The following is a 144,179-nucleotide window of genomic DNA, read 5'->3' on the forward strand; positions in this document are numbered from 1 at the left end:
AGTGTGCACTTTGAACTAAGCGTCTAAATCAAACTATGAAGCCCATGCGGAAGTGTTATAAACTGCAATTCATTGAGAATCCACATGAGGCTGGCTGCAGAAACACCGGAAATCACAGATAGACAACAATTCAAAAAAGACGATCTTGGCAGCATTAATAAACATGTTTACAGCCTGGTTAAAAAAACAGCTTGGCTCTTCGTAGCTAATTTCTTGATTGGCACACACTGCACGGGGGGTGAATTTTTTTCTATCGTGACGGTTCAGAAGATATTAAGATTACGAGTTTTTGCCCAAATAAGGACATGACTGACTTGACTCCCGGACGGGAACACATAGCTGTTGGCTAGGAGGCTCAAACTCCGCGCATTTACGTCACACTATGCCTGGTTGAATTCCGCATTTCCAATATAGTCTAAATACAATTGTTCACAGTTGGTGACTAACTAGAAAACATGATGGAGCATTTAGCAACCAAAGAGCCACACTTTTCCCTGAAGTGGAGGAGTTGATAGAGACCAAAAACAGAGCTAAAAGAGGTTAAATCTGGGATTTACTTTCACCTTGTGGACAATACTACTCCAAAAAAACAATAAGTCTACTTTATTTAAACTTTAAAGGTGACAAGTAAGTATCGTTTTCACAGTTTGTTTCTGCGGACCCTAAGTGACTCAAATATTATTTATTGTCGCTTCTAACGTTAGTTTTGCTAGGTACCAATGTGCTTGGCTTCAAGCCACATTAATGCTAATACCCAACTCCTCTATAGATTTCAGCTTCAGTGCTGACTTGTGGTACAGAGCACAAGTTGAAATTAGTTATAAAGTTAGAGGGGTGACACAAAGACTGTGCATTTTACTGCAACTTTTATCCAATGTTTGCTAGTTTTTGCTAAAATTAGCCAAAATAAGCTAGTGGTCATGTCTAACAAGGTAAGGCTGAGGCAGAGACAATACAATCATGGATTTTATTGCTCCTGAATTAAAATTTTCACAGGAAGATGAACACTCTCTGGCCTCATACAAAATGTGTTTTTAATGTGTGTGTGAGGCTCGATCTATGAGCAGAAGCCCTCAATTTTTCACAAATTGATAATTAGCAGCATTTCTGGGACCAAATCTGAAAATGTTGTTTTTCTATTTAGCCTGCAGATTTTATGTTTTTTGGGTTTGATCCTCCCTTTCCTCTGTTCTCCCTGCTAGACTTCTACAGGAAGCCTGTAACAATGGGACCCCTCCAGAGGTTCTCAAACCCAGCTGTAAGAAAGTCTACGCACATGTCAGAGACCCAAATGTGACCTTGTATATACTTTCCCATTCACGCATAAACACATATCTACGGTGCACACAGAGAAAGTCAACATGCAGCCATCCATTAACATGAACATTAAGTATAACTCTCTCTTGTTAGCGTGATAAAACCAGTGAGCTGACAGCAGGCCAACATTGTTCACGCTAGAGATTGTGATTAGAGTGGAGAGACTGGGAACAACGGATGAACCTGCAGCTGACCTCAAAGCGAACATTTGGTTTATTTACTCAGCAGAAGTGATAGAGTATCCAAGACACCTCTGCTTAAATCAAAGCAAATGAGCAAGTGGCGGAAAGTTAATATATATACCTACATTCATTAAAGTACTGTAATGAGTTATAGTTTGGGACACTCAAACTTTAGTAACGTGCATCCATTTCTTACTTTATACCTTTGATTTGCCATATTTTGGAAGAAATTATTATTTCTTTCCAGAAATCAGGATCCTAGTGTGTCAGTGTGCCAGTTCCCCCGACAGTCTAAGCCTATACCAGCATAACTAATAGCTGCTCAAAGCCTGAGCTGGCTCTAACTATAAGCTTTATCAAAAAGGAACGTTTTAGGCTTACTGTTAAAATGTCAACACTGCACCATCATGCTACTATAATGTTTAATGAATTCAACCATTTAATTTTTTCTGCATTAAAAACATACTCAGGGTACCCTAAATTTGTTGCCTGAAATTGCATCTTAACTTACATTACAACTGGATTACAAGACACTGACCGTCGTCTATGACTTTGACATGTTATCAGTACAGTATTGTACAGTATTTTATTTTAACTATTAATCATGTTACAGTTTTGACCCCCTCTTGCACCATTAAAAACAAAGTAAAATACACAAGTGTAAAAAAATGCAATGCCCCAGTTAATTTCAGATTTAAGCATGCAGCTAATAATCCTCACCAGATGATTTTTCTGACAATCAAAGTTTGTGTCAAAGGTCAACCACAAAACACAGCATTTGTGGTTGAATAAGTCAAGTGGAAAGTGAACATAATGAGGAGGCATGGGGACCTTGTGATCTTAATCATCATCTGGTGACTCAAAGGGAGGCAGAGTACGGACGGGTCAAACACACATGATATTCCCGCTGAGGAGCACAGCTTCTACCTGAGGAGATTCAACCCCCTGAGGGCCTGAACTGGAGCTTTGGTGCCCTCTAAACCCCCTTAATTCATATTCACAGCAGGAGACCTGTCACCAAAACTAAATCTATCACAAATTAACTTCCTCACAGTTATGACAGGAGTATTCATAAACAAAAGGGAACCTGGCAGCCCCCAAGCTAGAGTTTAACTATTGTAGACTGTTATGGAAAATGGAATCTACGTGCTCCAGCGCTGCATATGGTGGACACAAGAGGAGTGCAAATATTTTGCTGACTGTGTTCAGGTTTACCACCTGGGAAAACTGAATAGAAAAAACCTTTCCCCTGTTATTTGGACAGATGGATGGACTCAGTTGGCAAACAAAAATGTAATGGTCAGGAGTGTATTTGTAAAATTCTAACATACTGTATCAACAATTAAACCATATGAGACCAAAATAACTTCACCTACTGCTAGACCAGAATGTGTGGCATGTAAAATGATTCTATATATTTAAAACTGGATTTTAAATGGTCTTTAAAGTGAATGGATTAAATATTCTTGATACGTCTTCACACATAATCATTAGGAGATTCAATTGGTTCAGTAGGCGTAGAGGGAAAAGATGCATTTCTGTATATTCAAGATAATATTGGAACAGGTTATTCCTTTTGGGCTATTGTGCAGATCCCTTGAGTTCAAGTATTTGCTTAGCTTGGAAGGTGCCTGGTCTACATACTTGTAGTAGTGGTTGAACTTCTTAAATTAGGTAGTAACAGTTACTGTAGTTTTCAATCTTTATCAATCAATCAATTTTTACTTGTATAGTGCCAAATCACAGACTCAAGACTGTACTCTATGTTAATTTATTAACAAAGACCAAACATTAAGACAGGGTACAATCCAGTCCCCTCTTACTGACAGGACTCGATTTTATCTCATCTTAATCTAACATGAGCATTGCACCTTGCAGTGTTACGGCAAGCAGAAACGTCCTTTTAAAAGGCGGAAACCTCGAGCAGACCCAGACTCATGTTAGACAGCCATTTACCTCGACCGAGTTGGGGTTGGAAAGAGGGATAGAGGAGAATAAGAGAGCGGCGATAGTAATGAGACAATAGCAGTAGTAGTAGTACTATTAGTAGTAGTAGCTGTTGCTGCTGGAGTCCGGCACGTCTATAGCAGCTGGAGTCTGGAACGTACACAGCAGAAGGACGTCTACAGCAGCGACTAATAAAGCCCTGATCCTGTGAGGAATTTTTTTTTAATTAGCCATAGCTAAAACTAGGTTTTAGTAGCAACAGAGAGCATTGACAAGACATGCAGCAGTTTTTACACTGTAACTTTAAGATAAGATAAGATATTATTTATTGATCCCCCAGGGGGGAAATTCAGTTGCTACAGCAACCCAGACATAAGTACAATCAAGAAGTTTCAATAAATAAAATAAAATAAAATAAAATAGAATAAAATAAAATAAAATAAAATAAAATAAAATAAAATAAAAACAGATAAATAAAGATAAAATACAATTTAGATATATACAATGTTACAAATGGAATTTAGATTAAATAGCAGTAATTAATGGCAGTATTAAAAATGATTCAGTAGTGACAGGTTGACATGGTGTGATTATAGTTGGTAATGACAGATTAGCAATTAATAAAAATAAATATGGGTATGTAATATGACCGTGAGTTGTAGTAAACAATAATAATGTAGTATAACATAATATAATAGAGCAAGATAATTATATAATATAATATATTATGCATTATAATGCCACTAGCAGTCAAGAAAGTCAGTTTGGGATGAGATGATGAGATAGATTGAGGAATTTGTTGCCAATGCCAATAACTATAGACAATAAACTAAAGGTCTTTCCAATAAAATCAAATAATATTCACAAATTGAATAAATGTGAAACATGATGCTTTGACACTGAGATTCAGCTTTGTCTCCATTGAGTATATCTCCATGAACTTGAGAAGTCAATGACCGTGTGGGTCAAAGGTCATTTTACTCAATACTCAGCAAACTTGAGAATTCATAACTTTTTCCTGTACAAAATTGCAAACATAACTTTCAGGAGTCAACCTGAGCCCCCAGTGAGCTGCCCCCCCCCCCTTCACGTCTCCTCCCATGTCAACCATGCCGACATGTCAGATGTCATGCCAAGAAATGACTGCACTTAGCTGAATATGATATCCTCTGATCACAATGGCTGTGTGACATGCCAAGAATGTGATGTCACATGCTGCAAACAACTGTGTGTGCGTGTGTATGTGCACATGTGCAGCTACATCATTCTTGATGATTTACCCCAGAGGATGTCAGTTCACTGGGACAAAAAAGAATAACCCATTAAATTGATCCATTCCTCGATTCTCACGGTACCAAAGGTCACATGCTAAAGTTTCAAGTAGATTGGTTTGACATTGCCTTCAGGGAGTGACTTTAGTCCAGTTTTGGCACTCATTATTATTAAAAAAATCCCTCTACTGAGCAAAGCCCCATCAAATTTCCTGTATGCTGACACCAGGGTCTGGGGACAAACTTTGACAGAAGTCACATTCCTCTCATTGTTAGGCAGTCGCAGTCACCCAGAGGGAAACCTAGAAATATAAAGGCTTCCTCCAACGTTTGACTCCATTTCCACAACAATGCTGCTAAGTCTTGTCAGTTGTCGTAGGAAAAAACAAAACTAAAAGGCTACAACCATGCTAGCCTCTCTGTAGGGTGCTATTCAAAGAGACACAACTGTGCTTTGAGCTAAAGCCTGATTTGTACTTCTGCGTGGAATCGACGGCATAACCTACGCCGGAGGCCCGCGTAGCTCCCGTACCTACGTAGAGGCCTACACACGAAGCTGAAGTGCACCTCCTCCAAAATGTAACTACACCCTCTGAGAACCATGGACATTTTTCATGAATGTTGTGACAAGCTATTCAAAAGCCGTTTAGATTGGCCTAATTCAGTGTAGAATAAATAATGGGTGTCGCAGGCAAGCGTCAACCTCCGGTCTAAAAATATAAGTCCAATGTGGAAGTGCTAAAAGCTACAGTTCATAGAGGATCCGCTTGAGGCTGGCTCCGGAAGTACCGGAAGTCACATACACATGAATGGAAAAAAGACGATCTTTACAGCAGAAATAAACATGTTTACAGCCTGGTACAAAAGGCGAGTGTAGTCTGGATAACTCATTTCTTGATCGGCACACACTGTAGAGGGGTGAATTTTTTCTAACGTGGCAATTTCGGATATATTGAGATTACGAGTCTTCCAATGAGAGGCACAGCTGACTGCGGGAACACTGTAGCTGTTGGCTAGGAGGCTCAAACGCTGCCTCTTTACGTCACAATCACTCAACAGCAGCAATATGGCTGCCGCCGCCAATTGGCCTCAAACAGCTCTTCAGAAACAGATGGGTGACGTCACGGATCCTACGTCCATATTTTATATAGTCTATGGTCGCAGGTGGCCTAGCGGTCCAAGTGCGCCCAAAACACAGAGGCTACAGTCCACATAGCACAGGTCGCTGGTTCAGCTCCTGACTCCCGACCATTTGCATCATGTCTTCTCCTACTCTCTGTTCCCCTTATTTCCTGTTTCTCTTCAGCTGTCCTGTCAATAAAGGCAAAAATGGCTAAAAAAATCACAACTCAGAATAAATAGTGGGCTGACTGACAGGCACTGAGAAATGCAGATTGAGTGCCCTGCATTGTTTTAAATAATAGGGTGTATAACTGAGTTATTTGCTTGAGCACATTTATTTACTTGATGGGAGGACATTCATTTGATTTCAGGGATGCATTTAATAATGTAGTTTAAGTTATGGACCATGACACTAAATGAGAGCATAACTCTGCAAACAAATGTCTGTGAAGGTTCTCAGTCATCCAGGTCATGGTAATTCAAAGCTTGATCTGAAAAGGGTCACCACAGAAGAAGGATCCAGCACTGCTGCAATAGAGGGCAGAGGTGCCCGGCATGTATGTGGGAGACAAAGAGCTGGTGACCAGGCTGTAACCTACTCTCTGACTCAGTGTTGACAGAGTCAAAGGTTCGAGACCCTCTGTGGAGAGAGGAGAAGCTCCAGGTCCTGTCAGCAGCACAAAGAGGGAGAGGGAGCACCAGTGAGGAGGAGACTGAAGACCCCACTAATTGCTGCCCGCATGTGTCAGATTCTTGTTTTTGTCTGCCTTGAGGGAATGGAAGATGACTTTGAAGATAGTGTGCTAATTTCTACTCACATGCTTCCAAGCGGGCATCACAGTCTGAATTCTGATTTAAGAACAAAGGAGTCCAGTTTAAACTTTCCTTTTGAACATTAGGGTTACTTTTTAGGATACTTACAGTAGTGTCTGATGAATATTAACTGGCAAAAAAGGCCCAAATGCTTTGATTCTCTAGCTTAAAGTAAGGATTAAATTCTTATGATGACATGCTCCTTTGCAGAGTTTGCAGAGAATTGTCAGGATATCTTACAATTCAATGGTTTGAGATAAGGCTATGTCCAAAACTTGGGAAATAAAACACAGATCCACTTATCATATTGGTTTCCATCTGCTTCCTATTATGAGGCATTTCCTGTTTGTTGATGTCCCTCTGAACATTTGTCAAAGTCACATCATTAGTATAAAAGAAGCACATGGAAAGAGGGGGAACACAGGAATAAAGTTAAACTGGAGATATTTTCATTCACCCACCTTGTTCTGGTCAATGTTAGGGGTTCAAAACAAAGTCAAATGCTGTTCTCATCAAAGAGGAATAAGTCAGGATGGATCTGCTTTCTCTCACACTGAGCTGACAGATGACTTTCTTTTTTTCCCTGAAGTTTATCCCCAGTGGGATTGCTAAGTCACGCAGGGTTCTACCCGTGTCGCTACCACTAACAGCAAAACCATGTGAAATTAGTCTTATCTCAACCATTCATTCCCTTTTCTGTTACTGAGACATAATACACAGAAGCAAAATTTGGACTAAGTCAAATACTCCATCAGTATAGAGTCAACACATCCTTATAAAGCAGTGAAATGCTGCATTTTTCCTGTCATGAATAATGCGAGTGAGTGCAGACACAACTATAAAAAGCAATGTTTGCTGTTGTACTCCATTCTGGTTCCCATAATGATGATAATAGTCAGAATGAGCTTAATTAGCAATGCCTATGTACACCAATAAGGAATTTGTTATTTAATTCCAGAGAAAAATTAGGTGTCATCAAGTGTTTTTTGAAGAAATACAAGTAAGTGTTATCATCATCTTATCACCTGTGATAAAAGTTGTATGTTCTTTGGCTCTGGAGAAGCTTTGCAAAGTCTGAGAAAATAACTTCTGAAGTTGTTATCAGGGTTATTGCAGCCTGAGCCTAGGGAGGAATTTATAGCAGAAAACCCAGTTACAAGCTGGCATTGAGGCTTAGAAAGAACATGGACATTTACCAGACCAGATCTAGGGTCTGACAAATAGAATATTGACTGAATTAAGGGAAATATGGAATCTATGGGCTTTGAATTGTGTTATGGTGAGGTAAAAGTCAGATTATCTTGCCTTCTGCTGCTTGGAACTTGATCATTTTCAAAGACCTACGGTAAAGTTTTTACTTCTTCCTGATCCTGATCATTTTCACGCATGTGAATTAATATGTTTCAGTACTTGCTGGTGGAATTTGTTGATTTTTCTTTCTTGTTTTTTTTTTTTGTTTTTTTTTACAAAGGGTTGATTATTTGTATAACATGTTACAAATTAGGACATAAACCAATCAAAAACAGTAAAAGATATTTAACCAATCAATCAATCAATCAATCAATCAATCAATCAATCAATCAATCAATCAATCAATCAATCAATCAATCAATCTTTATTTGTATAGCGCCAAATCCCAATAAACATTATCTCAAGACGCTTTTACAAACAGAGCAGGTCTAGACCATGCTGTATGTTCAATTATTAGAGAGAGAGAGAGAGAGAGAGAGAGAGAGAGAGAGAGATATGATAGTGATGAACCAGATACTAGTAGTAGAAGAAGTAGCTATGGTTAGTAACTTTAATGGGACAGGGAGAGTTAAAGTAAGTGATGGGGGGAGAAGGTGGAGATAGGATCCCAGTGTGTCAGTTCCCCCGGCAGTCTAAGCCTATAGCAGCATAACTAAGAGATAGTCCAAGCCAGAGCCGGTTTATTTTTGTTTACTGATAGTAGTTAGATAGTCACACATTTCCATTTATTATATCAACATTCAGTACAATAACAGAGAACACCATACATAGTATATGTTTACTCCAAGCGGTCATACACCTTTACACAGGAGCACTATCCTTTTGTATACATTACAGATTCCTGAGATGCTCACTGTAAATAGCTTTCACTGGACGAGAGGGATTGTTGTTGGGCAAGGAGGGTCCACCACTTTGGCTTTACCATGACTCAATCATTGACTCCGTCTGAAATGAATATTGTTCTGAAGAAGGCTAATTTCCTTCACTTAAAGTGATTTACTGGGCCTGGGATGCAGTTTGTCTTCATTAAGTCTACCACAAAAAGCAGCTCAGAAAAGCTTCAGTGATCGGAGAATGTTTTGTTCAAAAAGAGCATTTGTGATGTTGCTAGAAGATGCCTTAGACTCATTAGAGACCCTGAAAGCCTTGTATGCTTCTAGTGCTATCATTATGTCTGGATGTATATAGACATTTATGGAATGTATGAGAAGAAAAACACATTAGAATAGACTTCCATGGCTGAGGAATATAACTTGTCAGGATGAAAGGCTGATAACGGAGGAAAGGGAGGAAACTGCGTGAGGGTAAGAAATGAAAACACAGAGAGCCACCTCTACACTCTCTATACATTGTTAACACAAAGAAAATAAGCATGTGAGATTGCTTAGGTGTGTAAGAGGATGAGGAAAGAGGGGGAAGATGGGTGGGGTAGAGTATGCTGCAGTGAGGAAATACATGGAAACTAATCAGGGTCTTCCTGAGTCTCAGTCTGAGATGTCTGCAGGGCTGAAGACAGGAAGGACTCCTGTAAACTGTCTCATTCACTGGGAGTTCCTGAGATCCCCGACTGATACAGATGAGTTTTTTCCTGTTGTTTCAAAGTGTGCACAAGTTGCATGTATGTGTATGGATTATCATATGATGTGGAAGGCTACAACAGGATATATTGTATGTACAGTATGAAGCTCATTCTGCTTGCAAGATGTTAAACGATCTTCATGTTTGTACTGCTTTGTATAGACGCATTCATAATATTTACACACAGACATGGAGAAGGATCACAGTGGTCCTGCTCCACAGTGATTGAAGAAATGGATATACACTTACAGGTGTGTATGTGTTTGTGTGGGTGCACTGATATAATCCAGTAACATTTGCCTGCATGCAACCAATACAGTAAAAAAAAAAAGAGCAACACACTATTTAGAAAAGGGTTTAAAGTAACTTTAAACTAGGAAAACAAAAAACAGAAAATAATACAAAACAATTGGCCTGCATCAGCTGTAAGCAATTTACATTATTATAGTTTCTATGGGGGTGTTGCTGCAAATGTTTATACCAGTTGATTCTTGGACATAAATTGCAGCTGAAAGGCTTACTATGTCAAAATGCTAAATTGAGTATTGTTCTGAGACTGTGCAATTATTTTGGAGTCACATTTTATGACTTTTTTCTATATAAATATGTTTGAGACATTGATTACATAAGTTCTTAAGTTCAAATACCCTGTAATGGAGTAAATAATTTTAAAATATCTAAGGGGGAAGTACTATCTATGTCATCACTATCATTGCTCTCTCTCTCTCTCTCTCTCTCTCTCTCTCTCTCTCTCTCTCTCTCTCTCTCTTCCTCTCTCTCTCTCTCTCTCTCTCTCTCTCTCTCTCTCTCTCTCTCTATTATTCTCCTCTATCCCTCTATCCAACCCCTACTCGGTCAAGGCAGATAGCTGTCTAACATGAGTCTGGTTCTGCTCAAGGTTTCTGCCTGTTAAAAGGACGTTTTTCCTTGGCACTTTTTTGCACTTCCAGAGTGTTGGCTTAATTTTTCATCGTCAAAAGTTGCCACTTGGTCACAATAGCAGCAATCTACAAAAATATATGAATGAATAGATGAAATGAACTGAGCGCTGAATACAGAAAAGGGAAACCACACATGCAAGTTTGGAAAAATAAACACAAAAAGAGAAAATCGAAAAAGGTTGATGAGGACCAAATCAGCAAAAGAAAAATCTTCATCCAAACTTTGGATGCACCCCCCCCCCCCCCCCCCCCCCCCCCCCCCCCCCTGCCTGATAGCTTGCTGCAATCAAGCTTAGATAATTGTAATAATGACACTGCAATTGGTGCAATTTTACACCTTTATTATGTGATTATTGCAAGTGGCAGTAGAAATACTGACCAGGGTATCAGATATAAGCAAATATAGGAGTTATTGCACTATAAGCCCAGTCTGTTGTACTGAGGGAGCTCTGCTGGCCTCCCTGAACAATTTTTTTGCAGACACCCTTCCTCCAATAATCCCACGATAATCTTCCAAGAATTTCTCACCAGCTGTGGGTCCCTGAAATTGGCAGCACTTTCAGACTATTTGTAACCCTGTATTTCTTTTTTCTTTGTAAGTCACGGGGGCTGAGTTAGAGTTTGAATGGTTTGCTCATGGAGCAAGCATCTGAACCAAATCACCCCTCAATTTTTATTCTCTAATCTTACAAAATACTTTTTTCTGCGCCCAATTTTTAATTTACCAATATTTTGGAATGTTTGTGCACGCTGCAACAGTGGTTACGTGGTCATGCTGGCATGCAAATTAATGCGCAATGACATGTTCTGTGTTTTGTTAAGATGCCCTAAAACCACAGCTCAACAATGCTAGATCAACCACTCAGGTTTTCAGTGTTATCGACTCTAGGAATCTGGGAAATAAAAATTATTTCCTGATTATAAGCAACCAAAAGACAATGAATGTTGTAAATCTGGAGATATATATACCCTTTCAAGGTTAAACAACATTCTTTCTAAACCATTAGCTACCTCCAGACAACAGCTAACGTTCGTATTCAGCATCTTCCTAGCAAAGTAGTGAGGAACTGGAAGTGGCTAAATGCTAATATTTCTTTAGATTGTGTTTACAGATACAATAGGACTGTGTTCAAAACCACATACTATCATACTAAGTATGGCATCGCATTGAGAAATTGATATGTTCTTATGTCATAGTGTGTGATTTTTATTATGGAAGAAATGCCTGGATGCATAGATTAAGACAGGTGATCATTAAAGACACCCAACTGCCCCAAATTGTACAGTGGCTCTTTAAACTTCTTAGCTGAGGAGATTGCTAGCTAGCAGTAAGCAGTATACAAATGGTTAAAAGTAACTACATTCCTGTGAAAGCAACGAATGTTTGCATATTGCTGTTGAATATATACGACTCGTCAGATGTGCTAGCTTAGCCATTGTAGCTAGGACAGAAGATATGTGGTGATGAAGTCATATGGCACAGAGATGATGTACATAAGTATGTTGTAAACCACATACTTATAGCCAATTGACAAGGCAGTATGAAGCACTGTCTGAGTATGTAGTACGTACTAGGTGAGTATGTGGTTTCGGACACAGCCAAGAAAAAGTGTGAATTCCTAGCTAATGCAAGCTAGGAGGTGGTTACACTAGAACAAGTGTGTTCAAATATTTTTCTTTCAACATAGTTAAGTCTGTTTACCCCTTTCATTGTATATCAAGAACACTTCAAAGAAGTAATGTTAGCTTCCAGCCATTTTCTGTCTAATGTTAGCTTGAAAGTGGCAAAACACCACATTAGATATTTTCATGACAGTGGGCCTAACTATGGGGTTTTCAATTATGATTTGAGCTTGAAATATGGCACTCACTCTAATAGAAAATGATTTGCAGACATTCTTCTTCTGAAAAATGTGGCTCTATAGAAAAGATGGTAGGCAACTTATTTAAAATGAAGTACAGTGGCCCCAACTTTCAATAAAAACCCACAGCTGGGAAACGAGTGTGGACCCCTGAGAAAGATAGGCCAAAGCTATATATGGAAGCTGAGTCCCAAAAGGGTTTCGGAACAACTTTCACTAGCAAGGACCACACCAACAACATAATGAGATTTGAAAGATAGTTTATTGATTAGGGATTATTGTATTGATCGATATTGAACTCGTAGTCGCTTTGGGGAAGCTTCGTAGGGGATCCGTCGTAGCACCCGGGCACGACGAACCCCCTCAGGGCCCTATGGATAAGGAGGAGAGGAGCAGTAGGAGAAAGGGAAGGGTGAGCGGGATTAGGAAACGAGAGCGAGAAAGGATGAAATGGTCAGGTTTGAATTTATGGGAAAGCGGAAGAGGCGCAGTTGAGGTATGGCCCTGCTCCTGAAATTTTGATATCAACACCATTTTAAAAAAAGCATCAGATAATAAAACCCTGATTTTTTAATGTAACAATTCATGTGTGGGTTTCCACCACAGTCATTAGATTTTACTGTCTTCCAATTTAAGTTTTTATGTGTAAGTAGTACTAGCAGGAACATTTTCCTGAACTTTGTAAACCAAACATTAAATGCATTGACACTAACCAGATTTTCAGAGCACTTATACCCATTTCCTTTCTCTGACACTGTTCTGATCTAACTGTATTATTATTATCATTATTATTAATATAAAATGCATACCATTTTAAACGAGCTATTAATAGAACATTAAAGTACATGATCAGCTGTTCCAGGCTTGAAATTGCGCATTAAAACTAAACTATTCTAGTCTAATTGTTTAATCGCTTACAGACACAGACATCAGTTATTTTTACTGCTCACAGTTTCCCCATCAACCGTCGGACCAAGCCCCCACAAACATTGCATATAAGGTCCTGTGCATGACTGAACTTACAACGCTCCCTCCCGCCTTCCTCCTCCTCCTCCTCCTCCTCCCTGTCTCTGTCTGTCCCGCTCCGCTCAGCAGACTCAGCTGCACGCATTGCAACAGAGCTCATCCCGAGCTGTGGAGTCACTTTGAAACGGGACCTTTGACAGTTCAACTGTGGATGCTGCTGCTGCTGTTAAACAGGAAATGCCTTATGGACTCTTGTTAGCTATTTAGCCGTTTTGCTTCTCTGGGGATCTCTTGATTGTCCATACAGGGAGCGTGAAACGGAAAGGTCCGGATAACTGAAGCTCTACAGGACATCTATCGCGCGTGAGGATGCTTGGGATAACAAATTTTTCTTTGACAACAGCAGCAGTCTTTGGTAAGTAATTTTTCCTTTGAGTTGAGTTTTTCAGTGCTGATTTTCCTGTGAAATTCTGCATAATACGTAGAAAGAACAGCAGTTTTCTTCCGCGTCAAGGTCTCCAGCGCGTATTTTGCGCACACGCTTGACAGCTTACGACGAAAAGCATCCGTTAGGTGTGTCGCTCACGTTGCCTGCACGCCCATTATGAGGTGGTGGCACCACTGTGTCCTCGTAAACTGCCCCCGGGAACATACTTTGCGCCCCAGCTATTGCCCAGATGTTAGTTATTCTGACTGCGGAGAAACCACTTAATTGTTTCTACGTAGCAGAAGCGTGGTCTTAGAAGCAAGGCATTGCCTCATAAAACAGACACATTACAAGCAGTCAAATTACTGTATGGGGCTCTAATTGGGTGATGCATGACGGTGTTTGCACTCCAGTGCCAAAGCACACTGGGAAAATAAGTTTTGCTGCCTCTAGGGAAACATTTCTGCAGTGTCATGTAATCTAATTCCGTCATGTTTTTGAAGAAATTTGGTATTTCGCAAAAGCATGAGTCAGATCCTGAGGCAAAACATTACTTCGAATGAAATTTGGGGGATTTCATCAGTGATAATTAGATTTTCATTTTAAGAGGGTTAAAGTGAAATGAATATTGTCTTTACACCAGCTTCAAGAGGCAGAGAGGCTCTGTTTTAGTAATGGATATGTAGAAGTGTTGGTATTGTGGAGTCCCATTGGTGTGGCTCAAGTTCAGCTCCAGAGCAGCAGAGCTGAATTAACTTCTAGGTCATGTCCAAGTAGTTGAAACATGATGGAAAGTACCCGTGAAGTTGAGTGAAAAAAAGAGAGAAGAAGAAACAGAGCAAAGTCTCTCAGATTTCTACGCTTACATGTGACACTGGCTTGTGATGGTCCTTGGGGAACTGAGAAATGCAAATAAATGTGTGTGTGGCTGAAGCTTTTGCAGCAGACCTTCAAGAAGTCAGGTTCTCAAACTAGTTCTCTGTGTCTGTCTCATTTTGCACACTCAGACCAACACTCATGTAGCTAATGTAATGTAGTCTGAGTTGTTGTCGACCGTGACCTCAGATGGGTTACACAGGGGTAGAACCTATCTGTTTTGAGACCTTAGTGGGAGATCCCATGTTGTGCTTTGGGAGCTGGCCCTGCCCGCCTCAGAGGCCCACATGTGGTTATTGTAGTGGCAGTATTTAATCTGGGTAAATTCCTAACGGAGATGGGGCTACAGGTGGTTTGAGTTTGGTGTTGCTGCTGCCGAGGAGGGCATCTGGCTTCAATCAGTATGTGCCGGACTGGAGTGACCAAGCTTACATAGGACGTGAATGGCATGAACACTCAGACGAGTGCTGCTGCTAATGATTATTCCAGCGTTGGTTGATATGTTTTTGTTCATGGTTAGTTGATTAATTGGCCACTCATTAAAGTGATTTGAAAGAGTGTTTAAAAAAGGGCCATTATGGTCACAACATTCATGTGAGGCTTGTCAGATGTATTGTTTTGTCAAATGAAACAATTAGTCGATTCATTCATTCAGTGATTGAAAAGAAAATCTGCATGTACTCTAACAATACAAGCCTGAACTTCATATACAGAAAGTTTGCTCCTCTCTTCTTCTAGGGGAACTTTTTTGAGTATTTGACTACTGGTCTGACAATAAGACATTCTAAGACACCATTGTTTCTAGGGAGTAGTATAAGGCATTTATTAAATATTATGCATTGTACAAACTAAAGCCCCACTAGATATTACTGGGCCAATATATATGATACGATGGGATTATCACTGATGTATCTGTACTGGCGTCTATGGTTTCCAACATAAGCCAAAAAGAAATTTCCTTTACAATTCTTGGGATGGTTCAGAAATTATAAAGTCAAATAGTTTTTCCAGTAGAGTTCTGTCTGACTCACAGTTAGCATTACTGTCAGTGTCAGCACTACAATTAGTTTGTTAATGTTTTCTCCGATTTTTCCAATAAGTCCCCCATTAGAGAAGGCAGCCATTAAGTACCTTTGTAAAGACAGGTTAACTGAAGCAGGGCACACGTTACAAGATAATTGGGCCAATTATGGGCCCAATTTCGCCCTTCTGACAAAGACAGCAAAGTCCTAGGTTTGTTGATGGTAAAGATTATCTTGCCAGATCTCCCTGTGGTGTGAGGTAAGTGATTCAAAAACTTCAATTATTAACATGTTTAAAACTTACAGTCATACATCCTGTTGTGTGGGAGGAACCCTGAGAACAGTCAAGCACACCCTCTGAGTGATCTAGGCTGTCACTTGGAATGAAATTATGACCAATCAGGAAGCAAGCTGACTGAAGAAGGAAGCACAAAAAAATTCAACCGTGATGAGAATAGAAAACACAAAGTGTTACGTTAGATGGACATAAGAAATGGAGGTCCAGCTGGTTGATTTGTGGCAAAAACACAAGTGTTTATACAACGAAATACATACCACAATTGTACTGACAAGGAGAGGAGTTCAACAGAAATGGCTACTTCAATGGCTGGAGCTAGGCAGTTAACATTTAGCTTTACAACCACTTTATTAGTTATCTCTAAAGTCACGTTAGACCATGAGGGATTTTGCGAGATTTCTACTGTGGAGAATCTGTTGGTGTGGGATAGGCGTAAATGTATTAATTCTTACTGTTCAATAATTATTTGAAACCCTTCTTGAGACATTCTGTATTTCTGCCCTCTTTCTCTTTGTTGTGCTTGTGAGTGGTACATAGTGAAGCTGTTTGTGTGTGCCCTCCTCAGTGCACTGAATGCATCACAGACATCCCACATAGTTTGTGAAAGCAGCTGCAGGACAATGCGGAGATCAGATTTTACTACATTAGATGTAGCCCATTCAGCTGCCTTGTCAAACAGAGAGGACATATATATATACAAGTCAGGATTTTTTTGTGGAAGTTTGAAATTAGTTTGCAATTGTAATAGATAGTTGCAATTTCAATACTTTTCATTAACTGACATAGCCGGCCAAGGCAGATGGTGAATTTACCAAAACCTGAGGTCAAGAGATAAAAGTTACAGGGCATTCAAGCTCTGTGTAAACTCAGGAACCTGAGTCGTGAACTCGGCCATCTCCATCATTAGCAATTTTTTTTGCCCTTGCCCTCTTCCTCTACTATCTCTGCTATCTTTTGAATGAATCAGCTCACTCCCTGAATCACAGCAATCAGCACTGATGGAACCTAAACTGTCTGCTGGCAGAGACAGACAGACTTCCTGAAATGTTTTAGGGATTAAGATTTGATCATGTTAGTTTATTTTGGATTTACTCAGTCATTCATGGTCCATAGAGGACAAACGCCCAGACTTCTGTGATCTACAGATCTTCCTTTTATTCGATGTGGTCAAAATGTCTTCCACGATTTTTTCTGTCTATTGTGTATGATCAAAGATGTATGCGATTACGTTCTCCCTCCGCCTTATTTAGCAAACATTAGCATTTAGTTTGCTTCATAAAACTGAAAGCATGGCAGACTCTTAGAATGTAGATCTGAAACAGCTTGGTGCTAAAGTAGCACAGGTAGCTACAGTGTTAGCAACACTGGCACAGGACATAATGCACTGGGAGATAGCTTTTGACCACAGGATTTTGTTCACTGCTCTGATCACAGCAGAATTTAAAATGAATGCAAATACTTTTCACCAAAAAGCACCTGAGCACAACTCTGCTCTTTATGTTTTTCTTCAAATTAGCTTTTAGCTTTTTTTAATTTGTCTTTCTCAAAGAACCAGAATAGTGTCAATAGTGTCATTTTCTGATAGTCAACCTGGCTTTTGGTGTGATAATGTGTGATAATGTCCATGTTTTCACACCTCTTACAAATTAGAAAATTTGCGCATGAACTAACCCTTACCTCATGGTTCACATTTCCTGTCTCATCCTGTGACAGATGTCAAGTAATGGCGACACACAGCAGCGTCTTGTGACTTGTGTTGTCTCTTGTTGTGCTTTTACTGTGTTTCGCCCATGTTTTGTGGTGTGTGGGAAGCAACGATCGCTCACATAAGCCTGATAGGGATTTCTCTTATCCTGTGTATTTTTTTGTGCCTTCTTTTGTGCGGACTTTGTGAGTCCCCTGAGTCTTAGTGGTATAGCTGCGATTTCCTCATGCTCGACCTCCGTCGAGGGCATCGTGGTTCCTACAACGTTTTTTCCTGCAGAAATCATCGGCCTAGATTTTACTTTGAGTACCTCCATCCGGAGATCCAAACCGACGGGAGCAAGGAAGAGGGGTAGACTTGGCGGTGCTCGTCAGCAGCTTAAAAAGACAGGCCATCGTTGGATCCCCCTCCCATCTCTCATCCTGACAAATGTCCAGTCACTTCACAACAAAGTGGATTGCAGTAGTGATGTGCAGATCGATACTGAAATATCGATACTTCCGATACCAGATCTTTATGCTCTAAAATCGATTCTCAAATCAAAATATCGATACTTTTGATACTTCAATCATTTGAGACAGTGTATATCATTAACAGGAACACAGTGGAAAGTAACTAAACCATTGAGATCTTGTCTAAATGATACGCAGTTGGTGGGAACTACTAGTTCTAGTTCTTAATAATAAAACAATTATTTATTGTAATTGTTTTATTGTTTTACTTATATTCTTTTTTGTTTGTGTTTAAAACACCATTTTCACATATTTAGTATGATTGTGTCCTCTGTTTGTTTTTTCTGTTGTTGTATCAGCTATATCATAAATGAGGCAGCTTCCTCGATATACTTACAAGTTTAAAATAAATAAAAAATAACTCAGATATACACTACTTTTTTTAGATTTACCAGATACAATAGGTGTATTTGCACAAAGTATCGGTATCGGATCGGTATCGCCGATACCAGACTGAATTTTACACAGTATCGGATCGGAAAGGAAATCGGTGGTATCGAACATCACTAGATTGCAGACCCTGTGCACTCCTGGCATTGAACTCTTGTCTGTGTCTCTTCGATCCTTTTACTTGCCAAGGGAATTTCCACAGTTATTTGTCATGCTTTTGTACTTTCATCCGAAGGCTGACATAGAGGTGGGCACTCGGATAATAACAAAGACCGTGCAGCAGCTACAGGCGTTAGCACCGGACGCCCCAAACTTTATTATGGGTGACTTTAATTAGTGTAGACCGGGGGAATCCCTCGGTAACTTTCATCAATATGTCACTTGTCCAACGCAACTTCTGAAAAGTCTTGACTTGTGTTATGGCTTGGTGAAAGGAGCATATAAATCCCTCCGAAGAGCCCCACTCGGTACATCTGACCACTCCACAGGTTATTTGATTCCGTGCAATAAACCAGTCCTGAAGAAACACAAGCCGGAACGAAGATTAGTTCCGGTCTGGTCACAGGACTCCATTCAACGGCTTCAGGACTGCTATAGTCTCACAGACTGGGACTTGTTTCAAAATGTATGTTATGGCTTGGATGAATTCACAGAGACAGTTTATTCATATATCGCTTTCTGTGAAGATGATCATTCCAAAAAAAGCAGTTTGTATCTTCGCTAACAATGAGCCATGGATTTCAAAAATGGTCAAAAATGTAATCAACCTACAGAACCTCAGCTTTAATCAGGGTGACACAAGATCAGGGCTGGAAACTCTCGTCCTGCTTGTAAAGTCCATGACGGGGATGCAGACCAACAAGTGCGTAATCAAATACCCATCAATGCACTCATCATAACTATCGCAAACCTGCCATCAGTCATCTAAAACATAATAGATACATTCCTTCATGAAAAATGAAGTCATCCATTGTTATTTTGTCAGCTCTGCAGCATTTTTCTGGTGTTCCTCACCAGAATAATCAGCCTTTTAAGGAAATGCTTTCCAGGGAAATTTTAGCATCATTTTCTCCCAATGAAAGGATTCCTTGTGGTTCCTTGTGAGATATCCACAACGGAGGATGATATATTTCAGTGACTAAACTCTCACATAAGTGAAATGTGAGTGTTTTTATTCAGAGCTGCAGTGTGATGAGTCCGTTGAGTTCAGCAGAAACGTTTTTTGAAACTGAGACAGGATGTGGTTCTTTACAGAGAAGCCAACATAAAACCCATACCACAAAATGATTGGTTGATCCAATATTTCTCAAAGTCTTGACAGTCCCTGATTGAGTTTGTATCACTTCCATGGATCTTGATGATGAAACAACTCAACTTTTGATGTTTTTGACTTGAAACATGTACTTGATGATAGAGTCTTTGTAAACTCTGACACCACCACAGCAGCTATCATGCAGGATCTGGAACTATGTGGTTCTCCAACTGCAAATACATGTGGTTGATCTGGGTCAGTCAGTGCATGCGCAAATCTCCACCTACAATTAGGAGTCTCTGTGTTAACATCTACTGGCACTTGCTTTTGGAAAGTACAAATGACAGTGATGATTAAAGACAATGTGGTTACACTCAGGCACATAAAGAATATATTGAAATGAGAAAATATTGAAAGTCTTGGGCTATTTCCAACTCAAACTTTGGTTTGGTTGGACATCTTTTGGTATAAACATTCCCAAGGTGTAATTTATGAAAAATGAGGGAGAAGTTGTGGCTTTTCTTTGCTTAATTTGATAGTAAACAAAATGTATTTTGGTTTTTGATTGAATGTCGAACATAAACATGGAACTGAAAGCGTTAATTTGACTTTAGACATTGTAAAGAATAATTTTCATTGTATGCTTTATTTTAAAAAGTAAAGACACGAAAATCAGTCACATTTTGTAACAGCTCTTGTTTGCCCCAGACTTTGATTTCCATTCTAAGCCATGAAACATTCACTTAGCTAAATTTTATAATAAATCTTTAAGTGATTTGAACACAAATAAAGACTGCATTTTAAAAAGGGAAAGGCCAACATTGCTTTAAGTTTTTCACTTTCACACATTTGCTGCACGTCTACCAGGCTAGTATCACATGCAGCTCATTGAAGACAAACTCATGCATTTTGGGTGCACGCAGAGGTAACTGATGTTTAGAAATAGCTTACCAGGCAGGAAGTTTTGCTCTGCTGATCTGCGTACTAAACAGAAGAGCATATAGTTCCATGAAGAAGTGTGCTCGTCAAATGAAGGTTCAAAGATTTGTCCCCCAGCCTGTGAAACCACAAAGGCCACCCACATGACTCGGGTTCATACCCGACTGCTTCAAACCATTACAGATGTGTAACTGATTTTGCAGTCTCTGCAGCATGTGGCAACCATGACACTCTTGGTGTCATTTCCAAAATGAAATATGCTCAAGGTCAGGTACAGTTGTTTTCTGTGTTAAAAGCCATAGCTGAGCAGGCACCACTAAGACTTTGTGACAATAGACTGTGACACATGGACCCCAACTCGGTCGAAGTTGATGGCTGTCTAACATGAGTCTGGTTCTGCTCGAGGTTTCTGCCTCATTAAAAAGGACATTTTTGCTTGCCGCTGTAACTAGCTAAATACTGCAAAGTGCAATCATGGACTGTATAAAACATGGACGTAGTATCCGTGACTACACCCATCTGTTTCTGAAGCGCTCTTTTGAGGCCAGTCGTCGGCGGGAGCCATAGTGCTTCTGTCGAGCGATTGTTGTGACTTAAAGAGGCGGGCTTTGAGGCTCCTAGCCAACAGCTACAGTGTTCCCTTCTGTCAATCAAGTCAGCTGTGCCTCTCATTGGAAGACTCGTAATCTCAATATCTTAAAAATTGCGGCATTAGAAAAAAATTCACCCCCTGTACATTGTGTGCCGATTGAGAAATGAGCTATCCAGACTACACTCGTCTTTTGTACCAGGCTGTAAACATGTTTATTTCTGCTATAAGATCGTCTTTTTAGAATTGGTGTGTATGTGGTTTCCGGTACTTCCGGAGCCAGCCTCAAGCGGATCAATAAGATGAAGTCCTATCAGTAAGAGGGAGGTCTTTGTTAATAATTGAACATAGAGTACGGTCTAGACCTGCTATGTTTGTAAAAACTTCTTGAGATAACGTTTGTTGTGATTTATTCATTTGTTTCTGAAGCTGAGTTTTTAAGCCTTTCCTACATGTTTGCCATATTAGGAATGTTGTCTCAACCAGTCAGTCAGTCAGTCAGTCAGTCAGTCAGTCAGTCAATCAAGTAAGCCTCTGATTATCCAAAACATGTAAACTTAAAATCTTCCAAACTACTGAGTTACAAAACAAATTCACCCCCCTACAGTGTGACGTTATAAAAATGAACTATTCAGACCAAAATCCATTTTGTACCAGGCTGTAAACATGGTGGTTTCTGGTACTTCCAGAGCCAGCCTCAAGTGGACACTCTAGGAACTGCAGTTTTTAGCACTTCTGCATGGGCCTCATTTCTCACATCCAGAGATTGCCACTTAGTCTTACCCCAAATTGAAGATTACCATGACACACTGCTTCCACATTATTGCGCCCTACTGTCCTGGCATGCTTATGTGGGCCCAATGTTATGTTTCCTCAAAATAGCACCAGAGCGTTGTATTTATCACAAACATTAAGGTGTTCTTGAACAACAGTGAACCCTGCCTTTTTTTTAAATCCGTCCAACAGTTTGGTTTTGTTTACAAAAGTCTCGCACAAGTGCTTGCATGTGTGTGGAGTCTTAATCTAGTTACGTTATAATTTGCAAATAAAGAAAAGTATATGAATGACTGTCAGCAGCACACACTGAGGTCGGGCTCTACCACAGCACTGAGTCATCGCTGAATCATCACTGGTCTGTCTGTGCCATAGCTGCAGACAGGGTAAGCGAGAGAGAAAAATAAAGACACTCTGGGTTGCCAAGGTGATTCTTGTGCCAAACACTGTCTCTTCTTTCAATGTGAAGCACAAAAGTTTTTTGGTTGTAGCAGAACATAGTTTCCCGCCGGTTTCATGAAAACTATGCGATTATGTTGCTCTTTTATGCTGATCAATACAAACAGTTGACATCTTGTTGGCCAGTAACTGTTTATAGTTATCTCCTTGATCTTCCTGTAAGTGGCCCCTAAGCTGAAGCGTAAACATGATAGTGAGATAAGTGAAGACTAATCCTCAAACTTACCCAACAACGTATACACTTTGTAAAGAAACTGATATCTGTCCAAAATAACAAGACACCCGTGAAGGTGGGACATCACATGTTGTGTCAGCTTACACAGGTCTTAACCTCCAGGAGAGGTCAAGCCACACACAGACACACACGTTGAACGCATAAAAGCATTCTACATGCTTCACACTTCATCACTTCTTTTCTCCAGTCTGTTACAATTAAGCTTTTTTTATTTTAAATTTTCAATTGCATCTTGTTTGCCCCACTAAGCCCCCATATAGTTGTTTCCAAATTGAACACATATCAAAATCTTGAAACTTAAAAAGTACACACTCAAAAAACACAACCTATTGGGAGACCATAATTATCTTTTGCATACCAAAAATGGTGATTGTCACAATTTTACAGAAATCAAATCTGTCTCTTCACTAACCTGCACACTGCTGTATCACAGACAGCTTCTGCGACAAGGTATTATTTTGGTCAAGTGACCTCTGGTGTTGCTGTTCACAGTTGTTGTGAGGCATCAGGGGCTAATGGGAGGGAGGCGGCAGGGCAGACAGAGGTAACGAAAAGCTTGTTGGAAGCGAAATGCTGCTGGTGAGACGTGAAGGGAGTTATAAAGGAAGGCATTTCTCAGAGAACTTGTCATGGGGGGAGATTGCATTATCTCAAGATAGAGTGAAAACAAAGGGAAGAGTGAAAAGTGCGTAGGTCAAAGAGAACGGGAAACCACTGCAGCTTATTTATGTCATGGTTCAGTATTAGCCGTTACAAGTTTTAAAAAAGGACGATCTAAATGTTTCATGAAGTAGTCCAGTCAATTGACAGTTAAGTAACACATGTGGCAGCTTATTTTCACAGAATGAGTTACTTGTCTGTTTCCTTGGTTTGTTTATAAAAAGCAAGTCTGACTAAAACGCTGACCAGCACTGAAAAGGGTCTGTCACATCTTTTTTTATTTGTTCCAGACCAAATTAACCAAACCAAAGGAGTCAAAGAACCTCCAAAACCACTTTAGTCAAGGGAAGAAATGCCATCATATTAGCTCATTTTTTCTCTGACAAATTAAATGTTTCCATACTGTCCGTCCCACGGAAACAAATTTTCTACTACAAACTTGGCCACACAGATACAAAAATCTGGGGAAAAAAAGACTTGACAAGAATATAGAACAAAACTTAAGGTGATAGTTAAACACAATTTATGAAAAGGAGTGTCAAGATTTTTGTATTTCTTTTTTACAAGTTTTTGGGCCTTTATTCAGAGATAGGACAGTGAATAGAGTAGACAATTGGTAAGAGATAGTGGGGAATGATATAGATAGATCTTTATTTGTCCTTAATCAGGAGATTTGTTGTCACCGTCTGTACAAGAATACCTGTATAAAACACAGATAAACATTAAACATCCACCCAGCCTCACAACAATGGTGCACATCATCCCACATATATACACAACGGACACATATGAACACACAGGGCACATTTAAACACGTCGGACACATTACATGGGCATTTTATTTAGCAGAGCTAAAAGCTTCTGCCAAACCGGGCTCGCCTACAGTATGGGGATCTATATCTGCGACCAGATGGGAGTAGTGTGAAGACAGAGTAGAGGGGGGAGATATGCTACAAGTTGGTACCAAGTGGTAACCTCTGAAGCCCAAGCGGAAGTGCTTAAATCTGCAGCTCATTAAGGTATTAAATTTACAAGTTTTGCCCAAAGAAGGATGTGGCTGACTTGATTGACAGGCGGTCACACTGCAGCTGTTAGCGAAAAGGCTAAAGGCCCACCTCTTTACCTCATACTAGCTTGCATAAAGTTTGGTTGAGTTCAGCATATGGCACCCACTGACGATTGGCTTCAAAACAGCGCTCAGGAACAGATGGATGACGTCACGGATACCACGTCCATTTTTTATACAGTCTTTGGTTGGTACCAAACCTGGTCCACCTGCTTCATGGACTACAGCCTCTGTGAATTGGCCACACAACGAATTGCTAAGCCGAACCGGTGGTCCAAACAATCTACTTTTTCTACGGAGCTTTCAACATGAGTGATGTCAAACTGTATTAAAGCTTGTAGTTCACACACTTGGATGGTAGAAAAGGTGATGTGTAGAGAAGAAAGTTGATGGTTTACCTATGGCCGAAATGCTATTCAGCGATTATTCGCAATAATGGAGCAGGACGAGGTTCTGCCAGAAGAGGGCACTGGCAGTGTCTGACTCCTACCTACATGTCGATTTTCTGTGACGCAGAAGCATGGTGTGTATGTTTACATTTTACAGCCATGGTCAGTCTCTGCAATTTTTTCTGTTTCTGAATCTCACACCACTGCACACGTATTTCCATTGACTAATATCACTAATGTTTCCAAATTCTGTCGCTATTCAATGCAGTTAGCATTCTTCTTCTGTTATTTAATGCAGTTAGCATTCTTCTTCTGTTATTTAATGCAGTTAGCAAACAGCTTTGAGACGCTCTATAGCCACCATCTGGCGGGAATACCGTATTACAATCAGGTGCAGATGAAAATAGTACTTTCAAAATTTTTAATAAGTGAATGAATATTCGAGCATTCGAAAATCATGTCCCATCCCTGGGTTGAACATTACATGGCTCTTTGGAACAGAATTACCAATTTCTGTCATATTGTCTTCTCTGTAGTCTACTGCAAAAACTAAAAACTAAGAAAATGTGTTTCTCTCACTCTCATTAAACTCAGTTTAAGCCACATATACCGGATAAATCCGGATTAACATTTGATTGAAGATATGAAAAGCCAAAATTAAGAGTTGAATTGCTTGTTATGAGCGAAAAATCTTCCAATGGGAAAAGAAACGTTTTCGTAACAAGAATAATGTCTTAATTCAAGAAACTTGAGTAAATTTGTCACACCCCATTGGCAGATTGTTTGACTTGTAACAAACAATTCTGTTCAAAATTTTTGCTTGTAATATCTTGAAATTAGATATTTGCGAGTACTTGTCAGGTGAATGTGGCTTCATTTAAGTCAATGAGATAATTTTTACACGAAATAAGACAAAAAAACTCCCTTGGTTTTGAGTTTCTGCTGTGTGATGATGGGTTATGCTAGCATTTTTAACTTTGAAAAGAACTTGTACTCTCAGGCACATCGCCATAATCCCCATACTTCTTTGACACTGTACTTCATTTTTAATACAAAAGGTCAGTACAGTGTTACTGGTAACAAAAAGTATAACCTGGGTTAAAAATCTCTCTTTTCCTTGAGTTGATGTTACTCTGAAAGCTCTCTTACTTTGGCTGTAGTTTGTTGTAACTGTTTTCTTCGTAGAACAGGATTTGAGCCTTTCTAGAATCATTTCCTTGTTTTTGTTGTGGTGTGCCAATCAAGATCCCGTCCCATCTTGCCAGAAGAAACACATAAAAAAGTTTTGCCCTAACACACACATCACCCATGCACACACAAATACTTCTACTCCTTTGGGGCTTTCCTACCTGCTAAGTGCTGATAGGCTAAGATCTTAGATGCATGAGTTTGTGTGTGTGTGTGTGTGTGTGTGTGTGTGTGTGTGTGTGTGTGTGTGAGTGTGTGTGTGTGTGTGTGTGTGTGTGTGTGTGTTTGCGACCAGAGCAATGCTGCATCTGTGCACCAGGCTTGCCCCCCCTCCCGCCCCCCTATATCTCTCCCAGGCCAACAGCAGGCCAGCGCTATCAATCAAACTGGCATCATACAGGGAGCAGTCTGGAGCCTGGAGCAACATGTTCACATTAACCTCTCAGACGAGAGGCCAACACCAACGGCCACGCAAGTCATGATACTCTTCTTCCACAGAAATAGTTTCCTTGGGAAGAAATGAGTGTCTGTTTGGAACTTTTCACTGTTTCGCGCCAGTGTGATGTGGAATAAGCTTAAAAACTGTGGTAGTTAATTAACATGTGATTGTCTCATTAGGCCAGTTATTTCCTCCCTACCACTCTAAATACGTTGTCTTTTTAATAGATGTACGATGAGACTATGGGGATTTAAGACTGTGTCAGTTAATGGACATCATTAACTGACCAGAGCTCTAGTTTCAAATATGAATAACAGTTGAATAGGAAAAGTATGACTCAAGAAGAATACTACAATCTGCATCAAAGAGTGCATGCATAGTACTTCTCTCTGTTGTGGGAAATACTGAGTCAAAGTGAAGAAAGCAGGACCCAGTACCTGCTGTTTGAAACATCCAGAGACTGCTGCTGAAGCAAGTTTGTTGACAGCAGAATCAAAGAGCCAGACAGAAGACCCAACACTTACTGATGGTGTTTGCGACAGCTGATACTTCCCAGTTGAAGCTGTTGGCTACAAGTGATTTAGATGTGGCATCAGATCATCTGGGTACTCAACACTCAAACATTTTGCATATTTTTCAGTCACAGCTGTTGCAAATTCAGGGATCAAACTTCTATATTGGGCTTCTAATTGTCATGATATCAATTCTCTGAAGTCTATGAAGACTTTAGCCTATTTTTGCTACTAATTCAACATAATCAGAGGGTGTTTGCCATATGTGATGTTTCTCTTTACTGTGCTTGAGTGGCCTTGAAATAACAGCAAAAGGAACAAAAAATAAGGAGGAGTTTGGACCTTGCTTGAGCACATCTTTGTTTTTGACAGGGAGTGCAGAGGGAGTGTAGAGGGTGGGAGTCACCCCCACTAAGGCATGTCAACACCAATGTAAATACTTTGAAATATGTATCTTGGACAGTTCTGTTGGCATTAGCAGTTAGCCTAGCTTAACTTCATGACTACATTGGGAGACACAGCTATAGATATTGTTCGCAGATGGTGCGTGGAAGTAAGCTAACATGCTCAAAACTGCAGAAAAAGGGTTCACGCTAGAGTTGCCACCCGTCCTGTTTTTCCCAGAATCGTTCTATTTATTTTACCAGATGTCCCGGGAAAATAAAAATCTCTCCTGGGACATACATTGTCCCATTGGTAAATGCAAAAACCTCATTTGATTACCTTCGTTCTGTAGTCTAGAAAGATCCCCCGTGCTTCTGCGGCTATTGAAAATTGTCTATGTTTTCTTCCCGTTTATGCGTATGTCACACTGTGGCATCCTAGCGCTCAAAACGGCTCAAGCAGGGAAGGAAACTTGACCAACTTTTCACCAACTTTTGGCGTCTCCATTTGAAATGGGAGGAGACAAAAATGACGAGGAAGGAGATGGAGCAAATATACATGCAAGCCACCAGCACGAAAAAAACGATGTACTAGGAACAATCCTGACTGGGCGACACTGTCAGAGTTTGAATGGTCGACCCATGGAGACAATTTTTCCGCCACATGCTTCTTGTGTCCGGCGAAAATCTCCATAAAATATGAAGGGAAAAATGCATTGGAAGTCCATGCAAAAATAAAAAAGCATGAAGCTGTGGTATCAAACAAACAAAAACAGGCAGCCATTGAAGACAAGATTGCTGCGGCAGAGCTTACCAGTGTCCTATGTCCGAATTTTATGTTCATTTGGTCAGTCTGAACTGATAATAGTGGCTGAGCCCTCCGCCCCAAACAAATGGTCAAGTGTCCCTTTTTTTCACAAATCCAAGGTGGCAACCAATCGGCAACCTCTGGTCTCAAACTAGGAAGCCTATGCGGAAGCAGTTCATCAAGCATCCGCTTGAGGCTGGCTGCAGAAACACCGGAAACCACATAGACACAGATTTTAAAAAGACGATATTTGCAGCATTAATAAACGTGTTTACAGCCTGGTTCAAAAAACAGCTTGGCCCTACATAGCTTATCTCTCTATCGGCACACACTGTACGGGGGGTGAATTTTTTTCTAACGTGACGGTTCAGAAGATATTAAGATTATGAGTTTTTGCCCAAATAAGGACATGACTGACTTCACTCCCGGTCGGGAACACATAGCTGTTGGCTAGGAGGCTCAAACTCCGCCCCTTTACGTAACACTCTGCCTGGTTGAGTTCTGCATTTCCAATATGGCTCTTGCCGTCGATTGGCTTCAAAACAGTGCTCAGGAACAGATGGGGGACGTCACGGATACTACGTCCATATTTTGTACAGTCTATGGTGGCAACCTTAGTTCACGCTGAGACCTGTATGGTGTCGGTACTCCAAGACTGTCAGGCTGTGGTGGAGGTTGAAGAGTTCACTGTCTTTTTAACTTAAATTACTAAGCTTGTGCTTGCTTTCTAAGAGGTGGATGGGAATATAATACAGTTCCATGTCTGTGCAGCAAGTCTGGAGCCAGTTCTGGGTTCTGTTGGCATTAGCTGTTAATCTAGCTTAACTTCATGAGTGTACATTGAGAGACACAGCTATAGTTGTTCCCAGATGGTGCGTGGAAGTAAGCTAACATGCTCAAAACTGCAGAGACTGGCTCCAGGCTTTTGAACATGTTAGCTTACCTCCACAATATGTATAGCTGTGTCTCTCAATGTACAGTTGTAAGTTAAGCTAGGCTAACAGCTAATGCCAACAGAACCCATAACTGGCTCCAGACCTGCTACACAGACATTTGACTGAAATATCTACCCATCATTCTCTTAGAAAACAAGAAAATTAGTCTTTTTGGGTTTACCCTTATCTGCATTAAAACAAAAAGTTAGCTTAAAAGGACCACTTAGCTAACTTTCACTTGTTTTTCATATAAATGAATTGCATCGATTTGCCCATACAGCAGGCCATGAGAAACAAAGCACTCAACTGCTCGTGTATTTATTTACCACTAATTAAAATTAAAGCAACATAGATAGTTTGGATCAATATGTGTCCTTCTATTAAGTGGTAGTGTGGCTAAAGGCCAGATAACACTGGATTATTTAAAACACACTACACCACATATAAATCCCACAGGGGTTTTATAGAGCACTAATTAGGGAATACCAGTATATTGTTTGTTGTTAATGATTGAATTTGGTTTATACACAGGCTTATTATCAGATAACAACTGTAAGCTTTCTAGTCAGAGAGCTGTACAGGATAATTGACAGCCATCTACTCCATTTTCTGTCTGTTAGATTCTCGTTTATGTCTCCCTTTCCTTCAAATTCGTGTTTGCTTTCTCTAACTTTGTAAAATAAACCTACAGTGAGGTTTTAAGACTATTTGATTAGCAGGGATTTGGAGGTTGTAGTATTTTCTCTCTCTGTTAATCTCATAGCATGAGGTATAGAATGATTATTTTTGCATGTTGCTTATTGAATCTGGAGGAAGGTTGTTCTATGACCCTTGGGTGTGTGTATTTTTAGTTCCTCCAGAGGTGTTTGATCTGTCCCAGCAGCCCCCTCCTCCCAGCTGCTCCCTGTGTGTTAAAACTGTTGTGATCAGCAGATATGGCAGCTATAGTATGTATATACGGCTATGGTCAGGAGAGCATCAACCACCCCTGCTGTATACAGAGGGAAGTTTGAGGGGGGATGAAAGCTTTGACAACCATCGGGGGGGATGATGTCATGCGTGGGTCTCAGCTTGTACACCGACATGTTTTCTGCTTCAACGAAAAAAGGACGAGCTCCAGAGGATACATCTGGAGGTTTCACAGAGTGGAACCCGACACCATCGAGCCGTCATGTTCAATCAATGAATGAAAGGAAGCATGAGGAGAGGCGAGAGAGATGCTGGAATGGGCGGTGGGAGAGATGGAGTGACAGAGATGAATGGAGGGGAGAAATTGTAAAGGGATGGATGATGTTCCTGAGGGAGAGAGGAAAGGGAGAATGAATTAATGAATGGGTGGAGGAGAGGAAGCACACTGAGTAGCAAGCAGGGTTAGCAGAAATAGATTTTAGTGTTTTGGGCTGTCTGTTAGTTGCTCTACTTTGGTCCAAACTTAAATATCTCAGCAACTAATGGACAGACTGTTGGGAATTTCAGGAAAACTTTGACTCTATTTTGTGCTACCAGCATGGCAAAATTATTATATCTCTTATGAAATATCCCCCATATACTTAAGTTGATTGACGGTTGGAAATTCCACATCTATTCATGGTACAAAGAGAATGAATCCTGCACACTTTGGTGATCCGTGTACATCCCTGTACCCTGTTAATGTTTTAAAGTTAAATATCTTGGATATAATTAGATCGATTGGTGTGAAATTCTAAACAAAGATTTGTTTTCCCCTTTGGATGAACCATAGAAACAAAAGGATCCTCTACATTCATCTTCTGTAAAAAAACAACAAAATGACAATACAGTTAAGAGAGGTAGTTTTGTCATAGGGTTTGGTTTTCTTCTTGAGGAAGAGATTGAAGATTGAATGTAAGCAATTCAGGTGTCCTCTACTGGTTTATTGAAAGAACGGCAAATGTCTTTGAGGAATAGGCAATGTACCAGACCAGCGGCCTTCCTCAGATGTCTAGATCTACAACACTGCTGTCTCAGGCTGCAGACAGCATAAAATCAAGTGTTATATACTCCTTTAGATCTCACCTTTAAATGTGCTACTTTGTCAAGAGCAGTGACTATCAAAAGCTGCAGTAAAAGGTAAGAGTTTTGATCCCAGCCATAGTGAGCTAAGAACTGATCACCTGTTTCTGTTGTATTGATGAGGAATACTTTTTTTTTTTGGAGAAGGAGGACCAAGCATGTACAGAAAGATTACAAAAAAACCTTTGGGATCACAGATCAGTAAGTCTGTACAACGGATATGGTTAATATCTAGCCGCAGAGAAAAAAAAGAGTGTGGTTGGAGCTCAAAACATGTAGCTTAAAGCCTGGTTTATACTTTGGCAGCAGTGGTCGACTCGGACGATAGCACTACATACTTGTGTGTCGATGTGTCTCGATGCGCCGAAACACTTGAGGGCAGTGTGGTCTCTTTGATAGTCAGATCGCCTGTTTTCGGCCCCGCTATATTTTCTGTTTACTTTTTTCCAGCGATTCCAAGCCTGTTATGTTATACTGATACATTTTGCTGTTTGTCATGCAGCATGATTACAGGGAAGAATAGAGAGGACACGTTGGAAGAGATTAAATACATGGTCAATGTGCGGTGATCCCAGAAGTGATGTAAATTTGGGAAATACAATGACGCTGAGCAGACCAATCCTAGGGCTTGCAATCCACGTTGATTAGAGGCATAGTTACATTTTGGAGGAAGTGCTCGTTGGCTACATGCATGGTCCTCTGTGTAGGTACGGGAGCTACTCAGACTTACAGCGTGGGCTACCCCATCGATTCGACCTAGAAGTATAAATCAGGTTGGAGATTTAAAGACTCGTCCAGCTTAATAGTTGAAGTTAAAAATTCAGTGAACTCTTCAACCTCCACCACAGCCTTACAGTCTTGAAGTATCGACAACTTCAGGCCTCAGTTTGAACCATTTTTCTGCAGTTTTGAGCATGTTAGTTTACTTCCACGCTCCATCTGCGAGCAGTATCCAAAGAATCATGTCTGGATGTCATGATATTTGGAATATCCCTTGTTCACATGGAGCACAGGACAGCAATACAAACAAAATACTGTGCTGCAATATACAAGAGAGCACATCAAGTTTGAAGCTGCAACATTCAATTCAGCATCTTTATGCAACATACCCAATCACTTGTTGTGAATGCTCGGGACAATTTACCTGCTCTGTTCACATATCAACTGAATTGGACATAAAACAAACTTCATATTTGGAGGTCAAGTCTGTCCAGCTGGACTGATTCAGACGTTTGTATTTTTTCATGTAGTTTTGTTCCTACATGTTCAACACATGTGTGAAAGTGGCTTTTGTTACCATTTAGTTCAAAGCACTGTTAACTGCTTTTTACAACCACAGTTTTGTTCCACATTGGGCTGGAGTTTATCTTTTTTTTAATGTTATCTCCCTCTGCTAGCAGACATCATCACTAGAATTCAAAAGAATGCCGTCTCTTGTGTCTTCCCCTGTCAAGTAAAAACACAAACGCGCCTACATTCATGACCTCTTGAGTCTGCTGCACGCCCACATGCTGCACATTTACCAAGAAATAAGCAGCAACTGAGCAGACAGCCTAATGAGAAAATTATGTCAAGGCCAATGAATCTAAAAGCATTCAGTCTTTTAAAGTTCATCTTGTGACTGACCATTTCTAAGCTGATTAGAGAGAAGAGAGTGGATACTGTTGGAGCATATAAAAAGAAGAAATCAGTGAAAAGGTTGAAGAAAGAAAGGTGGTACAGAAGAAAAACTGAGATAAAAGATAAAAGATAAAAGAAAAGAGGAGGGAATCTTGAAATATTTCAGTTTATAACTTCGGGCAGAATATGAAGCTTTTCTTTTTCCTGGTTGTTTCTGTTGTTAAATAGCAACACATGCTGCATAAAGGTCCCACCCAAAGCCACTCTTCCTTTGAATGGACAGACACCAGTCCATCAGGTTTCTTTCTCTTCCAGCTGAAGTACATTAACACTGTTCCTGGCTACCATCCTGAGCTACTAAGGATCCTTATTTGAATCTGTGTTGGTGTTTTTTTTAGGTTACTACCTTGCATCAACTTAACACTTGTTTCATGTTGCAACTTAATAAAGTTGAGTTTCAGCATTACTTAATGACTTTGTCCCCACAGGTGCTGATTTTTGTAAAGCTTTAAAGCCGGTTATAGCTGGTTAGATATGTTACAGATGAGCAGGTGGCAGTCGGGTGTGTAGTTACTGTGGTTGAACGAAGCTTTGAAGCCCACAGGTGCTGACTTGAGGTTGTTTTTATTGCTGGTTTGATGTCTTACAGGGCAGCAGGTGCTGATCTGCGCTGCTTTCTGCTCTGTGGTATCAAACAGATCTAATTTTTGCGACTTGGTTTTGATGTTTTGCAAAATTGTTAAATACTGATATGGAGTCCTTTTGGTTTTGATGGCTGTTGCAGAGAGGGCGGCATGGTTTTATTGTGGGTTAGTGTGGCTGACAGACTGCCAGGGTCAATCAGGTCCACATGGTGCTTGACCAAAAACAGACTGATTGGTTGATCATTGTAGTCTTGTGGCTGTGATATTTTGAACAGAATTAGGTTAGAGATTTCTGGTGAGGAAAAATTAGATTTCGGTTTTGAGACAACAAACAAACACTGAGTTGTATCTGCAAATCACCCATTTTTGTTCAAAGAGCAGTGATATCAGCTATGAGTAGACACAGTGGTGCCCAGATCCCAATGGAAACGTTAGCATGCTAACCCAACTGCATTACAAGTGCTCAAAATGACAAGGCTAATATACTGATTTATAGAATATATCATCAGGGGTGTGTCCAAAGCGGTAGAGAGGGGTGGCATGGACCCCTTTGAAATTTGATTGGCCACCCCTGAACTATGATTGGCTCTTTGCCTTGTCAACGGTGGGACTTAATTTACAAAAACAACTAATTGGTCCGTGTTGTAACACCACAGTCAGAAATGTCTGGACAAACCCCCGGAGTTAGAGGATTTTCAGGATTGCTAACGTAATTGTCATGGCATTAACATACATAAACAGTCTCTATCATTTATTTAGTGATTAATCTGAGTATTGGCCAAAACAAGACTTTGACCCCTCTATAAGATCGTGAATTGTATCCTGAGTGGACTAACTAGACTATGACTGAATGACTTAGCCCATTGATTTTTTGGAAGTCCAATATGAAGACCCTAAGCTTGGTGTTTGGCTGTTGCCATCTATGACCACATCCAGAGAAGAGGGGGGAACATGTTATGTTAACTATCTTTTCTGATTGACAGGATGCCATTTAAGGGACTTGTCAAGAAGACATGCCCAGATGCCTACCATCTTTGAACCCCTGTCTAACTCTAAATGGGACCATATTTAACTAAAAGAACACCATGCGGGATTAAAGGAGATTTTAAGCTAGCTATGAGAGCATAAACGTCCCAGGACATAGTTAACTGTGCTATGTAATAAACTGATAAGGGTCATATTCACCTCTAGTTTTGTATAACTGAACTATTTTCTGCAACAATTGGAGTTGCCCCTGCTGGCCAATAAAAGATGCAGGTTTAGGCACTCGTGCAATGGTTTCACTTTTGTAACCAAGAGGCTGCCTTCACTTTTTGTATACACAAATGTGCAACATGTGTTGTACAGATTTCATGGAAATCCGTCTCTTATATGTTAATTTATTCCACCAGTATCTTAGTATGGACCGAAGTGATGACACTAGGCTGTGTCACATGGGTAGAAACTCACCTCCTCCCCCTGCTCTTCTCTGCTCACCATGTGTAATGGAGTTCTACATGAACCCTTCAGACAGTGATGGACAGCTTTATATGCCAGTACCTCAGAGGCTCATGAGCCCGTTTCCATCCACAAAGGATGAAGTCCAGTTATTGGTTTTCCAGGGCAGATGTTACCCCAGCTCATGAAAATAGCCAGTTACATAACTCACTGGTTTTGATTTAAGCAGAACAGGATAAGGAGAGATGAAATGCAGCAAAATGAGATTGGTGTACACAAAAGACGTGTTGGCCAAAAGACAGAGGACATATTGGTGTAATTTACAGCTCAGGCCGGCTTTGACTCTGAAATGTACTTGAGTCCAGGCTGTGATAAATGGAAAAGGCCTGGTTGGCCTAAAGCCATCTTAAATCAGCTAAATTAACGCTGTGCGTCTCTATGTATGTGTGAGTTTTTGTGCGTGCATGTGTGTTACTTTGGACTTGAAGGGATGTGTATAATCAGGTTAATAGGAACAGGAAATTGAGATTCTCTGAGAGATGGCGAGGGGTAACAGAGGAAGTAGAGAAATGACCGAGGCAGAAACAGGGGGGATAATATTTCTTGGCCGGGATTCCACTGTATGACTCTGCAGGTCCCCTCCTCTCCCTCTCTTTTTTTCTCTGTGTATCTCTCTCAACCCAAGGGGAATGTAAAGAGCATAATCTTATATGTGATCATCATCTAAACACAGCAGGATGATGACTGGCAGCAGTGTGTTTTGATAAGTCCTGTGTTTATAAAAAGCAGTGAGAGGGGCTGCTAACAGACCTAATTGGATGTAATTCATGCATCTCATCCTCTATGAGTTATGGTCCACATACATATGCACTGATCCCTGTTTGTGTTGCTAACATGTGCAGGGGACTGCACCACACATTCAACAGCACACATAGTATATGTATGGTATGTGAATAGTTTGATAGTATGGAGTATGGGTTGTGCCACCAGAATTGTTGTGCACTTCAATTTCTTATTAAAAAGTAAATGAATACACCTTAAAGTATATAATGGTGTAATTTATGTGTTATCAGTTAAAAGACATCTAATCTAATGTTAGGTATGTGATGTGACATGACGTGACGAGATGTGATGTGACGTGACGTGACGTGACGAGACGTGATTCACGTCACGTCCATGTATGTATGGATGTAATATGAAAATCATCAGAAACAGATGGGTGACGTCACGGATACTACGTCCATATTTTATACAGTCTATGGACACAACATAACATGACACGATATGATGCTGTATGATGCGAAACGATGCAGTTCGATACGAAGAGACCATACTATATGATACGATACAGTACAATGAAGTAAGATACGATATGATACTTTACGATATAGTACGATATGGAACGATACGAAATGATATGATACAATACGATGCCTTATGATAAGATTTTATTCAATTCAATAGGCTTTATTTTCTCTATAAGGGGATTTATTTTGGATTTGAATGCTGCAGAGAAACGTATACCAATGACTGAAAATATACCAAAAGTAAAAAAGATTAGAAAGGACTCGAATGTAGACCCTTTTTTTCTTACACTCTGATAAATAGATTATACATTTGTGACCAACGTTATAGCTATGTTATGAAAACTCCTGATGAAAATAATCTCTCTGTAACTTCTGCTATTACCTAACTTTGTCTTAATTCTGAATGGTCTGAGCAGTTAGCAGACACTTTATTTTTCAAAGTATTTTGATTTATTATTATTATTTTTTTCAAAACAGTTAGAATAAACAGTTAGAATAAATTCAACAACAAAGTTGTGGGCTGCAAGAAAAAAACAATAATAATAAATGCTTAAACAGCTCTTATGCTCACATAACGATGCTAACATGTACATTACATTGTGTATACAGGTATACTATAAGATCCTAATCTAAATTGAAAGACAGAATGAAGATTTAATGATGACCTAAATGACAAGTCAGACAATCACAAAGGTTATTCTAATTAATTCTGAGAGGGACATGAATAGTTTTTATCAAAGCAAGACATTCTGACTGTCTGAGAACCACAAATGTCTGCACAAAATTCCAAGACAATCTATCATATGAGGGTAGACATAGTTCAGACTGGACAACAGTCATGCACAGACTGACTGTAGTGTCTTTCTTAAAACTTAAACAGTAGTGTGGCTACAAGCTCTATAATTACTTTGACAGCCCAATCCAGACTTCATATGGTTGTTGTCTTTTTTTTTGAGTCAGACCAGACACATTAGCTACAAAGCATGATCTTCAGAGAACACATAGCTGCTTTTTATTTGCGTCTCCATGTATGTGGTCTGTGTCTGCGAGATCTTTCTTTTTATTCCAGTGTTCGACTTTGACTCCTCTGCACTCCCTCACAAGTCTGGGAATTGAATAAATTATACTAGAGGAATTCCCTGGCTCTAGTAGATATAAAGAGTGGCATTGTAGTGGCAGCACAATGAGACATGGATGGATTTATATAGAGCCTCTGTGATATATACTCAGCTCAGTGACAGACGGGTGCAGACTGCCCACAGTGCAGAGAAGAAATCATTGTCCTGCAGGTCAGACTGGACTCTGACCAAAGTGCTTCACAGTGATGTCTGAAATTCCTCCAGTGATCTCCAGAATCATTTTCTCTGTGTGTGTGTGTGGGGGGGGGAGGTGAAAGGTGAAAAGGTTTACACAGGTTATTAGTCAGCTCAGTGCACCTCAGTACAGTAAGTGCAAGAACACATTGATATAGTTCAGTATTGCAGTAATATGTTAATAATCATATTTATAATAATGCAATGCATCATATTGAATTTCTTACTCCTGTATCACAATACATATGGTAACACCAGCTTCCTAAATATCATGGCGTGTTCATCCAAAATGTTTATTTTTCATTTCCTGGTTGCATCTTAAATATCTCATAAACATTCAAAATGAATGTTTGTAATTACTGACCTTCAGCTTATTAAGAGAATGAATACACAAGTCTGTAATCTCCAGATTGAATTATTTATTATTAAGAAAGGTAATTTAATCTGAGTTCATACTGGAGAGCAGTAAACAACAGTCCCCTGGCTGGCAGTCATCCATAACCTTTCCTTTTCCTCTGTCCCCACAGTGCTGCTGGCCTGTGTACTGTCCTTCAACGTGGACCAGAAGAATGGGCTGTCGTTTGACGGTCCTCTAGAGGATATGTTCGGTTACACTGTTCAGCAGTTTGAGAACAGCGAGGGGAAATGGTGAGTGTCATTAACCACTGTGCTGAGGATGTCTTCATCATCTCATCTTTCATCTCCTCACAGCTTACAGATGTATCTCCCAACAGCTTGGTCTGTAGCCCTTAGCTCCAGAATATGACTAGCTTGGCTCAACGAAGACGGTCTGTTTGGAGCAAGATTATTTTATTGGTATAATAATGATGAGTACTGAGGTCTGAGTCTAGCACTCTAAACAATACATAGAACTTGATCATATGCTCTCAGCCCTCCTGCTAGTGGGCCTTATTTTCAAGTTAACACCAATCACTAACCTATTACCTATGTTTTCAGTCCTGCCTATTGATTTATCACTTTGCCTGAGGATTCAGTTACCAGCTTTTCCCCACTTAATGACAGGTTCATCTTTTGCCAATTATTAACCAATAACCAAACTCCTTGTATTGATTCACAGGTTTGCCTAAATCTTCCTTATGGGGGCTCTATGACCCACAGTTTAGTTGAGGCTGCCATGTTTACTTAAATAAGTAGAGATCATTTCCCCAGAACCTTTCACAAATACCATTTGTGTTTATATGTGATAATGTTATAACCATTTGACTTCTCAAATAATCTGTTCCCTGTTCTTCATCTCTAAGGCCAACCAAAATTACAGTAGTCACAAGGTGAAAGGTGCTCTGATGTTAAGGCGTTGCTGCATCAAGCACAAAAAATGTCAATGATGGATGCACACTAGGGCACACTAGGCATATATGTCAATATACATAATTATCATGATAAAGATCAAATTATTAGGACCCGAGCACCGACAAGGTCGGCGAAGGACCCATTGGAACCCTAAGGATTTTTTATTGTTCTTTCTACCCTCACAATGAATTACCTTTTTGGAGGCTTCAACATGACCTAAAAATCCCCAAAAGTTGCACATGCATCAGGCCTGGTGAAGATTTCAATATTTTGGTGGTCTGCTGAGAAAAGTCCCAAAAATGGCAAATAGCACCCCCTTCAATTTTCAAATGTCAAAGGGCCAGCCCCTCAAGACGGTTCAACATACATTCATGAAGTTTTTTTCCCATATCTATCAGGCCAAGACCTACAAAAAAACCTCGTCGTGGTGAAAGCCCGACAGGAAGTCGGCCATCTTTTTTTTTTCAGTTTTCCCCCCAAATTTGCAAGGGTACGAAAAAGAGATCTTTCCCTAAGGCCTTTTCTCTGATTAAGTCCAAACCATGCACATTCTTTAGTAAACAAATTGACAATTCAAAGTTGACATTTGACATTGACATTTAAATTTAAATTAAGATTTTTGGTCGTGAGTGAAAGTTGAAGAAACCAGATGGTTTGTTAGCTTGTACCTGGGATTTAGTACCCTGATAAGCCTCTTGAATCCCTAGAGTTGACTATTGTTTTGAGTAGTGCACTCCCCTTTAAGATTACTAAGGGTTACAGGCAGAGTGTTGTTGTTTCCCACAGTGCAGTGAAAGCATCACGGATATTCAGTGTTCAGTTGCACTACCGTTGCGGTGGACATTAAACATGATCAAGATGCACAGCAGAAATTGTCTCTATGCTCTTACTTTACCCACATCCTGAGAGTATATATAATTAAGTGTATTAAGTTAATAGTTAATGCAGAGTCAACACAGTGTTAGACTAACGACTCTGCTTTAAGCTGATAGATTTTGCATTTTCCTAAGTATTGCTGTCGCTCGTTTCAGCTCTGTTTAAATTCATTCAAGATAAAAAATCCAAACATCTTTAATCCCGACTACCTCTTACCCTGCAACATGATTGGCTGTTCTATGCCGTCTTGTTCTTGTGTGTAATGTGGGGGGCCAACTAGCATTTAAGGCACATTAGCTAGCGCCCCCTCCCTTTCCAGTGGTTGGGGGGGTGTAAATACAGGTTTAAATATATTGAATTTATATCAAACATTTGCCATATTTCTATTGAGAAAAATTACATAACAATAATTATGGTTATCAAATTATTGCCAAGCCCTAATGCACACTAAGTTTAGGTACCAAAAACATTTGGGTAGCATCATCCAACACTGTATAAAATTAAAGTAGCACAACAAACTAGCTCAGCTAACACTCTATTGGCTAATACAGATAGTTCACAAACAAGTTTAACCAAAGTTGTCTATATAAGGTCTTATATTTTTGGCTTTGTTTTCCATCAATCTTTAAATTGAGCACACTTTTGTTCACTAAGCAGCCGACTAAGATATAGCAGCCCCTCCTCTGTATAATAATAGTACCTTCATGCAGTGAACCTGCAGAGGGACAAGAAGTGGATATACTGTAGACTGTGTATGATCAGTGATTATTTACACCTTAACTGTGTATCCTACTGTGGCTATTTGTAACGTTAAGCCTACTATTATTGTGTGTACGACTTCAAATGTCATTCATATCAGTGCACAATACATCAGTGGTTAGAGCTAGTTAAATTTCAATCATATACACAAAATTAACCCAACTGTGAAATCCTAGTTCACCTGTAAAACCGTAAAAGTGAAGGAGAGCACACCAGCTGCTGCTGCTGTAATGAGGATCTTTGTTTTTACGATTCTGGCTGTTAACTGTAAACTGCCCACCAGAGTATCCACATACCCAGCCTGTAAATACACTGAAAGCAAGCATCTGTGACTCCTTGCTCAAACTGTCTGGGAGCACAATTTTAAAACCTTGTTTCAAGATATAAGAGTGCGGTTAATAGCTCTGTGAGTCATCGTCTTTCTCCACAGCTCTTCTTTCCCTGCTCTAGTCTTAATATCTCAATGTATTTCCCACCAACATGTTGCAACACCACAGCTGATAATTTCCCCCATCTGTACCTGCTGCTGTTATGCAGTAATGCCCTTATCAAGTTCAAATGAGATCAGTTACAATAATTCACTCACCGCTAATCAGTGGAACCAGCTGTTACCCAGCCTCCAAATTGTTCCCTGAAAACACTTTGGCTCTGTTGCGTCTCCAGATAGCACAATTTTGTTCTAGTTCAGAGACAAGCAAAGAGATCTGAGTGATAAGGGCCCAATTAAAGAAGGTGAACCTGAGAAACAACATGGGCAGAGCAGGCACAGAGCAGAGGGAGGATGTCACATATCAAAGGAGTGAGCAAGAACAGATGAAAGAAATAGAACATGAGTTTGGAAAATGTTTAAGAAAATGATGGAGAAAGTTTAAAGGAATTAAGGAGGAGGGCAATAAAATTAGAGATGATATGTAGCCCTCAGTAGGAGAATACTTAAGAGGAAAAGACCAGGATCATGAGTTGATGTAACACACAGGTTGCCCTTAACGGGAGATGACTGATGACTTACAGATGTCTCCTCCTGACCTACGCCCTTTAGCTCCTCTGTGCATCTCAGCAGTGATGAAAGGTGGATGAACTGCGTGGAGAAAATGTGTTACATTTAGCAGAGACAGTTCAGAAGTAAATCTTTTTGCTCACCAGAGGGTTTTATTTCCCAAGATTGCTGACACAAATTAGAAGAATTGCCCAATGTCTTTGAACTAGCTCACGATGCTGCACAAAGTAGACCTCTCCAAACATGTACAAGTCTAGGAACAAATAAATCCATATAGGTCAGTTTGGTTTTTTTACAGATTTTATTGTTGAACTCAATTTCCCCAACAACCCTAAAGCCACTCTCCTTCATATCCGTCCATTTTGTGGCAGTAATGTTCCACTCTAAGCTGTTTCACTAACTCAGAAGTTGTATCCAAATTCAGGGGCAGCATCCTTTGAAGGACCCAGCCTTTGTATCCTACCAAAACGGCTCAAGCCACACTGAAATGAGAAGGTCTGGCCCATGGAGGATTTTCCTGTGGCAAGCTGTTTCCCCCCTCACTTAGCGACAGGCTTACTTGCTAACATAGTTAGCATCATGTAACGTAACTACCATCATCATCATTTAAAGCTTGGGTTGGTACTAGTAGTCAGATTTAGATACACTTTTTGTTATACTGGTTAAAATGATCTTTATGTCCCAATGGCAATCAATACATAATGTGTTCTTAAAAAAGAGCGAAGAAAAGCTGCTATCTACAGCCGGAGTAAACCTGGGAAAACACCAACCAATCACCTTTTTTGGGGTCCAAAATTTTAAACCAATCAAATCCTGCCCGCCTCCTGCACGTACATTTCCCCAGCGTTCACTCCCCGTCCCCTGCATCTGCTTCCCCTGCCTCTACTGACTGCCCCTCTCGCTCAACCTCGGGGCCTGTCCCCTCTGACCCGATGAGGTGCTTTGCTCAGGACTGTAGTCCAGATCAGAGTCTAAAAAGCTCTCACCACGGGGGCTCTGACAATCTAAATAATTAATGAGATTTAGTAAGTCCTACAGAAAATGCATATGTATTCACTAGTCACTGCCATCCATGACCACGCCAACGAACAAAGCAACAATCAATGTTTGAATGAATGAAGAACTTCTCCTCTTGCCTCTCCTCTCTCCAGCTCGCACACTCTACACCTCTCCTGATGCCTTCACTGACTGTCAACACTGTAGGAATTAAGAACATCTACAGTGAACACGGTTAACAAACAGTAGAGCTGTTACAGTATTATATGTGTTATAACTTTTCTCCTGATATCGTGTCACCAGTACAACTGGATGATGCTATTATGACAGTTGTGAGTACTAACAGCTGCCATGTTTGTTTGTGATTTTAACTTTCACTATCATAATGTTTTGGTGAGGACCATGCTATATTCAAATTCATGCTAGTTTTCCATGACTACCAACCCTAGCTTTAAGAGATCATTTTAAGTTTCATTCATCTTTCTTTTTTAACTCACTATTCCATTGATCTAAAATCAAATGCTAATAGTTATCAGTGTGTTATTTGGCCACTTGAGAGTCTGCCATCTTGTTTAAGTTGTTGCTCATGAGGTTTGGTTTGACTTCACTTCCACCATGACTTAATCATGCAGTGTATGCCAGGTATCAGATGCACAGTTGTTCTTTGAATGCACCCATGATGATATATATTGGGGACAAGAAAGTCTATATTAGCATCTTGTTGTGTAACATTTAGGCTAACCCTCTAAGCTCAATTTTACCCTCCTTGCTTTACAAAATATATCAATGGAAGAACAAGGAAAGGCCTTTTATTGAAAAGGCAGACGTTTCCATTATTTATTTCAAATCTGTCTGATCTGACATTTTCCCAAATGTGCTTTTCATCTGTGTTACAATTTGGACCAATTTGGACCATCTTTCCGTAAAATGAGAAGCTAATGACAGGAAACGTTAGCTCAGCGTAGCATAAATGCCAAAGGCAGGAGGACACAGTTAGCCTTTGAAATTGTACATATCATATCTGAATATCTAATGGGGCAAGACTAAAAGTAAGAAATGAGTTAAAGGAGAAAAAAAATGTAATATGGTGGTAAAAAAAAGGTTGGCGTTTTTTTTGTAAGACGAATTTATTCAGAATCCAAAAAATATTACTTTCACATGACAAAGTCAAACTTTTATAACTCTTAAATTGATATCAAGACCGTTAACTATCAAACAAGTTCAGTTCTTCATTCAAAGTCATACAGCTTGAATAAGAAATATTCCAATAAGGTTTGAATACAACATGATCTTGAATTAGCTATTCCAGAAAAAGGCTTGCAGAGAGCTAACAGCCCAGAAACCTCAAAAACACGCAAATATCTTTGTTATACACATCAGCCTTTACTCATCTTCATTTATAGACTTAATAAACGAGTTAGCAGCTATGTAGTATCATAGCAACAGAGTGTGGGTCGAGCAGAGAGTGTGTTGTTGTTCCTCTTCGAGTTTCACTTCAGCTGACCAGGGCCCATTAGAGCGCAGGAATGTTAATAAGCCTGAGTGTTTGGAGGAAGGCAGATGACAGACTTTTTTTTAGCTACAGTTTACTGATGAAGTTAGATGATGTTATGACTCACATACAAAGATGTAGATGTGTGGAACATAAAGCACAAAACTGTTACACATACTCTTTGAGCTCTGCAACATTTCATGCAGTTGTAATAAGATGATAATTAAGGTTTCTATCTAATTGGGAGCTATTTCCATGTGAAATTTTAAACAACACTTTGAGGGTGATGATATAATGATATGATGGCCACAGAATCATGAGCCAATTAAAGTAAACTTTAAGAGATTTATTAGCCAACCAGAACCTGCCGTTTACATGCAATTTAACTTCATAAGTGTAATTTAGACCAGTTTGAGTGGTTGGGAAATTAGATAATGTGTTTAACTTGCCAGTGCTTAATTTCTGCAACAATATTTGAGCTGTGCTTGTTATCATTATTGTAAAACTGTGTGGTTGTTGGCACTGTTTCTAACCGACCAATCTCGTCTCTTGTTTATTTATTCAGGGTTCTGATTGGATCACCACTGTCGGGACAGCCAGCTAAACGGACAGGAGATGTCTACAAGTGTCCTGTAGGGACGGGGGACAACACATGTATCAAACTAGAGCTGCCAAGTAAGAATAGTGTGTGTGTTAGTGTATGCTTCTTGTGTTTGCTGTTACTGTTTTAATACTCATTTATTGTTTTTGGTGCATGCATGGTTGTTGAAATGCATATTTTGTGTATTTCTTTAATAGAAAAGTGTAAAACATTCTCTATTTCCAGCCTCTCAAATTTGCACATTTGCTTCTTGTTATTTTTTTTAGGTTTTTGGATAATTGCCTGACAAATTCTTCACTAACTAAACAAACCAATTTATTAAGAAAATAATCCAATCATTATCCCATAATGAAAATTTGTGTATACAGCTCTATTATGTTCTGTTTTGCTGGTGTTTCTGTGTGTTTAAGTCTATTGTATATCTGATAGGGTCCCTTGGGGGGGAAGTGAAGCCCATCTAAATTGGAAGACAGTAAATAAACAAGGTTTTAATGTTTCAATCATCCAATTGTATCTTAATTAAACAGATAAACACAACTTAGCTTCCAGTCAGCACTCTGTAAAGCCTCTATTAGTGCATGTCTGTGTTTCCATGCAGGACCATGAGAACCAATTTATCTGAAAACCAACTCTCCACTCAGGGATTTAGATTTTTCAACACAGCTGTTCACACCTCAGATTTACCAAGACTCAGGAGTCAAAGTTCACCTGCTGTGGATAAATTATTGGCTTTACCGACTGTAAAGTGCTGATAATTTGCAGACAGGCCTGGAAATGATACTCCCCTGTATACCAGAGGAGAGTGCTGTATTTGTTTTATCTTGAATGAGTGCTGATCTCACAAACTCAAGCGTAGTCTGGAAAACATCCACTGGGAATCGATTGAGGCTGGCAGACGGAGCCAGACCACTTAGCAAACAACCAGGAGTGGTTTAAAATGAAGATAACATTCAAGAACTGTGTTTGTGTATTTGTTTATACCACAAATGTTAAGCATATTTAAACTAATGTCCAATGTGAAACATGGGACAAAACAGCATCCATTTTACTTTAAGACCACGCTCAAATGCTGTGTTTGAAGCAGTAACTCAATGAGTCAAGGAAATATGAGAAAAATGTGTAAAAACATACTTAGTGAATATTCAGATGGAAAGCAGGCAGCTTTTTCAAGTACTTATAACATATTTTATAACAGTTTTCATAAAACAGTGAATGTAAGCATGTAACCACTTCCTAGCTAATATTGTAGTCAGCCTGGAAGTGGCTGAATGCTAACAACACCTTTTAAAAGTGATATTGGTACAATAAAAATGAGTAGAAAGATTTCACTTGTTATAACAAAACATAATTAAAAGTCAGAAGATATTCGACAACGGCTAATGCTTACATTTAGCCACTACCTTGCTAATACTACTGTTGCTGAATCCTAACATTATCCTATCTCTTTAAATTCTTTTAGGCTAAAATAAGAATGACACACAAAGACTTAACTATGTAACTCTATGAACTATGTACCCATATTAGCTACTATCAGATAAAAGCTAATGTTTGCATTCAACCTGTTCCTTGCTAACGTAAGTGTTTCCTAGAAATGTAGGACCTGTCTACCAAATCTTACAACACTTTCAAATGGTAATATAAGCATTCAGAAACTTTCTTGGTAACAATGTTATCATCTAGATTAGGGCCGAATGCTAATATTAGCTGTTGTCTCAAAAATCAGTGGGTTATCATTCAAATAGGTTTAGGAATATAGCCCACTGACAAATACCAAGGGTTAGGGTCGGCGATAAAGTCCACTGACTGTTAGGGTTAGGGATGTAGTCCAATGACAAATACCAAGGGTTAGGGTTAGGCATAAAGTCCACTGACTGTTAGGGTTAGGCATAAAGTCCACTGACTGTTAGGGTTAGGGATATAGTCCACTGACAAATACCAAGGGTTAGGGTTAGGGATGTATTCCACTGACTGTGAGGGTTAGGGATATTGTCCACTGACAAATACCAAGGGTTAGGGTTAGGCACAGTCATTGTCTTTAGGCTGCTAGATCATGCATGCATCTCTCAGTTCGGGCGAGGGGATAAATTGTGAGTAAGCCCAAAGGTTAGGTTTGGGATATAGACCACTGACAATAACCAAGGGTTAGGTTTAGGGATAAAGTCCACTTATGGCTTGGGTTATGGATATAGTCCACTGACAAATACCAAGAGTTAGGGATAGGCACAGGGTTTAGGCTGCTAGATCATGCATGCATCTCTCATTTTCATTAATGATGTTTACCTGATCCATGCTAATGACAAACCACAACCAGCTACTAGGTGATGTTAGCTTAATATTTTACATTTCTGCATCTCAAATCTGCAATTATCCTGGTTTGGTGATGTGTTAGAGAGTATATTTAGTAACACGTTTTACCAAAATTTGATTAACTCCAAGTCATTAAAGACGACAGTACAATTAAGACTGCAGTGAACTGAATATCTTTCCAGCATGCTTGTCACCACAGGGAAAGTTGGGACCATGGCAAAAGTGCACTCATGTGTTTTAATTACACTTTTATTGAAGTCAAAGGAATTGAATATAGCCATCTTGACTGTTGTGTCTTAACTTGGACCAAGCAACATTTCATTATATTACCATTTTTATCAGTGTATAATGAAATTTCCTTACCTTAGTTGATCAGCAAGCACAGCGCAGTAACATTGCCATTGTGGGAGAGTCTAAACTAAATTATGTAAGTAAAGTAAGGAGTCCATATTATGCTTTACAGGTTCAAAGATTTGCTTCAATCTTGATACCAATTCCTGATTGGCTAAATAAATGATAAAGAGAAAATGTTTTGAATGAAAGTAATGACTAAAATGATTTTTTATTGATTAATTATTATTCAAAACTCAGACTAAGACCAATCTAAAATAGTTCTGAAAATGACCACTGCCTATATATAACTTGTAAATCCAATCCCTGCAGAGTAATTTGATCGTCCACTGACAACACCCACAGTCCTAGACCTGTTACCACTCTGGGTTTGCATCATTCCAGATCAGGAGAGAACTGCCAAACCACAATGAGCTATTTAAATTTGTGTGGCAATGTTGTAAGTTTTTATCAGGTTCCCATCAGACCAAATAAATTGGATGGTGGTTATGCCATAGTGGGTAGAGTCCCAACACTGGGGGTTTTTGTTGATGTCAGCAAAACAGAACTGCAGTATATTTACACTCTGTTTAGAAAAGTAAACCCAAACAACAAACAATCAACATAATATGTTATGTAAATGTATTAAATACGTAGAATGAAATAACATTATAAGTAAAGCTTTGCACCCAAACAGTTGTCAGTTTAATGGAATACATGTTTTATTGCTTGTCCCTGTGTGTTTAATGGGTTCTTTCATGGTTCCTATAGCTACAGTACAAGTGACATTTGACCTGATTTATTTCAAGATATCATTTTTAACCAAGCCTGTGTGAGAAGTGTGATTTGTTCTGATAGTTATCAGGAGTTCACAGTTCACTGAGGACAAAGCATCTATTCTCCTCTGCAACTCCAAAGAGCTGCTCACAGTCCCATGAGGACCCATCATGAGATGCAGGGCTCAAGTCCACCTCATCCATAAATAAGAGTACACAAAATATTGACAGCATCAATCTCAAACAGCTCATAGCTAGGAAGTTGGCATTAAATGTTGTCTACAATTATTTAATTCAGGGTCTCTTCTTCAGTATTTAAAGGATATAAGGAGAAAGTTGTTTTGATTTTAAAAAAAGTCATCACACCACACACCTAATATATAACAGCTCTGTTGCATGTGTCTGTTTGAAGGAGAACACATGCCAGAGTCATAACTTGCTGCTAATGACATTCAGAAATTTTAAAGTATCCCCTTGAGGATCGTTAAACATTTTGATTCAAAATTGAAGTGGCATGTGAATGAGTTTGTGAGAAATATGTGGGTCCCTTGGCAAGAAAAATACATCAGATCCAGAGCATTCCCAAAGATGAAGCAATAGTTTGCTAATTTTAGCCACATGTTGTGATTTCTTCATGTCTTGTGTTCTCTAAATCTTTCTGTGGGACATTTATCATCACAACATTTTGATTCATTGTATCCTTTATTAATTGCCAAAGGATGCACAGAGAGGAACAGTTTGTTTAAGTAAGAAACCTATCTGTCAGTGGTTCAAATCATGGATGGCGGTACAGAAGAAGGGTATGTGGCTCTCTTCCTATGGGAAAGTCCAGAAGAGGAATTTGTCCAGCTGTTCTTCCCCTGTGCTGCTCTCTTTTTTCTCACTCTGTTTATTCATCTCTCTTTTTTTTTTAGAAAACACAACAATTCCCAATGTGCATGAAGTCAAGGAGAACATGACCATGGGAACGACACTGGTGACCAATCCCAACGGAGGATTTCTGGTAAGCTGAAGTATACAAAAGTACTCTATACAACATATATATGTAGAACATTTTCCATAGCAAACAGAAAAGGGGAACTTTGCATACTTTCCTGAAAGGAACTGGGCATAAACATACTCTCACTAGACCTTTGCTCTGTGTGGAAACAGTGGGCTTGATCCTCCATGTTTCCCAGTGCAGTTTCGTGTCCTGGGAATGTAGCAGGATACCGTGAATCAACTGTATGAATGCAGAAATGTATTAAAGAGGTGGTGAAACCTATTAGGGTTTATGGCTATGAACTCCTGTAAATGTTATTTCAATGTAATTTCACATTGACTACGGTGTAAAACATTAGAGAAATAATAGACTCTGGTGGTCAATAAATATATATTCATAGGCCACAACTTGATAATTGGCCAAAGAAAATATAGCCTAATGTTTGAATGTGAGAATTAATCCTTTGAGGCTATAAACATAGCTGAAGCTCAGCCTGAACACTTAGGGCCCGATCAACTAAAGGTTTGCGTGTATAAAACCACGTGCAAACTTGATAGCGCGCAGAGCTAACCGAGTGTACCGAGTATTGCGTCTGTCAAATGAGCAAAATAGCACGCGCAATCCATTTAGCAGGTTTGCCTTCATGAATATGCAGAACACATGCAGATGATCAGAATGCACAAAATACTGGGAGGAGGAGATGCAAATTTAATCATTTAGCACCCGCAACGTGATTTATCAAACCTGCAACCATTTGCAGTCGGTGGTTTTGCGTTTATATTTACAACATTTGAAAGGCAGGTGCAAACAGGCACAGTGTTATGCACAAATGGCTGCAGTCATTGTGGCGAGAAGGAGGCATAAATGCAATGACAGTCGACGGAGAGAGAGAATCTTCCGTGCACGTGTCAACATTTGGACGGTCAAAAATAAAAATAGTGGAGACATATCATCTATCATGCAATGCCATTTTTGAGCTGCTGGATGACCTAAGGGCTGATTTGGAGCCAGTCACAAAAAGGAGCCATGCCATATCTCCTATGGAGAAACTCCTTGCAACACTGCATTTTCTTGCGTCTGGATCATTCCAGCGCACCATCGCAGTTAGTGCTGGCTTCTCCCAGTGTCCACCCGTGCTTAATGAACATTCATCTCCTGTGCTCTCCCCTCCCTCTTCATTCGCCGGCGGCTCACTTGAAGGAACACCGCCACTGTATGAACTCCCGACTGTTGCCAGGGCAATGACGGCCATTGTCAGCCCAGACACAGCACTGACCAGCTGCCTCATGTGCACAATGGTGGTCCGAGTGTCACGGCGGAGGGTGCACGCCACATTAGACACAGCTCTCACCTCCTGTGCAATGGCCTGTAACCCATCCGTCTGATTAGGTTTATTTTATTTGTTTTATCATAAGTTTTCAAATAAAATGTTCACAAGCTGATATTGTGTTGACATCCCGTTAAGTACTGTAGCTAACAAGCTAGCTAGTTATGTAGCTAGCATATACCTTAGAACTTTTTTGTTTTTACCAGAGGATGGCCATCGTTTTTTTTTGTTTTTTTTAATTGCTTAATTGTAATGTCTCACCAGAATGTAGTCATTATTATTGCTCACTTGAACACAGAGCCCCACCCCTGCCAAAATGATAATAGAGTGGTGCCATGTATTGAACATAGAGCCACAGACTAACAGCTGTATTTAATGAGTCAAGAGTGAGAACATGTTAGTGTATTCCCATGCTAATGTTCCATTTTAGCTGTAAGTGTAGCCTGTGAAAGTTGCTTGCATATTTGTAGATTAGTCTTGTTCTTGTACATCCAATATCACCTCTCTCTGAATGTGAGGAATGTAATGAGATTGTGGACTCTCTCTCTCTCTCTCTCTCTCTCTCTCTCTCTCTCTCTCTCTCTCTCTCTCTCTCTCTCTCTCTCTCTCTGATGAACGATCAGAATGGATCTATAGTGGTTTTCAGAGCTTCTGTGTAATCCTCAGTTTGAGTAGTTCTTTCCTCTCGAAAGCCCTGAACCTCTTTTCACCCATGACGTAATACTGGTGGAAAGCTAACCAGTGTAAGCCTTGGGTTTGATTTTCTTTAGCAACTAGAGTCTCAGTCTGTTTGCATGTGTTTCTTGTCTCCGCAGGCCTGTGGTCCTCAGTACGGCTACATGTGTGGGCAGCAGCAGTACATCTCAGGAGTTTGTGCGAATGTCAGCTCTTCCTTCCAGATCCTCAACTCTGTGGCTTCCGTGCAAGGTACGCAGCCTGACAATATAAGACACAGGACGTGACGGCATCAGCACAAATTGGCTGTCAGGATAAGAGATTGTAATCTACTCCTCTAGTGCCACCCAAGATCCTGACATCAAACACACCCTCCCTCAGTGAAGAGAGAGATTAGAGCATTCCTCTTAATGTAAACTTGTCTGTGACGCTCATTCCTCCCTGGCCTAGCCCAGCCCAGCCCTTCAGCTGTGTTGTATGCCCAAGTTAGGAGACAGTTTACTGGGCCTGCACTTTGTTTCCCAGGAGAACCAAATCCAGAGGACAGCCAACAGTTGTTGTCTGTATATCTTTTCTCCCTCTCTCTGTCCTTTTTTTTTAACAGACTCAACCAGAACTGCAGACTGTTAAAGAAACTGTCACAAATACGTAGAGCATAAAGCTGTTTAGACACCTTCCATAATAACCATTCTTGACTTTAACAGGGCTCATACCAAGTACCACTTCTTTAATGAATTCAACATACATGTTATTATAACTTTAATAGCTTTATACTACTTAACTTGGTGGCCTCATGAAGTATGCTGAAGAAATTATTTCCTTAAGACAAACTGAGCCCCCCTGACGTTAGTGGCAACTCCGCTAACAGCCCCTCCATAAGTCCTGTTACACCAAAAAGTGTGAAAGAAAAACCTATTGTAATTCTTAATTCTTTGTTTTTCCTACCAGTTTTATCCCCCTCAACTTTAAAATGAGAGAAAAAATTGATGGATCTGATGGAAAACAATGATTGCTGACATTTAGTTGGTCTTTGCTAACAACACACTCTGTGCTAGCACAGCACTGTTGTTGTTTGGTAGCTTCAGAGGATAAATTACCTACCAGTTGTATTCTGTTCCAAAACAATAGTTGCTATTTGCAGCCACACAATGCATATTAAGGCCTGTGTCCTACCACATTTCTTTAATTTGTTAGTATTTGCTTTTATTTAAGAACATTTAACAAAGAATAATGTTTATAACAATGTAAAGAACTGTGTCTAAGCAATAGCAGCAGCTCTAGACTTGGAATTGCAAAAACAACTGAAAAGTACCTCCACCATTCTTGTTGAGAAAGATCACTTTTGAAGTCCCGCCCCTTCTATATTTTGATTGGTTGGTGGCGGGGAAGTGATATTGACAATCGCAACAGTGTCCAAAAAATGAACTTTTTTGGAAAAACGCTGAGGCAGAGGGCATTTTTGTACTTTTGTATAGAAAACAGGCACTGCCAGCGAAAAGTACTTTGCAAGTGGACATAGGCCCTTATGTTGCGTCGACTACTGTTTTACCAATGCAGAAAAAAGTTGGTAATTACAGTTTTTATCTGCTGTAAAAGAAGTATAACATGTTTAATGGCGTTAATTAGAATGGTGTTGAGGGCTAAGCTAAACTAGCCTGATGCTCTGACCCTCTTTGCAAATGTTTGAATATGTGAACTCTAAAATGGGAAATGTTTGTTGTAGGATAACCATCTTTTGTTGTAACTGTGAATGTATACAGAGTAATTAAAAACTTAAAACTAACCAAGTTGTAAATTCTGTTTAATTTCAGAGTGTGGAAAGGAGCTGGACATTGTGATAGTTCTGGACGGATCCAACAGTATCTACCCCTGGACCAGTATCATTGACTTTCTTCAGCGTTTCATTGAGAACATTGAGATAGGACCAAAACTCTCACAGGTCAGTTATCTGAAAAAATAACTACAAGCAAGTTCTTGAATAATTAAATCATTTATACATAATGTTAATTTTGTTGGAAAAAACATTTTCTTGTCTTTGTCATATGGGTGTTTGGGGTGACATCAGTTTCCGTAATCTGTCATGGATGTATAAATACATGGATAAATTATTGGGTTATATAAGACCAGACCGACTAAGCAGAAGGATGAATGAAGGAATATAATTATTGCCAACTCAGTTTTTCATCTGCTGCTATATTTGATGACTAAACTGCTCTTCATTATGGAATTTTCCACACATTGCCAGCCTGGAGGATAACTGTTAGATGTCTTTCATAAAGCTGGCTTTATGAGGTGTATCCGTTTTAGTCTTTAGTGTAATTTTAGCCTTCCCTCAATGAGTTATACCTTGAGTGTATTTCTGTTCACGTGTCTTGGATCACTCCTTCAGCTGGTGGTTAGTTTTTATTATGGTTACATCGATCTGGCGTGGAGCATGTGGAGTTTCCAGAGAGAAACACTGGAAAGTCTTCTTACAGTGGAGCCACGCGGTTGTAAAGTCACATCTTCCATGGCTGCTGAAGTTCTCTGCCTTCTGTATAAAGAACATTGTGTCACATCAACCCCAACGAACCCAACCACAACCTCAGCAGACCATCGAGAAGGGACGCAGAGAACAGAAGAGGGAGAGAAAAGGAAAATAATTTTAATGTTGGACAACGTTTACAAAAGAAACGTGTGTTTGTGTGTTCTCCAGGTGGGCATCGTGTCTTATGGTGAGACTGTGACTCACCGCGTCAACCTGAGCCAGTTTGAAAACACTCCTGATCTGCTGGAATTTGTGAATGTTCTCCCTCAACAGACTGGTTTCAAGACCATGACCTTCCAGGGCATTGATACAGCCAGGTCCTTACTTTTTTCTTTTTAGAGCTGTAATCTTTTTTAACAGTTTTCTTAGTTATTTTTCCCACTTTCAAACTGTCACAAGTTTCTCATGTTCCTGCTTTGTCTGCCTCTTTGTATTGTCGAACTTGTCTTTTCTTTGGCATGATGCTGAATTAGTTATATAGTTGTATACGATGCTACCACAGACCCAAAAACATTAACTTCCCAGATATTGCAAGAAGACTTTGAAATTGTTGGTGTATCAAGTGTGAAGCACATCTAAACTGCTTAGTCATTGTTTACTCCCTCCATGCTATACTGACTCCACCTAGCAAGATGCACTGGCCTACCTGTTGACAATTTCGGATGACACATTGTATCATCCATGCAAGTAGTAGCCATAAAAATGAAATCTAGCTATTTAATTCAGTACTGAACAGATATACTATCGGATCCATCTACCCTAGATGGCGTAGGGCCTCCAAAGTTCCAGGATTGTTGCTTGCCAAGGCCCAGTTTTTGGAAATGTTCAGGATTTTTTTTCTTTTTTCACTGATTTGTGAATATTTCTACCTGTCAGGAAGGAGGCCTTCATGCCAGAGCGTGGTGCACGACCTGGGGTGAAGAAGGTCATGGTGATAGTGACTGATGGAGAGTCACATGACTCCCATAATCTGAAAAAGGTTATGGGAGAGTGTGAGGAAGATGGCATCGAAAGGTTTGGCATTGCTGTGGGTACAAATTCCAAATTACTTAAGCATGTGTGTACTCTTTTCTGATCTTGAAGGATGTTTTGGTTTCAACAGAAGTGCTTACTTTAGCCCCAGAGAATCTAATTTGTTCAAAATCAGAAATGTAATTTAACTGACTGCTACATCTCTGCAAAAGTTACTGTCAGCCAACCAATAAATCAATTTAGTTAGAAATTAAATAAGGAGCATCATTTGAATTACATAATTGGTAGATTCACCAAACAGCTTCTTTCAAATTGTTAAGCCAGTAAAAAAAAGTTTGGCTCAATGAAATCAGTGAGATACTCACTTTTTATTGTGTTTAAAAAGCTGTAAAAAATGTTTTCCAGGTTTTGGGAGACTACAATCGTCAGAACAAGAGTGCAGAAGAGATGCACAAGTTTATCAATGAGATTGAGTCCATCTCCAGCAAACCTTTGAGGGATCACTTCTTCAATGTGTCCGATGAGGTGGCATTATTGACCATTGTGGATGCTTTGGGAAGCAGGATTTTCGCCTTGGAAGGTATCATTGAAAAAAACTCATCAATGCATGCTAGCAGGTTTTACATTTTGACCAATATAAGTGTTCATACAGCCAACATGTTTGAAGAAATAGTAAGACCATTTGGTTGTAAGCTTACAGTATCTTTTCCACAGAGAGTAAATGCCTAATGCAATTGCCTGTGCTGTATTAAAGAAAGTACAGCCATCAGCCTGTTTAGTTAGCTTAGTTTAGCTATCTTAGGACACAGGGAAAACAGACGGCATGTTTTGTTGTAAAGTAATACAAATAACTTCATAGCATTTTACAAGGAATTAATTCACTTTAATGGAAAAATACTGGACTCCTATTTAGAGCACTCCTTTGTCTTCCACTTGGTGAAAGGAGATTATGTAAGAGCTGATTAGCTTAGCTAAGCACCCCAACAAGAAATGTGGAAAAAGCAAGCTGGTGTCAATTAACCATCTGTTAAACCGCAATATTTACTTTTGACAACTCAGTGTGACACCACTTTATTCAGAAAAGCTCAAAGGCTGTGCTGTTTTAAATGTGCTGTCTTAATATAAGAGCTATACCAATCAATCAATCAATCAATCAATCAATCAATCAATCAATCAATCAATCAATCAATCAATCAATCAATCAATCTTTATTTGTATAGTGCCAAATCACAACAAACATTATCTTAAGGCGCTTTTACAAACATAGCAGGTCTAGACCATACTCTATGTTCAATTATTAACAAAGACCCAACACCAAGACAGGATAAGACCCAGTCTTAGTATTTAGCTAAAGCGTCAAATAAAATCGTCCTTTTAACAGGCAGAAACCTCGAACAGAACCAGACTCATGTTAGACAGCTATCTGCCTCAACGAAGGTGTTAGTAGATGTAGATAATTCCATTTGGCTGCTAGCAGTAGCTTTATATTTTTTATACAGACATGTATGTGTACTTAAAAAAATTCTTAGAGTTTATTAGTTACTTTTTGCCAATGTATCACACTATTCCTTTAAAGAAAACAATGTTTTTTTATGATTTGCTGACAAGGTTTCATTTTGTACTGCTTATGTGTAAAGAAGTTCAAATTTGTCTTTTCTTCTCTCAGCTACAACCGGCAACTTTACCTCTTCCTTTGAAATGGAGATGTCTCAAGCTGGATTTAGTGCACATACTTCTAAAGTAAGTCTAAATAAGATTATTTATATCCTAACAAAGTAATAGCCCTCTGACTTACGTTCAACTCAGTGAACCAGGCAGGGTTGAGATTACTGTGTCATATCTTTACATCACATTAAGGTTCACATGTCTGGAGGCATTTAAACAGAAAGTGTTTATTCAGTGAGCTTGCGTGCAAGTGTTTGCTCAGCTAATGAACTCATCCAGACACAATGCAGCAGTGTTATCCTCAGTGCATCTTCACCCCTTTGGTGATTCAACCCGGTCAGCAGACGTTTACAGACACTAACTCTCTCTGTTACTCTCCTAAAATCTTCAAACTGATCGTGTTTGGTCTGATAGTATGAGAGTGTATACAGACAGAAAGGAAGTGATCAGAAATCAGCCATGTGTCATGTAGAAGACAGCAACTCAGGTTGAATCAGATGTTTGTTCACTGGGGTAAAAACAACATTCTTGCTTTTGCCCCTTGTGTTCACTCATTAGGTATTTCCTATGTCTATTCAAAAATAAACAGACGCCCCTCTTATGCTCCTCTTCCTGCTCTTGACTCATGCATATAACCTCCTCCATCACTGTGTACACTGTCCCTGTGGCTGCGTGGCTCATTCAATTTATGAAACTAGACATAACTAAACTGAGATGTTTTTTTTATTCTGATGGTCAGCAGATGAAAAGAGCCTTCTGTTTGTTGTAATTAATGATAGACTGTATACCCTGGGACCCCTCCCCTTCTCATTAGATAAATCTGTTTCCTAATGACTTAAATATCCTGTATCTTTTTATGTGTGTCCGTATTTGTTGGGATGTTATGCTTGTAGTAGCATATTAAAGACATGTATTGACATTCAAAGACTCCTGCAACTTTAAAAAATGTCCTTAAATTATAGTTTATCTCATGTTTTTTCAATTCATTCTCAGTTGATTAATTCAACAGCTGTATGTTTCAGTATAAGTTTTACTACTTGGATTACATTTAGTAAATTTCAGTCAGACAACTCACGTTTACTTAATAAGTTTATTGCAGCATACAGTATTGTGTTTGGCGTGTGGGCTCCGAATTTCATTACTCCTCGTAGATTATTTAAATGCAGACATTAGGAGCAATGAGAGAGGACTAACCCCCTCGGAGCCCGCAGGTGGAAGCCGGGGAGGAGGTGGGGACAAACTTCACACAGCACTGAGCAGAACAGCAGGAGCACTGCAAGCAGAGGCAGAGACAGGGAGGCTTGCCGTTTAAATAGACCGCCGAATGATGATGTTGAGATCAGCTGATGGAGAGGTGGTGACGTGTCAGTATGATGAGCGCGGCTCGAGTTGTCTGCCTGAACTAGCTTGCAGGCGGCGCTCCATTTATCCCAACATGTTATTTAAATGTAATTCTGAGATACTTGTGCACATTGCCAAGGCCAGACCTTTTGACTAGGGTGGCCAACCTGGGGCACTAACTTTTACTATGGGGGCATCAAGTACTGTATGTGTGCACACACTCAAAAAACAATTGAATATGATTTATATATTATTTCTATCTCCAATAATCAGATGGAGGTAGATGGCTGTCTAACATGAGTCTGGTTCTGCTCAAGGTTTCTGCCTGTTAAAAGGAAGTTCTTCCTTGCCGCTGTAACTAGCTAAATACTGCGAGGTTCAATGCTCATGGTGGATTAAGATGAGATAAGATCGAGTTCTGTCAGTAAGAGGGGACTGGATCTTATCCTGTCATGATGTTGGGTCTTTATGAATAATTAAACATAGAGTATGGTCTAGACCTGTTTGTAAAAGCGTCTTAAGATAACGTTTGTTATGATTTGGCACTATACAAATAAATATTGATTGATTGATGTAATTGCACAACTAGCAAGCAAGTTTTCAAAAGATATTATATGTGTGTATCACATGTACATATTTTCTACTCTAAAATGTAACACAACATAGTAGCAACTTTTATTCTTCTTAGCTTAATTTATATTTAATCTTTACTGAAAAGCTACTAATAAAAGCAATCAAAATATCATCCATGTTTGACTGTGATTACTCTGTTAACCTGTACTGAGATATGGTGGAATTATCAACTAAATAAAACACACAGACGCGGGATAGATTGTGTATTATGTTATTTGGAGACGTTAATGGTTAACATATCATTTTAAAGTTATATTTTTGGGAGCATTTTCGCCTTTAATGGATAGGACAGCTGAAGAGAGACAGGAAATGCGGGGAGTAGAGATGCTGTGTACACATGAAAAGACGCAAGAAAGACACAATTATCCAACAAAGAAGGGAGGAACCGCAGAGACTAAATACACACAAGGTAATCAGACACAGGTGTGACATAAGACACAGGTGCAACTAATTAGGGTAATCAAAGTTGGGCACACAATCAGTAAAAGTAGACTTGGCATACAGGAAATAACTACAAAATAAAACAGGAAGCACTGCACACACAAGAAGTAAAGGGTAAAGAATGACAACTAGAAGAGGCAGCTAATTAACACTTATATTTAAGGATCTGAATACTTCTTCCAACATTGCTTTTAGACCACAGGGAAGATGTCAAAATTATTAGGTAAAGCTAACTTACAGAAACCATATTCTTCTAATCCCATATCTGACTGCCATGTTATCTCCTGTAGGACGGAGTGTTACTGGGAGCAGTGGGAGCATACGACTGGAATGGAACAGTGGTGATGTATACTGCAGGAAAAAAAATTCCTTTGGAGTACACACAGTTCTACGACCCAGAGAGTGAGGCCGGGTACGAAGGACTGGCTGGGTACCTTGGTGAGTTGACTCGTTATATCTTCACAAAAGCTGGGTCAGTGAGCTTATGCAATTGATGGGATCATGCTTATAATAATTTGGAAAATGGCAGAAAAGTATCTGTTTTCAACAGTTTTTTGAGCAGATTTGATGTTGCATTCAAACCTCTGTCAGAGCGTTGGTTTGCTTTGTTAAACAAGAGAGAGATAAGTTTGATGTCTTAAGAGGCTCATTGATATTTTACAGCTGCTGGATAAATATTGAGTCTCTTGCATGGAGGAGTAAGACTAGCATTTGTATTACTATGACAGCAGATGCCTTTCTCTCTCTTCTCTCTGTCACATTAATAATACATGCAGGCTCTTCTCTCTGTCCCGCTGCCTTTTATGGCCCGTAGAGCAACCACAGCATCTTAATATCAGGTTATTTAATCAACATGTCATAAGAAAGAGCACTGGTAGGTCCAGGCTTGCAAACTATAAACTCATTTGTTGGCACTTGCTCATACATAAAGGTCTGACTGCATAGATAGCATCTGTGTGCTTGATTCTAACTGTGCATGTGTTTTCCTGTAGAAGTGTTTTATAGTTTCCTTGACGCATAAAGATCTAAACAAAAAAATTCAAGCATGTCAGAGTGTGTTCTTTCTCATGGTATTGTTATGTGCACACACTGTTTGACACATTCCTGTTTATGTATGCGTTGATTCAAGTATGTCTAATCTGCAGGCTATGATGTCCAGTCAGCCTCCACCCCTGATGGAGTGCTCTATATCTCAGGTGCACCCCGGTACAACCATACAGGCCGGGTTGTGATTTACAGACTTAATAAAAACAACAACGTTGTCGTCTCACAGATACTAAAAGGAGAACAGGTGAGACAGTTTGGTTTCAGAGAGTTTCTTACTTAAATTAAGATGATATAAAGATTACACTACAGGAGTTTTTATGCTTTAAGCTAACTCAGTGTTTGATGTTGAACCTGCTGAGAATACACAATAAATCCACGTTTCCACCAAATCTACCAGGAACTTGAGGTTTCTGTTCCTTGTTGTTCAAAAGTTCTAATCATGATAAGAATGATTCTATTTGTAAATCCATGGATCACAGAATTGATACCTTTGCCTTGATTTTTGTAGAACAACCTGACACAGCTTTTTAATGATTACCAAATTTGCTTTACCTGTGCTCTAAATGGGACTACATACTAAATATTTTGTCAGTAGGGGGCACCAAAATGAACTAAAACTGAAAAACCATGATTGGACTTCCTGACCATTTAAAAAAAAAAAACATCTCAAAATTTGAAGCAATCTTAATAACTTTATTCCACTGAGACACTTTTTTAAAGCTTAGCCCAGGAGCCTCTTGTCAAAATGTTCCTACATCCCATTGTTGTCAGTGTCCTCATCGAGTTCTAACGACCAAAGGAGTCAAATCAGAGGAGTCAAAGTCATGTCTGTTTCTCAATGTTTAACAGTCAGTATATTTACGTGCTCAGTTAAGTTGAGCTATGGTTATACCTCAATTAAGTAATTGAATAACTATTTGACCTTCTCCTGGTGACCTATTACGTCACATAGCAAAACAAGGGACAAGAATCCTTGTAGCGACTACAAAGAGCCAAAAGCTGCTGAGAGGCTGAAGTTGGGCCTAGTTAAGTGTCGGACGCGCTAAAAGCAAAAATCACTAATGCACAAAAAAGTAAGTTTAACCTTTTATTAATGAAAAAGGATAACCAACTACTGATTAAGTGCACAAACAGAAAATAGTGAAAAATAAGCGTAAACTAAACGGTCAACAAAAAGTACGGAAACACAGCTCACCCCCTCTCTCTACCTGCAAACAAAAGAACACAGGTGGCCTAAATGAACTCAAAATCCCCCCCCCCCTAACACATGACCCGTAAATAATCTAATTACCTGACCCCACAATAAACCATATCGTAAACAAACAACAAAAATAACACCACAAAAGGTATACAAACAATATCCTACCCTAAACTTCAAAATAACATAAAATAAACACTTGAATCCCTTCATGGCTCCAACAATCCTGTTAACAATCAACAGAAGTGTTAACACTCATTCCTTTCCTAACCTATTAAAAGTGATCACAGCTGTTTTTAAAAACAATTATTTTCACGTCATCCAGACATCATGAGTAGTAAGACTTGTTCCCATTTTATCCCATGCACTCCGTTGAAAACCTAGGCTTACTCTTGAATTATGGGGAACCGACAGCCACTACTTACTAAGAGCATTGTAAATATTTAAGTGAGTAGAAAAACACATCCAAATGGTCAAGCTACTTACTGCTCTGTCAATGCTCTGATGGCTACAATTATTCAACAAATTAGATACAAGAACTTTACCCTCAAAAGTCCCTTATCCTTGGGTTTAGTTCCTACTGTAGAAAAGCAGCTCATCTTCCCCAAAATAAAGAGTTAGTATCTCCAAAGTTACATTTCTCGAAATCTGTCAATTGAATTCAGTTCTGATTATGAAATTCTGTGCTTGCGGGTTAATTCTCATGTGATTTCTGGTTCCATGGTGCAGATTGGTTCTTACTTTGGCAGCGTCCTGCAGACTGTTGACGTGGATGGAGACTCCTACACGGATCTTCTCTTGGTTGGTGCTCCAATGTTCATGGGCAAAGAAAGAGACGAGCAGGGACAAGTCTATGTCTACAAACTTAACCAGGTTCAGAAAACCAAACATTCAATTTTTTTTGTTTTTCTTTGAACGATAGAGCCACTTTTGTACAAAATGTCACACTTACTTTGAACTCCCTTTTTGTGTCCCTGTCTTCTCTTTACTCCGTTACCAGGATGGCCAGTTTGTGCACAAGTTCACTTTAAAGCCGGTCAATCAGTCCTGTTGTTCCGCCCGCTCAGATACCTGCTCTAATAAAAATGAACCATGTGGAGCCCGGTTTGGCACAGCGATCGCAGCAGTGACAGATTTAAACCTTGACGGGTTTAACGATGTGGCCATTGGTGCACCTTTTGAGAACGATCATCGAGGGGCCGTTTACATTTACCATGGAGATAAGACGTCACTGAAAGAGAAATATGTACAGGTAAGGAAAGTTCCCAGGCCTCTCAAACTGTTTGACTTGAACTCTTGTTAAGTAATAAGATGAAAGAAGAATTCAGGGACATTTCAACCCACTGATATGTCCACTGTGACTCTGTGGGTCTCACTAGATCTGCAGTTGGCATTTTGATTTCGTGATATGGGAAATGGAAGACTCAGTGTTAACTTGAGCATATTTGGCAAGATATTTTAGCCTCTTTTAGCTTTCCAAGTAAATGTCTTTGAAATACATTAGCTGTCTGTAATAGCCACAATGGCTAACTTTACAGTGATCTCCTTCTTAGTTACCATCTTGCTCTTTCTCTGTGTCAAAAGTCAGATCACATTGGATCAAGAGAAAATATTGAATGCTTACCAAGTGGATTGGTGTTGTGCACAGTCCATTTGGTAGTGTAGTATTACAACGGTAACTTAGGTACTCAGCTGAGATGGCTTTCCCTGATGGACACATTCAGACCTTTCAAATCTTGAATCAACATGTCTGACAGTTAGAAGCTAAAAATGTCCCCCTCAGGTGGTTTTTGTGAGAGTTGAATGCCAAAAGTTCCTCTTCCATTACATTTTATCTTCTCGTCTGTGTTCATTCAGCAATCCTGTTTAGGTTCTTGACAAATGTAAGCATCCCATTCTTGTATGACAGGGCAGAGTGTTAGTGTGAGGTGAACCTGGATGTAGAGGGTCATGGCAATACTCAATAGAACTGCTTGTAGGGGACTGTACCGCACTGTGAGACAATCATTAGAGATGCAATATGCAAGATGTGACATTAAAGTTGCTGTTTATATGTTTAAATGTGTGATTAATCTTATGACAGAAGCACATGTGCTGTTGAAATCTGGTCTAAACACGTGTTGAATCAACATTTTCAAGTAGATGTTTAAAAAACCTGTTTGTTTTTGAAGCAGTTGTCATCATCTTTTCATCTGAACAAATGGGTTCAGTGGGTAACAGCTTAAATACAGGCAGCTTATTCCTGTATTTACTTTTTGGTCAGACTTAAAATTATAATTTTAAAAGATTTATATAAATTGAGTTTATTATGGGCTGCACGGTGGTGCAGTGGGTAGCGCTTTTGCCTCACAGCTTGAAGGTTCCTGGTTTGAATCCCCGGCCAGGCAGGTGCCCCTCTGTGTGGAGTTTGCATGTTCTCCCTGTGCATGCGTGGGTTCTCTCCCGGCACTCCGGCTTCCTCCCTGCCTTCCGCCCAAAGCCAGCTGGGATAGGCTCCAGACCCCTGTGACCCCTAACATGATAAGCGGTCAAGATAATGGATGGAAGGATGGATGGTGTTTATTATGAAAGCTGCATGATCTATAGCCACATTCAGGGGCGTGTCCTAAGTGGTTCAGTTAATCAGGAATACCTTGTCTTCTTCTTTAATGTTCCCTGTTTGGTTCTGTCTCCTCTCTTCAGCATATCCCTGCAGGAGGTGATGGTGAGAAGGTGAAATTCTTCGGTCAGTCCATACATGGAGTCATGGATCTAAATGGAGATGGCATCACTGATGTGACCATTGGAGGTCTGGGAGGGGCCTCATTATTCTGGTGAGACATGAGACTCTACCATAAAAACATTCACTCATATACCTCACCCTCCACTTCTACATTATAAGCGGTGTCCATATCCTACAGACCACTTTTCATTGTGTTTCTGGGGTTTAGACAGCTGTTAAAATCCCGTTGGGCTTGTAGGCTTGAGACCAACAGCTTCCTAATGATCTCTCTGTTTAAACCTTTGGCTCTGTTCTTCCCTGTTGGACACCTGCCTGCAGGATTCCACCCACAAAGTTTTGAAACATCAGCCCACAGAGTGATATAACTTCTCCCACAGTCTCTACTGGCAGAGGCTCAGCTAAGCTGTGTGAAAACTCCAACTCCCGAGTGGCTTAAAGTTTAAATAGGCTTTGGCAGCAGGCGGCTGTTCTTCCTGAAGCGCTGGCTGTTTTTTAGAAAGCTCAACAGTTGGATAGAGAGACTAGGGGCCAAGTTTTACACTTCAGATGCGTCTGTTTCTTGTTGTTTCCTGTGAGAAGATAGATGCATGTACACAGTTAAAAACATAAACTCACATATTGCACATTTAAGAGGTTGGCTTGTTTGTTTCTTGAATCATCAGGTCCAGAGATGTTGCAGAGCTCCGTGCAAACATGACCTTTGATCCTGTTAAAATCAACCTGCAGCAGGCGCAGTTCCAGTGCAAACATGGCGGACGCGATCATGTGTGTGTGAAAACCAAGGTGTGTTTTGCCTACAGCATCAAATCTGACCAGCAGGACTCAAACTCAGCTGCAGGTGAGCCACTCCACATCCTTAACTAACCCATTGTTTCTGCCTTCATGGTATCATGGATGTTGTTTCTTTTTACTCTATATGCTTTCTTTTTTGTTTTGTCCTGCAGAGATACGCTATGATCTGACTCTGGATGCTCTGCGTGCGAAAGCTCGGGCTTCCTTTATTGACGCAGGTGATAAAAGTGATCGCAGGATCGCCAGGAGTGTCATCATCAAAGACAGGGAGAAGAAATGTGTGCAAGAAACCTTCATGATGTCGGCAAGTACTCTGTTTATGACAAACACATGGGGCTAGTTATAGTTTCTTACTTGTGAGAAACTCACCCAAAATTACATGTTTACCCCGAGTCCTCTAGTCACAGCTTTCAGATTGACTAGATGTCTTTGAAATGTGTGACTTCATTCATGAAAGTTTTATTCTTGGCTTGTTGGTGGATGTTAATGGTGTCTGGGGCCAAAAAAGAGACAGGACAAAGCTGAGAGGAGTGTTATGCAGAGCAGGAAGACATCGATTCTAACATGAAACAGACCCGTCCTGATCAAAGCACACTGAGTTCAGGCCTGTGCAGCTTGCTGCGATAAATTATGTGCAGGCGCTCGGAGAGTCTGAGAGAAAAAGAAAAAGCAACAAGAGAGGGAGAGTGGATAAGGTGTTTGGAGAAAATGACACTCAAGGACATGGAATATTTCCACAAGTGGTCAAACGAGCATGTGACAGGCTTTACATGAAAGCTAAAACCTTTAGTCTGCACAAGTATTAGAAGTGGTTTCTTCAGCAATGTAACATAAAAAAAACATGTGTACCAAGTTTCCCATTCCAACTATTCACTGCAGCAATGGATTTTTCTGATTAGCTGCCCCTGGGCGAGAGCTAGAGGAGAACTAATCAGTGAAAACAGCTGCTGTTGCTGTGTGTCGAGCATGAATACCTGCTCTGTTCTAATGTGCCACTTCGGACAGAAACTTTCCCACAGTGTCCAGGTCAGAGGTTTTGGAAGGTCAGATAGATTTGTACCAGACACACAAAATACATCTCGAAGTACCATACCTGAATTTAAGATGGACCAAATATGAACCGATCTGAACAGCAGCTGTGTGAACTGAAAGCAGATGTGACACAAATGAACCCCAGTGCTTCATTCACAGTATGTGTATGTCTGTTTTAAATAGAAATGCTCTGGAGATGCAGCATGTGCTCCTCATGTTGCACTCTGTCTCACAAGGCAAGGTACATGGTCAAAAAAGACTATTTATACTAACTGAACAAATATAAAGCATGCTGAACAACACACAACCACACAGGTGTCTTTGCTTCTCATCTCTAAGTGGCTGAATGGGATGGAAATGTATGTTGTTGACCATTGATGGTATATAGAGATGGACAACGCGTCAGTTCCTCCTGTTTTTCAAAAGTGAAGCCAAAATACTACGCTGACATGTCGGGCTTGTGACGTCAGTAGAGTCAAAGTCTGTGTAGCAGTGATCTACTCTCAGAGCCACATTTAACTTACTGACAAAATGACTAAGATCCTATGGGCTGTAGATTCTACAGCAGAACAGATACTGAAAGGCTTACTGAAAATACATACATGTGTTTTGATCAATGGAACAGTCACTACCGACACACTTCCATGCATCCTTTACACAGAGATGGACATTAAATAATGCATTCACTTGAGGGCGCTTGAAAAAAACGATCTTACACGGACCTCCACTTTTCCTCCACTGCTGTCCAACTTACACTCATTCCCATCCAATCTCCACCCAGCTGTTCAGTTGTACGTATCTACTGTTTGTTACATTTGATCTCTCAGTACCACCTCTACGCTGTTAATCCGATGCCCACAGCGCTGGAGTACAGAGCTGTCAATCACAGCGTTATAACCCTCAAAGTGTCAAATAAATTATTAAAACCACACTTCTCTGAAAAATGAACAAATGTACATAAATCATAACTAGAAGATCTAACTCTTTGACAAAAAACATGTTTGGTAAAAATGTATTTGATGTGTACTTTGATTTTAAAGTTTGACCCATCTGTTGACATGGAGGAGTTGTGGTTAGTGACCTAAGGCTGGTTTATGCTTCTGCGTCGACAACAGACCAATCCCCGGTGCTTGCGGCCCTAGCGTCATTACATTCAGCTACATGCGTAGATACAGGAACTACGTAGACCTACGGCGTAGGCAGTGCTTTAAACTGCAGCAAGTCACTGGAGGGAGCTCTACATTTTTTGGCTTCACTTTTGGGGACATGCTCTTTCCTCTCATATAGGCTATGGTCCTGGAAAAAATATATTTGAATGGGTTTCTACTATAAATGTTCTGACTTATATGTTGATGATGTCTTACTGTCTCTTAGAATTCCCGGAAAGCTAACATTTGTAGGTTTATAACCTATTATAACCTTGATCGGCCGCTTTTACTGCAAGGTGTGGTTTGTATTTAATGTTTTGGTTTAACAGCCAGTGATGAAGGCTTTGCAACAGCAATTTTTTGTAGTTACTGTCAGAAATGCCCATTATCTCCAATTCTCCTTGTTTCTATTGTTAACTCATGATAGTTTGAATAGCTTAAACAGAATGGAAACATAAGAATTATCTGTACCAACCACTCAGCAGGGGTCTGAAAAATAAAAACAAGTGATGAATAGGTGGAATACACATGTAATCACTCAGTCTCTTTTCCCTCTCTCCTTTCGATAGGCCCGGCCAGACTTCCGAGACCCCCTCATGGTGTCTTTGGAGTTTGGACTCGCCAATGAAGACCAAGGCCCCGTCCTGGATGAAAGCCTCCCCAGATCCATCAATAAGACAGTAAGAGAACTATTCCATATCCACTATTTGACTCTTTCACTCGTTGGTTTAATGCCAGAACCCAGTAAGCAGAGAGGAAGAATTTGAGGTGGGCTTTTTGATTTCTGGCTGCACACACACACACACACACACACACACACACACACACACACACACACACACACACACACACACACTTCTGTTCCAGCCCATTAGCTTCTGCAACAGCTGACTGCCATCCTTTAGTTTCCTAGAGGCTACAGTCAACACCAACCATTGGGACAGTATTCCCACACCCCCACATGCATAGTTGTTCTAACAAGAGGCTGTCCAGATAATTGTTTCAATGAGTGATGTTTTCAGATAAAGAGGTAAAATACTACTTGAGAATTAGCTCAACATGTAACACAAAGAATGCCATAAAAGCCTGAGCGTGTGAACACACACAGTACAAACAACCCTTGCCTCCTCTGACTTCTAAACAGAGGATCATAGTGATGTGTTTATGAGCCTCCACACCGACATGAGGAAGCATTGTGACGACCTCTCCTGTTTTTGTTATTGAAAGGAAGAGAAGGGACACACACTCACAAACACACACTCGCAGAGACACACACTGAGAGAGGAAGTCGTCAAACGGAAGCAGCAGTTTTTCTTCTGACATTGTGCTGCTCATGATATTCTAGTCTCTTTTCTTGGGAGAGTTTGGAGACACTGTTGATCTAAGTGGTCCAGTGGGAGAGCCCTGAGAAAGGGAACAAATGTGACTCTGACCCCCGGGGGGAGAAGGGAAAGGAAATTAAGGTCATCTGAACGCACCCTTTCGAACTGTAAGTGGTAACAAACAAACAAACAAACAGCAGCAGCATATTTAGATTCTCATCACTCTGTGTATTTCTGTACAAGGACTCCAGGCAGCAGTTCAGAAAAATCATCCAAAGTAGTCTGAATAGATATAACATCACTCTGCTTAGAATGATTACTTACATTGTTATTGTGTTGTCCTCCAAAAGTACAATATACCTGTTCCTAATACAAACTGCATTAATTAGATTTGGGGTGCACATTAAAACCCCACATAGAAAGCATCTTGATTTTATCTCATCTTACTCCACCATGAGCATTGCACCTTGAGTATTTAGCTAGTTAGAGAGAGAGAGAGAGAGAGAGAGAGAGAGAGAGAGAGAGAGAGAGAGAGAGAGAGAGAGAGAGAGAGAGAGAGAGAGGACACATAGTAGTAGCTGTAGCGACTCAGAGGAACCACAATGACACATCAGATTAAGAGATCTGTCTTTAGATAACAGAATATTATCTGACATCCTTCAAACACACTCACTAAAAACATGTTGAACACCATGTTTCACAGGATCTTCTAACCTATTGGTAATCAGACTAGTTGGTCATTAATGCTGACCTTTTAAATATATACCTACCAGACCCAGAGGTCAATTTTCAGTGAATAAGTGTGGGTAATTTATGGTAGTTTTGTATCAGTTCATGATCTTCATACTCATTAATATATTGTAAGATTGTACACATTTCAATGTGGCAGTACATGATTCTCAGATATAAGGTGATACAAGAAAAACTTTTCTTCTGCAATCATATAGACAAACCTTTTTTGGTCTGGAGGTGGATTTTCACATTGTTACATCTTGAAATTGTAAATGTGTTTCTTGTAGATTCCTTTAGTCGACTGCGGCAGTGATCAGAAGTGCATCGCTGACCTCTCTCTCAGAGCAGAGCCAAGTGTGAAAAGGTAAATGACAGTGAAGCATGTATACACTCAGAATGTATTTTGTAGATGCAAATAGAACATGTAAGGAGTTGCTGTAATTGCTTATTAAAATATATAAATGCGGGCACCTATGTATCGTTCTTAGACAGACTTTCTTCTAGCTGTTGTCTACTTAACCTTTTCTGTATGTTCGTTTCAAAAGGCAGTAGTTCAACCTTGTGAGCAGCAAATCCCTTACAATACTTGGCTGCCCCCTTGTGGGAAGAAACTGCATGTGCATCACAACACTTTTCATTTATTCTCCAGCATGACGATCAAAACCATCAAAGACAGGATCGATGTGAACATCAAGGTTAGAAACAGCAAAGACAATGCATACAACACCAAAGTGACCCTCAGCTTCACACCAAACATCAACTATGTCAAAGTGGAGGTGAGATTTTGAGAGTGTCCCTGTCTACATATTTTAGTGCATATGAATGGAATTGAGTTTTGATGATGTATGTTTTTTGTTTTGTTTTAACAGCCGGAGAAGGCATGCAACCTGAATAACACACAACTGGAGTGTGCTGTTGGATACCCCTTCTTGGGAGGCAATGTAGAGGTGAAACTCAGCATGTGGTTCTTAAATCTGTTGAGTGCAAGATCCAGGCTTGGGCTTCCTTGACAATAAATCAGTTATTTGTTTTAATGTTTACTACTCCTCAGTAAATATGTGATGTGATCCAATCTCTGCAGGAAAATTTCAAAGTGATATTTGAGATGAATCCGAAACATGTTCAAGGGGTGATTCAGATAGACGTGACGGCCACAAGGTGAGAGAATCAGCACCATGTCTTTTTTTTTATTTCATTCCACTTTGAAGCTGTTGGCCTTTTTTTATTAACAACCTTTTCCACAGTGACAGTGAAGAGCTTGATTCCACCCTGCATGACAACACAGTGCAAATCTCCGTCCCTGTGAAGTATGAACCTGGACTTGTATTCTCAGTGTGAGTAGCTGATCGTGTGTACAGTTTTTGTGCCACATTGCAACATAAATGTAGATATTATAATGACATTTAACATGTTTATATTTAGTAATTCAAGAACCTACATTGTGCAAAATGTAAAGCTCCTGTGAGGATCTTTCTGTTTGTGTCGATTTTGGCGCCCCCCTGTGGACAAAGTGATCTTGCTGATTTTGTCCTGCACATGTGTAAATTATGTTTTCTGACAAAAAAATTCTCCTTCTGCTTTCAACTAAAAGTCAAATATTTCACTCATTTAGAATATTTACTGCAGAAAAAGCAGATGAAAGGGGTTGTCAATCATCTCATCTGACACCTACGCCCTCACAGCAATTTCAGGCTTAAAAATAACAAAACAGAAATTATCAATACCTTTTCTAGCATTCTTGTTTGCTTTTGTAGGTCATAAAAAGGTATCACTTTTAATTCCAGTCCATTTCATGACCACTGAAAAACTCCTCACAGGAGCTTTAACATTAAATCAGAATTAGCATAATGTATGCTAATAGAAGCCACATAGAAAACCTCAAGACTCTATACACCAGAAATTATATATTTTGTTGTAATGAACTTGAAGTCTTCAGCCTTACTGATGCTGGCTTCAGTGAAATCACTTTCAATCACATTTCCACACACAGTGGCTGACTTTTATACATAGACCTCTGTACATATAGAGTACTACATCTGACTCTCTGCTTGATAAATACGAAATCATAGGGGATCTCTTTTTAATGCCCCTTGCAGACGGCCTGTGGATGAACACATTGTTGTTAAAGAAGGGGAACAGTACCCTTCTGAAATCACTGAAACCTGGATGATTGGCGAGGAGGTCAACATCACCTTCACGGTAATATCTACCGACAGAAATCTTTCCTTGGGATTCTTTCTTATAAATTTGATCATAGTTACTCAACACAGTTTCTTTTAAATTGTTTTTGTGTTCTGTTCTTCCGTCTTTTCTAACTTAAATGCTGTTTCTATTCCATCATCCAGCTATGGTACAGTATACTGTATAAAACTGAAGTGTCCCTCTCCATCTAACATCTCTTCAGGTGGAGAAATCCGGTGAAATGGAGACTCCACCCCTTCATCTGACAGTGTTATATCCTCATCTGTCTCCTCATCAGAACCACTTACTGTACCTGACAAATGTCAGCCCCAGCCCAAAGGTATAGTGTACACCCACATGCAAACGCACACACAAACATAGCTGTGGACAAGCATTTGTATTGAAACAGACAGACTCACCTGCTGCATACCTGCCCTTTCTCTCTCTCCAGGTGTTATGTGACGACACCAATCTCTGGATCAACCCTCTGAAGATTCCCCCCGCTGTTATAAAGCCCGAACCAAAGAAAGAGAGCCTCGGTGTTTACATTTTGGTAAGGGATAAGGGCTGCTTTATAATTCCGGACTACCAGTAAAACCGGAATTAATTTAGTGATTAAGGCTGATTCTCCAGGGATCTCTGTTTCATGAAAGAGGTTTTTAAGCTGACAGACTGTCCTGACAGAAAGCAGAATCCGATTTTTATTTATCAGTAAATAAGACTTACATGTACAGGACAACATCAATAAAGATATTAGAGTCAGTTCTTTGTCTACAGGGGGCACCAAAACTGACGCAAACCAAAAGCTGCTTACAGGAGCTCCAAAACGTACCTCAATTCAATAAAGGTTGCCCATAAACTCCTATATTGCACAACATTTTCGCAATTTGTGTATTTTTAAATGACATTTTGTTAAATGTGTACAGTTACACAGAATCTGAGGGGATTTAAACAATATTTCCACCATACTAAAGATGTTACCTACAAAGTAACATAATCCAACTACACTGAGACTTGATATGAGTCTGAAGAAGACCTTAATAATCTTAAATCATAAGAAAAAAGACTTGTCTGTGTACTCTAGATTTGTTGTGTAAAGTTACAGTTTTAAGGGGGGCCGTTTGTAAAGTTGTGCACACTGAAAATAACAGCAACAAATCTCCACCTTTAGCTCTTAAATGTCTTAAAAATGCAGCGGGAATTTTAAAAGTCAATTTTTTAAAATCACATTTAGATATTTGGGATTTTTTTCATATTTAATTTGGTTGTGATAAATATATTTAAGTTGAAATCACAAATGCTACAGATAAATATAAATGTTAAATGTTAAATAGAAAAATGTTAAATATACATTGTCATTGTTAATCTATATCAGGGTCTTAAACCCATGATCAGAGTCCCCTATCTCACTTTAGTATCCAAGTCAAAACTTCAAGTATAAAAAGATAATGATAGTTGTGTAGATTTATCATTATGAAACAGAGTAAACCCATTTCAGATTGTAAGACAGGCTTTTCTTGTTGTTGATTTTTAAGCCACCTGAATAAAAGTACATCTGTGTGCTCCTGTCTGTGTTCATTTCCCCTCAGAGCTGTGAAAGTCACCCCTGTGCATCCTTCACCTGCCTCATACCCAAGGCTACATTAGGTCAGGTCAATGTCACGTTCAGAGTGTGGAAACCTACGTTCATCAAGGTAGGTTTGACGTGACACATGCAGATTATTTTTTATCTTTCTTGCTTCCCTGTGTTGTTTGTTTTGTCATGGTCAGGAATAAATTATATTTTAAAAATCTATCCCTCTTTCCAACCCAAACTCGGTGGAGGCAGATGGTTATCTAACATGAATCTGGTTCTGCTCAAGATGTCTGCCTGTTAAAAGGACGTTTTTCCTTTCCACTGTAACTTGCTAAATACTGCAAGGTGCAATGCTCATGGTGGATTAAGATGAGATAAGATTGAGTCCATACAGTAAGAGGGGACTGGTCGTATCCTGTCTTGATGTTGGGTCTTTGTTAATAATTTAACAAGGAGTGTGTTGTAGACCTGCTCTGTTTGATAGATTGGTTGATTGATTGATTGATTGATTGATTGATTGATTGATTGATTGATTGATTGATTGATTGATTGATTGATTGATTGATTGATTGATGAAAATAATTGAGAGGCAAAAAGAAAAGGAAGCAAACATTTAAAGGTCATTTTTCTCACAGGGCGAGTTTTCCAGTCTCCACATGTTGGTGAATGCAACACTGGGAACCAAAAACACAGACCTGTATGAACTGAGCAGCAGTAACAGGAACAGAAGTGTAAGTCATAAAGTTTAACTTTTGTGTGCTTGCTTTGTCTTGTTTGTTATTAAATGTTTGTCTATGTTAAAATTCCCTATCTATGCGTGTACTTATTAGGTTAAGATCCAGGTTTCAAAGGAGACACTAGGAGGAATCCCTATATGGATCATCATCATCAGTATCCTGATTGGACTACTGATCTTAGCACTTGTAATCTTCGCTCTCTGGAAGGTAATATTTCCTGGGTCTGACTTAAAATTCAATGTGACTGTTTATAATGGCTAGAATGAAAAAATATGCCATGAGTTTTTTCTTTTCAGGAGAATTTCAACAGCTTTGTTCCATAGTTAATTCACTCGCAGATTAGCTGCAGTATTTTGGACCACTTGTAGGCAGTTCAGGGATGCTCTGTTAAGACAGGTGAATAGTTACAATAATTCAGCTGAGTTAACACAAAAGCATGATTCATCATCATCTCTAGCTCAGACCTGGACACAAAAGGTCTGAGTTTGGTTATATTCCTTTGATGGTTTAAAGAGGAACAAACAAAACATGCTGGTCAAGCTCCAGGCTCAGGGCATTTGTCTGTATTTAGTTGAAAGAAATGATCTGCCATCCATTTTTTATACAGTTCACACAATCAAGCAGAATTAAAAACTTACAGGCATTATAAGGTTTGAAATACATAGACAGCTAAATGTCATCTGCATAGAGGTGATAAAAATATCTTCAAAAGCAGATAAAGAGAAATCAGGGGGCCCGTAACAGTACCCTGGGGGACAACACAGGATAAAGGTTTTACCGATGAGACATATTTACAAACTTGAACTGAAAATGTTCTTCCAGAAAGGTATGAGGAAAGCCAGTCCAAGGCTGTCCCAGAGATACCCACCCACTGTCTGAACCTCTGAATCAACACACTGTGCACCACAGTATCAAATGCTGAATGACCCTGAAGAGAGCAGTTTCTGTTGAATACTGCTCGTAGAATCCAGATTAAAGACCATCTAAAATGGCATGTTCATCTAGAGCTGCCTTGGGTTGGTTAGAGACCACTTTATTGAAGACCTTTGAAATAAATGGTAACTTGGATATGGGCCTGTTGTTCTGGGGGAGGGAATGACCAAGACTTCACTCAAATGGCTGAGCAGCAGTGTGTTTAAAGTAGGAAGGGACCATATAATATTCAATTGCATTCTTAACTATTCCTTTACTAGTAAAATCAGTCATTTACATCTGTAGTACGCAACTGATTTGGTATTTTGATTTGTAACTGAGCTTTCTGCACCTCCAGATGGGCTTCTTCAAGAGAAAATCCAGGGACTACTCAAAGGAGGACATGATGGACTGACGTATCAAGCAGCAAGCAGCTCTGCAACCGACTGCTTCCAGAGCCAACAGGTCGCACAACAGACAGTGAGGGGAATGGACAAGACGCCAAAAGACCCATGGACAATTTGGTGCTGTGACACTCTGGAAAAGATAGTTAAAAGAATCACTGTTTCCAATAATGCCACTGGTCAAATGATGTTTGCAAATACTTTCTAAGCCTTGTTGTTTGATAAGTAATAGGCTTCATACAGCACTGAGGCTTAAATGGACTTAAATGTACATTTTCTCTTGATTGCACCAATTATGACTTTATGCAAAGTATTTGCAAACACTGTTCTAGGTCTGCTTCTGTCTTGCAGATATATAGTATAAACAGCGTCCAGCTGTTCAGGAAGAGGAGCCAAAGAGGAGGAGGAAAATCACGACTTTATTAGCATCTGTTAGCAAAGCAGCATTTATCTGTATTACATACAGCAGAACAAACAAAAACCTTCAAAGCAACAATATCTGCACTCAAGCTTTAGAGAAAAAAGTACTCAGGTTCTTCAGTCTGTCGCCCAAGCTACCTTGCATAGTTTCTACGTCATTACAGACACAATGTAGAAGACCTTTTCTCTTGTGCGATTTCAAATATGTGAACTTGATTATGTGTTGAAGCAGTCTGTCAAACAGCTTAGACTTTTTTATGTGCTTGATTAGTTTCACACAACACTGAACCTTTTAGCATTTTATACCATTATGATTTTGTTTTGGCACATCCTGACCTGACATGATTTTTTTTTGAGGCAAAGGTGTAGTGGTTTTTCTTTTTGATACCTAATGTAACCAGTCCACAAACAAACGTATCAACGCTGATGTTCAATGTTTGTAATTAACAGCATCATGGCCTCAGAGAGCTGCGCCTTCCAAATGCAAAACTATGATTGTACTGTAAATATACTTAAATGCTCAATAATGTAAAGCTTAAAATGTACATAATTGTTTTTGCTGTTTTTCATGTAATTTAAGAGATGTTATCCATGTATCTTTTTTAGTGATCACTGGTCACAGAAGATGGTTTTGCTCAGGTGCTACAGGTATCATGATTTATGACTTAATATTTGGTAGATATGAAATTATCTGGCCTTTGTCACAAGTTCAAAGCTGATGCAAATATGTAAATAATGTTATATTTTGAAGAAAAAAATGAAAGTATTCTGTAATGCAAGTATACATGAAGACGAGGGTTTGTATCCACTACTTTTGTTAATTTGAATGGAAAGAGATATTTCAAGCCTTTTGGATGACTGTGTTTTGAGTCTTTGACTATAGAATATCTTGGTTCAAACCTTTAACTTGGTAAAAGGACAGTAAAGTTTCTACCAGTGTTGAAACATCTGTGTCGCCATTCACCAGCAGTTGTCATATAGTTTCTGGGATGTATTGGTTGGTGGATTGTAGTGAAGTCAACTACAAAATGAACACAAAGAATTAGCATACAGAAGCTCAATATCATCCCTTACTAAGTCAGTCTTTCAAGTGTTCTGTTTTCATTTTGTTTCAAGAGGTTGCACAGCTACATGATATATTAAAAGAGATTATATTGTATTTCAGGGGACCATGTTCTTGTCCTTCCTCAATGTTCCCCTTCACTGTCATAAAATAGTGCTGAGGGAGAAGAAGAAGAGAACACCTCTAACTTTTTAAACCCCCTAAGCTCTCACTCTCCACTGCTGAAAAGAAGCACATGAAATAGATGTACTGAATGTGTAACTGATAGTCTTTTTAAGATTGTATGGCGACATCAGGCTTATGCACGAGGTTGGAGTCATGGGTCTTGCTTAGCTCACCAAAAAGTGGTCATCAGATATTACCCTACAATGTTAACTTGTGAGCTACAGTAGAAAGTACAAAATGAGATGTGTGACCCTCACCCCAGCCTTCTACACTGCTGTGAAGTCTTCATTGTAATGCACTGGTTTGTCAGACTGTATGCGTCCTCATCAGCACAGAAATGAACTTAAGTACAAAAATAAAAACTTTTTACTAAGATCAACTGTCATTCTCCTTTTGTTCAGAAGATAGATAGATAGATAGATAGATAGATAGATAGATAGATAGATAGATAGATAGATAGATAGATAGATACATAGATAGATGGATGGATGGATGGATGGATGGATGCGAACCGAATCAGAACCAAACTCAAGCAAACAGAACCAGAACAAAACCCAAGCAAACCGAACCAGAACCTAATCCGGAACCGAACCAGAACCGACCCGAACCAGAGCCGAACACGAACCGGACCAAGCCAGAACCGAACCAGAACCGAACTGAATCAGAACCGAAACAGAACCGAATCAGAACCAAACTCAAGCAAACAGAACCAGAACCAAAAGCGAGCAAACATTATTAATGTCCTCAGTGTGGTTTGGTATTGAGAAAAATCAGATGCCTCAGCGTGGATGAGCTGATCACATTTCTCCTCTCAGTGAAAATTTGAAAGTAAATTTACTTGAGTACAGTACTTAAGTAAATTTTTTGAGTATCTGTACTTTACTTGAGTATTATCTTTTGGGGATACTTATTACTTTTACTCCACTACATCCAGAAGACGATTATTGTACTTTTGACTCCACTACATTTCTATCAATGCTCTAGTTACTCACTACTTTTGCTTTGAAGTCAGCTCATGACTTTCCTTCTCTTTTCTGAAATCTGATCCCTAAGACAGTAAACTGTGTTTGTGTAGTTCTGTTTGTCTCAGTGGTTTAGCCGTACCTGTATATCTTGCATCTCCACAGTTGATCGTGGATCAAACACAGAGCAAAACTCAGATCAGTCAGTTCATTTAGAGGTGGTAATGATGGCTACAACTCTCCACCTGGGCACCCATGGCCATATCTTCAGCCCATGTTAGAGGTTTTTGAAATGAAGAATGATACTTATAGTTTGAAATGTTCTCCCTGTTTCCCACTCTGCCCAAACATACAAACATTCACTGTCCAACCTGAGAAAGCGTGTTGAGCCACGTAACATTTGTTTCATTCCAGATGAACATTTCAGACTAAGTTGTCTGTGCTTGGAGAAACTTAGTTTCTTTTTTTATTCCATGGTATAGTTTTAAGAGATTTCAAGTAATGGTTTCTAAATAAACATGATGTAACAGAATTTACTCCTATGTATTCTTGACCACATTTATGTATTTTGAAAATGCGTTTTGAGATTTTTTAAGAAGTACTGTACTTTGAATACTTCAGTATTTTTAAAAGCAAGTACTTCAACCCGCCATAAGAACAGTTTCTTCCCCCAGGCTGTCACTCTGATGAACACTAATCCTTAACAATGTCATACCTGCCAGATAAATACTCTCTGTAAATATACATGTAAATATACATGTAAATAGAAAATGTAACAATTCTCCAAACAGAATTCACATATTTTATTCATTTTATTATTTAAAGCTGCTGTGAGGAACTTTTGATTTATATCAATTTTTGTGCCCTATTGTGGACAAAGTGATACCTCTTATCTCTTTTTCTTTACATGCAAAAGTAGCGTTTTCAACAAAAACCTCACCCTGCTGTCTTTTAAAAGCCAGATTTATCACTCAATGTGATTATTTGCCATGAAAACAGCTGAAAAAGGGTGTTTCTAAAGCCAAATGTCAATCATGTGGTCTGACACCTACCCCCTCTGAGCGGTTTAGGGCATTAAAAATGACAACAGAGAAGGTATCAGTGTTGTTGTTTATGTTTTTGTTTGCTTTTGAAGATTATAAAGAGGCATCAGAGTTGGTTTCAGTCTGTTTCTCAGCTGGTGAAAAACTCCTCATAGTGCCTTTAACTATCAGCTACATGTACTTTTTTAATATAAAACTACCCCTGCCCTACTAACCACTGCACTATTATCATATTATTTTAGCCTGTACATATCAGTAATGCCTACTTGTTGTTCTTTTTGTGTTTATAGTTGATATTATTATTATTATTATTATTTTTCATTATTTTTGGTCTTGTACAAAGAGAGCACAGCTTACCAAGTCAAATTCCTTGTGTGTTCAAGCATACCTGGCCAATAAAGCTGATTCTGATTCTGTACTTTAACTCAAGTAATAATCTGACTGAACAACTTCCACTTGTATTGGAGTAATATTTGACCTTGAATATCTATAGTTTGACTGAAGTAATGAAGCTGTGTACTTTGTCTTCCTCTGTCTAGAAGTGGAATTCCTGTGAGGTAAAAATAAGGGAAGTAATTCCCCAGACTGTGGACCTCACAGAAAGACTGAGTGATTTCATGTAGGAGTGCGCCGCCTAGCGTTCACCCGCAACCTTTAGCGATAAGTGACACTCTGGGAGGGGAAGCAGAACAAACTGTAAGCTGCTGGCGGATCCATCTTGCTCGAAAAAGAGACGAGGGTGAAAGCTTTTTCCAGTTTAGTACCTAAAAGACTGCGTCGATCCCTATTAATCGCACTGGGGAGCCCGAGGAGGGGCTGTGTCGCTGTTTGTAGGATGTCCCGACATGAGGGTGAGTTGATAAACAGGTCCACACAGCGCCTTGGTTGGTGGCTACATTACCTGAGCAGCTAGCTTCCAAGCTAGCTTTGCTAAGTGCTTATTCGAGTCTAAGGGGTGGGGGGTGCTGCGTTTTTTTACGGCATGTTTCTTGGCTGTCCTTTAACATACACATTCGGTAGCAACACTTATTATTTGTACACGTCTCCAATATCTTGTAATTCGAGTCAAACAGCTAAAGCTCCCCTCAACATGTCTGCAATGATACGGCAACATTGCGGGGCTTAGCAGTTAGCCGTTGCTAGGTACTGCGTTACCTTACGTTAGCTGTGCTAGCTTGAAGGCTAATGTATGCCAACATAAGGAGTCGTCGGTCCTGCTAGCAACGACTCAATGTTGCTCACATCTTTATTAGCGTAACAGTATGTCATTTCCCATTACCACGAGTAACACCTCTTTGTTTCATTGTGTGTTACATGTTATTTTTCAGACACAGTAGCTCTAGTGTTAACGCCACTCTGTCTCGTTCAGTCGCATATCGCTAATGTTGTTAGCGAATGCACTGTCATCAAGAAGAAGACAGCAAGTCTGAGGCCTCATGACCAGAAACCAGTCACTAAGTTTAAGCTAGCTGGCAGGCTACTAGCTGGTAAGGGTTTGTTTGACTACAAACCAGATAAGATTGTGAATTTGGTTCACTTCAGACACCACCAAGCAGGCCAGACACGGGGTTACCTTGTATAACTGTATGGCAAATGTATCTATAAAGCTTAAATGAGTATACTATTCAGATAGACCCTGTGGGATAATGAAATGCTTAAGTTAGTTCCATTACCTTTGTATAAGTAGGGCAACATTGGCTCTTGTCAAACTTTACCCTAAAGGCAGCCTAGTGTTTGCGATGAAGGCAATCGAAACTTCTTATGCAAATTGGTCATATGTTCACACAGGAAAGTGCTGTTTTTTTAAAAGAAAAACTACAAAGGTGACACTACACTCTAGTGACAAACCTTTAATCAACACATAAAGGTGATGGCTGAATCATGCAAGTTGATATCTTTGTTCAAGCTAATCGTTAGCCTCAGTGAGGAGGTTTTTTTTTATTCACCTGACCCTATAAAAATACTGAAATGTATACTGATGCTTTCTTACGGCCTCCAAATGTAAAACAGACCATCAGCAAAACAAATGATCATGTATTAATTCAATATTTTCTTAAATGTTACTTTTTGTGGAGATTTCCTCTCAGCATTGATGAGTTTTGTGCTAAGGCATTAGATAACTCATCAAAGGGAATTTCCTGGTACCTGCTTATCCAATATTTTCCAAATAAGTTTTTTGTCCCCCTTTGAAGGAAATGTCAGTGAGGCAGGAGTTTGTGTACAATGATAACTTTCATAATGATGTCTCATAGAAAATTACTGACTGTTCCTGAATACTTCTTACATGAATCATTTTTACTGTAATCATGTAATAAACAGTGGAAAAGAGATGCCAAACTATTTGATGTGTTGACTCCAGTTGTAACCTGTTTGGATGCCTTCTGTCCATTTACTTTAAACCATTTACGTAGATTTAGAAAACTACTGCCTGAAAACGTGTACACACTACACAGGGCAATAAATGAGCAACAAACTGTGTAATAGCTCTCAGATGTTTTGATGTACCTCTGATCTGCCTCTGTGAGACCTTGCTTGTGAACTTCATTGGAATGCCAGAGTTCTTCATTGTTGGCACTTGTGGGTTGGTGCCACTCCAAAAACACATGCTCGTGTAAGTGAGACTGGCCTACAGATAGAGGCTCGCTTTCTCCCTGCTGGTTGCACAGACGCATTTATAAGGAATTTGTAACTGCATTGTCAGGTCCATGTGTTTGACTATGCATTCTCCTTTCTTTCCTCTGCTACAGGTGTGAGCTGTGATGCGTGTTTAAAAGGGAACTTCAGAGGAAGACGGTTCAAGTGTTTAATTTGCTACGACTACGACCTGTGCGCGTCGTGCTACGAGAGTGGCGCCACGACGACAAGGCACACGACAGAGCACCCCATGCAGTGTATATTAACCAGGGTAGACTATGGTAAGGAACTGCTGGAAAGCAGTGTATGATAATGTATGGGTGTACTGGTCTTGCAAGGTTTGGTTTGTTCCACAATTTCAGTCACAGATTGATGTGTTTTCAGTACACCAGGGCAAACGATAAAATGGGTAACATAACATTCATAACATTTAGCTTATCGTCTCTATTTATGTCTGACCAACACAAGAAAATGTACACTTTCAAATGCTGGTAATGCTTGAACATAAGTCTCCCACTAGTTAATGGATCCTGAAAACCTGGAGCTGGTAATATGGTGCATCCATAAGGCCACAATTTGATTTGAGCACAATAGGAGTATCTGCAGGTATTGGCACTCTTTGGCAATACTCTTTATCATCTGTCACAGTTTTAGTCAAGACCATAATGACGGAAAAGGCCTTACCCTGTGGTCTTGTCTTGTTTTGCTCATCCACACTTTCACAAGATGGCAGCATCTTGTGATGTGTTTGAAGGGTGTTTTACAGAGATTAGCCAGGACCCAACAATAGCTATAAATACATGGACCACATATGATCGGAAAAATTTGACAAAAACGTCAACATTTCAGTCGAAATAGGTTGATTGGATCTGATTTCACCCAATTCAAAAGAGGTGGATAATGCCATTTAATATTCAGAATGCTAGCCATGTAAACACTTGATACGATCATGATCATTCCATGTGTCTTGATGAGTTTCTGCTTTTTTTCATTGTAGGAATGGATAGAAACATGGGAGCAAAGCCAAACTGACCAGTAGCCAACACTTTTAAAGATCTTTTATTGGTCAGAAAATAGATAAATGAATGAATAAAATTCAGACATCTAAATTCAAATACGCTAGAGAGGAGAAGAATGTAATCTCTTGTGCAGGGATGAAAGGAGGAGCAAGCTGTAGAGGCTTGTTGTGCTGACAGTGATTTTATTTGGATTTAACGGTTGGAACGGTTTCTTCTGTTATTTTCCTCACATTAAATCGGTGGAGAAACTGTACGTATATCAGAATACTTTCATTCCGGTTAAATGCTTGACGCATGTACGCTCACGATCGGATTCCCTTATTCTAGCATTTATGAAAACTGTGAAGTTGGAATCACTGATCAAAACGATTTGGCTCAGGTTGAAGAGGACAGGGCACAGTTTTGACACGTCTGGCTAGCTTAGATTACACAGCTGGTACACAAGTCGTATTATTACCAGAAGGCGTATTGACAAAGCATCCTCAACAGCATTGTACAGGACAAAAACACAGGACTACTCTCTTCATAGTTTCGTACCACAATCATCGTATCTTATGCGTTCACTATAACCAACTGTTTGATTTCCCATTCATTATGTTTCAAGTCATTGCTAGTGTGATTAACTGACTATAATCTTGTACTGAAGCTACTTAATTTATCTTAATAGGTGAAGCAATGATTGATGGTAACAAATGCTTTTGTGACTGTCTTTTTCTTGCAGACTTGTATTATGGTGGAGACACTTTTTCAGTAGAGCAACCCCAGTCATTCACATGTCCTTACTGTGGCAAAATGGGCTACACAGAGACGTCCCTACAGGAGCATGTCACCTCTGAACATGCAGAGACTTCCACAGAGGTGGTGAGTATACTGCAACAACGGCACCACCATTATTTTCAACATCATGCAACTTACAGAAAAGGCTTTTGCAACATTGATAAAGGCATGGTTGCAGCTTGGCGATAAGTGTTAAAATCATGTAGTTTTAAAGGATCCTTACATACTTTTTTATATTTAAGTCATGAACATTATTTCAGCACAGTATTAAAGAACCTCAAACAGTCTTGTTAAAGCCTAAAGAAGATTTATACTTCTGTGTTGAATTGACAGCGTAGCCTACGTGGTCAGCCTGCGTAGCTCCTATACCTATGCAAAGGTCTACGCACGTAACCAACGCGCACTTCCTTCAAAATGTAACAACACTTTAGGGCTGCCACAAACGATTATTTTGATAATCGACTAGTCACGGATTATTTTTGTGATTAGTCAACTAATCGGATCATACGTAAATTGCATCTTATCCAGCTGCTCTTATTTGACCATCATTCGTTTCCAGCTTGAAATGTTTAAAGTATGTGCTAACTAACAATAAAGACAATTAAGATGATAGTTCATTCAACTTTTAATGAACTTTGCAGCTTGTAGCAGCATTTCTGACATTTTTTAATGTGATAGTGCAAAATAAAATAAAGGCACAATGGTAACAACGTTGTCCATTAAAGAGGAACGTATTTCTTTTTAGCACTGTAACGTAACGTTATAAAATATCAGCGTCATCACATTTCTTATTCAAACGTGACATCGCTGTTAAGTAAAGAGCTCACTGTTGATGTTGATGTTAGCAGCAACTAGCCCGTTAGCTTACCAAGGTGGCTGTCCCTCTTTGTCAGAAATTGAATCAGCCACGACATGCTTCCTTTTCAGATGCTCGTGAATCGCCGTCGTACTACCATGGAAGGCGTGTTCTTTGCATTGCACATTTTTCTCTTTTATTTCGGGAAAATGCTCCCAAACTTTCGAGCTCCTTTGCCGGCTAGCCATGATACTGTTTGGGCATAACTTTTCCGGTTACATCACGGCTGACCCCGATTACCATGGCTGACCCCGATTACCACTACTGCGCATGTGCGTCAAGAACAAAAAGGCAGACAAGACAGCGGAAGGTACAGCAGCAGTTTCGAGAGAAAAACAAAGCTTCAAAAAGTAAACGATGACGTCAATTATTAAATAAGTCGTCGACGACTAATCTTGGCAGCCCTACAACGCTTCGAATAGACACGGTCCACAAGCCCTGTGATTGGTCCACTCTGTTGCATTGTATTTACAGCACTTCCGGTATCCCTGCACATTGGCCGCACATCAGCTGTGTATTTAATTTCCTCCGACGTGTCCTCTCGATTCTTCCCTTTAATCATTGCTGCATGATAAACGGCAACATGTATCAACTGTAAATTAACATAATACGCTCAGAATCGCTGTGAACAAAGTAAACAGAAAACGTAGCGGGGCCTGAAACAGACGGCCCGACTATCAGAGAGACAACACTGCCCTCAAGCGTTTCAGGGGAGTGACACAAACACATCGACAAACAATTATGTAGTGCTCATGTCCGCGTCAGCTACTGCTGCGTAAGGTTGATGCACAAGTGTAAATCAGGCTTTACACTTGTTCAAGCTGTAGATTATTATGTTTTGTGTATCCCTGTTTGCCAGAATCTTTGCCATCAGTCTGTTTGTACTTCAGAGTTCTGCTCTTCACACAGCTAAAATGACTTCCCAGAATGTACACACAGATTTATGGATTAGTTGTTGTCGAGGCAGGATTTTTATGATTTGGTCCACTGCTAAGTCAAACAACAGCTCTGAGAAAACAGCACTCCAGGTAGAGCCAGGTAGTAATATCACTGCTCCATTTTATTATTATCAACAAAGCCCACAACCGAGTAAAATAAAAAGATTTATTCATCTCAATGATTTACAACTTCCAAAAACTGTACCTGTGTTTTCTTATTTGAATCCCCAAAAGCAGAATGAGAAGTTTCCTCTTTGTTGCATGATTACTGTCGGTCACCTGGTTGCTTTATTTTATACATGTTGTTATTGGCTGGGGGTACTGCACATTTCACTCATTAGGAAAGCAAACAGTCACATTTAAACAGCTTACATTGATTGTTCTTAGCTAATGTACCTCATGCAGGAGGAAATTATGCATTTGTTTGGGACTATTCCCAGCAGCGGATGAATACTCATTCGGTTCATTAATGAGTATTTGTAGCACCAGAATGGAGTCTATCGGATTGACTCAATATAAAGTACACTGGCTGTTTTTCATTGTAACTGTAAGTCAGCGTCACCCAGTGCACAATGTGTCTCATTCATGTGTTGGTTTTTTTCTGTAGTTTTTAGATAACAATAGACCTCTATGGCGCAGAGGAAAGAGATGTGTTCAGGATTAGCTGCTCAGACAGGATTTGTTAGAGGGAACAGCTGATTGAAAGTTAAGGAAAACGAAGGATGACAAATGCAAAGAAAACAACAACCATTTGTCCTCTTCGTTGAATCTCTTGTTAAGTTATTTATATCACTGTTATGATTTGATTTTGTCTATAAATGTCAGATAACAATATAAAAGCACTGCTTGACCCCCCCCAGAGGCCACAGTTATGTGTTCAGACTTCTTGTTTTTATGTTTAGTTTGAAAAATAATTGACTAGTTCTATATCAATCTTTATTTTCTATAGCGCCAAATCACAACAAACGTTATCTCAAGACGCTTTTACAAACATAGCAGGTCTAGACCGTACCCCATGTTAAATTATTAACAAAGAGCCGACATGAAGACAGGATAAGATCATGTCCCCTCTTACATAGGACTCAGTCTTATCTCATCATAATCCACCATGATCATTGCACCTCATAGCAGAGCTGAAGACATTTGTCCGAACCCGACCCAACCCGACCGGACCGCCGGTTCGGGTTCGGTCATAGTTTCTATCATTTTTACACAGGCTTGGGCCAGGCTCGGGCTTGCGCTGTAAATAAGCGGTCAGGTGAATGTGGACTCCCCTCAGCAAGCAGTCGTGCATCAACGGCATGAGCACTGGCTCATAATAAATATAAATACAGGAATAAATGATAATACAGGACCTGTATAAGATCACAACATTCCTCTGGCCAAAATTTAACCAGCTGAGAATGTTTTCACACTCATCCCCCGGCCAAAAGAGCGAATTTTGAGGAGTGGGAAAATGTACAGGGATCTGACTGGGAAGATGACGAGGTATCTCGCTACATTAAAACGACTGTCATGGAAGATTAAACCAATGTTCTTGGCTGGTGGAAGATCGACACACCATCCGACCCAAATCTTGCAAAATCAGCCAGATCAGTAATTAATAATGTCGGGCAGTTGGGCTGTAAATCGGTTCGGGCTTAAAAAAAAATCCAGGTCATTCGGGTTTCAAACAGGTTCGGGCATAATTCTGTCGGGCTTGGGTCGGGTCGGGTCGGGTCTAACTTTTAAGGCCCGACTACAGCTCTACCTCATAGTATTTAGCAAGTTACAGTGGCAGGGAAAAAGTTCCTTCTAACAGGCAGAAACCTCGAGTAGAACCAGAGTCATGTTAGACAGACATCTGCCCCGACCGAGTTGGGGTTTGATAGAAGGATAGAGGAGGATAAAAGAGAGAGAGAGCGATGATATCAGTAAACTCTGATACACTCAGATATCAAACTTTATTTGTACAACGCCAAATAACAACAAACATTATCTCAAGACTCTTTTACAAACAAAGCAGGTCTAGACGGTACTCTATGTTAAATTATTAACAAAGACCCGACATGAAGACAGGAAAAGATCCTGTCCCCTCCTACTAACAGGACTCGATCTTATCCCTTCTTAATCCACCATGAGCATTGCACCTCGCAGTATTTAACTAGTTACAGGAGCAAGGGAACAGGCAGAAACCTCGAGCAGAACCAGACTCGCGTCAGACAGCCATCTGCCTCAACTGAGTTGGGGTTGGAACGAGATTGTCAGGCCACTTGTTGCAGTGCTACCTGAAAATTAAACAGGGTTCAACCTTACTCTCAAAATGTTACAGTAATTCTTGTCTCCATGTTTTTGTTTAGCATACTGGACATTAAAATGTCATCCAGTGGCAACATTACTCCCAAACGTCAACCTGTCACCCTGTCTCATTTCAGATCTGTCCAATATGTGCTGCCTTGCCAGGGGGGGATCCCAACCACGTCACAGACGACTTCACAGCTCACCTCACACTTGAACACAGAGCGCCAAGAGATTTAATATCCTTTTTCTTTTTCTAAATACTTCATTAGCATGTATTTTATTGTTTAAATGTTTGAAGAAATATTGCCACAACACACAACTGTGTTTACCCCTTAACTGTTTGTGTGTACGATGAGTCCAGCAGTGTTCGACATGTACGCAGGATGTTCCACCCTGGTCGAGGGCTGGGCGGTCCCAGAGCACGGCGGACAAATATGCACTTTACTAGCGGCTCCACGGGGGGACTTTCATCCTCCTCATCCCAGAGCTCCACTTACACCCCCAGTAACAGAGAAGCAATGGACCCCATCGCAGGTGAGTCAGGTGTATTTTGGTGAACTCAGCAGGTAATATTCCTCAAATAGGACGCTCTCTGGTGGAATCTAGGTACATACCAACAAAGCAATTGCATTATATGACTGATAACCAGCCCCTGTTAAATCTACAGGTTAACATTAGCCTCTCTAAATACTTGTTTTCATTTTTCAAGAAAGCTTGGGTTTAGAGTGCATCCAAAATTGGTAAAACAAAAACATCTAATTAAAAAGTCAAGGAAAAATAAGTTTCTCTCCGTTTAAGGAGGCTCATAAACGGAACAAAATATGTCCAGAACAGTACTGGATTTTACTGATTTTAAAAAGGCCTTCTATAATATGTATCTCAGGGTTTAATTCCTCAGGATATATCTAGAATTCTGGATTTTCTGACATGTACAATGGACCTATACATTTTTTTATTTTCCATGTGGATGTTTGTATCTAGCGACCACTCAACCGGCTGATTTGGAAAAAAGCAACAATGGTTGAGCTGTCTTTAATGGGTGTTCTCCTTTTCCACACTGTAGACAAAGTCCAAAGTAAGTTAACGTGTCCTTTAGCTCACAGCTAACAACACAGACGTGTAGAAGGGTATGAAGACATTTTAATGGGCATGCTTTTGGTAAGTTTCTGGCTGCCAGCTGTGATGTCGCAGAGGTCTGCATTTCGTCCATTCCCTTATGATAATTATAATAACCATAATATGAATATGAATAATAACTTTAAAGCACCTTTAAAAACAGACGTTTACAAATTGACAAAGCAAAGACAGGAACTTAAGAGGATAAGAAAATAATCTTTCACCTGTCAGGCCAAACAGAGAGCAGTCTAGAAAGTTCTGTTTAGTAGTGTAGTGAGGACATATGAGGAAATAAACATCAGAAAAGATAGGATCCCAGTGTGTCAGTGTGCCAGTTCTCCCGGCAGTCTAAGCCTGTAGCAGCACACTGAAGGCTGATTTATACTTCGCTCCTACGCAGCAGGGGCTGACGTGTTGCTGTTTATCATGCAGACATGATTACAGGGAAGAATAGAGAGGAGGAGATGAAATACACGGCCGATTTGCGGCCGATGTCCGAGAGCCCGGAAGTGCTGTAAATGCGGGAAACACAATGCCGCAGAGCGGACCAATCACAGGGCTTGCGGCCTGCGTCGATTCTACGCGTAGCTACATTTTGGAGGAGTTGGACGTCAGCTACGTGCGTAGGCCTCTGCGTAGGTACGGGAGCCACTCGGACCCCCGGCGTAGGCTACGCCGTTGATTCGACGCAGAAGTATAAATCAGGCTTAAGAGCTGGTCAAAGTCTGAGCAAGCTTTAACTATAAGCTTTATCAAAAAGGAAAGTTTTAAGCCTAGTCTTAATAGCAGAGAGGGTGTCTGCCTCCCGGACCCTGACTGGTCGATGATTCCAAAGGAGACAGGACCTAATAACTGAAGGTTCTACCTCCCATACTACTTTTAGAGACTTTAGGTACGACGAGCAGGCCTGCATGCTGAGAGCGTGCGTTTTAGAGGGGTAATAGGGCACTATAAGCTCTTTAAGAAACAAAGGTGCCTGACCATTAAGAGCTTTGTAGGTCCGAAAAAGGATTTTAAATTATATTCTAGATTGTATGGGGAGCCAGTGTAGAGAAGCTAACACTGAAGTCCAACAAGTCGGACTTTTCTAGGGAGCAAAAAATATTAGGGGCTTTTTTTTTTGGCAGTGTCCCTATGGGACCAAAAAGGGAAAACACGCATGTATACAAGAGTTAAAATAAAAATATGTAACTTTTTAAAAATGTTTCAAACCCATCAGCCCTAACGCAGGCAGTTATTTGTTATATCCCATTAGTTACCTGCTTGCTCGCTCATATCAAATGTACTTCTGTATTTCTCACACACACATCTTCTTACCGGTATCTCTGTCCTGTCGTCTTTTGAAATGATGCGTTATTCAGAAACAGCTGACGAAGCGTGTTGTTTGTGTCTCCTGTAGAGTTGTTGTCTCAGCTGTCAGGTGTGCGGCGTGCAGCGGGGGGCCAGATAAACTCATCAGGGCCTTCAGCCTCTCAGCTCCAACAGCTCCAGATGCAGCTGCAGTTGGAGCGGCAGCAGGCGCAGGCGGCACGACAGCAAGTGGAGACAGGCCGGCACGCCACACGACGCAGCAACAACCCCGGCAACACTGGCACCGCCATCCCTCCGCCCAGCACAGCAACCGCCAACACTGCCACCGTGGGCGAAAGCAACCCCTCGTCCTCATCCCACAGCTCCCAGTTCCTATTAGCACGGTGAGTGGGGTCAGCCGCTCAGGTTCTGTTTATCCACTATCCTATCCTATCCTCTCTCTGAGCAAAGGGCCCAAAAAATAAACCTTAGAATAAAAAGGAGCACGGAGTATGATTTGGACTTCATCAGTGCACTGCTTATTTAGATTAATTTTCTGTGTTTGCTGTTATGTTGTTTTGGTGTCTAATTCCTCCCACACAAAGTTCTTGGTGACAAATTTCATTTGGTAGTCAAATTTTAATTTATTGTCTGATTTTAAAGTATTACATTAGAAAGCTTTTGTAAAGGTCAGTGACCGGGGCAAGTCTGTGAAGGGGGCACTATGGGAAGAGGGGGCAAAACAGGGAGAGAGTTCAGCATCCTGACTGCCTGGTGGATAAAACTGTCCCTCAGTCTGTTGGTTCTGGCCCGGAGACTGCGTAGTCTCCTTCCTGATGGCAACATGCTGAAGAGGCTGTGAGACGGGTGGGAGGGGTCGCCTGCTATGCGCAGGGTTTTTCGGGTGAGGTGTGAAGAGTAAATGTCATCGAGGGAGGGGAGAGAGGCACCAACAATCTTCTCAGCTGTTCTCACGATGCGCTGTAGGGTCATTCGGCAGGACGCAGTGCAGGCCCCGTACCACACAGTGATGTTAGAGCTGTGCAACGGTGTGCAGTCATGGGTCAGTAAGGTGAAGAGGAGGGGGCTCAGCACACATCCCTTGGGGGGCCCTGTGTTCACTATGAGGGTGCTGGATCTGTTACTGCCGACTCATACTGCCTGTGGTCTTCTGGTCAGGAAGTCCAACAGCCAGTTGCACATTGAGGTGCTCAGCCCCAACCTGTCCAGCTTGTGAATGAACTGTTGGGGAATGATTGAGTTAAATGCTGAGCTGAAGTCTATGAACAACATTCTAACATATGAGTCTTTCGTCAGCTGACAGTGACGTGGCGTTAAATTTCAAGTTGAGTCATGGCATTTAACTTAAATCATTGGTGGACAAACACGCGCTGACGGATAAATAAAGTTTGGGATTAAGATTGAATAGCCAGCCACCAGGTTTAGACTACATCATGAAGAATTCTGGTGGTCAAGAATGCTTGAATGCACATGAATGTTTGACATTTCCCGTTTGGCTACAAATCCTGAAAGCAAAAGAAAAAGGGGAAGCAAAATGCAATTCAAGTGCCAAAAAAGGTACTTGCTAGGAAGAGGGGAGAGGGAACCAACCTTGTCAGGCTTGCACATCAGCATTGTTGTCAAATCAATCAATCTTTATTTGTATAGCGCTAAATCACAAGACGCTTTTCCAAACATAGCAGGTTAGACCATACTCTATGCTAAATTATTAACAAAGACCCAATATCAAGACTGGATATGATCCTGTCCCCTCTTACAGATAGGACTTAGGTCTTATCTCATCTTAATCCACCATGAGCATTGCACCTCATAGTATTTAGCTAGTTACAGTGGCAAGGAAAAACTTCCTTCTAACAGGCAGAAACCTTGAGTAGAACCAGACTCATGTTGGGCAGCTATCTGCCTCTGCTGTTTATGCAGCAAAATAATATTGATGTAACAGATGGAATTATGACCTGATTAACTCCCCAACACAAGCTCCAATCCGCCTACAACACATTATTAAAAGTACTTATGACAAGATTTTTCAAAGCAGATATTAATATTGATGTACAATAATTTATTGCTTAAATATTAAAAACACAAGTCTCATCTTTGCACCAAAAACCCCGAAAAGAATCAGGGGATCAATTGAGACTGAACATTAAGGGGTCTTGATGATCAGTGTCAATAGAGGAGGATGATTTCCATCCCTAGATGTAACAACATGTTGAATAGAATGATACATCTATTCGATTGCTCAAAGTTTCAATCAGAAACTCAACACTGGACAGTAACAAGCAGGGTGGAAAGCACCATCTGAGTGTTTTTAACTGTCCACTGTTTCCCACAGGTTGAATGAACCTAAGATGTCTGAAGCAGAGCGCCAGTTTCTAGAAGGAGAGCGCGCCGACCGCAGCCTGTTCGTCCAGGAGCTGCTCCTCTCCACGCTGATGCACGAGGAGAGCTCCTCCTCGGACGAGGACGAGCGCCGAGACTTCGCAGACTTCGGCGCGATGGGCTGCGTGGATATCATGCCTTTAGATGTGGCGCTGGAGAACCTCCAGCTCAGAGAGAGCAGCTCTACGGGGAAGGAGCCTCCGCCGCCTCCTCTTTGATGTCCGAGCATCAAGCAGACTGTGCCCTCTCTGCTGCAACTGTCAGTGATGGGCAGCAAACAGCAGCAGTCCCTCACCCCTGTCCTCCCCCTCCCCAACCCCATCTCTCTTCTCCCCTCCCACCTCTATTTTCTGAGTTTGTTTTTGGTGATTGTAATTTCAGGCCTGTCACCATTTTTGTTACATTGTAAACAAAAATAAATGAGAGCAAGTGGGATAAATGTGCGAGTGCGCTAAAGCAACTGAGTGAGCGAGCGAGAGAAGAGAAATCTATAAATATATATAAGATATATATGAAGTTGATAATCAATCCACATAACTTTTCTTTTCTTTATCAGGTAAATGTTACAGGCAGCTGTGGCACACCTTCGCTTCCTGTGACATGCAAACGGCTCTCCGTATAAATACTCCACATTCAAAAAGTCAAAGAGGGCATCTCTGAGGCTCCTCTGATCAAGCTGCTGTGTGTGTTCATGACTATTACTAAATAAAAAGTGCTTGGATGGGTTACCATAACTACTGCATGCAGTTATTTGCAGCGTGCATGACTTTTAATGACCCTGTTGTCATTAAAACTTTTTTTTTTTTTTAAAGATCCCAAAGCTTTCAACTGTAAAATCTAAAACATGGTTAGGTCTTGATAACTTCACCAAAACTGACCTGCAGAAATTTGACTCAATATGTTTTATTAGTTTGAGTGTTTGTGGGGGTTTTTTTGAGTGGAGGAGAGAAACAAATATTCAACTGTAGCTTCTGCTGAAATACTGCTATGTGTGTGTGAGTCTCCGCTCCAGATTGCCTTTTCATTAATCAGATGAAAACTAAGAACAGAGGAAAAGAATTTGCCACAGATTTCTCTCAATGTTTAGTGATATTTAGACACAGTACACATCATTTATAGATAAGTCCAGATGCTCGACTTCACTGTCTGTGGGTCTTTGTCGCTCGTTTCTAGCATCAGACCACATGCTTTGGATGGATTGTTTGATTTTTGCAGGATAACTGAGCTCAAGAACTTCCACACTGCAGTTTTTGTTTTTTTGTTTGTTCTATAAGAAGGTATTCTTTTTTTTTTCTGCTAAGGTTAGCACTTTCTATTTATTCATGTTTTTCTTTCTGATTCTTTTGAGCCTTTAATCTGAAAAAAATGCCACCTTCATGCCTATACTTTTACCCTCTATGTAAGATACAATGAGATGTATATGGAATTTGTGCGTTAACTTTCATAATGGTTCTAAGACATGGGCAGACACTTTTTTTTAAATCTGTAAATTTAGAATACAATAAATACAAACTGCGCACAGCTTTTGATGAAACCAAGAGACCATCACACCTTTGCATCTCGTGTTGTTTGTATCCAGGTAGCATGATTTCAGCTCAAAATCTTGAAGATGGGAACAAATCATCAGAATCTTGCATCACTTTAACCTTTTATTTAGCTTTTATGTGTTATAACACTACAGTTTAATAGAAGAAGATATGAGTGCTATTTCTGTTCAAAACTGTAACCCTTGATGGGAGGCAGGTTGAAAAATACAAAGCGAGCCTTGTAAATATTTGAAAATACAGCAATTTTGTTAACCCATGTGCCTCAATGCCATTACTAATTTAAGCCATACTTCAGTGTGTTATAAACCTTTTATTAATGCTACGTAAGACTCATAAAAGCTGTATTGAGAGGTTAAAGCTCTACTGGTAATTCTAAACTTGATTGCCTTGAAAACATAGATCAGTAAATAGAGTAACATACAGCCAGAGTCAAAACCACACAAAGAATAACAAAGTCAGTGCAATCAGCACATTTAGAATCAGTTTGTTGACGAGGATTGAGAAACAAATGTGATGATTTTATCCCACAGCTGGTGCCCTAAAGTTCCTCTGATGTAGGTGACCCCATCACCAGACGACAAGATAAATCACCACCCGCGTAGGACTGGACCAGCAGCTGTCCCACCGGCATGAGTGGAGTGTGAAAATCCTACAACACACTCTTATTCCTACGACACTGAGGTAGGTGACACGCTGTTATACATTGTAGTTTAGGAATTTATCAGTCTACAAACTCTAAGTTTGAAAATAATGAAAAATGTGGTTTTAATTCTCAATGCAATGTGCCTTCCTAAGAACAGTGAATGCTGCTTTGTCTGTGTGTGTATGTTTGAGTGTGTGTGAGGTAATTTAGGACAGCTGTCTGTGTCACTCCTCTAGTTATTGTTAGAAACAAATGGAGCCCATGGGATACCTTTCATGACACATGTTGGTTCTTTTTTTAAGTAGCCCAACACCAAAAGCAATGGCGTAATACAGATCAAATGTCACTCACACCTTAGCAGACCAGAGGGGTGGAGATTGTGCACAGAGGAGTAGGGAGGATCATCAATCAATCTTTATTTGTATAGCGCCAAATCACAACAAACATTATCTCTAGACGCTTTTAAAAACCATACTGTATGTTGAATTATTAACAAAGACCCAACATCAAGACAGGATACGATCCAGGCCCCTCTTACTGACGAGACTCGATCTTATCTCATCTTACAGTTCTTCTCAACTCAACTCAACTTTATTTATAAAGCACTTTAAGAACAACAGCAGCTGGACACAAAGTGCTGTATTTTTTATTTACAGTCTGTGGTGCTGTACAGAAACATAAAACCATGTGTAGGGGGCATAATGTTGATTTTCTATCTTATTCGTTAACCATGATTATTTCCTTTTTTTATTGTTTACTTCATTTCCGGTTTGGGGTTCATGGGTGTGGCTCTCCTCAAGACTCCTTCGGCAAGACACTTAATTGAGGCGCTCCATCTCCAGCTATAAAGTGACATGAAAGTATCAAATGCGCATCAAATCCGCCTTGGCTGTTCACACTGAGGTCGCATTGAACAAAATCAGATCTGTATCTGATTCAGGACCAAATATGAAAGTGAGTGTTCACACTGCCTCTCAAAAACCTGACCTGGTCACTTGAACCCCAAAAATTTGGGGTTTGGGCCACTTTTGCCTGATCAGATCGAGTCCTGTCAGTAAGAGGGGACTGGATTGTTTCCTGTCTTGATGTTGGGTCTTTGTTAATAATGAACCATAGAGTATGGTCTAGACCTGCTCTGTTTGTAAAAGCGTCTTGAGATAACCTTTATTTTGTGATTTGGCGCTATACAAATAAAGATTGATTGATTGATTGAGCCTGGTGTGGTTTGTGTGTAGTGCAGCTTTGACGTGCATACGTCTAAAGATTCGCAAGGGCACAGAGCGTATTGTAAGACATACCACCTTTATTAAATGCACAGTATCACAAGGAACATTTCCATTAATTGTGGATAAGCTACTCACATGATGCACAAAGCATTGAATTGATTGATAGAACTGGCTGATTAAAGCAGGATTAAATCTGCCAGAAGAGCACACACACAGCCACACTCACACAGACACACTCTTGCATACAGAGGTATGTGCACACACACACACACACACACACACACACACACACACACACACACACACACACACACACACACACACACACACACGCACACACACACACACACACACACACACACATTCTGTCTTTTTATTCCCACAGTAAGTAAAACCTGTTATCTGCACAGGAATGAAAACTGTAATCTTTTTTTTCTTTTACCACATATTTACAAAAAATCCTCAACCCGCCCTCCCCTCCAGGTAGATTACATTCAAAAAAGGTCCCGACCCTGCTAGATTACATTCAAAATAATATACTATTCATGATGCAAAGTCACAGTTATTCATCTGAAAGAGGATCAAAGTAGGCTACAGTCAGTCAGAGGTTGAGTGGTGGTGGAGTTGGCCAAGATGCGACCTTTGACCTCCTCCTGTCAGCTGGGGAGGATCGTGATGTTTTGAATCAGAACCAGAGTCTATGATCCTCCTGTGGACAGTCAGCATCGCAGACAGCCTCCATGTAAATCTCCCCATCACAGTGGAGAAGAAAGAGATCTTTTTTTAATTTTCCTTTTGACATTGTTCAAATTAAGTCCTTTGCAAATCCAAAGTCGCAAAAAAAAAAGAGATTGTATTCTCACTGGTAATATGAACGAGCACAGAAAAATTATACAATGTAGCACAAATTAAATCGTATTTACATATAGTATGTATTGCCAGTGGCCCATAACACATTATCTTCAATAGATGTCACACAGTTTGGACATGATATCTGCTTCAAACAGATTATACTATTGAACATAGCCTACTATTGATAAAGACAAAGATCAGAACTGTACAGAATGGACAGCAAGTTATGTACAGCAGTCACACAACTATTATACAGAACTGACAGTAAGAAAAACATAGAGGGACTTTTTTAGGGACTTGCTTCAGTCATGGCCAGCATAGCAAGTGTGTGTTTGTTTTTGTTGTAAGTGCAGGTGAGGTGGAGGCAGAGAGTGGTCAGTGCTTCACAGCCACTTAAGTTGTGCATTTGGGGAGTTAAAGGGAATTTCTCACCTTGGATACCTGGGCCTGATGTTTTTTTTATGTGTTTAGTCGTGTGAATCAATCGTAGGTTCAGAACATTTCAGAAAAAGAGCCAGTAGATGGGTCAACTATGACTGCATTTACAACAATTTTACCCTATAGGGCGATTACAGGCGGACTACAATCTAAGTACCCATCAGCAATCATTTATCATTGTCTGATGATGAGAGGCCATATATGTCTCTGGGAACAGACGCCGACTTTTCAGTAATACTGTAGCCAGCGGTTACGAAAACAACTCCCAGTGAAGACTTGCTTTTCTGTGCTGTTTTTTTTTCTGCAATGTAAACGCTTCACTGTGGCCTGATTCTGCAGTAGAAAAAGAAAAACAACTTTTAAAATGGAGGATGGATTGATCAGTTTTGATACATTCAAAGCAGTCAGGGAATCTAACCGCTAAGGGGCTTTTGCAACACAGCGTGAGGGTGAGCTGAAACTTTTGATCTACAACAGATTGTTTGCTGCACTTGCATGAAGTTTATAGATAGATGAATAAATGATAGTCAAATCTTTGCCCGAGGAGAGCCGGGGTTGTCATTGCGGCTGTGTGCGTTCCACCTGCTTTTGCTCTCCACATTGACTGTTTTTCCTCCATACACAGAAGCCTGCTGAAACATGTTTTGTCAGTACTACTCCAAACCAACTGTACTACAAACGTAAACCATGACACTTTCCAATTCTGCCAATATTGACCCCCATGTACCGATTCTATATTTTAATGTAGAATCTATAAATAGAGATTAGGTGGGACACAATGTAATCCTTTGGGGCAATTACAAGCTAGCAAGTTAAATCCACAGATGTGTGTAATTCCACTTGAAGAAAACAGAAAACATCCCTTCAGAATTTAGCTGCCACGGCTACTTGAACTCGTTTAAAGGGAAGTTTCACTCCAAAATCTTCAAGTGGAGTGACTTATACAGGATGGTAAAAGATATTAGGATTAAAATCTGAGTATGTCAGTGGCAAAAAGAAGCTCCTTAAGTGGATTTACCTTGCTTGCCCGTAATTGCCCCAAAGGATTGCATTACAGCTGTTAGAGCTTTAGTGTGATGGCCAGCTGAGGCAATCTATTGCTGTAATTCCAAAATACATTAAAGTTATTGTCCAGTAATTAGCCCATACACATAAAATAGAGCCAGGGATGAAAATGGCAGGAAGTCTCCTCTAAGTTCAGCTTACAAAGTGCACTTAACATGAAGTACTGTCTCGGCAAAGAGCTTGCTGCTTTATGAGTCTATTTGGATATACATGGCATTATTAGAAGGAGTAATGGCTGCTGTTTTTGTTTATAACACACACGTGTATCATAACACTTTGCTTATATTTATTCGTCTCTAATCTTTCAAGGAACTAGAACTTTCAAAGATAATTTGGAATATGAACTGCAAGCATCCAGCCTGTACAAATGTGCTTCACAGATGCCCAAAAGAGAAGGCGCTGTTTGAGTCACCGCCCGGCTGAGTGGGGCCGCTCAGAGATGAAAGCACCCCCAGGACTCTTTAGGGGCTATCAGACTCTTAATTAGTCCGTTTAGTGCTGTTTCCCAGCCCACTATGCTGAATTAAAGATTAGATCCTCAAAGTTTACCCCTGCAGTGTCAATACATAAAGAAAAAAAACCAGGAAGCAACATTCCATTTTACAAAATAAATGTGCTGGAGAAAAAAAAGAACTATAAGATATTTAACCTGCACTGTACACTGCATCAAACATCAAACGCCCTTCAATCCCTCTCAGAAATCAGGAGAAAAAAATGAAGATGACGCTCCATAAGTTTATCCATGCGTCACCAGGATCACATTACTTACAGATATGGGCCACATGGAATTAACAAAGATTTTCTACATGGCATTGCTGGTGGATGAAAAATCAAAACAAACAAACTGTGCTCATCTTTTTTTGTTCATTTTTTGGGATTAGGCACAGCTTAACAATTCCTCGTTCTCTGTGCTTTAGATACATCAAATAAGAAAAATTTGTGAACAAAATATGTTTAAAACACGATTGACGTTAAGTTTAAAACTGATACTTGCATAAATTAGAGAAATTATATTAGAAAACAGCATTAAATGTATGTTTGCCCTTGTGTTTTACATCCTCAACATTGATTTCACATCAGGACATCCTTATTTGTACTAGACTAGGTTTGATATATAATACACAGGCTTTATATAATCTATATGGAATTCGAACAATAGTTTAAACATACCTGTATAATAACATACATGTACGTTTAAAAATTAAACAAGCTTCTGTAGACGACTCAAAATCCACCGATTTAAATCAACAGCTTGGTATGAAAACAAGGTCAACACTTATAAATTTTACAAATATGAAAATATTCTGTGAAATACAAAAAAAAGAAAAGCTTTTTAATGAGAATCCTCCTGCAGATTATTTTGCTCTGTGCTGAAAGACGAGAAAGCTCTATCTACAAAGTTGTGTTCATACAAAGTCCATTATGGAGACGCATTATTTTCCCTTTTTTCGTTCCCAAGTATGGAAAACAGGAGAGTGATTATTCAAACTGTGAATGTAGACAGAATGAGCCAGTTATAAATGTTTCGGATTATTGGGTTTCATTTATTTTTATGCCTGTTTTCAACATGAGAGACTGTTGATTGTTTGGATAGCATTATAGAGTCTTGTATGCATTTTGGTTTCCTTTCATGAAACATGCCCCATTTGACACCTGCAAATAAATTTAAAGAAAAGCAAAAAGCAAAATCACCGAAAATTTAAGGCTTTTCTCGATATGATGAGGGACACAGACGATAGCATTTACAGGAACATTTACAGCCAGGTTCTGTACACATTCACGCACACACACACACACATACGCACCCGCGTGCACACACACACACACACACACACACACACACACACACACACACACACACACACAGCCGCTCACACACACTCACTAAGCTTTTCATTTCCTTCTCTCCTCCCCAGGTATCTCATTCTACCACACGTCCAGACACACACACCTGCACGCAGAGTACATACAGGAACACGAGTGTATCAGCCCAGTATGTCCAGGTAGACGGGCGAGGCCTTGGCGAGGCTCTGCAGCATGCTGTGGATCTCCTTGATGTTGAGCCTCATGTAGGGCTCCCTCTGCCAGCATCCCAGCATCAGATCGTACACCTCTTTAGGACAGGTGCGGGGCCGCTGCAACACCCGACCCTGCGTGATACACTCGATCACCTGCAGGGATTCAGGGTGAAAATACATTGTTAGACATCAATCAATCAATCCATCTTTATTTGTATAGCGCCAAATCACAACAAACATTATCTCAAGACACTTTTACAAACATAGGAGGTCTAGACAATACTCTATGTTAAATTATTAACAAAGACCCAACATCAAGACAGGATACGACTAAGACCCTTTTACTGACAGGACTCGATCTGATCTCATCTTAATCCACCTTGAGCATTGTACCTCGCAGTATTTAGCTAGTTACAGAGGCAAGGAAAAACTTCCTTTTAACAGGCAAAAGCCTTGAGCAGAACCAGACTCATGTTAGACAGCCATCTGCCTGATTGATTATTGTGAGCCTAACCTGACCCGGAGCAGGTCAAGAGTTCAGCATCAGTAACCATGGTGATCTACTCAGGTAAAGAGTGAACCACCTTTGCAGTACTGAAAATCCAGCGTCAACCCTGAAGTTACCTTCAGGCTTCGTAGTATACCCCTCTGATGGGTTGAGACAAACTGATTATCAACATGTATCATTTAAACATGTCAAGAAGCTAATTTGGATCCCAACCCAGAGTTACATTTGGGTAAAAAAACTAATTTTACATTATATTTTTTGGGCTTTTTGTCTTTATTGATGGTACAGCTGAAGAGAGACAGAGAGTGTGGGGAGGAGAGAGTGGGGGAAGACATGCAGAGGATGGTCGCGGCCAGGGATCGAGCCAGCAACCTCTGGGACAAAGACTATAGCTTCTGTATGTGGGGCGCTTAGACCACTAAGCCACCAGCGCCCCCCATTTGGGTAAGTTTTAATTCAGATATCTGCTTTTACAACTATTTATATAATATGGGACCATTCTGCAAAGTTTGCTGCACTTTTATTTAATCAAGCATTCTTTTTGTTTTGTTTTTTTGTCAAAAGAAATAAACAGAAGTTGTGCTGATGGTCATGGGGTTGAACAGAGAGTTGCCCTGCTAGAAAAACAATATGGATAAGACAATAATTCAGTGATGTGTTAGAAGGGGCAATTATGTCCCATTGATTAGGTGTTTTGAATCAAGCTCCCTTCTGTTTCTATGAGGAAAATATGATCAAATCTAAACATTTACTGAAATATATAAAATACAGCACATAAGACATTTTATATATGGTGATAAAAAAAAAGAATCAAATTTGAAGCCACATATAAATACTACATTTCCCACAATGCAGCTCTTCGGCTACATTGTGTATGGCTTGTAAAAAAATACTTAAATATATAAAATACAACACATATGACATTTTGTAGATGGGGATAAAATAATATGAATCAAATCTGAAAACCTCTACACTAATACTACATTTCCCATAATGCAGCTGAAAAATGGTAACGCAAAAAAATATAAATTTTTGCTTTTCATCTTTTCAATACAGTCACAACTCACACAGCTGTGGCAACAAATCTCTTTAAAATGTACATCAACTGAGAGAAAAGAAAGGAGACCCAACCGCTATCCTGGCCAAAACCCACAGACTTGATTGTGTTCATTATTAAAGAGCGTATACTGCTATTACAACGGATTCCCGACTAAACAAAAGCTGCACATCAAAATCTTGGATATCAAGACTATCAAAAAAGGCACAAACAGACAGGTTGCACAAAGACCTCAGCAGAAGCTATTTTATACAACTAATCCCAGTAAAGTTTCCAGTGCCCTAAATGTTCAAACTAAACCCCCCGAAAAAGTCTATCTACAGGTAAGTCAAGTCCCAGCACATGTATGTCATATACACAGGAGTTGTGGAAACTATAGGTGTATGGCTTGTAAACTGAAATCGGCTTTTTATGGCTTGTTAAACTGTTAACATCAACACTTAAGTCATAGATACATCAGAGTATAGAATTCATAGCAACATTTACAGTCAAACATTTTCATGCAGCTGATTTAAATTTGGATCACTTTCAAAAAGAAATAAGATATTAACTTGCTATATTATGTTGAATATTAGCTGTATATTAGTTACACTGCAAAAAGCCTATTGTTTAACACAAATACTATAAAAGCTTATGTCAATTTATTTCAAAGGGATTATATCTTTACATATTAATGTTAAAGCAATTGTGTCCATCTTACACTCTAACATGATCTGAAATACTTCAGTGTGACCAACTGAAGCAAGAGATGGTTACTTATTCTTTTTTCCTTGTGTTGTTATGATAGTTATAACTGCCATAGGTCTGAGCGTTGTGGTGAGAGATCTAGTTACTAAACTGCATCCCCTGTGTGACACTGACCTCGTTGTTGGAGAGCTGGTACCAGGGCTGCTTTCCATAGGTGAAAATCTCCCACAGTACAACGCCGAGGCTCCACACGTCACTCTCTGTGGTGAACCGCCGGTACATGATGCTCTCTGGGGGCATCCAGCGGATCGGCAGCATCGTGTGACCGCCCACCTGCAGAGAGAGAGACAGAGAGAAAAAAGGTTTCCGTCAGAAATCAGCAACACAGGACCTACTAAAAGGTTTAAAGCTACTGACACTTTTGACGGTAATTGATTGGGATATTTAAGTCACATTTGTGGAAGAGAAATATCTGCTGGTTATTTCAAAATATGATATCAAACATTCCAAAAGTATCAGAGGTTCTGCTATGAAAAATATAATTGAGATTTATTACCCAGCTTACAAATCACCAGGCTTTGTTAAAAACTTTATTCTTATTGGTCAAAACCCTCTTTATAATAGTGATTAATTCTTAATAACAATGGAAACTTTAGGGACAACCTGATCACTCACATCACACAAATCAAATGGATCCCCAGAAAGGAGTTAATGCACATCTAGTGAACTGTTTATGGTTTCACCTCTTCCTGTTGACAGTCTGACAAACACTGAAAAACAGCGTGGGATGTTTAACCACACAAGGAGCTGAGTAAAAAAAGACACTGATCAAATTGAAGTAAAGCAAACCGCAACACAGTATGGGCTATGGCAGAAAAGTTGCAGGTAAAGGGACCTTATATGAGATACTGCTGTTATTTTCTGCATTTAGTTAAGAGTGCAAACAGAAAAATTATAGTGTTAAGACTTTGTAGTAAATCAACATTTAACGTTTAATGTTCATTTGACTCATTGGCTGGTAAGAATACTGCTGCCATGAAGTGCTACCAACCATCAAAACTAAGACAATTTTTTTAAGCCTTATAAATAAATCATTTTAAATGAATAAAATCACAAGGTCCTTAGTTAGTATTGACTTGTTTGTATATTTAGCTTTATATATATCACTCTGAATAACCACCAGCTAAATATACATTACTTATGACCTTATGTGAACATAACCCTTACTTATGTTTACAAGAGAAATAATTATTTTGGCTTCAGGAGTTGGATGACTAGTATGCCATATATCCCATAAATACTTTAGAAATGTAATCTAATAACTCTGGTGGTACTAAAGCTCTTACCTTGCGCTAGCAACCAGTAAAAATAAAGGTTACAACCAGTAGCCTACAAAGCTATTGACATTCCCATCAGACTCCAGACAGACCACCAGAGTGCCCTCTTCCTGATCCCCGGGGACTTCAACCATTTATTTTCTGCATTGCTTATTCTGTCTTCGGTACGTACTTTTGTTATCATTATTTTAGGTGGATTAGGACGAGATAAACTAAGTCCAGTTTGTAAAATGGGACTGGATCATATCCTGTCTTGATGTTGGGTCTTTGTTAATAATTTAACATAGAGTATGGTCTAGACCTGCTATGTTTGTAAAAGCATCTTGAGATAACGTTTATCGTGATTTGGCGCTATATGAATAAATATTGATTGATTAATCGCTGCATGATAGCATTGTCCTTTCGAGCTTGTCAGTCTGTAGACATTAGTTATTAGCTAAAACAAAGTATTTCTGTGCTTATTGACACAGAGCAGCTAACTCTCTATCTTGTACATGACTGTATCATATTGCAATTCTGATACCAAATATAAACATTTTGTATCAAGATGTCTCGTCACTGAAACATGTGAGCTCATGCTTGTTTGCTACTTTTAAAGGTTAAACTAGCTAGCTAACTACTAGCTAGTTAACACATAGTCTGCGCATTTCGAGTGTTAGAAAAGGGCGTTGCATTATTCAAATAGGTATTTCTGTTAGCCTGTTAAACCTCACTAGATTAAAATAACTATGGCAGGTAAAATGAAGACACCTATCAGCAATGCAATACAATTCAACTACACACAAATGACTAATATGCACAACTCTGTCCATATAATTGAGTAAAAAAAACTTTAAAAAACATGCAACTGTCATAATGCCAGGATTAATCCGGCTAAAATACAAATTGAAGCAATGGGTGTGCCGTAAATTGCCAACTGAGTGTTTTTCAATAAAAAGAAGTTAGATTAGGTCACTCAGTAATGCCTGAAACAGACAGTTATTACCTTTCAACCTTTTATCCAATCACAGACTTCCTGTCTTCCACGATAAGTTATTTACCACCTTCTAAATACATTTCCCCCTCTTCCAGTCAACGCTTTTATCTAATCACCATTACTGTACTTCCAGCCTTTCACAGTCCTCACCTCACCTACATGAACTTACTTACACCATCATTCAATTATTGTTAAAATGTGTGATATTTGAGCCAGTGTCAGGTTTTAGACCGAATGTGACTTTCTGAGAGGCTCAAACAAAGGAGCTGATTTTCGAGCAGACTTTAAGCAGAGTATTTCATATTTTTTATTTCTTAAAACTTTTTCTAAATGCTTTATCTATAGTTTTTCATTTTACAAACAAGAACATTTATTCCCCAAATCCACCCATATTATCCACCCACCCTAAACCTAGAGACAAGAGTGACAAGAATGAAAAAAAAAAATAAATAAATAAATAAACAACACAGAAATAAAACAATAATAATAATAAAAGTAAATGCAGTAACTTCATAATTTTTCTAATGAAAAAAATGAGTTTTATAGTGCTTAAACATAGTTCCCATCAAATCCGATATTAGGATTCACATTTTTCAACGAGTTCCTTGGAAGATCAACTATGCAGCACAAATATCACCCTTTAATAATTCCTATTTATCCCTTTGAAACTATATATTAGGGAAAAAGTTACCCTCCTATAATACATTGATGTATTTTTCCTAGTTGATCTGTTGTATTGTATCTCATGACCCCATTTGATTTGCAGCATTACAGCAGATGAAAAGGGCTTGTGTTGTTTGCTGTGTTCATGCTCTTGTTTTCTATTTGATATGAGGAGTTGGTGACAGGCCCTCTCTTTATATTGATCTTATCTGATGCAGGCCATGCATCTCAGAGAGAGTGTTTCATGCGTGTTTATATTTCTGACTACACTTTGCACAGCAGAGGGTGCTGTAGGATTCAGGCTGGGATTTTGGACACAAGGGATGAGGGAAAAATACATGTATCCATCCCTTAAAATTACAGCTATTTTAATTGCCTTTATTATAGTAAAAACTGTCATCCACTCATATCTTAAACTAAAACTCTTCATTTGATATGATGCTGTTCATGTGAAGGGAAGTATTGTTAGTGTAGTAACTCTGTGCCCAGGGGGAAAAAAATACTGCTGATGGGTTTCTGCACTGTTGGCCCTTATTACCATGGAAACAGTAATTTTATGCAGATTGTAGAATTTGCATTTAAATGGTATTAAAAATAGATAAAATATCTCTGGTTAAAACGGAAATTTCTGCAGTTACACAGTTATTTCAAGCCAAAACTGGAATAAATTCTAATTACATATTTGAGACTGTGTGTATGTGGCTGCATTTCCATATTTCTGTGTGCATATAAGAGGTGCATGAGTGTTCGTGCATCTGTCTGTGTATGGAAGACTGGGGGCAAGTTGAGGTGAGAAATAATCAGAATCATTTAGGACTCACTCTGTAGTAGTCTGTGCTGTAGACGTCTCTGGACATGCCAAAGTCTCCTATCTTGACCAGCAGGTTTTCTCCAACCAGGCAATTCCTGGTTGCCAAGTCTCTGTGGACGAAATGCTGGGAGGCCAGGTAGACCATGCCAGCAGCAATCTGTTGGGCAATGTGCAGCATCTGGGACTGGGTGAGCTCCACCAGGATGCTGTGTTGACCGTCTGCCATTAGCACTGCATCAGGACCGTGGGACCTGCACCAGAAACATTTAATAACAGCTTCAATCGATCAACTAAAACACTGAAAATAACACTGTATGTAATTACCTCAAACATAACTAAATGTACCCTACCAATAGTGAATGGCATAAATACAATGATTTCTTATTATCTTATGATAGAGTTATATTTACATACATTGCATTAGAATAATATGTTAAACTCGGTTGAGGCAGATGGCTGTCTAACATGAGTCTGGTTCAGCTCGAGGTTTCTGCCTGTTAAAAGGAAGTTTTTCCTTGCTGCTGTAACTAGCAAGGTGCAATGCTCATGGTGGATTAAGATGAGATAAGATCGAGTCTTGTGAGTAAGAGGGGACTGGATCTTATCCTGTCTTTATGTTGGGTCTTTGTTAATAATTTAACATATAGTACGGTCAAGACCTGCTATGTTTGTAAAAGCTTCTTGAGATACCATTTGTTGTGATTTTGGCGTTATACAAATAAAGATTGATTGATTAATTAGAATTACCAGTAGGTTAACTGAGAAATGATACCTCACTACATTGATAATTTATGGACCATCTTAATCAGTTCAAGCAAAAATGTCCCCCAAAAAAACACACCAGACCATCTTTTCAAGCTTGATAAGAATACGATAATTTCCTTTTCATATGTGACAACTTCTAAATATTTGAAGTTTTCAATTGTCCAACTGCATTAGAGAGACTTCCCAAAAAATATTTAGTTGTTTTTTGATAAAGTGAGACAAGTTCAATCAACATTTTATTGAATTTTTTGTCTGTTTATCCAAAATGTCCATCTGAAGTTCCCTTAGAAATTTAGTTTGTACTGTAATAATATTAATCTGATTAAATATATCCTGTACTGTAAAAACAAATATTCAAATGTGTGATACACTGAAGTTAAAGAAAGGCTTGCACAACATTGTTTTTGTTAATTCAATTAAACTTGTATATATATTCACTGTTTCTGCTGAGGCATTGGTGGAAATATTTTCAATATTACATAACCTGATGGGAACCCGTAACGTTTTCTAAAACAATGCATAAACACCTGAAAATCAGAATTATTCTAAAGAGAATCAGTCCAGCAAGCAGGCCTGCTTAAAAATGTATAGCATTGTTTCAAGACAGGATACGATCCAGCCCCCTCTTAATGACAGTATTCCATCTTATGTCATCTTAATCCACCATGAGCATTGCACCTCGCAATATTTAGCTAGGTACAGCGGCAAGGAAAAACTTTGAGCAGAACCAGACTGATGTTAGACAGCCATCTGCTTCGACTGAAGAATATATGACTCAGAAGAAACTATAATCTGTTCTTCTAAAGCAGTGGACATTTAAGTTCAGTTCTACAACAGAAAATACAATACCAGTTAGCACTGGACATACAAATGATGACATTAAGAATGTAATGTGCTCACTCGCTTTCTTTCAGAAATTCAGAGGAGACAATCAATACCTAACTTGTGTCTATAGGCTAGCCTGGCTTAGCATCTGTAAACTATATATTTTATCTATGTAGCATTAAAAAAATGTTGGTGTGTTGTTTGCTAAACTTTTTACTGGTCAAGAGCAGTGACCTCCGGCATCTGTACCCAAACCCTTTTGATGTCATGCTAGCAAGAAGTTCCAGGAAGCAAATGCTTTTAGCCAAGACACATGGGCTGTTTCCGAAATGCCTACTACACTAGCAGTACGTACTGATTTGGCCAAAATTCAGTATGTAGTATTTAGTATGTGAATCATAGCAAAATCTGCAGTAAGCCAAAACTCCCGGATGTCTACTGATTCAGGAAAATTTCACAGTATGCATCGGACCAGTCTGCCTCACGTACTGTTTCCCACAATGCACAGCGCTCCGCTTTTTCTTTTTCCATCTTTTTTGACGTGAGGAAATCTGTGAAGGTTATCGAATTACAAATAAACCACTTCCTAACTTTTTAAATCATAAACGGATGCTAAAGAAGCAGTTTCTCTATCAGCTTCGCCGTTGTTTACTTCCGCTTTCTGAAACCGGAAATCTAGTGACGCCTGGCCCAGCGTACTGCAACACAGATCGAACAGAACAGTCATACTACATACTGTCCATTTTAGAATTAATTTTAAGATTTTAATGTTTGTTTTTAAGTCACTGCATGATCTGGCACCTCAGTATATCTCTGATCTCATAAAAATCTACGCTCCCTCCAGAGTACTGAGGTCTGCTGACCAGATGCATCTCGTCGTGCCAAAAAGCCGACAAAAGGCAAGGGGAGACCAAGCTTTTTCAGTCGTAGCTCCTAAATTGTGGAATGAGCTACCCACCCAAGTTAAAATGGCCCTCACCCTGGATACTTTTAAATCACGTCTTAAAACTCACTTTTACTCCCTGGCTTTTAATTTCAGCACAAGAGTTTATGTTGGTCTCTGTTTGTCTTTTAATGTACTGTATTTTAAATTTTACTATTATTTTTTCTACTGTTTGTATTTGTTGTGCAGCACTTTGGGAACCTTGTTGTTTTTAAAATGTGCTATATAAATAAAATGGATTGGATTGGATTGGATACTAAATTCAAACGCAGTATGTAGTAGGCAATACCTACTGCCTACTACATTATCAAGTAGTATGTAGCAGGCGGTTTCGGAAGCAGCCTTTCGAAACCACCTGCTATATACTACCTACAAATGTAGTATGCAGTACGTACTGCATACTACATACTGTGTTTGAAGGTAGTATGTAGTATAACTGTTCTGTAGGATCTGTTATGCAGTATGCTAGACCAGGTGTCGCTGGATTTCCGTTTTCGGAAAGTGGAAGTAAACAGCAGCCACGCTGATAGTGAAACTGCCTCTTTAGCATCACTTATGATTTAAAAAGTTAAGAGGTGGTTTGTAAGGAATTTAATAATTTTCCCAGCACCTAAAAACTGAGTGCCCCCCCGTCATATATGGAAAGAAAGAAGGAGAACGTTAGTGCTCTGCATTGTGCTGAAAAGGTACGCAAGGGAGACTGGTCTGCTGCATACTACAAACTGAATTTTGCCCAGATAAGTATATGTACTGCTAGTATACAGTAGAAGGTGTTTTTCGAAAACAGCCACTTTCTAGCATACATATGTTCACTGTAAAACCACATCTTACTATTGTTGTGCTTCAGTTCTGTACAAATTTGCTGGTTTATTTTCATATTCCTGAGACAGATATTTCCCTGGTCCCTTCTCTAAGCCAGGCTAAGCTAATCAGCAGATGCTTTGGCCTCATCTAGAATGTATTTTTAACCTAAAGTATTCTTATCTCACTCTTGCCATGAAAGTGAATTAATTTTTTTAATAGTCCCTGAAATGTCAAACCATTTGTCAAACATGTGATAGCTTTTTTTAGAAGCCAAAATTTGATCTTACCTGAGGAACTTGTTTAGATCACCGTGTTTCATGTATTCAAACACCATGATGAGCGGGTCGCTCTCCACACACACACCATAAAAGGTAACAATGTGTTCATGTTGCAGGTTTGTGAGTAGCTCAGCCTCTCTGTAGAAGTCTGCTCGTCCACTCTCGTTTGCCTCTTTGAGAGTCTGACCAAAGACAAAGACAGGCAATTTAACCAAGGTGAGATACATTCTCTATAGGAGTCAATGTAAAATAAAAAAAAGCATTGAGCAAATATTTTCCTGGTCTTTACCTTGACGGCCACATGGAGCTTCTCCTGGTCTGGTACCAGGTTGTAGCACTCAGCCAGAAACACCTTCCCGAAGGCTCCCTCACCCAGCTCCCGCTTCAGGACGATGTTGTGTCTCTTGATATGCTGGACAACTTTAATATGAAGTACGACAAATCAATCTCAAATCAGTTTTCCATAGTTGTAACAACTTTTGGTGAATAAAACTTAAGTTTAAATAAAATCAACATACAAAAAAAAGGTGGAAATGGAAAAAAAGCAGCAAACCTCCTGATTTTAAAGGCTGGAATTATCACAATTTATCAACATTTCATATTTTTGCTTGCTAAATGACCCTGACAGTTATCAATGTGACAACATTTTCATTTAGTAACCTGTGAACATATTTTAACAGTAGAAACCACGTGTGTGCAGAAAAACACTGAAGTTGGTTTTGCTGAGTTTAGCCTTCTGTAAATAAGCTTGTGTTTCTTAGCATCAGCTTCAGGTTTAATGTCCAGTTTCATCCACAGAGCAGGAGTCACTATCACAACGCAGGAAGTATGCTGACAGTGAAAATGGCGTCCAGCGGTGACCCCTGCATGGATTTATCAGAAAAGGTCCGGGTTACATTCCATTTGTCGAGCGAGGCGGTAACTCACACGTGTCGGATTTCAGCATGCTGCCCGAGTTACGGAAGTACTGCGGGTTCTCGATGACAGGAATCTTTGTCATCCCGATGATCACCGCGTCTGGACCCATCTCCGAGGACGATGGGGTGTTGTTGCCGTTGGAGACGTGATGAAGAGGGCTGGCAGAGTCGTCGTCATTACTGATGACTGAGGAGGAGCCTAGGGACCCAACAGAGGAGGAAGAGAGGAGAGAAAAGAAGGAGGAGAGGTAAGACAGACGGACAACATGGGAAGAGTGGGAAATTAGGAGGAAGAGGAAATTAGAAAAACATATCACAGCCTTTACACTTCTCTTAGAAACTTCTGTTGTCATTGTTACTGTGATACAGTAGCAGATGACATGTTTTGAGTCCACAGAAACACTTTTGTCAATCTATATACAAGTAGTATATTTTTAGTTCTAGAAATACAATAATGAAGATTTAAACAGATTTTAGGACCTTTGAATTGTTTCTCAATGGTTTTGTTTAATATAAATGTCCTAATCAAGCACCCCTAACTTTGAAGAAAATATTGAAAGAGGCTTGATAGCATAATCAAACAAAGTTTGAATTACATATGATTTTTTGAATGCAAATAAACTTGCTTCTAAACAAACTGCGAGTATATATATTTTATGTGTAATCAGACAGCTAAATAATACGTTTCTGCTAATTAATACATCAGTTATAGATGCTTTGTTTAAAAGTTGAAAAAAAATCAACATTTAAAATGAAGCGGCAACGTCCAGCAAGAGAATTGAAGCCAATGCAGAAGTGTTAAAGACTGCAGTCCATCGAGCATCCGCTTGAGGTTGGCTGCAGAAACACTGTAAACTACATTCACAACCATTCAAAGAAAACGATCTTGCAGCAATAATAAACATGTTTACAGCCTGGTTCATAAAAAGGGTTTAGGCCTGAGTAGCTCATTTCTCTATCGGCACACACTTTGCAGGTGTGAATTTTTTTATAACTTGGTATTCTAAGATATTAAACTTACAAGTTTTGCCCAATAAGAGATGGCTGACTTGATTGATAGGCAGGCACCCTGTAGCTGTTAGCGAAAAAGGCTAAAGGCCCGCCTCTTTACCTCACACTAGCTCGGACGAAGTTTTCTTGTGTTCCGCATTTCCAATATGATGGCACCCACTGACGATTGGCTTCAAACCAGCACTCAGGAACAGATGGGTGACGTCACGGATACTACGTCCATTTTTTATACAGTTTATGTTGCAAATTCAAAAAAGCATGGTGGACTCTAAAGCAGTCAAGCAATACACTGTTAGATGTTAATGGTTTCAACTCAATAGAGTAGTGAGGGATGCAAACATTAAAATAAGACATGCCTTGAAACTTGAAATTATCTTTAAAATAATGGTGACGGTTGTGAAGTTACAGGACGCTCGCTATGTTTGCTAGTTTGCCTGCTAGCTACCTGTAGAAAGGCGACAGGGGTGAAGCTGATGACACAAACAGGAAATGCCATATGTCAAAGTGTCTCATAAGCCCAAGACGTCTATGCAGGCTGAATCCTTCGAAGGATCCTACCCCTGAATCTTGACACAACCAAAGATCAGATTTTTATGCAAGGCTGGGCTATGATAGGCTCAGCAAGAAATCAAGCAAGTCTAGTTTTTACTGTGTTTCAACAATTTTGAGATCAACAATGAGCTCACCTTTAATACCAAACTTGGAGTTTCTTCCATATTTCAGGATGATCACCATCAGAATGCACCCAGTCAGAGCAACACCTGCGATTCCAACAACAACGTACACCTGGAAATGAAGAAACATGTTTTTGTCATGATTTTCTCCATTCAATTCAAAGTGATTTCAATTTGTTTTTTTAAACAAACTAACATTAGTTTTTATGAAACTACAAGCCACAAGGTCAGGAACCTGTCTTGTATTTACTTAGGATTGTTAAGGATCACTTACTGCAACACTGTCATCCAGAGGAGGGAGTGGTGACTCTGAAAAAAAACATCAGAATACTTTTCTTATCATATGAAAATAACACAATAATTAACAAAAAAATGGGATTGGACTAACTAAAGTGCATTTACTCAAGAACAGCACTTAAGAACTACTTTTACATACATGTAATTATCTTATATATTTTCAATGAATAGGCTACTACTCTATTTTTTACACAATTACATATTGTTGTTAGAATAGCTGGCTAAAAGAAATTACTCCACAGATTCTGATTTAGATTGAAAGTAATATAAATTCAATTGTTGTGATGTAGTATGCTAGCAGCTAGCAGTGTTCAGTCATTTTAGTTAGCTCCATCTTCATGTGCTAAAAGCCAAGTGTTAGAGAAATGTGGGCACTGCTAATTTTGGCCATTAGTGATCTACCCAGCTTATAAGAACTTTATTTTGGCACCTGGAACTTGTTCAAAATATACAATTTCCACTGTGACATTTTTGCTTAAGTAGAAGTTCTGAGTGTCTTCTATGAGTTCAAAAACCTACCAGTGGGGTCTGAGCAGAGGCAGGAAGCATTCACAGGCCATAGAAGAAGACATAGATGGTAAGGTTAATGACTTTTTTGATACAGTACAAACTACTCAGTTGTTGTTTAAATAAAACAGAGTCTTAACTTACAGTAGTAGAAATGGTCCTCTGCATCAAAGAAAAAAGAAACAAGTGTGTTAGCATTCATAAACATTAGCCATAGAAAATAACTAAGTTAAAAGACAACGTGTCAAAACCTGTGTGGCCGATGTCAGGCGGGTCAATGAACTGTGCAGACACCTTCTTCTCGTCCCGGCCGTACTTGTTCTTGGCGACCAGCCTGTACACACCATTGTGTATGTGTGTGGGGTTGACCAGCTGCAGGCAGCCATGGTACTCGCTCTCAGTGGAGACGTGGATCATAGTGCGGATGAAGTCCTGCTCCTCGAGGGTCTCGTTCTTGTGGTACCACTGCAGGTCGGGCTTGGGGTTTCCTGTCACGCTGAAGGGGATGCACCAGTGGTGGTCCCGCTCGGGCGGCAGCAGCTGCTGGATGGTGGGGGCAACTGACACGGAGGCAACAGTAGAGGAAGAGTAATAACGGGATGATAGGAAGTCAACACCAAAGAAAGGCAGCAGGAGAAGATCTAATCATGGGGTTAGAAACAGGGGCGTGTCCAGACTTCTTTTTTTTTTTTTACTGAGGTGGCCCAAATGGTTCTGATTTGTGCTACGGTGGTGTAAACTATGTTTGCACAAAAACATGTTAAAATAGTACTTATTTAAAGTGTCTGTCTCTTTAAGATCATATCTTCTTGAATGACATGTAAAATAAGTTATTATACCAACCTAACATTGCTGTAAATATGTTTTAAAATGAAAAAAAATAGCAAAAAAAGTGACAACATTTAACCGTTAATTATAATTTAATTCATCTTAAGGACTCAAAAAGATTATCTTTCTTAAAATGCTGCTTCAAAAGAAATAGACAAAAGAAAAAATAGCCCATTAAGTTGGTTTAAACAGAACCCCCGCCTCTGACTGCAGAAACAGCCAATTATAATTCATGAAATTAAGATGTTAAGATTTTAATGGACTTGCCCCTGGTTAGATAAGAAAAGCTGTTTGGGGATGGTGAGGAGGAAAGACTGAGCACAAAACATTTGAACACTGACATAAATAAACATGGAAGAGGAGAAATGTGTCCGTAAACAAGCGGAGGACTGAGGTGAGGCATGAGGAGCTTCACAGGAGGAAGAGTTATGGACAGGAAACATGGAGAGTCAATAAGATTTGCCAAGAGACAGTAATGATAACAAAGTGAGGAGCCTTGTGCTTCCACTAGAAAAAAACAAAGCCTCAAAGACGGCATTTAAATGGTTATCAGAGGAAATACACTTAGAGATGTAAATAGAAAGTTGTTTTCTTTAGTTGTTTAACATTTACAGGCAACAGTAAGAGAAAAGTCAGAACCCTTACAGAGAATATCGAGCTGCAGCGTGGCCTCCGTCTGACCGACCATGTTGTCAGCGCTGCATATGATCACCCTGCCATTATCATCAGGAGACAGGTTTGACAGAGTGATCCTGCTCTCCATATCCGATTGCTGGGTCTGTAAACAACATTATTATTTACAATATTAGTTTGTGTGTGTGTACAGTCTGTGAGATGCTAATCAGTTAGCTAGATGTTACATCATGCTGACTGCACAGAGACCTACCTTTTTACCTTACTTTAAACTTAGACTCCACAACAGCTCAGAGGGAATTATTGCACTTTTAACTCTGCTACATTTAGTTTGTAACTTGTCAGACTCAAAGGAATAAAACAAGATTCAATCAATAATTAATTTATGATGCTTTTTTATGGATCAACATTGAGCTTTATTGATCCCTTTATGGTTTTTAAAAGCCACTTAGCACTGTTAAAAAAATGAGCCTTGACTATAACTGGCGCATTATTAAAATAAAAACAATATTGATGCACCATGAATCCTTAATATAATACACCATAGACCAAACGGCAACCTCCAGTCCTAAAATATGAAGTGCTGGGGCGCTGGTGGCCTAGCAGTCTAAGCGCCCCACATACAGAGGCTACAATCGTAGTCGCAGGGGTCGACGGTTCGATTCCCAGCTGGCCGACCATCTCCTGCATGTCTTCCCCCCTCTCTGCTCCCCACATTTCCTGTCTCTCTTCAGCTGTCCTATTAAATAAAGGCAAAATGCCAAAAATATAACTTAAAAAAATATATATGAAGTGCTAAAAACATCAGTTCATCGAGCGTCTGCTTAAGTCTGGTTGCAAAAACGCTGGAGACCACATACACAACCATTCAAAAAAGACAATCTTTGCAGCAATAATAAACATGTTTACAGCCTGCTTCAAAAAACAGTTTAGGTCTGAGTAGCTCATTACTCTGTCGCCACACACTGTAAGTGGGGTGAATTTTATTGTAACCCCAGATTTTTTAATTAAAGATATTAAGATATTAAGATATTAAATTTTGCCCCAATAAGGACATGGCGGGCTTGATTGACTGGCAAGCACCCTGTAGCTCTTAGCGAAAAGGCTAAAGGCACACCTCTTTACCTCACACTAGCTCGGACAATATTTGGTGGTGTTCAGCATTTCCAATATGGCAACCGCTGACGATGGATGGAGGACAGATGCTACGTCCATTTGTTTATACACTCTACCAGGAAGACATGCAGCAAATAAACAAGGCCGGGAGTCAAACCAGCAATCACTGCCAGGAGGATTTAAGCCTCTGTCTATGGGGTAAGTGCTTAACCGCTAGGCCAATGGCGCCCCAGCAGGGACATTTTTGCACTAACACACATATCACCCATGCGCACACAAATACTTCTACTCCTTTGGGGCTTTCCTACCTGCTAAGTGCTGATAGGCTAAGATCTTGGATGTATGAGTTTGTGTTTGACATATTGTAGGTAAAACATTGTCCACAGGGGGCGCCAAAATAATAATAATACAAATAGAAATAGTTGACACAACTTAGATATTGCTTTTTTAGGTACTTAAAGTCGCTTTAATTAAAGTTCGAAAAAATAAAAATAAATAGATAAAGAAATAAAACAAAATAAAAACAGAGGTGGGATCAATCGACACAAAAAGAAAATTCCTTACAGGCGCTTTCAGTCTGAATCTAATTAAAGGCTGCATTTCTATATCTGTACCTCCATACCAATTAGTAGGCCAAGCAAGAAAAATATATATAAAAAAAAATTCTTTGTTGAAATTAGGTTTTGTGAAGTTGTTCATGTTTTCTGTTTGGAGCTGGCTTGGTGTCTCGTGTCTCACACTGAACAAATGCAGCCATGCAATGTTATTGTGGCTGTACTATTTGGATGGCACTTTTTGGAATACTACATTTTTGTATGTATCCATACATGTCTGTATCCATACATGTCTGTATCCATACATGTCTGTATCCAGTATGTCATACTACATCTGGTCATATTTTACAATGTGAAAGCCAGCATGCTTTTTACAGTTGTAGGCTATTCTGGCCCACAATCCTCTGCACAGCTGAAAATATGTCACATCCACTGAGGGAGTATGTGCACCTTAGGCAAGCTTATACACATTGTTTTGTATCTGTGGGGCGACAATTTAACCAACAATTCTAAGATTTTTCACTTATGACTTTGACGAGTGTGAACCAGAGGGTCTTAGCTCACAATACCTGTCCGTCTGCTTTGTTTTTATATTTCTTCAATGCTGTTTTCATCCGCTTATATGCATGATAAAGACTTATGGACACTTCAGGAGAGTTCTCTGTTTTTGTCCCATTCATTTGGGTGGAATACGTCTTGATATTAGAAGGGCCATGTGTGTTGTTCATTAAAAAAATACTTAAAACTCTTTCTGTAAATCAGTATGTGCCAGTTATATGCACACTGCATTAAATTGCAAAAATTCTCAGGATAGTGAGGGTACAAAGTAATGAAAAAAGAAGAAAATGTAAGCAATTTCAAAGGCTGGTTTTGTCTCAAGTCTACAGCTTTAGCATGACCTTCATCCGCTCTTCATGGAGCTCATCCGTTTTGATTGAACTTCTGATTTGACCATTGTTGTCGAATTTTTCCTCGATTTATCATGTTTTTCTTCTGTTGCAAAAATACGAAACCTTAAAAATGATCAGTAACCTAGACTGATGAACCTCTACCAGAGTTTTAAACAGGACAATATGTGTGTTGGACCGGCTCACCTCGTAGCGTGTAGAAAGCATATCAACGTTCCACACGATCTCAGGAGTAGGCGAGCCCGAGGCACTGCACTCAGCTTCCACTCTGCTCCCCTGCATCACCGTCACGGTCCTCGGGGTGACCTCTACTCTGGGAGCCTCTGCAAAACATGAGAAAACAGCACAACTTGAACATCCGAGCAGGACCTCACATTGATTTGTTTGATTCTGTCTTTGTTTCCGTCTATTTTCTTTTCCTGTCTTCAGGAATCAATCAATATCTTCAATATCAGATATCCGGCGTTGCTTATTATAAAATGGCTTCACATTACCACAGTCTGGGGGGGTGAGCATAGCGAAGGCCTGCGTCACTTGTCTTTCGTCCATACATCTCAGATCAGAATTTTCGCTGTCTTCCAGGAGCCGCAGTTTGATCCATAAGTTTTCACAAACACAATCCAGAGGGTTTCCATACAGTACGAGTCTAAAACATACAGAATATAACACATGAGAGACTAACCTTTGCTTTTTGGTTGCAAGAATCCTACACCTGTACGATGAAACTTGAAACTTACGGTAACGATGCATTGAAATTCTGAAATGTTCTCCACGAAAGTGTTGATAGGTTGTTATCTCTGAGATTTCTGAAAGGACAAACAGAAGGAACATTTTAAAAAAACAAACTACTCAGGAACAAAGTTACTTAAGAGGGTCTTTAAAATGCTTCTTACACGTATTGAAGTCTTGTATTGTTGAAAAAAGCGTCTGGTGATATTGACGACAATCTTGAATTCATCACTGTTCTAATGGAGGACAAAATGTTGGGATATTAGGTAATATATGGCCTTTTTAAACATTGTGATTCATTGTTATCACTCTGTATGATACTTACAGGTTTCTGAGGTTTATGTAATGCCTCAGACTGTTGTCAGTGATGTTAAACAGTTTGTTTTGATTTGCAATGTATCTGTAACACAAAAACAAGCAATAACTGTTAGTACAAATGCAAACCTTTAAGTTCAAGCGAATCCAATCATGAGATTTACATTCTCCTTTCACACCAGAGCAAGAAACGAGAAGCGATAGTGAACTAAATTTGATGTAAGCTTCTTAAACTCATCTGCAGCATATTGGCAAGTGTTAACACAGATCAGTCAGAGAAATTATGGTCTTTACCTTTTAATCATCATACATCATCACATTTTTAAAAAAATGTATCTCAAGTTTTTGGCCTCATGATGCCACAACAGCCCCAAAAGGTAAGTAATCAATACACCTTCCTTATTTGAAAGAATACACAAATATATAATCAATATAATTTGTATTTCTATTTTTGTACTCACTTAGATGTTGACTAATATTAGAGAGGAACTTTGCAATACATTCTTTAAGTAATAAACCTTCGGAAAGATGAGGAAATTTGATTTAGTTCTCCTCTGGTGTGTTCAGTCTGTTGATAGTAGGTTCTTTGAAATGTTGAGGCTGGATTGTAGCTTTTGCAACAGAAAGCTAGATAATGTTATGGACTAAATTATCCAAGCTTGTCTACAGGGTCAGTGCTGTCCCTGGACTTATTCCTGTGGCTTGCAAATGGGACACAGGAATTCTAAAACTCATGTTTAGATCTTTTTCAAGGCTGAACACCCAACAGTCTTCACTGAAGTTGTCTTTCATTCTAATAGTATACTTTAAAGGTGATACCTGCCGGATTTAAATGACAAATCTGCATGTTTTTCTCTCCAAATTGAGAAAAAAAACTGCTTCAAGACTCATTTAACGAGCATAATATTCCTGTTTTTTCAGGTCGCCTAACACTTGGACTACAGACATGATGAGTATCTGACACCCAGCTCCAGCCTGTCTGCCTCACAAAACTCATCCACCAGTCTCCCCTCCATGCTCCTGTGGGTGCCGTGCAGTTGTATATACTTGTGCATGGTTGTAGCAGGTACACACCGACACCCACAAGCCTACACAATGACGCAAACACGAACGGCTACACAGCTATCCCTGGTTGTGTTGCTCACATGTGTCATTTTTAAACAGCATGGTGGCCTTTTTAAAAAAAAGAAATTGTCTTTATCCCTTTTTTTTGTAACACCGACGCCCTGAAGAAGAATGAACACCTTGGAGGCTGCGCGCGGCCTCAACATTTTTACTCCACCAACACTCCACCTCTGGAGCTGTTTTTGAAAAGGAAACACCGACTAATCCAAATCAGCCTGACGCGCACTCTCACCACCATTACGCACACACACACGCGCACACGCTGTCGTCGTTAGTGGCACATGCACACACAGACAGACGCGCGCTCATACTAGGCAACATGATCTGACGAACCCAAGATGCGAATAAAATCGCGCATTTTTGTGGTTGACATTTTGCGCACGAGACAGACTTTGCTTATGATTAATCCGCACGCGGGAATCAAATCAGACCAGGTCTTATTGGTGATGGTATTGGTGTTATCATCACCTTTATTATTAGAATAATCCCCCAGCCCACTGGTATCATTTCGACCTACGATCTCTACGCATTGCATCCTGATAAAATTCCTACGCTGTCATTTTTCCATACACTTACATCTCCGTGATGTTTTCCATGTCATCTAATGTGAGCACGGGGAAATCCTCGAGCCCCGGCGCGGAATCAATACAAACAATCCTTGAGATGCTGCAAGTGCAGGATGCGGGGCAAGCATCGCTAAATCTCCACATCAGCCCCGTGAAAAAAACCCAAAACAATCCGAGACGAGCCATGCCATATTCCCCCGCGCTGGAGTCCATCGCAGGTCCACTGAAATCCCACCAAAACTGAATCTCAATGCTCGAATTGGATTATTGGTCAGATTTCCTCCCCTCACTGAATGTAAATCTGGCCAAGTTAATCCGCAGAAGGAGGAGGGAAAAAAAAGACGGCGAGGAATGCGCAGAGCCCACGGTTTTAATATCAAGATGCCATGGACTGGCCTTCCCGTCTCCGCAGAGCTGCTATCACACTACTGCATATCGATGTCGTGAAGCAAAGGTGTCAAGTACTCCGTCCTGCTGCTGCTGCCTGCTGCTGCTGCTGCTGCTGCTGTCTCCCTCCTCTTCCTCGGCCACAAAAATCCCCTTGCCTTGTAAAAACAAAAATGACCTCTTACAGATGTTAAAAAAAAAGCTAAAGGCCCAACATCATCACCACCACCACCACCACAACGAGCGGGTTCTCTCCTCAGAGTGGTGATGGGGAGGAAAATAAGAGGGAGCGCACAGTGGAGTAAAGGATGCGTGGTGATGCTGCTGCGTGTGTAGGGAGGAAGGCTACCTGCATGCGTCTATCGATTAACGCCGAGGACAAGCGAATGTCCCCCCACACAGACAGCACTCGGATCGGGTTTAGAGTGGACTAAGTCAGTGAGATATTCTCATGACAAGTTGTATTTGAAGGGAATTGTTATGGATTTGTTGAAGGATGCAGTATGTGGTTGTTTATAAACAACCACATACTGCAGTCTTGTTTGGCTGCTCCACTTCAGTTAAATGTTCAGTTTATGATGAGAAAAAAACACTCTAGACATGTAAAACGCTTAGTGTTGAATGTTTTGGATGAAATAACCCCCTTTTTTGTATCCACACCAGCACTGTTGTTGTACGGCTGGCCATTAGGCCTATAGTGTGACGTACGGTTGACGCACAAGACGGGGTGCATCTATGAAAAATAATTACCTATACTATGTCTGCAAGCTTCAAATAGGTGGCAGTCCAATCACTGATCAGTGTAGGTTATATGAGCAAGTACTGAAAAATGAACCTTAGCTATTTTAATTTTTTTCTGGAATGGCTGAAAAAATTAAAAATGTTTTAATCTAGCTTTGATAAAGTACAGCACATTTTAAGATAAAAAACAGAACACTGTTATCATTTGTAAATGTTCAGTTAGTTGCACAGGGTTTGAAAATTGCTTTACATTTTTACAAATATCTCAGTCTGACATGCACTTACAAACACATTTAGGAACTCATGCAATATAAAATGTTTTCACCTTCAATGCCTCAAAATAAGCAAATAAAATGTCTTATACATCCATTATTTTCCACTATGCATTAAACAACAGTGTAATAATTTGTGATAAATCCTGTTGAACTGGCAGATTCCTAAATTTCACCCATAACAAGGAGGTACACTCGCCCAGGACACATGATCTATGACACAGCCTGGATGGTTAGTGTCGCTATGGTGACTTGCTTTTTACAAATAGCGCTGACAATGTCAAGTGTCGCTATGGTTGCAGATGAAAATATGTACGCAGGCCTCTCTCTCTCTCTCTCTCTCTCTCTCTCTCTCTCTCTCTCTCTCTCTCTCTCTCTCTCTCTCTCTCTCTCTCTCTCTCTTTTTATGAGAAACATCAAGAACTGAATTATATCTGTCTCCATGGTAACCTCAGAGTATAGGGAGAGGGAAATAGCTCTTTATTTTGATCCTCGCCTATATCTGAGGGAGCATGACAACCCTACAAGGAAAAGGGGGGTGTTTAAAATAGATGGTGTGTGGACATGTGTAATAATTGGACATTAAAGCGGCTGTTGGCTTTTATCTGAGCAGCAAAGTTAATCTAGTTGCAAATGGTAAGAGTAGATTTATTTCATTTGCGTAAGTTTGAGTGCGAATATTGGCGTGCATTAATGAAAGTCATTCAAAATTAAGTCCAATATCACATTTAACAAAGATTATAAGCTCTTAATTAACTGCTATTTTTTAAGTTAAAAAAAAAAGGAATCACTCTAGAGTGACTCCTGCAGACATTTTGTTATTATATCAGATTTGATCAGTTATATTTGTGCATTCATATTGGTTGAAGAATTGATAGTGTGCACTGAGTTTGAATTTTGTATTGCACCAGCAGAAAAAAGCAGGTAAACTCAACTTTGGAGGACTTGTTAGCAAATTAACTTTTGGCATTCCTCACCATGAGAGCCTGCTCCTCCTCCTCCTCCTCTTTTACAGTAAAACTTTGGTAACACTTCTGTATCATCCAACTCTCATCTACTTTTGCTCCTTCCTCCTTCTGAACCAGCTGGTGGCAGACTTGTCTCGAACCTTGCAAGCAGTGATGCAGCTGAGACTCAGCCTGCTTTCTCTCAGAGTACGGATTAGCAACAAAGTGCTTGGTTATACACTCATTTGATCTGAGTGAATACGACCAACAGTTCAGTTTCAGAGACAGAATGAGTCTGATGTGTTCGAGACCATGCTGACAGAATGATGTGCTTTCAAAAACTTCAAGATTGCCTTTTCTATTTTTAAAATCAACACAATATTCTTTGGCAGATCTATCTATCTAGCTTTAAATATATCTAGCTTGGATCCTGGGCTGATATGAACCTGACAGTCAAACTTTTGAGTTAGGATTGAGGCCTTCCAGAATTTGATCATTTGCAGCGGATTATTTTGAGCCTCATGCATATCTGCAAAAAGGTTTTTCATCACTCTGAGTTTTGGAGCTATTGCAGATAACTGATTCCCACGTTCACCATAAAGATGAGTAAGAAAACAAGCTTCAACTTACTGCTAAACTGCATACTTCTTTTGACAAGAATCCACTCCTCCACTTCCTTCAGTTGCTTTTCTGTGGAGATAAACAGTTGTGGGAAAGGTTGAGATCCTTTACTTAAGTACATTGTTAAAGCACTTCACTACAAGTAGAGGATGTTCAAATTATGCTGTTGTCCAAAAAGGGGGAAATAGGCTAATAAAAATATCATGCGAGCTCAAGATGATGCCTTGATGTCTTGATTTGGCAAGTAGGCTACTGTTAAAAACCCTTTTAATAGAATTCTAATGATTTAAAAGTGTAGAACAAACCAACTCATCTAAGATGCCACATTTTTCACAGAAGGCATCTTAGTAGAGTACTTCAAATTAAAGGTGGGACATATAAGAGAGCTAGCATGTGCAGGCAGATGTCTGGTTCTGCTTGAGGTTTCTGCCTGTTAAAAGGACGTTTTTCCTTGCCACTGTAACTAGCTAAATACTGCGTGGTGCAATGCTCATGGTGGATTAAGACGAGATACGATCGAGTCCTGTCAGTAATACGGGACTGGATCGTATCCTGTCTTGATGTTGGGTCTTTGTTAATAATTGAATATAGAGTATTGTCTAGACCTGCTGTGTTTGTAAAATTGTCTTGAGATAACGTTTGTTGTGAGTAAAGATTGATTGATTGATTGATTGATTGATTGATTGATTGATTGATTGATTGATTGATTGATTGAAATTGTTCAATTGATACAGTGATAAATGAGGGCAACACCACTGATGGTAAGAGAACCTTAATAGTGTTGTGACTCAAAATATGCGTCAACAACAAGCGTGTCAGGACGTGTGCATCACTTTTAAGTGTCCTCTGGAAACACTTCCGTTGTGTTGTGGTCTTTGCAGTGCGTTTTCTAAATGCTGCGCATTTGTTGTCAAATTGATGAAGATGTTTTCTTAATTTGCTTGTGTTTTGTCTTTTTGCATGTGTTTTCTTAAGTTGCAGTGCTGTGAGCTTCATAACTCTGTTTTCAGTTTTGACAGGTTAATTTCAGTTGTTCTTTTAAAATCTCATCTCAACCTTGTGAGCGTCATTTCTGGTATTCCCAGAGTTGCAAAAGTTCAAGCAATCATTGGCTTTATTTACCTCATTAATGTGGGCAATGGCAGCATGCATGTCCTGGTGTGGTCTTGCAGTGACCCGCCTTCTGTGTTGCTTTCTCGCCAGTAATTTTCCTGTTATAACCATCGCCTGTATAAAATATGGACATAGTATCCGTGACGTCACCCATCTGTTTCTGAAGAGCTGTTTTGAGACCAAGCGGCGGCGGCGGCGGCGGCAGCCATATTGCTGCTGTCGAGCCAGTGTGATGTAAAGAGGCGGAGTTTGAGCCTCATAGCCAACAGCTACAGCGTTCCCGCCTGTCAATCAAGTCAGCTGTGCCTCTCATTGGAAGACTCGTAATCTCAATATCTTCGAAATTGCCGCGTTAGAAAAAAATCCACCCTCCTCACAGTGAGAGCTGATCGAGAAATGAGCTATCCAGACTACACTCGTCTTTTGTACCAGACTGTAAACATGTTTATTTCTGCTGTAAAGATCTCTTTTTGCCATTCATGTGTATGTGACTTCCGGTACTTCCAGAGCCAGCCTCAAGCGGATCCTCGATGAAATGCAGCTTTTAACACTTCCGCATTGGACTCATATTTTTAGACTGGAGGTTGCCGCTTGGTTATGACAATAAAATAAGATTCTTTATTATGAGTAGTCTTTCTGTTTTTCTGTTGAGTATTTCTAGTTTTCTAATTCAAAGGACCTGTATAAGTTACCCATCATTAAGGACAAGAACCCTTGCCCAGTCATGCCCTGGTTGAGAGGGGGGGGCGTGTCAGTCGAAGGGGGGCGGGGTTGTTGCCTGACTGGAAGAGCTGCCTGCCAGCCTTAACTCGGGGACTTCATCAACCCAAAGTTCTCATGGAGCGTTTAATAAATTGTTCTGCGTGGCCACTCAAGTATGCCTTTGGCTTTCAATGAATTTGACATTCCTCATCTCCGCCCGCCTGTGCTGTCCTGGTGAGTGAAAGAAATAGTCAGAGTCTGAATTGTCGACGAATCCTTCTCCGCCTCAGAGTCCCCCCCCCCTCTCTCTCTCTCTCTCTCCATGCTGAAACCATTCACACGTTTCTGGGCGAGGAAACCGTGGACGACCGCAGTTACAGTAGTTCTGCTGCAGGTTTGTTTCTCAAACTATCATTTTTTGTGGAAGCTTGTTATTTTTTGGTAGCGTGGCGTCATGTCGCCCTTTTTGCTTGTAACGGTTCTCCAAATGAGATTCCAGTGCTGATATAACGGGCACAGTTATGTCTCTAACGGCTGTGTTCACGTTATGTTTCGCTTGTGAATGTTTTACAGTCGCAACGTGTACACTGAAGCTGAGAGACACGCCTCGTAGAACACACAGACAGTCACTGGTTAGCCTAGCAGAGCTGTTAGCTCCGTGCAATACTGTCAACTCAAGCTAGCCAATTTGTGTTGGAGCAGGCAGTTAGGTCAGGTGACAAAAACACGTTTACCTCTTTGCGCCTAAGTAATTGCGCAGTTTCCTTTTGAACGCATTCCTCGTGTATCTGTTCTGCATTCAATTGGTGGTAAAATGAAAATCACTAGGCTCAGTATTATCAATTTAAAATGCATAGGTAGTGGACGTCCTCAGGTAGTGGACTTTTAATTGTACCAAAAGTAAAAACTAAGACCCACGGTGAGGCAGCTTTTAATCATCACGGCCCACGCCTGTGGAACACCCTGCCTGAAGATCTGAGGGCTGCACAGAGCATAAATATTTTTAAAGGCAAACTCAAGACCTACCTTTTTAGTCTTGCTTTTAACTGAGTTTTATTTTTATTCGTAATAGTTTTATTTATTTATTATCTATTTCCAATTAGTCACCTTTATTCTACTTTATTTATTTATGTACTTATTTATTTATTTTAAGTCTAACATCTTAAGTTATTTTAATGGTTTAATATTTTAGTCTTTTATTATCTTAGAAATGTATTTTACTTTGGTGATTTTATCTTGCTGTTTTGAATTTTAACATCTTAATTTACCTCCAGTGTTTCAAGATATCATGAGAGCGTTTCCTCAGTTCGTTCAGCAACTTCTTTTTTATTTTATTGATTTATTTTATTTTTATTGTTTTTATTTATTATGTTTTTGTTTTGTTCTTTTTCTTAATTTATTCTATTTTTAAGTTATGTACAGCAATTTGTGTTACAATGTCAATGTATGAAAATCGCTTTATAAATAAAGTCTGATTGATTGATTGATTGAATAGCTGACACCATGTATGGTAATATTGTTGTGCACGTTACGTTTACATTTACAGTCTGATAGTGTTTTCAGGAGACCATTTACCAAACAGGGGTGTCCACTCTGAAGTAAATTATATTATTTAAAATGCATGCCACTCGTTTCTCACCAGTGTTTGCTTTCACCACCATAAGGCCTCAGTATAGTGGTGATGCTTGCAGAGGTCCAACTTGCTTAAGCAGTGTGCAACTGGTAATGGTAGGCGTTGCATGTGGGTGGATTGCATATACCAGAAGTCCTGCAGGCGAGTTAAACCAAGAAGGACCCTTGGGACTATATTTTAAGTAAAGTCAGATTCAAACTGAACTAACAAGTCCATCATTTATGCTGCTACATGTATGCTTGAGCTAGCATGAATTGTCTTCAACTGTTTGATTAAAATTAAAATGACAGATGGAGTTAGTGGGTGAATATAATAGACTGCATAAAAAAGGTGAAAATTCATCTCTAAGCCTTGCCTCATAATTTTGTAGTGCACTGAGCTTCTTCTAGAAAATGTTTGACTTCTTTTTGGAACATTTGATCATTTATTAAATAAAAAGATTGATGCATCAACCAATAATTAAAAAAAATAATCTAGATAGCAATGTTGGATAGATTTATCCTTGCCTGTATTTTATGGAGACAGGCTGATTGTATAATGCCCCCCCCCTTCTTTTTCTTTTTGCAGATCCAGGGAGAGGAGCCTGTTTGCATTCCTCTGCAGGTGCAAGACAATGGAGGTGAAAATTGAACAGGAGGACAAAGACATCTCATTCAGTAACACCGACACAAATGGTAAAATACATTTTTTGACAAGAACAAAAAATGCTGTGAAGTGTTACAAAGATTGTTTCCACCAGAATGTGCTCATGCACATTCACTGCATTCCCTAGAAAATGAACTAACCCTGTGCAGTGTTACAGCCATGTTGAAATACAGTGAGAAGATATACCTACTGATAATTTCACTCAAGGGAAGACGGAAAGAAAAAACTGAACATTTCTGGCTGGTTCTAAGTAGCATGCGGACATGTCAGATGGTTGAGGGACTCTCCTGTCCAAGATACTGCTGTTCAGTGGGCTCTGAGCAGATCTGCCCAGGTTTTAATCCAGGAAGGGGGACATGGTGGTGCTGGTCGATTTCCAGGATATATTTGGCTGAAACCAGCAACCATCATGTTGTGATAATTTTATAACTCAGTTTGACTTTTTGATCAATTATTTTGTGATAAATAAACACAAAATATACTTAAACTATCCAGAAGTTGTGTGAGAAATGCTTTTTGAATTTTAATGATAATAGTAATGTTTAAAAAATGGCCCACAATGCCACACAATTTTGCTCCTTGTGATATTATTTTCCTAAATATTGTGCAAATTAAAGCTTATGTATCCTCTGCCTGCCATGGTTTTCATTATGATTTATTTAATTTGAATTATGTTGACCATTGCTAATTTACCCTTTCATAGATTATGACATACTGATGCCATCACTCATCACTTAGTCTACTGATGATGAAAAAATACAAGTCTCATCTTTCTGTTGCAAAAGGAATCGAGGCTCTAGCTGTCATATTTTACTTTATAGTAATTTAAATATAACTATGCATGATGTTTGGGAAAAGATATAGACAGATTTGTTGGGCTGATAAATGGCATTTAGGAATAATCAGCATCACACGATGCCTGTGCTCCCAGGCTGACTAAAAATAAACAAATAACGACTGCAGGCAGCCTCATCAGTATGGCTACTCAATCAATCAATCTTTATTTGTATAGCGCCAAATCACAAAAAACTTTATCTCAAGATGATTTTACAAACATAGCAGGTCTAGACCTTACTCTATGTTAAATTATTAACAAAGACCCCAAACCAAGACAGGATACGATCCAGTCCCCTCTTACTGACCGGACTCCTTCTTATCTTAATCCACCATGAACATTGCACCTTGCAATACTTAGATAGCTACAGTGGCAAGGAAAAACTTCCTTTTAACTGGCAGGCACCTCAAGCAGAACCAGACTCATGTTAGACAGCCATCTGCCTCGACCGAGTTGGGGTTGGAGAGAGAGAGATGATAGTGATGAGATGAATAGAAGTACAACGACGTGTCCTCTCTTTTCTTCTGTGCAACAGTTGCAGTTTGACCAACAGCTCCACATTTAGCAGTTCCATCTCCAACAGAATACGCATAATATGCCAGAGTGGCCATAGTTTCCCGTTCATCAACAAGCAGTGAATGTTGGGGGACCGGAAACTGGCAACATGACTAGCAAAGAATAAGCACTGCTCACTAGAGTTTGTTGCAGAGTGACATGGACACTCCAACGCAGAAGTATGAGATGCTCACAACGGGGAGTATGGCATAGCTATGGTGTAGAGTCAACACAGAAGCATAATACAGATAATCGTGCACATTAGATTGCTATGTACATGAAATAATGGCTGTTATCATCATGTTATCGACCACTATTTGAGATATCACAGTTTGCAACTATTTCATTCTGAAGATTGGAGTAAAAGGAAATAAACTAGATATATGTTGTCACCAGTTCAATGTATGTTCTGTCCAGGTTAGATTGACCCAAGTTGTCTTCCTCTCAGGTAAGCGCCCAGCTGAGGACATGGACGAGGAACAAACCTTCAAACGCTCTCGCAACGCAAACGAGATGGTGGAGCTGCGCGTGCTGCTTCAGAGCAAAGTAAACACCCATTCATAAAGTGTACTGCATTAACTGCTGATCAAAGCGATTTATTACTAAGTGAAATCTGTTTTCTCACAGAATGCCGGGGCTGTGATTGGAAAGGGTGGCAAGAACATAAAAGCTCTACGCACAGACGTGAGTAAATGGATGAAATAAGGCTCTGCAACAGGAGAGCTGCCGATGCCCAGTTTGACTTGAAAGACTCAAACCTTAATCCGTATTGTTTAAAACCCTCCCAAACTTGCAAAGATTTCTTGCCAGAAGGTTTCTGTCATTTGACATTAGCCCCTTTCACACATGTAGGACACTCATGAAAATGTACTGACACTGGGGTGCAAAAGTTAAACCTGTTAACCCCAACTTCATGGAGATCCCGCCAGCCTTGTGTGAAGTTATACTGAGCTACTGTAAGAAAAAAAAATCTGGTTACTTCACTGCAAGTAAGCGGATGGAGTGATGACATTGTTCATATTGAGCAGAGGTTCCCTTCACTCTCTGTACTCATTCTCTTGCATGCCCTACCGAGCTATGAGAGCGCATTCAACTTACATAATCTTCCACTTATGTCCACACGAAAGGCACGTTTCTGAAAATTTTATAGCCTGAATATCCTGAATTTATTTAAGAGTTGTTAGGAGTTCATGTGTGGAAGAGGCCATTAACAAGTGACATGCACTGTCAGCCAAACGTCACTTTTCCATGGCAGTGAAATCAAGTTAGCACATCTGGACAGAGCTTGGGGTTTCAGCCTGAATCTAATTCCACCCATAGTGTTGTATTACCTTGTGACAACAGGTGCCTAAGTTCCTAGAAGAATATAATAATTTTTTTCAGTATCAGTCAATCAATCAATCAATCAATCTTTATTTATTTAGCACCAAATCACAACAAACGTTATCTCAAGAAGTTTTTACAAACAGAGCAGGTCTAGACCGTACTCTATGTTAAATTATTAACAAAGACCCAACTTTAAGACAGGATACGATCCAGTCCCCTCCTATGGACAGGACTCGATCTTATCTCATCTTTATCCACCATGAGCATTGCACCTCACAGTATTTAGCTAGTTACAGCGGCAAGGAAAAACTTCCTTTTAACAGGCAGATACCTTGAGCAGAACCAGACTCATGTTAGATAGCCATCTTCCTCGACCAAATTTGGGTTGGAAAGAGGGATAGAGGAGAATAAGAGAGTGTGATGATAGTGATAGGACAGATAGTAGTAGTAGTAGTAACTTTCAATGGACCAGAGAGAGAGTTAAAGTAAGTGATGGGGGGAGGGGGGTGATATAGGATCCCAGTGTGTCAGTGTGCCGGTTCCCTCTGCAGTATTAGCCTATAGCTACATTAATAAGAGTTTGTCAAAGCCTTAGCCAGCTTTTACTATAAGCTTTATCAAAAAGGAAAGTTTTAAGCCTAATCTTAAAAGTAGAGAGGTCGTCTGCCTCCTGGACCCTGACTGCTGGATGATTCCCAAGGAGAGGGGCCTGATAACTGAAGGTTCTACCTCCCATACTACTTTTGAGAGACTTTAGTTACAGCGAGCAAGCCTGCATGCTTGGAGCGTAGTGTTCTAGGGGAGCAGTGCTCCAGACTTTTTATTTTTATAACTTATCCTTGTCCAGGTCACACTTCCTCTTTTTCTTCAATCACCACAGTTCTCTCAATTCACTTTTGGGTCAAAGTGCAGCGTGTATCCAATTAAAAATGTATTCCTTCTCCCCCTCTTCCCTTCTCCTGTACTTTTTTTTTTGTTTTTACTTTTGGCCACCTTCCTCCGTTGCCCATGTACTGGATCGACATGCCCCTCCTGCGTTGGCCAAACTACCGCCCGCCCCTGAACGCCCGCCCACCTGACACTCCCTGGTTGGCCCCGCCCAAAAACCGTGCCCCTCCTTAAACGGGCACCTAACTTGTGATTGAATGCCCCTGCCCAATGCCAACCTCCTCCACCACAACCACCACCACAACCACCACCACCTCCACTTCGGCCCATGCAGTACAATGCGAGTGTATCAGTCCCAGACAGCAGTGGCCCAGAGCGGTATGTCCCACCAGTTATTGCCTCACTGCCTGATTAGAACAGTGAAACTCATGTCTTTGATAACCTGCCTTCTGTTTCATTTTAACATTTTTATATATACATGACAGAAAACTCCACCTCCTCCCCCAAACACCCCCCTCCTCCACCTGTAAGAAACATGTATTGTTCCCTTTGATTTATATGTCCATCTTTAGCACCTCCATTGAGTTGGACTTTTTTCATTACAGTTGATAGTAAATGCAAAAACCACTCATGACTGGGGCTGTACCTGACTCAGAATTTTGTCAGTCGAATCAATTATGGGTTTTGAATAGGACTGTTGGTTCTGCTTGTTTAAATACAGGGCCACACCAGACACCTACATCAGGCACACATGTCTCAGGTTTGACATAAAAGATGCAAGTTAGTCAAAGTGTTGCGGACCAACTGCTTGTGGACATCCCTTTCTCTACAAGCTATGTCAGTGCCACTTTTGACTCTATCATTAATCAGTCAATCAATCTTTATTTGTATAGCGCCCAATGACAACAAACGTTTTCTCAAGCCACTTTTACAAACATAGGTCTAGACTCTAGACCAGGGGTTCCCAAACTTTTCAGCCCGCAATCCCTAAAACATAGGTGCCAAAGACTTGCGACCCCTACGTTCGCTCAAAGTGATTTAATGTTGCTTCATTTAGCTGGTCTGCAGAAAATTTGCCTATCTATACGAGCATGTAGCTGTATTTCCTGTGCTGGTATGAATTAACCTACTGCTACTGATGCTTTTGATAATTTACTGTTCACTAACCCCAAGTCATCTGGCAAAAAAGAAAGGCTGAAAACTCATTACATTTTCTATTTTCCAGGTTTTATTTCAAATGTAGCTATTTTGGCTTCTATTTTAGTGGATATTTTTTATTGTAATGGGTAAAATGTACTATTTTTAGATAACTTAAAAAAAAAACATTCTGGAAGACATCTCACGACCCACCATTTATGCCTCGCGACCCACCAGGGGGTCCCGACCCACAATTTGGGAACCTCTGCTCTAGACCATACTCTATGTTGAATTATTAACAAAGACCCATATCAAGACAGGATATGATTCAGTGCCCTCTTACTGACAGAACTCGATCTCATCTTAATCCACCATGGACATTGCACCTCGCAGTATTTAGCTAGTTACAGCGGCAAGGAAAAACTTCCTTTTAACAGGTAGAAACCTCGAGCAGAATCAGACTCATGTTAGACAGCCATCTGCTTTGATGAGTGGGTAAAACTGTGTTTTACTTTGTTAGTAAGCTAAATGGGTGTCAGCTCACCTCACACCTCCCAAAGCCGTATAAAGACCAGAGACACACTAGTTCAAACATGAAACTACAGCACTTCATGTTTTTTTTAACAGTTTTAATAATCTTATCTTTTCTGTATTGGAGAGTAGGAGATCTCAAAGTAGAGTTGGGCTCCGAGTATAAATCTTGTGAAATGAACACAACAGGAATTTGAACCTAAACTCTAGAAAATAGAAACAAGAATAGCAGCAGCACATTTAGAAGGCCACCTCAGATCATTTCAGAAACACAGATATTTTACTTGAATCTGCTTTTTCAATTATTTCAATGGCTCTAATTACAGGGTCTGTTGGTTTTAGAGGCTCCCCTCACTATCTCATGACTGATGAGAACAACAGGGTCATTTTCAGAATATTGTAAATGTACAGCCTGCCATGCTTTTGCTCTTACATTGTTCTGTACAGTAATGCAGCTGTAGAGTGAGCATTTTTCCTTGTGCGGATATAGTAAAAATATTGGACTGGCAAAATCTGATTAAAATATGGATCCTATTGAATTATGACATCACATACAATTAGGGTGTAGCCCCACTAACAGCCTACTACCATGTAGTGGTATTTAATGGTTACAAGCTCAGCTTTTGGGTGCTGCTCTTCCTTGCTTTGATCTTTAATTTAACCATGAAAACATTTGGAAAGTAGACATCTTTTTCTTATTCTGTCCTCTGTGGCCCACCTGGCCTCCCCCTCCTCCTCCCCCCACGGTTTCAGCATCACTGTTCATGATTTCTGACACAGCACTGGCTCCTGTCTGGAGGCTCTGCCTCCCTCCTCACTCATTGATGTCGTCTCTTTATTTAATTGTGCTGCATCCCTTCTGTTGAATTTCTCTCAGGCCCCATCCGATCAGAGCTGCCTGCTAAACCTTTCATAACCCTCCCCCACCCCCAAAATCTCACCCCAACCCCTTCACCCCTGCTCCTGTCCTGTGCCACAAAGAAGTTGGTAACCACTCGCATTTCCTCCCCCAACTCAACCCCTCTACTCTGTTACTCTTCTCTCCTGCCCACCTCGTCTCCTCCTCCTCACCTCAGCCCCAGAGCTCTCCCCTCCCCTTCCCACCCTCTCCCTCTCTTCCAAACCTTAGGTCACAATGAAAAGGTGTGCTGGTGGCCCAGTTGTTATGTTTCAGTTTGCTACAGTCCTGCTCCCCAGCTTGCTGGTGGTGGGATGATAATAGAAGATCTCTCTCTTTCTGTCACACCCCTTTCCCCAAGTCTGTGTGGCCCGTCTCACGTTAATTTTAGCCGTTTTGGAATCGTCCATCCTTCCAAGACTCTTACTGTAATAAACAACATCAGATAGGTGCATGTGTAATCAGTTTATTGTTTTTTTTTTAAAAATCATCTTTTTGTGTAGGTAGAAGACCTAGATTTTACTTCCTTCCTTTACTTCTGTGAGTGTTTGACTACTCCAAATGGATTCTTTTTTTTATCAGGTTATGACTTTTGGTTAACTTGTTCTTGTTGTAACGCCTTGCTTCCTTGGCCAAAATATTTTCTGACAGGATCCTAAGTGTGAATGCCAGCATCGACACTATTGGAGAGATCCTGCTGAAAATCATACCAACTCTTGAGGAGGTAAGTGGCCATGTTGATTACCCTGTTTGATATTTACAGCACCAATAATGACAATGCTTATTCAAATGTGTTGCTTGAGATAATTTGTAGTCATTCAATGCCTAAGTTACTAGAAGAATATCATTATTTTTTCAGTATCAGTCAGTTAATCAATCAATCAATCAATCAATCAATCAATCAATCAATCAATCAATCAATCAATCAATCTTTCTTTCTTTATTTGTATAGCGCCAAATCACACAAGAAACGTTATTTCAAGATGCTTTTACAAACATAGCGGGTCTAGACCGTACCCTGTGTTAAATTATTAACAAAGACCCAACAACAAGACAGGATCCGATCCAGTCCCCTCTTATCTCATCTTAATCCACAATGAGCATTGCACCTCGCAGTATTTAGCTAGTTACAGCAGTAAGGAAAAACTTCTTTTTAACAGGCAGAAACCTTGAGCAGAACCATACTCAGATTGCTTCAGTAGGTCCGGTCCCCTCTTACTTACAGGACTCGATCTTATCTCATCTTAATCCACCATGAGTATTGCGCCTCGCATTAAACTAGTTAAGGAGGCAAGGACAAACTTCCTTTTAGCAGGAAGAAACTTGGAGCAGAACCAGACTCATGTTAGACAGCCATCTGCCTCGACCGAATTGGGGTTGGAAAGAGGGATAGAAGAGAATAAGAGAGAGAGAGTGATGATTTGAATTGATGATAGTGATGAGACGGATTGTAGTAGTGCTAGCTGTTGCAGCTGGAGTCTAGAATGTACATGGCAGCAGGACGTCTATGGCAGCGACACAGAGGAACCTACGAGACAAGGGAGCTCAGGGACTCCAGAAAGGTCTATGGTTAGTAACTTTCAATTGGACAGAGAGAGTTAAAGTAAGTGATTGTGGGAGGGGGGTGAGATAGGATCCCAGTGTGTTCAGTGTCGCAGTTCCCCCGGCAGTCTGAGCCTACAGCAGCATAACTAAGAGCTGGTCAAAGCCTGAGCCACCCTTACTGTAAGCTTTATCAAAAAGGAAAGTTTTAAGCCTAATCTTAAAAGTAGTAAGCATGTGTTGATACGTATTAGAACCCAGACAGGATGAACAAGACCTTATTTATGTATACAGATAGAATAGTACAGCAACTTTGAAGAATGCTAACAATTTTGAGAATGCTAACCATTTTGCTTTAGTTTTAGAAGGCAGATGTGAAACTTGTTGGGTAAAATATGGGTATTAATCTCTCCTTTTTATTTATATATATTTTTATTTTTATAATTTTAATATCAACAATATTATTTGTATTGTTTATTATATCTTTTTTAAAATTAAAGTTATATATATTTTTTTTAACTGTTTAAAACATAGAAATATCTTTGTGTATTGGACTGCACTGTGTTGTATAGTTTTCATTTGCTGATAAAAAAGAATCTTGAGGAAAAAAAGTCTTAATTACATCCCAATATTATTTATTTAAGATGTTTTTTTATGTGTTGCACCAAGTTTTATTTCAAATTAGATCGGCCTGATTAATCGTCTGACCAAATAATCGCTCCATCTCTTATCCATATATCCAAATATATCAGATTTAACGTAGCATGTTTTTCTGTTAGGAAAAATCAAGTGTTTAATTCCAGAAATGCTATTTTTATCCATTGATGGGAAGAGTTTTAAGCCTTCCTGATACTACCCCTGATACTTTATGTTTCTGTAGTACCAGCATTACAGTGGGATGGATTTTGACAGCGAGCTGCGCCTGCTGATCCATCAGAGTTTGGCAGGGGGCATCATCGGGGTAAAAGGTGCCAAAATCAAGGAGCTGAGAGAGGTAGGACAGTTAGTTGTCACTTATATCATAGGAGTTAGAGCTGCTGTAAAGGCATGGTAAACTAATAGAGTTCTTAATCGAGGTTGTCATCAGCAAAGCATTAAAACTGAATTTGAATGCCTGGATTTCAGTGTTTCCATGTTTTCATGTACTAGAACACACAGACCACCATCAAGCTGTTCCAAGAGTGCTGTCCTCACTCCACGGATAGGGTTGTGTTGGTTGGGGGAAAGCCTGAGCGTGTCATTGACTGTATCAAAGTCATCCTGGAGTTGGTGGCAGAGGTGGGTTCATATCTCTCAGATCTGTTGGAAATCATTAGTTTTAAGTGTTCAGAACTGTATTGTTTGAATGCCTTTTTAAAGCTAATTGCAACATAACCACACAGCAGTCTTTTGTAATATTTTCTTTTTAATTATCCCATCTTTCATCCTACAGGCTCCCATCAAAGGTCGCGCTCAGCCTTATGACCCCAATTTCTATGACGAGACATATGACTATGGTGGTTTCACCATGCTATTTGAAGAGAGGGGCAGACGACCAATGGGTGGATTCCCCATCCGTGTGCGTGGGGGCTTTGAGCGCATGCCCCCCGTTCGTGGCAACAGGCCCATGCTGCCTTCCAGAAGGGACTACGACGACATGAGCCCCCGTCGAGGTCCTCCACCACCGCTGAGTAGAGGTGGGCGAGGAGGCAGCCGAGCACGAAATCTGCCTCTCCCACCACCACCGCCGCCAAGAGGAGGGTGAGGAGGATCCCAATCACTGCTGGCACCTACTTTTTAAAAATAAATTATTGAGTGTTTGACCTTGTGGTTTGGTTTGACTTTGCTTGAGTAAAAGCTATTTATTTTTTGTGGAATAACCCGGGACTTCCACTAGATCCGTGTCCGGTCTGTCCCCGTGCTCTCTCTTCCGTCAACACCCACGGGTTGTGTTTTTGGTATACATCACAGAGCAGGACCGCCGTTACCGAGATTTTCCCGCAGTAATTACTGCATTAACGAATATCCAACTGCTCATCCACGTTGTCTTTACCGGCCTCTTAAAACCTCTGACCTGATGACTCTAGGTCTGGCTCATCATGACGGTTTGTTGTCGTAGTTAAGTGGAAAACAATCTGGCGATGACACAGTCTTTTATCTTGAAAATTAACCGTATGTTTTCATTTTCATTTGGTACCTGACTTCCTGTCCCACTCTTCTCTGTCGAGATTTATGCGTCGTGCTCCAGCATCTGGAAAAAATAGAATTCTTGCGTAGCTGATCCAGAAGGCTCCTGCGTGCTGAATCAGAGACGCAGCTGGAACGCAATAGAGTGGATCCAGAGTTGACACATTGACTGGAATAGAAACCTATCAGATCCAGTGCCGTGACGGATCGGAGACAGACCGGACAACAACTTTTTTGTTTCATTTCTGTTTGGATGTTCACATTTATTTTTTAATAATCCAAAGAAATTATACCAAGTAACCAGTGCTTACAACAAAAAACAAAATGGGATGATGAAGTGAAGTAGAACTGAAATGAAACAACTTTTTTTCATTTATCCACATAAAGCAAACCAAACTACAGGCGTGAAAGCACCTCAGATGCCTGACTATGTGAAATTTTACATTTATACATTTTCTACATTTCTTTTTCGATACTTTTTTCTTGTCTGTCATTGTTCACAGGGGAGACCGGTTCTCACATGGCAGCTATCACAGCAGCATAGACGACAGACCGAGGTGAATATGGACTAAGATTGTCAACAATTAGTTTCTTTACACTGCATAGTATACCTTTCACACTCCCAGCTTCAGAGTTTAGTGTTTAGAGTCAGTGGAGTGTTTAGAGAACTTATATTAATCCATCTTTTTGTTTTTAGCGACAGAAGAGGCAGAGGAGACCGTTATGACAGCATGGTGAGTGTCTCTGTGTAAACATGTGCTGCACCTGCTTGCCTAATGCTTCCTAATCTGAATTATATTTCACACAAGGTGTCTGGAATTCCTCATTTCTGAGTGTAGTATCAGCACAAAGGCATGAGCACTGTGCTGCTTTTACACTGCATGCACACCCATCTAGGCCTGTTGTTGCCTGGTAACAGTTGTCTCCTTGGTTACCATAGAGCAGCCAAGTATGTAGCGCTAGCAAATGAACTTGAGCTGACACCAAAGCAATACCTGAACAGGTTCCCTTCAGGACATGGCTGCAAAAGTGTAAAGATAAATACCACAAAGTAAATCTATTAATTCTTGAGATTTATGGACCAACATTTAGCGCATGAAAAGACTTCTTTCTTACCAAGATGCAAATTAATTTCAGCAGCAGGAGCCTCAAGGGATGCGAAATTTCTGAAATGTGGCAGAAGGATAAGTCTTAGATTGTAAAAAAATAAATAAAAAAATAAGCATATAGCTAGGATAGTGTTAGAAATTTAATATCTGATTTAATGATTATAAAATACTATAAAAATAGTGTACACAGATATTTTTATGTTTAACAATTTAGAATATGTCCATCAACCAATAATAATACTCTTAGGCAACAATTTGAATACTCAGTTTCTTAATAGAGGTCAGGCAAATGATTAATAGGGCTTTAAATGTCCAAAATATTAACAATTCCTTTCTTGGTAATGCTAAAAAAAAGGAAATGTGTTGATTATGTTCTTAATCAGTTTTCTGAGAAGAAGTAAAAGCATTTCAAAAGTTTTGATAATTATGACCCAGTTTGGAGTCCTCTTGTCGACCTAAAGAAATGTAATGTAAATGGATCAGTGGCACATCTTTTTTGTGCAACCTTAAATCATTGCAACACACATACAGTGGTATGGGGCGCCATTTGTAAAGATGTGCATACCAAATATAACAGCAACAAGTAAAACCTCACAAAGCTTCTGGAGTTTCTTCCTCAAACAACTTTACAAAAATGTTAAAGAAATAGTATGAGGCGCCGTTTGTAAAGTTGTACACACTGAAAATAACAGCAACAATTCTCCACATTTAGCTCCAAAACGTCCTAAAAATGTAGTGAATTTCTGAAAGTCAATTTTTTTTATCACATTTAGAAGAATATTTGTGATCTTCTTCACATTTAATTTTGCTGTGCAAAATATATTAAGTTAAAATCACTGTTCAATCCAAATGCTAGATATAAATATAAATCTAATGTATACTTTATGGTGCTTGGACTGCATCTCAAGTCCTTGGCTATGCGGTGGTAACTCCAGCTAGCATTAAAAAGGGCCTTTATTCAAACCCTTTGCTCTCTCATTAGCTTCTTCTTCACCTTAGCCATGTTCAGAGAGCAACATGTGTTCAAGACTACTTCTAGAGGCTTTTAAATTTATATCAATTAGTGGTGTGGCCTCAGTGACAAAACCCTGATGTTACCAATCACTTAATGAGAAGGATATGCCTTGTGCATTCATAAGAATCATACAGCTGCGTCCTAAGACTCTTGCATCAGCATCAATGATCACACTTGACCATGATAACACAGGTTATTTGGCTTCATCTGCGAAGGAACATGATTGTGTGACATTGACAGTGACATAGGCCTAGCTTGTTTTTTTTGTAGGAAAATGATCTAAAACTCCTTATGATGGCTCTATTCTATGGTTTATAGAGCATGATGATGACTTTGTAGATATTTCATTCATTTTTATGGGTATTTTAATGGCCAATTCAACAAAAAACAACTGAAACCTTTTTGTTTGCCAAGTGTTCCAAAAACAATTTAGCCACCACTGTATGTAAATGGTAAATGGCAAATGGACTTGTACTTATATAGCGCTATTCTAGTCTTTCTGACCACTCAAAGCACTTTTACACTACTCGTCACATTCACCCATTCCTACCCATTCACTCACTGATGGTAGAAGCTGCTATGTAGTGAGGGACCATCAGTATTAGCTGATCTCATTGGTTTACATTCACACACCTCTAAACAACAGAGGGAGCAATTCGGGGTTCAGTGTCTTACTAAAGGACACTTTGGCATGTGACTGCCAGAGCTGGGATCGAACCGCCAACTTTCCGATTGATAGACGACTGACTCTACTTACTGAGCCACAGCCATTGGCTCCATTTATTCTTTTATTTAGTAATTATTTCATTATTCAGTAATTTCGTGTTTCCTTACTCACAGCAACTGCATCTCACATCAATAAACCACAAAATCTGTTAAAAGCCACAATTCCTCCCACTTCAGACTAACCAGAAGTCTGAGAACTGTGTGAGGTCTTCAAGTCTTTTGATATTTAGTAAAAAGAACCCTCAGTGGCAACTTTAGGACATACAGCTGGTTAGTTTTATGCTGTACAGCTGGCTGGGGCTGCCCCTTTGCCAGCTGAATTCTTCATGGTCTGGGTTCAGCAAGATGCTTAAAAGATTCCTCTGAGATTTCCTTCTCCATTGGCTAAAAGCGTCCCGCAGTTGCTTCTTATTTGTTGGCTCCAGTTTTCATCCTACAAATCTCCTCATCGTCCACATCCTAAAGGTGCTCTATTGGATTGAGATCTAGTTACACTGGATGCATTTATATTCCTCTATACTAAATGCTCTTGTTGGCAGACGCAGCTTTAGATCATGTGTTTGTGTTGCTCTGCTGGGAGTTGCCGTTTTCAGATGGGTAGATTGTGGCCATATAGAATGCACATGAACAGCAATAGTACTTAGGTACACTATTGCATTTCAATGAGGCTGGATTAATGTTGGAACTTGAAATTTGTCTGACCAAACAATGTTTTCCAATCCACTACTGTCCAGTTCTCAAATTAACAAAACTGTTGTGTTAACAAACTGAGAGCTGCCAAGGTGTCTTTAAGCCATCAATACATTCTAACTCTTACTTTACTGCTCATCTTTATTCACAGTTCTTTGAAAGTTATATTTTTGTGTCTTTTAAACCTTTATTTTATAGAGGAGAGGACAGTGGATAGGGTAAGAAACTGAGAGAGAGTGGGGGACTGACATGCAGGAGAGAGGCCGCAGGCTGGAATCGAACCTGGGCCACCCGCTTTATGGGTGCCCAATTTAACCCTAAGGCTAAGTCTGCGCCCCTTTTCACAGTTTTTGTACTCAAATTTAAATCTAGGGGTGCTTTTTCAGGAGATGGATTAAACCAAGAAATAAGTGTTTATTTTGCAGCCATATCTAGATGGGTTATTTTTCATTTTGCTTTTGATCTGAGCAGTTACATCTTGGGCTGCTAATTGGACTGTAAACTATTCAGTGCAACTGGGCTAGATTTTTTTTGCGCTAACTCTTAGCTTAGCTGGAGATACAGAGAAGTTGGCTGTCAATCCCAGGAGCATACATCATCGTCATACCGATTAGTTCTTACGAAATTGCTTTACTGCTGCTGTTCAAATGTATAATTCCAGATGAATGCTGCTGAAAACTGTACAGGGCATGCTTAATGCTGTGGAATCAGTCCAGACTCAGATCCTTGTGTTAAATTTCCAGCACCATGCTGGTTTCTTGCCTCAGATAAATCTGACTGTTCTAAATACAGAATGATCCAGAACCGGTCAGGTTATTTGTGCTACAATGCTGAATGGTTACCAAGTGTTTGGTCTATTATTATGTCACTAAAACAGTTTGTTTCTTCTTTTTCTTCCAATCTATCCTGACATGCAGAGTGGAGGTGGATATGGTGAGTGTTAATTTTATGTAAATCCAGATGAACAGTTTTGTCATCAGAGGAAAATCATGTCTTCATTTGTTAAAATTGGGTCATATATATTTTTTTGTACATTTTGTAGTTTCACTCTTCTCAGGAATTATGTCCTGTTAGGGGCTCTGCTTTTGGCTGTCAGGTCCAAGGCTAGATCATACACTCAATTTGTGTCCTCGTACCAAGGTAGCTTTTAGAAGCTTATGAATTGGAATACAAAAGCTCTTCCTTTATCTTTACGAAGGTCCCAATGCTCATTTTTGATGATATTTTCAGAAATGTGACAGTGAAAACGTGTCTTTATTAGTCAAGCGATAGATAGAGGTGGTTATTTTTTTCTGGACTTCAAATTTGTGGGTGTTTTTGATTACTTTGGTCTTCTACAGATGTTTTGTAATCAAGCGGCGACCTCCTGTCTCAAAATATGACGCCCATGCGGAAGTGCTAAAACCTGCAGTTTTTAGCACATTCATCTTGCTGCCCTTCAGCAGACCAGTGTGTCACTCATCAAGAATCTTTCGACTGGAAAACGTAATAGAGAGTTAATTATTTTGTCTGACGTCTTCGTCTACCCTCCGGCAGCGGTTTCAGGCTTTAATTCTAAAACTATGAAAATAATGAGTCTTCAACTCGATAGGCTTGTCAATCAATTCATCAATCTTTATTTTTATAGCGCCAAATCACAGAAAACTTTATCTCAAGACGCTTTTACAAACATAGCGGGTCTAGACCGTACCCTGTGTTAAATTATTAACAAAGACCCAACAACAAGACAGGATACGATCCAGTCCCCTCTTATCTCATCTTAATCCACAATGAGCATTGCACCTCGCAGTATTTAGCTAGTTACAGCAGCAAGGAAAAACTTCTTTTTAACAGGCAGAAACCTGAACTCAGATTGCTTCAGTAGGTCAAAAAGATACACAAGAATGACTTCCTTCTGTTTCACACATTTGAAAAAGTCCCCACAGGAGCTTTAGAAACAAAGAAACATGATTTTCCTTTGACATATTTGTTGGCTCACATTGTGTGAAAACTTCTTTATCTCCTTGGACTTTCGCTGTATTACTTCACTTCTCTATCACACTCTCTCTTGCCTTTCTCCCTGTGGTGTGTTTTCACTTTTTCTCTCCTTGCTTCTTTTTCAATGATCCTTTCAAAGACAACAACTCTTCCTGGGAGCACTTTCAGTCCGGTGAGTGGCGTTGGATTAAAAATGTCAAGTATCTTGTTTGCTAACCTAAAGGGATGGCTTTGTCTTGTTGCATGTTTCTATCAGAGACAAATTCACCTGAAATGCTCTTCCTCGCCCCCTGCTGTAGGTGGAAGAGGTTCATATAGTGATATTGGAGGCCCAGTCATTACAACACAAGTCACAATCCCAAAAGATGTAAGTATGACATCACATCACTCAAAAACCGATCTTGTCAGAAATGTAACTTTCCCCCTTAACCTCATGTTTATTCACCATGTGTTTGTTTGCAGCTGGCTGGCTCCATCATTGGTAAGGGCGGCCAAAGGATCAAGCAGATCCGCCACGAGTCTGGGGCATCCATCAAGATTGATGAACCACTAGAGGGCTCTGAGGACCGCATCATCACCATCACCGGGACACAGGACCAGATCCAGAACGCCCAGTACCTGCTGCAGAACAGGCAAGTGGCTCTGTCATTCCCCCTTAAAAAAAACACTCACACAGGATTAAAGGGAGGAATGCACACTACTCTGTGTGATCAGCTTTATAGCAGTTTCTTTTCCTTTTTTTTTCTCAACTATTATGCACATCTTGAAAACATTTCTTGGTTTCAGTATCTCAGTTTTTGGGCAGCTCACTGTTTATACTTTGATTTTAACCTTTTCATCTTTTGGCTTAATCCCAGAAGTCATTTTTTCCACTACAATTGTAATTTTAGATGAAGCAGCAACAGAATTAGTCACAGTAGCAGCCCTAATGTTATCAAAGCTACCTGCAAACATTGAGCTAAAAGCAGTGTTTTAATGCATTAGATAAATATTTACATTTTTCACATTATTCCAGGACATTAGGCTGTTTTTATTACCCCAGTATTTAATCTTTAAAGCTTTTCAGTTCACAGACACTTCCTTTCCTACACTTAAAGGCTTAACTGCTCTTGCTTCTCACAGAAGAAATGTATCCAGGGCCTTGACCTTGGCATACTTTTTTATAACTTACAGTTGCGCTCCACATGAAAAATGTCTCACAGTTTTCAGCTCCCTGCATTAACAGCTGTGTCAGGGTCCTGTTGAAATAAATATTCTTCATGTCATAAAATGTCCTCCCCTTTTATCTGTCTCTTATTTCAGTGTGAGGCAGTACTCGGGTCGCTTCTTCTAAGAAGGAGGAGGTAAAGGAGAAGATTGAAGCCATGCTGCCAAACTGTTTGCTCCTTTTATTCAGAGCTACATTCCTCTGCTTTGGGTAGATGTGCTCCCTCCTCTTCATATCAAACATTACATCATCTATAAATCCTAATTTTCATCGTCAGGACTATTTAAAAAGAAATATTAAGCTGCCAAACATCAAACGAGTATTCAACATGTTTCTGTGCTCGTGCTATTTTATTTAAATTTTTTGGGAGATTCTTGTGCCGTCATTGGAGTTAATGCATCTGTGATAACGTTTGGTGTTGTGAGCCACCTCGGCTCTTTATCTCTCGCATTTCAGTACAGCATGCAGAATGTAATCTTTAAGTAAGGAATTCTTTTTATTTCTTTATTTTTTTGTCAAGTATTAAAGCACACGCTTCATATGATCATGCATGGTCTAAGCGGTCAAAGTAAGGAAACTGCAAAAGGCCTTGCTTGCAATACTTTCTATCTCGAGGTTTGAACTTAATTACCTTGTAACCCCGAGAAAATAAAAATTGTTTTCTTGTGATAACTGTTATCCCTAAAAAATAAAAAACGTTTGTTTCTTAAGGTTACCAGAAATGATCTCAACAAGTTAGAAATTGAGTTTAAAATTGAGAAATTGAGTTTATGATTTCACTGGGTAAATATTTCTTTAAAGCTCCTGTGAGGAACTTTAGTGTTGTGTTGATTTTGGCACACTGTACATGTGTAGGTAGGTTTTTCTTTTATTATTATTATCTTTATTAGTCTTGTTGCTGGTGGTCTCATTTGCTATTGTGAGCTGTAAACAGACATCAATATTCATTTCAATCCATTTCACTACCAGCCAAACACTCCTCACAGGAGCTTTAACTTTGGCTAACAAAGCTTGTTTTTCATGATAACAGGTTAATACTTTTCATCTTAAAAAGTCCAGAATTTATATTTTAACATGCTTTTTATCATGATTTAAAAAAAGCCTACAATCTCATGATGGTTAGATAATCTATCACAAGAAAAAGCCTGTTGCTACTAGTGTTGACTTTTGTTTCTTGAGATACTATGGCCTGTTATTATGTGATATCAGGGTAACTTTAACAAAAGGCTCTTTTTCTGGAGATAATCTGTAGATCATGGTTAGTTTTTTTTCCTTTATGATAGGATAATGGAGATTATTTTCTCATGAAAACGTTCTCAAAGGCCAGATTTGTTTTAAGATGAGATAATTTAGCATGAGGAACTAGGAGATCACAAGTTAATAGTCTTGTCATCTCTTTTTACGGGTGGCGGTTTACCTTGTTGTCCAGAGTAAACAAACAATGACACATAAATCGATACATTGATCACCAAAACTTTTTTTTTATGATAATTGATTTACTCATTTTGTTACATGTTGATTTATTTTCATCTTGAGATATCAGCCAGTTTCCTCGAGATAAAAAAACCACAACAGGTAACTTGTGATTTCATCTTATCAGCGTCTGCTTTTAGATTGAAGAACAAACTTTTTGAAGTGCTTTTTGTAAGATGGGCTTTA

At 39.7% G+C, this 144,179-nt stretch overlaps 4 protein-coding genes across 13 annotated transcripts; 3 read left to right on the plus strand and 1 right to left on the minus strand.

Moving 5' to 3' along the window:
- Positions 1-13,345: 13,345 nt before the first annotated feature.
- itga1 (integrin, alpha 1) lies at positions 13,346-76,294 on the plus strand. The gene is made up of 30 exons (XM_034709139.1): positions 13,346-13,665; positions 37,988-38,108; positions 44,457-44,566; positions 48,820-48,908; positions 51,030-51,141; positions 52,701-52,828; positions 53,585-53,733; positions 54,293-54,443; positions 54,794-54,968; positions 56,055-56,128; positions 58,759-58,906; positions 59,614-59,759; positions 61,443-61,586; positions 61,714-61,965; positions 63,396-63,526; positions 64,098-64,273; positions 64,380-64,531; positions 66,977-67,087; positions 68,749-68,825; positions 69,111-69,237; positions 69,331-69,408; positions 69,543-69,619; positions 69,706-69,795; positions 70,558-70,660; positions 70,866-70,982; positions 71,094-71,195; positions 72,232-72,336; positions 72,854-72,949; positions 73,049-73,162; positions 74,226-76,294. The coding sequence occupies exons 1-30, from the start codon at positions 13,620-13,622 to the stop codon at positions 74,280-74,282; spliced, it is 3,558 nt and encodes a 1,185-aa protein (XP_034565030.1). The 5' UTR covers positions 13,346-13,619; the 3' UTR covers positions 74,283-76,294.
- Positions 76,295-78,522: 2,228 nt separating this feature from the next.
- Positions 78,523-92,782, plus strand: kcmf1 (potassium channel modulatory factor 1). Of its 2 annotated transcripts, none has more exons than XM_034709899.1 (7): positions 78,523-78,775; positions 80,672-80,839; positions 82,299-82,438; positions 86,563-86,664; positions 86,779-86,962; positions 88,944-89,238; positions 91,188-92,782. In XM_034709899.1, exons 1-7 carry the CDS (start codon positions 78,760-78,762, stop codon positions 91,450-91,452), a joined length of 1,170 nt encoding a protein of 389 aa, XP_034565790.1. In that variant the 5' UTR covers positions 78,523-78,759; the 3' UTR covers positions 91,453-92,782. The 2 variants fall into 2 exon arrangements, with proteins under 2 accessions (XP_034565790.1, XP_034565792.1); XM_034709901.1 differs by lacking the exon at positions 78,523-78,775 and adding an exon at positions 79,075-79,184.
- A 1,925-nt stretch (positions 92,783-94,707) lies between these two features.
- ntrk2b (neurotrophic tyrosine kinase, receptor, type 2b) lies at positions 94,708-125,295 on the minus strand. Of its 6 annotated transcripts, none has more exons than XM_034709626.1 (19): positions 125,280-125,295; positions 121,835-121,894; positions 117,177-117,251; positions 117,016-117,087; positions 116,860-116,928; positions 116,617-116,768; positions 116,309-116,445; positions 113,557-113,689; positions 112,335-112,643; positions 112,228-112,245; positions 112,096-112,104; positions 111,554-111,588; positions 111,292-111,391; positions 109,605-109,793; positions 108,967-109,097; positions 108,687-108,859; positions 105,073-105,313; positions 101,450-101,608; positions 94,708-99,176 (listed from the first exon to the last, which is right to left on the minus strand). In XM_034709626.1, exons 4-19 carry the CDS (start codon positions 117,078-117,080, stop codon positions 98,991-98,993), a joined length of 2,106 nt encoding a protein of 701 aa, XP_034565517.1. In that variant the 5' UTR covers positions 117,081-117,087; positions 117,177-117,251; positions 121,835-121,894; positions 125,280-125,295; the 3' UTR covers positions 94,708-98,990. The 6 variants fall into 6 exon arrangements, with proteins under 6 accessions (XP_034565517.1, XP_034565515.1, XP_034565516.1 ...); XM_034709624.1 differs by lacking the exon at positions 125,280-125,295 and adding an exon at positions 123,631-124,313; XM_034709625.1 differs by lacking the exon at positions 125,280-125,295 and adding an exon at positions 122,948-123,067.
- On the plus strand, positions 123,696-143,235 carry hnrpkl (heterogeneous nuclear ribonucleoprotein K, like). Of its 4 annotated transcripts, XM_034709630.1 has the most exons (17): positions 123,697-123,874; positions 124,015-124,034; positions 125,841-125,947; positions 127,757-127,854; positions 127,936-127,992; positions 129,857-129,900; positions 132,740-132,812; positions 134,511-134,624; positions 134,780-134,908; positions 135,063-135,370; positions 136,300-136,353; positions 136,494-136,530; positions 140,254-140,269; positions 141,453-141,485; positions 141,613-141,680; positions 141,776-141,945; positions 142,616-143,235. In XM_034709630.1, the coding sequence occupies exons 3-17, from the start codon at positions 125,887-125,889 to the stop codon at positions 142,644-142,646; spliced, it is 1,293 nt and encodes a 430-aa protein (XP_034565521.1). In that variant the 5' UTR covers positions 123,697-123,874; positions 124,015-124,034; positions 125,841-125,886; the 3' UTR covers positions 142,647-143,235. The 4 variants fall into 4 exon arrangements, with proteins under 4 accessions (XP_034565522.1, XP_034565521.1, XP_034565520.1 ...); XM_034709631.1 differs by lacking the exon at positions 124,015-124,034 and having other exon boundaries at positions 123,696-123,874; XM_034709629.1 differs by lacking the exons at positions 123,697-123,874; positions 124,015-124,034 and adding an exon at positions 125,282-125,414 and having other exon boundaries at positions 136,500-136,530.
- Positions 143,236-144,179: the final 944 nt, after the last annotated feature.

This window comes from Notolabrus celidotus, chromosome 19, assembly GCF_009762535.1.
Source record: "Notolabrus celidotus isolate fNotCel1 chromosome 19, fNotCel1.pri, whole genome shotgun sequence".
Taxonomy (NCBI): domain Eukaryota; kingdom Metazoa; phylum Chordata; class Actinopteri; order Labriformes; family Labridae; genus Notolabrus; species Notolabrus celidotus.

Coding starts and splice junctions, on each gene's coding strand:
- itga1 (XM_034709139.1), top strand. CDS start 13,620: ATGCTTGGGATAACAAATTTTTCTTTGACAACAGCAGCAGTCTTTG. Junction 61,966..63,395: donor TGAAAGAGAAATATGTACAG/GTAAGGAAAGTT, acceptor TCCTCTCTTCAG/CATATCCCTGCAGGAGGTGA. Junction 72,337..72,853: donor GGAAACCTACGTTCATCAAG/GTAGGTTTGACG, acceptor TTTTTCTCACAG/GGCGAGTTTTCCAGTCTCCA.
- kcmf1 (XM_034709899.1), top strand. Junction 86,963..88,943: donor AGCAATGGACCCCATCGCAG/GTGAGTCAGGTG, acceptor TGTCTCCTGTAG/AGTTGTTGTCTCAGCTGTCA. Junction 89,239..91,187: donor TCCCAGTTCCTATTAGCACG/GTGAGTGGGGTC, acceptor TGTTTCCCACAG/GTTGAATGAACCTAAGATGT.
- ntrk2b (XM_034709623.1), bottom strand. CDS start 119,070: ATGGACTCCAGCGCGGGGGAATATGGCATGGCTCGTCTCGGATTGTTT. Junction 116,929..117,015: donor AATACAAGACTTCAATACGT/GTAAGAAGCATT, acceptor TTGTCCTTTCAG/AAATCTCAGAGATAACAACC. Junction 109,794..111,291: donor CTCCAAGTTTGGTATTAAAG/GTGAGCTCATTG, acceptor TTGGGTCCCTAG/GCTCCTCCTCAGTCATCAGT.
- hnrpkl (XM_034709627.1), top strand. CDS start 125,380: ATGTGGGTGGATTGCATATACCAGAAGTCCTGCAG. Junction 134,625..134,779: donor AAATCAAGGAGCTGAGAGAG/GTAGGACAGTTA, acceptor TTCATGTACTAG/AACACACAGACCACCATCAA. Junction 136,354..136,493: donor AGCATAGACGACAGACCGAG/GTGAATATGGAC, acceptor TTTTGTTTTTAG/CGACAGAAGAGGCAGAGGAG.